Raw genomic sequence first — 126487 nt, 5'->3', positions numbered from 1 at the left:
TTGGAATTTAGGAAGCCTTTATTACAAACTTGAGTCCGGGCTTCCATCTCAACTGACACAGCAGCGAGCAATGAGAGCCCCGACCCACTCTAAGCATGCTACTTTCATCCCCGTCTTAGGGATGCCTGGCAGATTATGATTGGCTAAAAGTTTTAACAAAGAAACGTCAGTTATAAGTTATAGAAAAATTCCACTAGTACAGTAACATTTAAAGTTTATACAACACCTGGGGTGGGGGTTTATTTTCAGCTTAAGCAGTCTCTGTTTCACCTGGTTTGGTCTGTTTGTCCTGCCTTGCGGCTACTGGTAACAGGACGTGCCTACCTGGGGGTTGAGCCTTGCAACAGAACTATTTTATGACTAACAGTTATGCTACATTCTTTGTTGTGGGTCTGGTTGCTCGTTCCTTCTCTGGCCTGGAGTCCTGCCTCCACAGGGTGTTGCTAGCCATCTGGAGCTCTGCCTCCACCGGGTCTTGCCGGCCACAACATCTGTCCAAGCACACACTGGGGAGACCCTTAAATCCTAAACGCGTCTCTCCTTTCAGGGATTTGCAGAAGGCCGGAACGCAGTGGCTGCTGAAGAAGCAGTTTCCAAAGCTGCGCCAGTGAAAAGGGGCCCCAGCTCAGGACAGAGCCTGTGGGGACCCCCGCTGTCCACCTCCAGCCGGTCCAGCCGGGGAAACAGCCCTGATGGGAGGCTGATGTGGAATGAAGAAAAGCAGCATAGCCTATCGCCCTAGGCTGAATAAAAAGGAGGAGCGGAGCCCTGGGACTCCTGACACCACCTCCCATGCACATGCGCACATTCACAGCCACGCTGAGGACTGGGGCCTGAGGCTTGGGACTTGGGGACCAAGGCATCCAGCCGGTCATCTCATGCCACGTACCCCTGTTTATGTCTTTTTCTGAACTCAAAGATCTTTCTTCATCCCTGCACACTTCATGCAATTCAGTTCAGCATATCACATTTCGGACCCCATTTCCCACCTTTTCTTTTCTCCTGAAACGCTTCTTCTGTGCAGTCTGGAATTCATGATCAGCCATCAACAAAAGCCCTGTCCCCTTCGCCTGTTCTCTGAACGCTCTCTTCTTGTTCAAAGTTGCTTTTCTGAGGACAGTGCTTCTCCTGTGGCTCCTATAGTAGAGCCCACTCCCTTCCCACCCCAGTCCATTGATCCATTCCCCCGTTCCCAGTCCATCAACCCCTCACACCCTCTTTTCCCAACTTAAGTTCATGAGCCAATTATTATAATTACTTCCAAATGTACATCTCAAGCCGGGACTTCTCTTCGGAGCTAGAATCAGTTGCCTACTTGACATCTCCACCTGGATGTCTAATGGGCTTCTCAAACGCTAGCTGGTCCAAAATCAAGCTTGTGTTCTTTCCCATCTTGCAGTCTCCTCTGTGTTAGTGAATGGTCGCCTTTTCTTCTAATTGCTCAGGTCAAAGCACTTGTTGCATCTTTAGGACTCTCCTCACCCCTCAATATTGCAACTTATTGGAGATATTCTAGTGAATGCAATATAACATTGTGTGTGTGTTAAAGTTATGCAGCATGACGATTTGATGCATGTGCAGATTGTGAAATGATTGCCACCATAATGTTAGTAAACACATCTATCACCTCACACAGATACCATTTTTCTGCGTGTGTAATGAGAATGTTTAATATTTACTCTCTTAGCAACTTTCGAGTGTACAATAAATACAATGTTGTTAACATAACACCATGCTGTACATTAGGTTTCCAGAAATTAATTCATCTTATAACTAGAAGTTTGTATCCTTTGACTGCCTCCCTCCATTTCCCCCAAGTCTCACACCTGGCAACCACCAGCCTAATCAGCCTACTCTCTATTTCTATGAGTTTTTTTTTTTTTGTGTTTTTTTTTTTGTGTGTGTGTATGTTTTTTGTTTTGTTTTCAGATTCCACATACAAGTGAGGTCATATAGTATTTGTCTTTGTCTGACTTAACTTCATTTAGCATAATGTCCTCAAGTTCTATCCATGTTGTTGAAATGGCAGGACTTCTTTCTTTCTCATGGCTCAATAAAATCCCATCGTGTATATGATAAAACCATACGATTAAAAAAAAAAATCTCATTTGTCCATGAACACTTAGGTTATTTCCATGACTTGGCTATCTATATCTATATAGCGTGTTTCCCTGAAAATAAGACATCTTCAGAAAATAAGACCTATTTACAGGTTTCCTTCTGAGTGAAATATAAGGCACCTCCCGAAAATAAGGCCTCCCCACTCCAGGCTAAACATGAGAGATTTGGTCCACTGATTCTGAAGAAATGAAGTTACAAGAAATTCACCAGGAAATTCAGGAATTGGATTGTTATGATGATGTTCCAGAAGATGATGACATGATTGTCATTGAATAAATGAGTAAATTCTTGATACTGTAGGATTCACAGTTTGTCTGGTGTGTGTTGACAACTACCATACTACTGTACCATATACAGGTAATAAATCTCCTTTATTTTCATTTAACAATAAATGTGTACCATATCCTTCTTCATGGAAAAATAAGACATCCCCTGAAAATAAGACCTAGCGCATCTTTGGGAACAAAAAATTAATATAAGACATTCTTATTTTCAGGGAAACAGGGTATATATAAAAGCCTAAGTGACCATTTGACTGGTAGCTATGACGCACACTGACCACTGGGAGGCAGATGCTCAACACACGGGCATGGGAACATGAAACAGATTGATGACTCTCAGAGGGAAGGTGAGAGAAGAAACGGGGGGGGGGGGGGGAAAGAGGGGGAAAGAGATTAACCAAAGATCTTACATACATATTAGAGGCCTAGTGCATAAATTTTTGTACCAGTGGGTCCCTTGGCTTGGCCTGCGGGGATCGGGCCAAAACCCACAGTCAGACATCCCCCAAGGGGTCCCGGATTGCGAGAGAGCGCAGGCCAGGCCGAAAGACGCCACTGGTGCGCGGATCCTTGTACCAGGCCTCTAGTTGTGAATGATGCTTCAATGAACAGGGGAGCACAGATATCTCTTCAAGGCAGTGATTTCACTTCCTTCGGAGATGTGCCCAGAGTGGGACTGCTGGAACATATGGTAGTTCTGTTTTTAATTTCTTGAAACTCCATACTGTTTCTTATAGTGGCTGTACCAAGTCACATACCACCAATAGTGCACAACGGTTCCTTTTTCTCCACATCCTCATCTACACTTCTCTCTTGCTTTCTTGGTGACAACGATTCTAACAGTTGTGAGGTGTTATCTCATTGTGGTTTTGATTTTCATTTTCCTGATGATTAGTGATGTTGAGTATATTTTCATGTACCAGTTGTCCATTTGTATGTCTTCTTTGGAAAAATATCTAGTGAAGTTCTTTAGGTCTTTTCTTTCTTTCAGATCTTATCAACTGTCAACGAATCCTGCTGGCTCTACTTTAAAACTATTCTTGGTTTGACCACATTGCACCCTCACATCCTGGTCCGGCCACCATTCATCTCTTACCTGGATTCTGCAGCAGCCTCCTAATTATCATTACTATTTTTAAAAATATTTTTTATTGATTTTTTACAGAGAGGAAGGGAGAGGGATAGAGAGTTAGAAACATTAATTATCTTCCTCCTGCACACTCCCTACTGGGTATGTGCCTGCAACCAAGGTACATGCCCTTGACCGGAATCGAACCTGGGACCCTTCAGTCCAAAGCCCGATGCTCTATCCACTGAGCCAAACTGGTTAGGGCTTAATTATTATTTCTTTCTCTCCTTCAGAATATCTCCTGCACAGCAGCCAGAGTGACCCTGCTAAAACTAAGACATACCAGGTCATCCCTCAGCTTGAAACCCTCTATGACATCACACAGAGAAAAGCCAAGTCCTACAACCTATCTGGTCTGTATTCCGGCTCAGTCTCTGACCTCTTCTCCTGCTCTCCCTCCTGCATCCTGCTTCAGCCACAGTGGCCTTTGAGCTCTTCCTCAAGGTACCAGGAATGGGCTTCTACCTCAGGATTTTGCACTTGCCGTTCCTTCCTATGTTCAGACCATCTCAAAGGGGCCCTGCCCTAGCCCGCCCCTCTAAGCCCCATTCCAGACCCCACTATCCCCTTTTCCTATTTTTATCACTGCCCAACACACTAATCTTTTATACACTGTGATTGCTTTATCTTATCCTATTTGTTGTCTGCTTCCTTCTACTCCAAGAAGGGATAGACTTTTGTCTCTGCTGTTCACTGCTGAGTTCCCACTGCCCCAAACAGGGCCTGGCACACAGCCTTTAATAATGTGAATACTGCAGGCTTTGGGGTGGATCGTTGGAGAGAGCACAGAGGAAGAAAGTGGGATTGGAATGCAGATGTGATGGAACTGGGCTCTGGAGGAAGAGAAGATGTGGGAGGAAAAAAGCTCCTTGGGAACAGTCTGCCTTATCGTCATCAAATTTCCACAGTATCAGGCACACAGCTATGCCTCCAGCAGCCACTGGAAATACACTGAACTAATGGACACACCTTCTTCATATTGGAGAATCTGAAAAAGGGTTAAGGCAAAACCAATCTGATTTTTTTTTTTTTTTTTTCAAAATCCTCCTATCACCTCAGATCGTCTCAAAGTTTGTCAACAGGCTGTCCACTTGCTCAGGTAACTTTTTCTTTGCTATTTAAATAAAAACACCTCAAGTCTCACCGGCCAAAAGCTATGGGATGTCTAGTGACCTCCACAAAGGATCTCAGTGAATCCCTGGGGCCTGTGCTCTCTGAGCTCCCTCTCACTAACTCCCCAGGCCTGCTAAGTCTCCATTAGATGTGTGTCAGAATCATCTTGGGCTGCTCCCCTCCCTCATCTGGGAGACCACACCCCCACACACCCTAATAATACAGAGTAGTGTCTGCAGCAGCTCATCCTAAAATTAGGAGCTATGCAACTCTTCAGCACATCAAACAATTAAGCTGAAAATTGTTCTTTGGCTCCCTGATGCCCAGGACATCTCACTGCCTCACTTTTCTCCTCAGGCTACACACAGGCGGCCCCCAGCGGTCGCTCCCCTCCCTGGGGCTGGCAGAGAGTTCCCTGAAGACCCTCGCCTGCAGTGACAGGGCCATGGTGACTACGTCTCAGAAGCTGCTCTCCGTTTCAGTGAACTGTGTGTGATTTAGATTTTAGAAACATGGTTTAGAATTATCTCAAATGCTTTATGAACACAAGTTCCCGCTTGCAAATAGTTACAAAAAATTTGCTTCCTTCTCAACCTAAGTGTGCTGTGGGGAATGAAGATCAATTTAAATGAGTCTCACCTTACCCAAGAGCTAATCATTCAGGCCACCAGCCCCACTCAAACCCTAAGTTAATCAGCCATTGTGATTTAGGAGAGAAAATAAGAGGCCAGGCATTGGGGTGGGAGCGGTGTGGAGGGGTGCTCCAGCACTTAGCCCCTTTTAGGTGTGCTCTGTAGGAGCCCAACAAACTGTGCCAGATGCTGCCAGCGTTCCTTCATTTCACAATAACCCCAGAGCAGGTATTTCTTCTCCATGTTATCAATGAGAAAACACACAGGCATGGGAACATGAAACAGACTGATGAATCTCAGAGGGAAGGGGGAAGAGGAAATGGGGGTGTGGAAAGAAATCAACCAAAGATCCTATATACATACTAGAGGCCTAGTGCATAAATTTGTGTACCTTACCCAAGGCCAAGGAGTCCCTTGGCCTGGCCTGCGGGGATCAGACCAAAACCAATAGTCTGACATCCCCCAAGGGATGTTATCATTGTTCCAGTTCACACAGGTAGCAAGTGGTGGGGCTAGATTTTACCCCAGAGGTTGGACTCTAAAACCCTGCCCTCACCTGTAAAATCCTGCCCCTCTGATTAGAAGCGGTGAGTGGATTTGCAGGGAAGCACACGGTGAGCAGGAGGAAATGCTAAAGCGGGGAGGGGCCCTGAAGACACAGCCAACAACCTCATGCTGCTCAGTAGCTCCAACAGCCACTACAGGGTGGTAACTGGCAACAAGAATTCATTTCCACAGAGAAAAAGTTAGTATGTGTTCACTTAAATCCAAAAGGTAGGAAGGTATGCAAATATTAAAAGGGCTAAAATGCAATATAGTTTTACATTAAATGGGTAAACACAAAATATCATTTATTTGCTTTTATGGAAAACAGTTTATTTGCTGATAACAACTGATTTTATGGAAAACAATCCACTTACTGGTAACAATTGGTTTAGCTAGATAAATGAGGTATTACCGCTGTGTACTTTGTTCAGGTGCATGGTGAGTTTTTCGAACACTGGGTTTAGTGCTAAATTCTGAACAGAGGAAGAATGCAGCCATTCCTTATTCCACCCATGATCTCTGGCTCCGATGGAGGCAGGCAGCTCAAAGCACGTCTTCTGCAGCCTGGGCAGCCAGCATCCTCTTAGGAACACACTGTCAACTAGAAAACTTTCCAAAGTCAAGCAAATGTACCCACTTTGTTATTACTCTTATTGTTTTAATTAGCGTCTTCAGCAGACTCACCAATCTCATCATCCTGAAAAAAAAATCTATTCTTTCCCCCTGGTAACAAGGGAATAACTTATTAAAATAATGCCTCACAACACATATAATGATGCAATGATGGGCAACACGCAGACGGGTGATTAATTAGTCCTGGGCCTCCTGCCTGCTCCTAATATGTTTATTAGTTTTGCCCTCGCAAGGTGGGGCTCTGGCACTCCCCATGCAACACCAGGGAAGTCGATAGCATTCCTACTCTGAGGATGGAAGCAACATTAATTATTCCTTTGAATCCGATGGGGTGAAGTGGGACTTTTTTTTCTTCCCTTCCCCAAACACAACAGGGAGAATTATTTCCTAATAAAATTTCCACTAGGCCAGACAGTGCTGATGGAACATAATTTTTAGTATGCAGTGGGCTGGAATCTGACAGATACTGGCAGAGTGGGCGCCCCTGTTTTAAAAAGCCGAATGTGGCTGACAGTAATCTCACGGCTTCCTTATGTCTATTATAGTCGGTGCAAGGTTAGACAGATCCATTCCCACCAGCACAAAACAGCAACCTTCCAAAATGTATGTCAGCGGCGTATTTACAGCCAAATCCGGGAGGAGCGTGTTCTTCTTATGCGGCTCCCATTAATGAGACAAATGTCAGCATCCACGAGCTATTTTTTTGTTCCTGCTTATCAAATCTTTCAAAAAATTGATAACTAGTCTTTATAGATTGTGAAAGTCAGATATAACTCTGAATGTATTGCTTCGCTGGACCCCTCGGGGTAAACTTATCACCTGGAAACCATTTTACATGGACGATTTGACTTTCATGCGGAGTGTCATAATGCACCCTAGATGGAAATCGAAAATAAAATATCTGGACTGCAGCCTTCCTCTTGGTGGAATTTATGATTCCCTCAGCACAATAATTTTGAAAATTGTATCCCTTAAGCTACAAGACTTGATATATTATTAACTGCTTGAATTGAAGGAGCTTTCCAATAGGCTTACGCGCTATCCAGAGGCACGGATTAATTTCTATGGAACCGCAAGCTTTACTGCAAACTGTTTTTCAGCGATCTAAACTACCGGCTTCATCTTCTTCCCGGGACAGTGTCCGCTTCGTCTCTGGCAGCTCCTGGGCGCGCTGCTCTCAGCAAAGCTCTTCCGGAAGGCGATGGCCATTGATCCACCAGAGAATTGGCCGTGTTCAGTCAATCACACCCCGGAGAGAGAGACGGGCATCCCCCGGGGGCTCTTATTTTTCCATTTCTTGTGGCATTTTCTGGTTTTAATCTCACTCTGGCCGCACTGAACAGGCCTGCAGAGAGAATGCTGGTCGGAGGGAGTCTGGAGGGCATTGTTTTCATCAAGTTAGAGATCAGCTTTTTTTGCTTTTTTTTTTTTTAATTTTTTAAAAAATTTTTATTGGAGGGGTTTGTGCTGCCAGGGGGAAACTCTGTTCCGCTGTCCTCTGCTGCCTTCACCCTTCTTCCCTCATCACAGACACTGTGCCCTGAAAATCAGCAACAACTGACTGTCCCAAGGCAGAGAGGGCCAGAAATTGTCCCACAGACGTTCCCATAAAACGCTTCCCTCCTTCACCCATGTCACAATTGAGCTGGGAATACATTTATTTACATGCTTTGCAGTTGATTCTGTCTATAGTAAAGACATCGCTAACTGTCCTGATACAGGGACAGCTTCCACAGCCCTATTTCCACGCGCACAAGCGTGCAGAGCTTGCGAGCCCAGGCAATGGAACCCAATGCCCCGGGCCGGGCCTGGGAGCGGGTGGGAGTGCTGAGGCAGGGCCACTCCACGAGAACCCCACCAGGGCAGGGGTGCGTGTATGACAGAAACAGAGGTTTTTCTTGAGTTGACAGCAATCCCAGAACGTTATGTAACCTTACCGGTAGCAAGCTGTGGAGATGAAGTAAATTTCTTAAAGCTATTATTAATAAAAACCAAATTTTTATCTGCCACGGTAAAGGACGAACTGCAGCTGGAACAGAGGGGTGGAGCCAGCTAATCAAAGTGTGTTTGTTTGGTGTGTGTTTTTGAGGTTTGTAATTGCTGTGATTTTTTTTTTTAATTTATAATGTATTGGGATTTTTTTCCCTCAATCTAAATAAATAGTCATGTTGTACCTAATTTTGTACCAGCCATTTTGTATTCTTTTTCGTAAAGAGAACCCTCCAAAGTGTATGTGCTTCAGGCCTCACAACAGCTGGTCCACCCCTGGGCAGTCTAGTCATCCTCTCATCCTGGGGTTCCGAACTTTGGGTAACATAATCCTCTTCTCTGTGCATAATTTGACCAATTACCAGGATTAAGCTTTTAGAACTAGTCATTTTAAAATCTTTACTAAACCTTAAGTATCACGTGTATCTCCATAACATACTGAATCTATCAGCAAATAGACATTGAGATTCTTTTTACATGTTCTCTCACGGCTCTTAAATTAAACATGGGTATTTACGGCGAATTTCTAAGTTTGCCTTTTTTTCCTGCTAGCTCTTTAGTTATTGACTGATCATCTTTAATCATCTCTTTTAAAAATACGTTGAGAACTAGATACCTGACTTATTGAAATAGCTCATGGATCTAATGCTCAGTAAAGTCTGTTACTTCAAGGAACACCAGGCACTATTTTTGTACAAGAAAACCTAAAGTGATCACTTAAAGTGACCATCCCTTACAGGAAAACCTTCGCGCCGAGGGGTCCGAAGGCTGGCTGGCCAGGGGAAGGTAGTGTTATATACTTCGGTGGCCTTCCAGCAGCCAAATACAACAAGCAGCTTCCTCTTTGGGGAAGGAGCCCATCATACTCTGATGCCGGGCCCAGACTCGGGCGGATTTCAGAGGAAGCCGCCTAGCCCTGCAGGGGGGGAGGGGGCACCTGCCAGGAGGCGTGCCAGGCTGCCAGGGGCTGTGTCTGGCCAGCTGAGACCTGGCTGCAGGCCACAGGGTCAGCCGGGCACTGGGCAGACCTGTGAGAATGCCTGAGCTGCGGTAATTTCTCCCTCATCTTGTACCCGGGCGGTTAGAAAACTTCTTAGAATATGGGAACCGGAAGCTTCCCGGGGCCCTTAGGAGAAGACCGGCCCTGCATGGACAGGCTGAAACTGGGAAGCTGCCCAGGCCTTGTCCCCAGGAGGCCCCTGGGCGGACACATCCCCCTTTGTTAGCGGGTGGAAAAGCAAGTTGGCAACTTTGGCTGTCACAGAGCCTCTGCATTTGTAGAGCATTTAGCTTATTGACCTAAATGTTCTCATGTTTAGGGAGGGGGCGGGGGAAGAAACTTAATTAATTCACAATAAAAAAAAAATCCTTCATTTCAGAGGAGATAAAACTCACATAACCCAAACAGAATTGAATGTGTGATAGGATGCAGTCATCAGCAGGTAGCCGCCTTAAAAATTACACTATCTGACCTTAATATGTGTGAATCTATCAGGATTCCATTGTCGACATGTATATTTTTTCAATATTCTTCTCCCAGCTGAAATCATGTCATTTATATGCAAATGACCACATCTTCCGCAGCTGCTGCTCCTCCGAGGCAGCCCAGGGTCTTATTTGCACTTAATAAAGCCTCATAAATAGGTTTTGCCTCTAAACGGGCGGGGGCGGGAATCCGCCGCTAGCCTTTCGCAGCCACAAGCTGCTTTTTGTTTTGAAAGCGAGCAGCCACCTCTAACTGCACGGTTCTCAGTTGCCGGAGAAACAGTTCCTCGCACCCAGCCCGCTCTCCCCCGTCCCTCCCGGGGAAAGTCCGACCCCCATGGCGCCTTCCGCCCCTGGCCGCGGGGGGCGCTGTCCAGCCCCCAGCCGCTCCCGCCTCCCCGCCCCGCCCGCCGGGCTGCTCGGAGCTGAGCCTCTGGCCACGTGGGAGGAGCTGGTCCTGGAAGACCCTGGGACCCTGAGTTGTCCTGGCGGAGGAGGAGGGGAGGGGGGACTCCCGGGCCAGGGCAGAAGCCCTTCTCCTTTTGTGAGTATGAGTTTCCCCTTACACACACTCTCCCTAGGGAGCGGGCACATCTGGGAGCTGTGCACGGTGATGGCCCAACCAAACAGCATTAGGAGAACATGAAACACGCGCCCTAATTCGTGCTAAGTATTCGTGCTAATTCTCCTTTCCCCTACCACGCCCGTCTTCCTAGCTGGTGGTTCTTTTTCCACAGAATTCGATGGAAAGGGACAAGATTAGGTGCGTTTGGTGTGCACATGGCATGAATTCTACCCATTTTCTCCGACTGTTCCTATAAAACCACCCAGGCTTTTTGTACTTTGGGGTCAACAGAAACATTCTGTTTACCGTTTAAGACCTGCTTTAAGGGGGAAAAAAGAGGGGGGGAAAAGGATATTATGAGATAATTGTCTCCTGCTGTTAGACACTAAGACAAACCTGAGGCACTTATGGAAAATAATGACAGGCAGCAGGTCGTTTATTTTTAAGGCACTGCGCTGCGGCTGATTTGGCAATAATGACCTATTATCCTTGTCAGAGTAATGACTGCTCCTGGAGCTTCGCTTCCGGTGTGTGAGCAACTTGCCTGGTAGGGATGATTGCACTGTCTGATAAATGTGTATAATCATCGAAGACACTGGTTGACAATACTATCATTAGATTGTCACCAGCTTGGCAAAGAGACAAACATCCCCACCACATCAGCCTACCAGAGATGTTTATAACTGCAAAATATCAAAGCATAATGTTAATGTAGATAACTGAAATCACATACACACACACACACCCCTTAAAAATTCACACACACACACACACACACACCTCAAAATACACACACCCCTTAAAAATTCACACACACATACACACTCACCTCAGTACACACACACACACACACACAGTCACCTCAAAATACACACACACACACTCACCTCAAAATACACACACACACACACACTCACCTCAAAATACACACACACACACACACACACACTCACCTCAAAATACACACACACACACACCCCTTAAAAATTCACACACACACACTCACCTCAGTACACACACATGCACACACACACAGTCACCTCAAAATACACACACACACACTCACCTCAATACACACACACACACACACCTCAAAATACACACACACACACACTCACCTTAATACACACACACACACACACACTCACACACACTCACCTCAATACACACACACACACACACACACACACTCACCTCAATACACACACACACACACACACACACACACACACACACACACACTCACCTTAATACACACACACACACACACACACACACTCACCTCAATACACACACACACACACACTCACCTCAACACACACACACACACACACACACACTCACCTTAATACACACACACACACACACACTCACCTTAATACACACACACACACACACACACACACTCACCTCAATACACACACACACACACACACTCACCTCAAAATACACACACACTCACCTTAATACACACACATACACACACACACACACACACACACACACACACACACACACCTCATAACCCAGCCAGGAGGCGCTAGGTTGGCCAGGGAGAGGTCCCAGTGGAGCAGTTCCTGGCCCTCAAGTTCGGAGTCTCTGAACCTAGTCTAGGGGTGTCGAACTCAATCAGAGAAGGGGCCAAAATCTAAAATCCAGCCTAAATCGCGGGCCGAATGGTTTACTGAACAGTCATAAACTGTCATTGTGATGGAAACGCAGCGGAGTGCAGTGATGACAGTGCGGTGCGGGCCACATTGCAAGGCCTGGCGGGACGGATTTGGCCCGCGGGCCCTGTGTTTGACACATGTGACCTAGTCTCATGTCTCTGAGCCTCAGTTTCTTCAATTCTAAAAACTGAGATAATGTCTGTACTGTCCATCTCACAATATGAGTATCAAAAATTTAAAACATGCTAAATATAAAGTTATCTAATAATAGATTCCATCTTGTACAAAGTTGCTCTTTTATAGTTAAAATTTTACATTGGTCTTTTAAAAAATTGTGCTAAAATGCATATAACATAAAATGTACCATTTTAATCACTTTTAAGTATACAGTCATCCATCCATCCACATAACTCTTTCTAACTTGCATTATCCATTAAACAGTTATTCCCTACTCCTGTCCCCCACCCCACAACCATCATTCTACCTTCTGTCGCTATGAATTGGACTATTCCCGGTATCTCATGGAATCATACAGTATTTGTTCTTTGGTAACTGGCTTGTTTCACCCTCAAGGTTCATCCATGTGTCAGCATATGTAATAATTTCCTTTCTTTTTAAAGCCGAATAAATGTGTGTGTGTGTGTGTATCACTTTTTTTTAATTCATTCATTCATTGATAGATACCCAGGTTGCTTCTACCTTTGGACTATTATGAATAATACTGTGATGAACATGGGTAAACAAATATCTCTTTGAGATCCGGCTTTGAATTCTTTTGGGTATATACCAAGAAGTGCATTTGCTATACCATGTGATAGTTCTATTTTTAATTTTTGAGGAACAACCATACTGGTGTTTTTTTTAGTGGCTGTATCAATCTGTACTCCCCACAACAGTGCATAAGGGTCCTGATGTCAGCACCCTCTCACAAACAGGTATTTTCCGTTTGTTTTGGTGGTAGTCATCCTAATGGATATAAGGTGGTACACTTGATTTACTTTTTGATAAATGATATATAAGAACCACTGTCTAATATTATGAAAGTTTCTGCATCTGGAATGACTTATTTTTTAAACCATAGATTAGATATTAATTTGCCAAGTGTATTTGCTATGGTAGAGAGTGATTTAGAAGCTTCTCTGAAACTTGTCCCCTCAAATCATTTATATGCTTAATTATATACACACATATAAGAACTCATACATGACTAGTGATACCTAAGAAGTTTTATAATGTACATATGCCTACATCAATTATAAACCTTCTCAGTTCTACTGGCCCCGATGTCAGTGTTTTGGTGATTCTAGTGAGCAACCAGTGTGGTGAACCACTGCTGACCTATCTGTATCCATCCCATTGCAATTTAAAATCCGTTACTTCTGCGCTAGCCAGTTTGGCTCAGGTGACAGAGCATGAGCCCTCTGACAGAAGGGTTCCGGATTCAATTCCAGCCAAGGGCTCTTACCTTGGTTGCAGGGTTGGCCCTGGTTCGGGTGTGTGCAAGAGGCAACGAATGGATGAGTCTCTCTCACATCGATGTTTCTCTTTCTCTGTCTCTCCCCCTCCCTTCCACTCTCTAAAAATCAATGGGAAAAAAACATCCTCCGGTGAGGATTAACAGCAACAAAAGAAATCTGTTACTTCCTTGCTTTTCTAACTGTGGGTTTGGGCTCATCATCATCATCATCACCTGAGAGTTTAGAGATGCAGACTCTCAGGCTCCACCCCAGACCTACTGAGTCAGACAGAATCGGTTTCCACAAGATCCCCAGGCAATGTGGATGCAACTTAAAGTTTAAGCTCCTCCGTGAGATGGAGAGTTCACCGTTAACCACACACTAAGCCCTTTCAAATGCAGTTCGCACTGTGATATGAACCAGTCTCCACTGAAAATAGTCAACAAAAGAGAACGTTCATCTCAGCCTATTGCAAGTGGATGGCAGCTTAGGTCGGATGGCAGGTGTCCAGGTAGCCCTGCCTGCCCTTCCCCGCTGTCATCACTGCTGTTGGTGCTGCATCAGTCTTGCTCAAGCCACACCCCAGGCAGCCACACTCCACCTGCCTGCTGGCTGTTGGGGTGTGGGTGTGTCCACGATACCGATACTGGGACTTATGGCTGAGCTGTCTGCAGGCGCCACTTCTCCCATTTCTGATCAGCAAAATGGAAGGTACAGCTTCTAGTCTTTTGGCCTCTCTGGTATGCAGCCTTTTCCTCGCCTTCACCTTAGTGAACTCTGCTGAACAGGTCACCTCTCAGATCCTCAGGACACGCAATGAATGGGGGAGAAGTGGGGGAGGCACACAGGTGTCCTAAAATCTTGATGGTCATCTAGCACAGCCTGCCATCCACAGTGGAATCCCTTCAATGACATTCTGTCTAGTGTCTGTCTTCTCTGCTTAAACATCTCCAGGGATGGAAGCAAAGCCCCACAATTGACCTTGCTCTTGAATAAAACCTCAAAACACACACACACACACACACACACACACACACACACACACACACCCCTCATACCCTGCTTATAGAGTTTGATATTGGAATAAGGTAAAAAAAAATAACATTTTTGTGGATAAATTTTGTGTAGTTTCATTTGGCTTGTTGTTTCAGTCAGATGGGAATATTTTGGAAACCTAATTTTGTGACTTGGCATTCTTTCATTGATTGCCATGCTATAGATGTTAGCATAAATGTCACTAGTGAAAGTGTTGAACAATTTAGGACAGAGAGGCCAACATCTAAGTAATTTCTCCTGGAAAACTTCCTCTGGATGTATAATACTTCTTAACTATCACTGTTTGGATTATTCAACAAGTTAACAATCCTCTTATCTGTAAAACCAGCCCACAGTTCTTTCATGGAGGCGGCATGAGATACTCAGTCATGCTAAAATCACAACACTTGTTACAAAATTCCTGATCCCCACCTATAGCTTTCTAGAAAAAGGAGAATGCATTTCGGTTGGCATGATTTATTTTTACTGAAACTATGCTATTTTTAGAGATCACTATTTACTTTGGAAAGTAGTAAAGCTATGTTTAAGTAATTAGTTCTAGTTTTATTGACTATTTACAATATTTATTCTTTGCGTTGCTAAAGATTTCTGGTGTCATTCAAACTATTTAGTCTATAAAAATAATAAACTGAACAGCTACTGTGCATTATTTATTATGGGCCAGAGGCTGTGTTAAAGTGCTTTACTTTGACTTGTCACCCTAACCCTAACAGGTATGTACTACTATTCCAATGTTAGAGGGGAAAATGGAAATTTGTAATCTGCTAGGAGACAAAGTAGCCTCTAGGGTCTATCTGACTTCAAAGCTCTTTTTCTCAATCAATATGTTATCTTCCCTTGGATTCAGATATGGAATCTTAGATGAGTTGGAGGCCCAGTTCCTTCTGATCAATATTCATTCCATCCTTTTCAGTCAATTCTGATTAGCAGTCTTCTTACCCAGAAAAAAAAAAAAAAGTTGTAAAATAGGAGTGGACAAGATCTGCTTCCTCATTGCTGTTCCATGCAACCTAGCATCATTATTTTCAAGCTGGGGGCCTTTCGCTTCTCTGAACTCTTTCTCCCACTCTGAATTTCTTAGTTTCTTCAACATTTTTACCAGGTTCTGAGTGTTAGTCTTCCTCAAGACCTTGGGTATGTGTCCTCCTGTTCACCTTTCATCCATGCTCATCAAAAAGCTTGCTGTCCAACCTAATTGGTACCCACCAGCTTTTCCTCCTCATTGCAGTGGACAGAACCAGCCTGTGCACACACTCATTTCCATTGTCCGCCTTACTCCGAACAGAGCCACTACCATCAGTGAGGAAGCTTTTCCATTGGACTGTGCGGATGAGTGTGCTTCAGAGAAAGCCGACGTGCGGTGCACAGTCTGCCCATCCTCTTGCTGCCTTTGGCTTGGTATAATATTGGATGTAAACTGTAATTGAAAAATAATTTTTAAATAGTTAATTAAAAAAAAGATTTTGCTTGGTGTTCATATGTGATATGTATGTTTCCTCAAGTAGCCCTTTTTATATTCTCAGGACTTTGCTGGGGCACTACAATTGGAACATCAAGAAAAATAGCAAATCAGCCCCGACTGTCAAACTCTCTGAGTTACAGCTCTATGGGACACAGAGAAAGGACAGAGGTGGTGGGTAACAGCTCCCGCTTGGAGTGAGTTCAAATCTACAGCAAGTCTGATATGGGGGATGGTGAGGATAGTGCCACTCCTTAAGCCTTGATTTCCTCAATGGGAACAAGAACTGAGGCCCTACGGAAGGATGAGATATTGTGGAAAGCTTTATTTTTGTGGAATTTAACCCCTGAGTTTCCAGTGTCCCATCTCCCCATGGAAAAAGCCCGTTTGTCTTCAGCAGAACTAGGAGGAAAGCCACTCCCCAGAATTTCCACTCCATGTTTGCACAGTCCAGTCCAACATCTGGTTAGGCTAGCCTGTGGTCACGGTTGAGTGCACTGCGTGTGGGGCCCGCATGGCCATGGGCAGTGCAGCTTCTAGGGCCACATGGTGGGTCAGCACGGTCACAGGTCATGGAACAAGCAAGAAACAGTAGCACAAGTGGCAAGAGAGAGTAGTAGTGGAGTGGAGTGGTGATGGTTAATTTGCATACTACTCTTTTATTAGATAGGATTACCACACATTTAGTAGCTTTAACAACACAACTTTAATATCTTAGATTTCTGGAGATCGTAAGTCTAGAGATCAGTGTCATTGAGCTAAATTCAAGGTTGCTTGATTTTCAAATCCAGGGCTGTAGTCCCTCTGGAGATCGAGTGGGGAATCTGTGGCCTTACTCTTTCCAGCTCCCAGAGGCTGCCTGTGTTCCTTGACTTGTGGTCCCTTCCTCCATATTCAAAGCCAGCAGTGCTGTCTGCTCAAATCTGTATCCCTCTCTTTCTCTTCCTTTCTCTGACATTTGCTTCTATCCTCACATCTCTTTCTCTGACTTTCCTGCTTCCTTCTTCACTTATACGGATGTTTGTGAGTACATGGGGCCCACCCAGATAACCCAGTATAATCTCCCTATTTCAAGGTCCCTAATACTTCTGCAAAGTCTATAATATGACATAGTCACAAATTCGGGGGTTATCATGTGGACATCTTTGGGGGGTCTTCTTTTGTCTACACAGATGTGAAGTATACTTTCTTTCCTTAGTCACAGGGCCTAGACATTATCAGTCCCAGTTTATATTTTTCAGTCAATACTTCAAATGGGACAATTTGGCATTCATAGAAGCTGAAGTTAATAAAATAAGAAGCAGGTATCAGCATGCACTTTATCACATCACCAAGAGAATCAAAACAGTATAATAGTAAATTTGACTTCTTGTCATGTTGAATTCTTCTTTCAGTGCTATGTTATCAGAAAGGCAGTATTTTTATAATGTAATTTATATAGTGCCTTCCCCTGAGTAATGAACAGAATATTCTTCGGTATCCTGGGAGAATTAGTCTATCTTTTTTTATCCCAGCTCAGCCACTCCAGCAATACAATATGCAGCTATATCATATCTGTCTGCAAGAAATAAATCAGACTCACCAAATTTAAGGATGTTCACTTAAAGAAATTCCTTTTGGAGTTTCTTTATCTTTTTTTTCTCATTTGAAAAATGTTCTTCTTTGGGTTCTATAGAACTGCTGGTCCTCCTTAGATTAATTAGATCAATTAGCCTTTATATAGTAATTACTGCTCAGATGGCTTTGAGTGAGTCCCTTTTAATAAAGATGTGCCTTGAAAAGAGATTATCAACTTAAATTCCTGCCACATTAGGAAAACATGCATTTAGCAATTTTTTTTCTGCAATGTGGCCTTGGGTATAGCAATGATATTGGGTAGAAAAAGCTTAAGGACTTTTCCTTGATGAGTTGATTATTCGCATTCCCACATTGTTAAAAGCCACAAGGGCTGTTGGCAGTCCTGACAGCTGAGCCTAATTCTAAGCAACTCCTTTTCTTCTAACCTGTCACGATTCCCGCAGTTTTAGACTCACCTGGCCCGGCACCTGTGCTCAGACTCTCACCCACCATCAGGATTATCTGAAATTTTTTGCTGCTCCCCTTCAGCCACAATCCCATATTTTAACTTACTATTGCAATAGCTATCACTTAATGAGTATTTGCTAGGTCCCTGACATTTAACATTCATTATTTCTCGTCGTTACCTTGATCCTGAGAAACAGCCGAGTGGATATCCTCATCTAGCTGTAATAGTTGAGGAAATTGAGATGGAGGAGGTGAGTGAGCAGCCCAAAGCGTTGGCTTTAGACAAAGCCCAGGTCTAACGGGCTGCACAGCTCGGCTCTGCACACCCAGCAGAGCCGTGGTATGGGACCTGCTGTCTGACTCGGTAGCTATGTTTGGAACTCTTTCGACTGTTTGGAGCATAGGGTTGCCAATGAAGTCTGAACCTTCAAGAAAACTTAAAAGGTACACTAAGAATGAGGTTGAAAAGTAGAAAACTCAAATTACTTAGGACACAGGTCCCACCATTAGCAATTAAAGGCTTTAATTGGTTTTTTAACTTCAGGGTTCTAATGCATATAGAAGCACAAAAGAAGTTGATATACTATGTAAGTGAATGTGTGTAACTGGAAGGAGCGGTGCTGGGTGCCTTCTTTCCTGCTTTCTTTGCTGCAGCTCACTCAGACCCCGGTACTAAGTTGTCAGTTGTGCTCTATTGCTATCACATGTTTGTTATCTTCAATCTCCCATCAAATAGAGGGGATCTGTGAGTAGAATTACTCTATTGTTGAGATCTGGACACTTGGGTGTCTGAAGTTAAAGATACTTTTGTTGGTTGATTGGTTTTACAAATGTTTTACATTTTAGAACCTTGTAGGAATCAGAACGTTTCATACGGGAAATGTAAAAATTGTATTTCTGGATGGCAATTGAACAATCTGTTTCAATAATTTAAATATGTATTTGTAAAATAAGGCATAAAGGTAAAGATGTATAAGAATGCTCATTGTAACATTAGTTATAAACTGGAAATGACTTAAATGCACATCATTATGGTAGTCATTAAATAAGTTATGTACATCCATGCATGTGCTACATAAAATGATTATGTACGTCAACATGTTTATATTGTACTAGAGGCATGTTGGACTAAGAAATTCATACAATAGGCCTTCCTTCCCCTGGCTGCTGGCACTGGTTTTCCTCTGGCACCCAGGACCCAGGCCTTCACTCTGCACTGCCTTCAGTCTTGGCTTCGGGTGGAGCGCCACACCTGTAGCTCCCTCTGCCCCCGTCCTCCCACTCATAGCAGGCTTCATGCCACACCAAGCCACTCTGTGATTGCATTCATGCTGCCCAGAGGGCTGGAGCGGATGGGAGGCGGGGCCACCATCTTAATTTGTACAGTCACTCCTGATTGGCTTGTGGGCATAGCAAAGTGATGGTCAATTTGCATGTTTCTCTTTTATTAGTGTAGACTAGAGGCCATGTGGACAAAATTCATGCTTGGGGAAGTGTCCCTCAGCCCAGACTGCACCCTCTCCAATCTGGGACATCTCTCTCAGAATTCAGGACTGCTGGCTCCCAACTGCTCGCCTGCCTGCCTTCCTGATTGCCCTAACGCAGGCGTCTTCAAACTACGGCCCGCAGAGGAGTCTGATCCGGCCTGCCAGGTTTTTTGGGCAGTGAGCGCAGCCGAGGTGTTACAGTAGGAATTAGTAGTTCATATAGTCCGGCCCTCCAGCTCTCTGAGGGACCGTGATCTGGCCCCCACTTTAAAAAGTTTGAGGACCCCTGCAACCACTTCTGCCTGCAAGCCTGATCACCCCCTAACCACTCCCCTGCCAGTCTGGTCACCCCTAACTGCCCGCCCCTGCAGGCCTGGACCCTCAACTTCCCTCCTCTGTTGGCCTGGTTCCTCCTAACTGCCCTCCCCTGCTGGCCATCTTGTGGTGGACATCTTGTGTCCATATGGAGGCAGTCATTTTTGACCGGATGGGGAAAACTATCTTGTGTGTTGGAATGATGATCAATTTGCATATTATTCTTTTATTAGATAGGATAGAGGCCTGGTACATAGGTGGGGGCCAGCTGGTTTGCCCTGAAGGGTGTCCTGGATCAGGGTGTGGGTTCCCTTGAGGCATGGGGCAGCCTGGGTGAGGGGCCTGTGGTGGTTTTCAGGCCAGCCACACACCCCCGGCGACCCAAATGGAGGCCCTGGTATCTGGGATTTAGAAGATATAGATAGATAAATAATCTTATATAATTGAGATTTTCTAGCCTTGAGCGAAGGCCAGAGCAGGCCAGGGTGGGCAGGAAGCTTGGCTTCCTCCATTGCCAGGAGCAATCCAAGCCTCCGGCTCTCTCCAGCTCCATGGCTGCTGCTATTTTTGTTGGGATTTATTTATCTCATATAATTGAAACTTTGCAGCCTTGGGCAGAGGCCAGGGCCGACCAGTGCAGGCAGGAAGCTTGGCTTCCTCCATCTCTGGGGGCAACCCAAGCCTCCTGCTTGCTCCAGCTCCATAGCCGCTGCCATATTTGTTGAGTTAATTTGCATACTCACTCCTGATTGGTTGGTGAATATGGCTTGTGGGCATAACAGAAGTATGGTCAATTTGCACGTTTCTTTTTTATTAGATAGGATGTTAAATTAAAATAAAGATTAATAACAAATTAATAAGTTTGTGTGTATATGTGTATCTGAATGGATATGTTGCAAAATATGCTAACTGTGAAGCTCCATAACACAGCACTGCCCCACAAATAGCAGGATTCAGGGGTGATTTTAATTTCTCTGTACAATTCTATATTATCTGAAAGTTCTTCTTTTATTCTCTTTTATTCACATTTTCCACTTAGATCATTCCAATTCTCCCCCTCCACACACACAACTATTCTAATGAACTTGATATCAATCTTTCAGTTTGTATATATTTCTATTGATATAAAATATCTTTTTTTGTTTTTGTACAGGTATTTTAAATTTACTTAGTATTACATCCTGTTTCTTACATTTTTCACTTGGTATTACGTTTTTTAGATCTATATTGCTATGAGTACCAGTCTATTTCATATAACTGATATTTTTATCATATAGGAATTATAAATAAATATGTATTTTCCATAATCAGAAAAAAAATCTAATAACCATTTTTATTGGGGAAAAAACACAATATTTATTCTATCAAAAGAGCATAAAGCCATACATTACTTTACATAATTTTGTCAATGGAAATACTATACAAATGTAGAAATAATTTTTACACCTCTATTTAAAATAAGTGGACACATGGCACTCTTTTCTATAGATACATAAAATTCAAAGGGAAAAGAGAAATTTATTTTTATGAAGACCCTAAAATGCTTGACTTGCCAAAACCGGTTTGGCTCAGTGGATAGAGCATCGGCCTGTGGATTGAAAGGTCCCAGGTTTGATTCCGGTCAAGGGCATGTACCTTGGTTGCAGGTACATCCCCAGTAGGGGGTGTGCAGGAGGCAGCTGATTGATGTCTCTCTCTCATCGATGTTTCTGACTCTCTATCCCTCTCTCTTCCTCTCTGTAAAAAATCAATAAAAATATATTTAAAAAATAAAAATAAAAAAATAAAATAAAATGCTTGACTTATTTTAGGAGGCAAACATTTCAAAAGGCAAAGTTATTTTGAAAATGAAAAGTAATGAAATGAACTTATTGTAATATGTTCTCACTATATATTAAAAATGAAATTAAAATCATTTAAAACAAAAGAAACACGGCATTGTAATACAAACAGAAATTGAGGAAAATCCCAAAAGGATAGAAAACGGTTGATGGACAGCACAGGAAAATGAAAAGACAATCAGAAGAAGTAATAAAGTCTATTGGGGAAACCTGAAATTTATATATTGAAAGTTAATAATTTTTAACATAAAATCTAATAATAACTGCTAATCCCCTTCCTTTCTTTAAACTTTAATTTAAGATAAAAATAGAATTTCAAAAGTAACTTTGTTCAGTCATATTTTTATAAGATAGATATCAAATACTTTTAGTAATGATTTGTGTTTAACTTTCAAACTTTTCTTCAAAACAATATATTTCTAGATGAGAAGTATGGAAAAGACCACATATAACTATATATTAGGACAAAAAGATTGGGAAGATGAGAGCCATTTGACAGCAAATGTTACTGAAGAATCATGGTCCCAGAAAAGGTCAGAGGGAGCTGAGTTTCCTCTGTCTCTTACTCAGGCCAACTTCACTGACAGCAGCAGAGCTCGGTGCCACAGGCTGCCCCGCAAAGCCATGCTGCCTTTACGAAGAGTGTTTCGTTTAAAACAACCTCCTTCTCTCTCTTTTTCTCCAAAATATTGAGTTTCAGAATAAAGTGATCTAGGAAAAAATAAACAAATAGTCTTCAGAAAATAGAAAAGCTTATACGTGAACACACAAACAGTGATCAGACAGTTCATAGCCAAATGGAAAGATGTCTACGAAAGTTATAGGTGAAATGCCTAGCACAATGAGCAGATGCAGTATTTCCCAAACTTTTGACATATGTGTACCCCTTCTATAATTTTCATAACGCTGAGTACCCCTCGTACTCATGAGAACGTAGAATTAGGCGCAGCTAAGCACGGTGCAGTGCATATCCCCACCAAACTCCGGTGCAACGCGTACCCCCACCAAACTCTTCCCGCACCCCTGGAGGTACGCGTACCACACTTTGGGAAACACTGAATTCTAGGGCAGTGGTCAGCAAACTGTGGCTCGCGAGCCACATGCTGCTCTTTGGCCCCTTGAAGTGTGGCTCTTCCACAAAATACCACGTGAGGGCACGCATGTACAGTGCAATTGAAACTTCGTTGCCCATGCACAGAAGTTGATTTTCTGCTCTCAAAAGAAATTTCAATCATTGTACTGTTGATATTTGGCTCTGTTGACTAATGAGTTTGCCGATCACTGCTCTAGGGAGAAGGTCACAGCAGTCTTGCTTCTTTGGAAATTAGAGTAAAATGGGAGACCAATTTGTAGGATATGTCCTGGCTAAGAAATCTCGAATTTTCCTTAAATTCTTCAAGGGAAAAACTCTCGAGATTAAGAAAAGCATGAATGTTGATGATTAGATGTACTCAGTTTTTCATCCATTTCTAGCCACAATGGCATTCATGCAAAGGATTCTCAAATCACACCAAGTTCAAGCTTTGTGCCCTTTGGCAATCTAGTTAGCTTATTCATGTATAAAATATCTCTAGTAATAAAAGGGTAATATGCTAATTAGAACAGACGTCATTCCGGATGTCCTTCGGGAGGAAGCCAGCGCTGCAAGGGAAGCTCGGGTCCCAGGTGTCTGCTGGTGGCCAGAGGGAAGCCCGGGTCCTGAGTGCCTTTCTTCACTGTAAAAGTAGTGAACTTATTACAGTATGGACAAAGTCTATGAAACTTCTGTTTGCAAACACTGGATAACTGGTAATGCAGAATTTTGATCACTGAGAGAAGGGAAACAAAGGGAGAGAGCCCCAATATGTATCTCCCTGATTTTCTACCTGGAGAAAGTTTCTGGATCATATTAAATAGGTGGAAGGGAATTCTAAACAGAGCACGGTGGTCTCACTGGGATGGGGAAACAGATCAGGGATCAGAGAGGCTGCAGTGGCTGGCTTTTGTGGGCCAGTGTATCAGAGGGAAGGGCATTGCCCAGATAAGGAGCCCCAAACATCTGCGTAGTGTTTCATTGAGTCTCTAGCTGAATGCTGTGCCCTGCATACTTAGAATGAGATTTCAAGTGGTTGGTCAAAAAACAATTACTGAGAACAGAGCAAACTAGTAGGAAGCTATAGGTTAAACAAATCCCAACACTAACAAAGAATGAGAGATAGTAGAATTATGATCCCACCCAGTAATGAGACCTTTTTGAACATCTGGTACAATTAATAGAGACCCCAGAAGGGCCATGTCTTTTTTTTTTTTTTTACACTTTTTAAATTAAATTATTATCTGTGTACATATTTTAACCTTGCCTCCCCCTCCCATACATACCCTCCCTCCCCAGAGTTTTGTGTCCATTGATTGTACTTACATGCATGTATACAAGTCCTTGGGTTTATCTAATATCTCAATATTAAGGTTAAATAGCCCTATTGTTAAAGCCACCATAAGTCCATACCAACAGAGCTTAAATTCAAGTCTTGAAAGCTGATCTGCTGTCTTTCAAGTAAAGCTGCTCTTTAAAAGAAGAACAAAAAATTTAGACGCTTAGCAATTATTTGGAAGAAGCAGGAAAGTGGGAATCAAAATCAGGAAATATAAATAGACTAAAAGAAAACCCAATAATGATTGAAAGCAGACAAGACTTTTAGACAGCTATTTTAAATATGTTGAAAACTTAAGAAAAGCATGAACATAATAAGGAGATAAATAGAAGATATAGAAAAGAGTGAAATGTGCCGTAGCTGATTAGGCTCAGTGTATAGAGCATTGGCCCATGGACTGAAGGGTCCTGAGTTTGATTCCAGTCAAAGGCCTATGCCTGGGTTGCTGGCTTGATCCCCATTGTTTTTTTGGGGGAGGGACATTCAGGAGGCAGCCAATCAATGATTCTCATCATTGATGTTTCTAACTCTCTTTCCCTCCCCTTTCTTTCTAAAATAAAAATACATGTAGAATTTTTTTTAAAAAAGCAGCAATGTGGAACTTCTAGAAATAAAAGATCTTATATAATAAAAGGCTAATATGCAAATCAACTGAATGGCAGAACAACTGGTCGCTATGACACACACACATACTTACCACCAGGGGGCAGACACTCAACACAGGACCTGCCCCCTGGTGGTCAGTGAGCTCCCACAGGGGGAGTACTGCTTAGCCAGAAGCCCTGAGCTGGGCTCATGGCTGGTGAGTGCAGCGGTGGTGACTGGATGTCCAAATGATGGATTAGGCCTTCCAGGCAGCTCTAGGGATATCCCACCGATGGCTTAGGCCTGCTCCCAGACTACAAGAGGGCACAGGCAGGGCTGAGGGAATAGCCCTATGAGGTGAATTCTCTTATTGTGTACACCAGAGGTCCAGTGCACGAAATTCGTGCACCCCTCTCCCGCTGAGTGCATGAATTTCGTTCACTGGGCCTCTAGTGTACACAATAAGAGAATTTACCTCATAGGGCTATCAGAAGGATTAAACTAAATATGCCATCTATAGGGCTTAGGACAAGATCCAGCACATAGTAGTATTCACTAATGTTAGCTAGTACTGGTAGCCGTTATGGTAAGACGGTTTTTTTAAAAGGATGTGTGTTTAGCATTAGAGTATCTACCTGGTCTGCTGAGGAATCACCTTAATGTTGTTCTCTTTTCATTTTGGGGGATTGTTTTATGTTTGTTCTTTTTTTAATGTGGCCTTCGCTGAGTTGATCTTTCGATAATCTGCAACCTGAATAATTTATACTGCTAAAATTTTAATAAACTTGAAGTGAGAAACTTGAAGTAAAATTCTTTTTTGCTTTCAAACAATTTATTAAAAGTCTACATGATAAAAGGTTTAAATTTTCAAACTGATCAATATGGAAAAAAAGAAAGAAAAGAATGACTTTATTGTTTGTATAGTTTCTAAAGGATTAAAGCCATCTACTGTCATAAAGAAGTACTTCAGGCAAAGCTGAATGTTATTTTTTTAGTTAAAACATTTATAGCTCAATATATAATGTGTGAGTACTGGTTTATGTACACTTGTCTAAATACTCTGGGGTTTGGCTTTTGTTTTGTTTTATTTTGTTTTGATGAAGTATGTAGGGATTTTTAAGGCATATGTTAGTTTGTGGAATGGTTTCCAAATTGAAGTGTAAAAAAAAAAAAAAGGCAAGACAAAGATGGCTCTTTTGAATCATCTGCTTTTATTATGTTAATTAAAATAAAACTCTATAAATTGTCTAAGTGTCTCTCAAGCTGCATAAAAAACAAACAAACACCCAGTTGATGCATGAGAATTATAAAGACAATTTACAGTTGGTGAAGAAAACAACCTCTACTGAAAGGCAATTAAACAAGAGCTTTATCACCATGCTACATTTAACATAGGAAATATATGTGCAGAAAATCAAGCAATCATCATTACTCTTATACATGTCTTCCATAATGGGTTCTCTTAAAATTCTCCTTTTGTTTCCACTGTAAACAAGGCTTCTCACACTTGAATGTGCACACAATCGCCTGGAATTTTGTTAAAATGTAGGTTCTGACACATAAAGACCTGAGACCTAACCAGCTCCTGAGCTTTCGATGTGGCTGGTATGTGAATTAGACTTGATTAGCAAGAAGCCAGGAGCTGAAATGCCAAAGGGCAAGAAGTGTCAGGGCTTTCTTGTTTGTTTGTCCCACTAACTAACCAAAACCCACACTGAAATTCTTAGCTTACTTACTTAGCTTAATTCTAATCTTAGCTTAGTTGACTCCTCTTTGCCCTGACTTCTTCCCTGGTGCCTTCTCTGTTCCCACAAAAGCAAAGGTTTTTACATACAGACACCAGTTATCTAGGATGCCCTGGGTAAATGTTACCCATCTAACCTGTACGCTTGAGTTCCCTACTATCCTGAATGAGTTTTTTTTCTTTTCTTTGTTTGTTTTTTACTAATGGGTTCATGATAAAGAGACCCTTTACCTTACACTACTATGGAGTAAATTGTGCCAAAACCTGAGTGAATAATTCAGCAGTCATTTCTATTTGGCTTTAAAATATCTTATAATAGAATTTGCAGAGGCTTTATTTTCTAATTACATTTTACTTAAGGCAATATTAAAATAGATTTGTATGCTCTGACCATAAACAAACTAAGAATGTTGGTGTGGAGGGGACGGGGATGAGGGCATCCGTCTGAAAGCAGGAGGAAATATATGTAGGAGAGAAGTCTAAGATAAAATTTTCCCCATGGATGATACATCTGTGGAAAGACAACAGTTCATTTGTCAAGTCCTTATGAAACTTAGTGCAACTCAAACATGACAAATAAATACTGTATTATTTCATCATTAATGGCTTATTTAAAGTGCTGTTAAGGACACTTTTTAAAACATTACAAACAACTACCTTCACTGAGCATCAGCCCCTAAACTAGGAGCTTCCTATGCGGTGGCTATTAAATTCTCACTCCATACCTCTGAGGTAAATGCCATTATGCCAACCTTACAGGTGAGAAAGATACAGCCTATTAGGGACATTTAAAAAACACACACAACTTTGTTATCGAGAGTTTTACAGGTGTCCTCCTTTGCCCCCACCTTGTCCCCTTCCACCTGGTTCCCACCCAACCCCAGGCCTTCAGCATCCTATTGTCTGTCCATAGATAATGCATATATGTTTCTAAGTTCTTTGGTTCATCTCTTCCCAGTCTCTCTCCCCACTTCCCTCTGAGATTTTTCAGTCTGTTCCATGTTTCCATGCCACTGGTTCTATTTTATTCACCAGTTTATTTTGTTTATTAGATTCCTTCCTTATTCATTTATTTTGATTTTTAGATTCAATTTTTGATATGCATTTATTGCCATTTTATTGTTTATATTTTTCTTCTTCTTCTTCTACTACTACTACTACTACTACTACTACTTTCTCTTCTTAAAGAATAGCTTCAACATTTCATGTAATACTGGTTTGGTGGTGATGAACTCCTCTAGCTTTTTCTTGTCTTTGAAGCTCTTTATCTGACCTTCAATTCTAAATGATAGCTTTTCTGGGTAGACTAACCTTCATTGTACAATAGAATTTTGTTATTCATCACTTTGAATGTTTCTTGCCACTCCCTTCTGGCCTGCATAGTTTGTTGAGAAATCAGCTGACAGCTGTATGAGCACCCCCTATTAGGTAACTGCTTTTCTCTTGCTCCTTTTAAGATTCTCTCTTTGTCTTTAATCTTTTGCATTTTAATTATGATGTGTCTTGTGTGGGCCTTTTGGGTTCCTCTTGTTTCAGTCTCTCTGTGCTTCCTGGACTTGAAATCTATTTCTTTCATCAGGTAGGGGAAGTTTTCTGTCATTATTTCTTTGAACAGGTTTTCAATATATATATATATATATTTTAATATATTTTATTGCTTTTTTTTTGCCCCCCTCCCTCCCACACATCCCCTCCCTCCCCAGAGTTTTGTGTCCATTGGTTGTACTTATATGCATGTATAAAAGTCCTTCGGTTGATCTATTATCTCCCCCAGATCTTCCTCCCCTCCCCAGGTTTTCAATATTTTGCTCTCTCTCTCTTCTCCTTCTGTCACTCCCATAATGTGAATGTTGCTATGCTTGAAGTTATCCCAGAAACTCCTTAACACTATTTTCATATTTTTGGATTTTTTCTTTTTTGCTCTTCTGATTAGATGTTTTCTGCTTCCTCATATTCCAAATCGCTTATTTGATTCTTAGCATCCTCTATTGTTGAATCCTTTTAAATTATTCTTTATTTCAGTTGGTACATGCATAATTTCTGACTAGTCCTTTTTTGTGTCTTTGATGTTCTAAGATTCTTGAAATTCTCATTAAGCCTCTTAAAGATCTTAGACTTAGAGCATCTATATAACCATTGTTTTGAACTCTGTATCTACTAGTTTGCTTGCTTCCATTTCATTTAGTTCTTTTTCTGAAGATTTCTTCTGTTCTTTCATTTGTGACATGTTTCTTTGTCTCTGCATTTTGCCTGTTTTCCTGTGCTTGTTGCTATGTCTCCTGGATTTGGTAGAGTGGCATTGTGTAGTAGGTGTCTTTTAGGGCCCAATGGTTCAGCTTCCCCAGTCACCTGAGCTGGGTACTCTAGGTGTGCCCCTGTATGGGCTATGTGAACAATCTTGTTGTAGTTGAGCCTTGATTGCTGTTGACGTCACTGGGAGGAACTGACCTCCAGGCCAATTGGCTGTGAGGACCAGCTGTGACTACAGTGGAAGAGCTGCAGTACAGGAGATGTCCCTATGAAACAGGACTTGCTACAGTGGGGCTTTGGTGATTACTAAGTCTGCCTCTTGAGCATATCACTCGTGGATGTGTAAAGCTACAATCTGGCATGGTCTGAAGCTGTCCACTGTGTGCACTGGCTTTGGGACATCCTGAAAGGTGCAAAGTCAGCCATTGTCTGGGGCTACCTGTCAGGAGCCACAGAGCTATCTGTAGTTGGCTATTACTTGTGTTAGCCTTGGAAGTGCCCAGGCAAGGCCAAACTGTGAAGTAAGGCAGGCTGCTGCTAGTGCCAGGCCTTAGGCCTCATCTTGAATGGCATGGGACATACTAAAGCCAATTGCTGCTTAAGATTTTAGGAGAGTCTGAAGCCTAAGTTAGGACAGGCCATTCATATGGGTGAGGCAACAGCTTGGGTGGGGCTGAAAATTGGATGGGACATGGTCTCAGGGAATCACCAGGATGGGTCAAACAGTGTGAGCCAGGTTGATGGGAGACTCAGATATGGCACCTGCTAGTTAGCTCTGCGATGGGGAAGGTCTCAGCATAGGAACAATGAATTCTGTGAGCACACCTATCTGGGAGAAAAGCTGTCCCTGAGTTATTGCCTGGGTGTCAGACAATGCAGTTCCTCCCCAAATACCCCTGGATTCCCCCCCCCCCCCCCCCTTCCAGCCCCAGCCTCTGCCCAGTGCGGGAGCACAGAGGGAGCCATCTGAGTAAATCTGTGCACTGGCCCTTTAAGGAACTGCTGGGACTCCAGCAGCCTCCGTGTCACTCAGGTGGTCTGGGACCCCTTGCTCCTCACAGGAGAGCTCTACAGCCAAGATATCCCTCCCAATTAAAACCACGTCACACGTGGGTGTCAGAGAACCTGTTCCATGTCTCTGCCCCTCCTACCAGTCTCAGAATATTTTCTTATTTACTTTTTTAGCTGTAGGACTTCTATTCAGCCAGATTTCAGGGGGTTCTGAATGATGGTTGTGCTGTATTTTAATTGTAATTTTGATGTGGTTGTGGGAAGCAGTGAGTACTGTGTTTACCTATGCCACCATCTTGGTTTTTAAGGACCTTTTTACTAGTAATTGAAAAAGACTTCTGAAAAAATTTAATCCAACCAAGATTTTTGTTAAAAGATCTCTTGTATGGTTTGTTTTATATGAATAAGTAAAGCCACTATATTAAAACATTAACTTACAAAATAGGAAACTTTAGGCTTATTATTCACCTCAGCAAGAGAATAGTCCTTTAAGTCAGAAGTATAGGAAGCAGGGATCCGAGCTACATATATTTAACATACATATAACTTCCCAGATAGACATCTGCACAAAGTAAGATATGTCTATTATAACACTGTCAATATTTCACTTATTTTGATTACTTAAGAAGTAAACCTAGTATCTTTCCAAAATCAGCCTGATACATTATGACCTGGAAGATTATAGAATTGCCAGTCCTGTCTACTTGAAATTTCTGAATCTGTAGCTCTGAGGTGAGGTCTAGGAATTTATATAGTTAATATTTTATCCATATATTTCTTATGATCAGGCAAGTTTGGGAAACATTAGTCTGCTAAGTAAAACTCAGTTTTTTTTCATCTTAGCATCTGAAGCCTTCCACAGTCTGGCCTTAAAATACATTTCAAACATCTCCTACAATATTTACCTGTGTTTAAAATGATCTATTTATTCACTGTTGTCAAATAGATACTTTTCTCCCTTAGAGTTTTGCTTAAGCGTTCATTCTGCTTAGAATGTCCTTCTCTCATATATTTGTCCATCAGATCTTTCTTATTCATCTTTCAAGGCTCAACTCAAATTTGAACTTCTCTATAAAGGCTTTCCTGACCAGGACTATGTTCAGGACTATGTTCTCTCTCCTATGAACTCCTATAGCTCTTCCAACTTTTACTGCAGTGATTTCCAAAATGTGATGCCTGAATCAGCAGTATCAGTACCAGTGTCAGCTGGGGACTTGTTAGAAAGCCAAATTTTGGGTCCCTCTCCAGACCTACTGAATCAGAAGCTCTGGGTATGATGCCCAACAATGTTTTAAAACAAGCCCTCTACAATTCCAACACAGCCTGAAAAACACTTTTCTAATCCTACATAATAAAGAGGCAATATGCAAATTAACCTTCACACCCTCACAAGATGGCTGCCTATGACCAGGCCAGCAGGGGGTTTAGTGAGGGATGACCAAACGACTGAACAAGCAGGCTGCATGGAGTGACTAAACCAGCAGAGGGGCTAGTGATGGACAACCAAAAGACTAACAAACAGGCTTTGTGGGACAACCAGGTCAGTAGGGAGGTTAGTGAGGGACGACCAAGTGACTGAACATCAGGCTGTGTGTGGTGACCAGAACTGCAGGGGTGGGGGGCAGTTGGGGGCGACCAGGTCAGCAGGGGGGCAGTTAGGGGCAACTGGGCTGGCAGAGGGGGGAGTTGGGGTTGGGATGATTAGGCTGGCAGAGGGGGGCAATGAGGGGTGACAATGCCAGTAGGGGGGCAGCTGGGGGATGACCAGGCCGGTAGAGGGGGCAGTTGGGGGGCAACCAGGCAGACTGGCAGGGAGGAAGTTGGGGGCAACTGGGGAGGCCAGCAGGGGGGCAGTTGGGGGTAACCAGGTAGGTTAGCAGGGGGACAGTTGGGGGGCGACCAGGTAGGCAGGCAGGCGAGTGGTTAGGAGCCAGCAGTCCCAAATTGTGAGAGGGATGTCCAACTGCCACAGGATCAGGCCTAAACCAGCAGTCAACTTCCCCAAGGGGTCCCTGCTTGGAGAGGGAGCAGGCTGGGCTAAAGGACCCCCCCCCCCTTTTGCACGAATTTCGTGCACAGGACCTCTAGTCCTAGTATTAAAAAAAGCCAGGGACCATCACAACCTAAACAACCGGACGAACGACCAAAAAGCAGGCTGCCTGGGGTGGCAAGGCCAGCAGGGGGGTTAGTGAGGGATGACCAAATGACTGAACAGCAGGCTGCGTGGGGTGGCCAGGTCGGCAGGAGGGGGCAGTCAGAGGTGACCAGGCCAGCAGTGGGGACAGTGAGAGGCAACCAGGCTGGCAGGCAGAGGTGGTTAGGGGTGATTAGGTCAGCATAAGGGAGCAGTTGGGGAAGACCAGGCTGGCAGGGGGGGCAGTTGGGGATGATCAGGCTGGCGGGGGGGAAGGGGTGGAAGTTAGGGGCGATCAAGCAGGCAGGCAGGTGAGCAGTTAGGAGCCAGTGGTCCTAGATTGTGAGACAGATGTCCAATTGCTGGTTTAGGTCTGATCCAGATACAGTCGGACATCCCCTGAGAGGTCCCGGATTGGAGAGGAAGCAGGCTGGGCTGAGGGGACCTCCCCCCATGCATGAATTTCATGCATCGGGCCTCTAGTATATAGACTGAGTGGCCAGATCATTATTATATCTGAACACATAATAATCTGGCCACTCAGTGTGTGTGTGTGTGTGTGTGTGTGTGTGTGTGTGTGTGTGTATTTATATATTAATTCATGCATGGGTGGGGGTCCAGCCATCTTGGCCAGAGGGAGGGAACATGGATGGTTGGCTGGCCTTCCTGCTAGTTGAACTCCTGGTCAAGGCGGAAATTTGGATATTAGCCTTTTGTTATATAGGATATACACTGAGTGGCCAGATTATTATGCATTCAGAGATCATAATAATCTGGCCACTCAGTATATATAAAAACCAAGTGATTGAACAATGGGATGACTGGAACCACTGGTCGCTATGATGAGTACTTCGGCGGCCAACTGGCCCAATTGCACCTCTCAACCTCCCCTGGCCCCTACCCTCAGCCGGCCCCACCCCAGACTGCCCCTACATCATGGGCAGAGCCGGCCGGCCAACCTCCCGCAGTGCCCCCTCACCAGCCTGGCCCTGACTGGCCCCCATCTTGTCAGGCCATCTGGACCACACCCATGCACAAATTCGGCACTGGGCCTCTAGTCAATACATAAAATTGAGATATAATTCATTGGAAAATAATGTGAAATACCTTTTGTTACAGTAAAAGCCAATACAAAGTTTTATGAGTTCACTAAATGAAAAGCTAAAAGGAGACAATAATCTATGCTGACTAATGTTTCATTTATTGCTTGAAGTTAAATAACAACAGGTTCAGATAGCTACTATTCTTTAAAATCTTTAGTAAGACAAAACAACATTGGTGAATAATTTATAATATTCACTAACTAGCATTATTTTGCTTTAACAGAATACCTTTCTTCTTAAAAAATATAAAACTAAAATTTTAAACTGGTTCTTGTTATAATTCAAAATACCTAATTAATAACATAATTATTTCTAAGTAAAATTTAATTATTAGATTACTGAAACAAAGCCACTGTAAAAGTACTTTTCCTAAAGTTACAATAGAAAAATAAATAAGTCCAGTTATTTTGTTGTGAAATTTCAACAAAACAGATCAAATATAAGAGAAGTAAACCAGAACAATTATTATCTACTTTTACAAATAAAAAAGCATGCTTTATAATTAGGTGTCTTTGTAATTTATCTTACTAATATAAAGAGCACTTTCTTGTTTTGTTTTTAGAAAATATCATCAAATATTCCCAGAAAAGACTTCATTTCGTCAGCTTCATCATCAGGATGGTACCTACTGGGGGGGAAAAAGCAAATGTAAATGTAACTATTATTGTAACACAATTTATTTAAAAATATATAATAAATAATGTAATAAATACAAAATGGATAAACTTGAAAAATGCTGAACTTAATATATCCAGTGAACTTAAATATGCATAACCTTGTGGGAAAATCTTGTGGTGGAAAATTAAACTTCATACACTGTCAGCTAAGTTTCTTAGATATATATTTAAACATATTAGAAAATAATGTCATTTAATCAATATATCTTAGAATTTGACTATTCAAGAGGTAGGGGAAACTGCTACAGTTACTCATAAAAATAAGCAGCAGTGGGTCATTCATTAGACTTAATGTAACTTTTCCCCATTGAACATGTATTAATAGAATTATGAAAGAACTGGTTGGCTAATATATAACTTGAACTTTTGAAATATTAACTGATCTCATTTGGGTTATTTATTTATTTATTTATTTAAATTACTACAATATTATTGACTATATTCCCTATGCTGTACTTTACATCCCTAAGAAGTGATTAGCTCACCAAAGATCTAAAATTTCAATGTCTTTAAGTAAATAAAATAACCAAGGAAAAGAATGCTGAGTTTCTCGTAAAAAGTTTTTATTGGTATTTTGATATGTCTTTAAAGGGCTCTTACCTGAAATCCATTTTGTTTTTAGGTTCATTGTTCCTAACAAAGAAATCCACTTTCTTGGCAAAATTTGATGAATTTGATTTTTTTTCAGAGTGAGGAAAGCATAGCCTTTCAATCACTGGTGACAGACATTGTTGTTTTCCTTTTTGTAAATGGACCTATATTTTGAGTTTTAAATAAAACAGTCATCATTGAAAGTTTAACTATTCAAACAGAGTTTATTTTTATTTTTATTTTTTTATATATATATTATTGATTTTTTACAGAGAGGAAGGGAGAGAGATAGAGAGCTAGAAATGTCGATGAGAGAGAAACATCGACCAGCTGCCTCCTGCACACCCCCCACCGGGGATGTGCCAGCAACCAAGGTACATGCCCTTGACCGGAATTGAACCCGGGACCTTTCAGTCTGCAGGCCGACGCTCTACCACTGAGCCAAACCAGTTTCGGCTCAAACAGAGTTTAAAAGAAAAACAATGTAATACTTTAAAAAAGTATTTGCCCCAAATAAAAATAAAATAAAGGAAAAATAAAAAATGCTTCTTACAATATTTGTATTTTCATCTTGATGAGGAAATGTTGTCATGGAGGATGCACCAAACATGGATGTAGCAGAATTTAATAAATAAATATCTGGCTTCTCATGTGATGAAACAAAACTAAAAATCAAAGTTAATTATCTGTAAAATATGTCAAATAAGATAAACCATTCTAATTTAGATCAGTGATTCTTTGGGGAATATTATTGAAGTTTATCATATTTGTCACCATTAAGATTGATGCCCTATTTCTTAGACTCATGGAGACTCAGTGTATCTCCTTTCCATTGGAAAAAAACACACACACACACATATATATCCCAAATTAGGTAAGAATACTATTTTAAAGAGCGATAGAAATAATCACTCAACTGTTTTCTTTAAAAAAACACACAAAAAACAGCCTCATGCTTTATTGTTTTGATCTAGCAGTCTGTAAATCTTTTCTAGATCTCCCTTTTAATCTTCTTTCCTTATACTGGTCTCAGTGTGGACAGGCATTTCTAGTTAGCTTCCTCTGTATAACTTTATACTAGAATTCACCTTTAATCTTCTGCATTAAATCCATTCATTAAAAAACACTTGTTATTTGCTTCCAATGTCAGATATTGTACTAGGATCTGAGAATAAAGTGATAAAGAAATCCTCAGGGAGTTACAGTTGAGTAGAGGAACAGACAATAAGTAAATACCTATCATTCTACAAATCCCTAGAATGATTTTTTTGTGATCAAACTGTTTATCCAGTGCTTAATAATCTTAGATGATACCTTACTGCCTACTATGGAGGTAAAAAACTAGAAGCCCCTAGACTACATCCAAACTACAGACATTAGAATTATTACTTTTGGAGGAAGGTGCTAGAGATTATCACATTTTAAAAAATTACTTGTCAAAATTACAAGTCAGGAGATGTCACATAACATTTTAGATGCCAAGCATTTTATTTTTTAAATTAGAATATTTGACAACACTAGACACTCATTTCCTGCATAGCAACAGGAAGAGCTGGGTAGTGTTTGTTTTTAGATGGGACACTCCACAGTTGGCTTTGAGTCACCAAGTCATGAAGACAGGTTGAGTCTGTAACCTACTAGTTACAGGACAGGTGCCTAATATGGCATTTAAGGTTCTTCACAATCAGACCTCAGCAATCTCAGCCTTAATGCTGTGGCCACACAGACTACACTTTATTGACCCTTGAGCATAGGATGCCTTTTAAAACTTTATCCCTTGCACATGCTTGTTCTACTTGCAATGCCTTATTGAACTCCTATTCAGCTTTCAAGTCTTGTGAAAAATGAAGATTCCTTGGCTCCAGTCCCAGAGACCAGGACTCAGCAAGTTGAGTGTGGGGCCCAGGAGTGTGCATTTTAAACATCACCCCCTATGTGATTCTGATGCAAGTGGTTTGACAACAGCACTCTGAAAAACACAGCTCTGAGATTAAGAGGATTTAGTTTGACTAATACTTTACAGCTTCCCTGACATCTTAAGACTTGATGCCCATCTCCAATTACATGTCAGGAGAATATAAAATTGTAAAATGTTGTACAAACTTGTATTCCAAACCCAAGTTCTAAAACTTGCCTGTTTGACATTTCTCTATGGAATTTGCTTTCTGACTCTTGGAGGCATAGTTCACTTTCCCTGGTAGTTGAACTCAAAGTGTTTCCAAATCCTATATAAAGAGATAACATTTTTAAATAAAATGCCCGGAAACAGCTGAATGGAGCATTTCACAAGATCTACAAGGGCTCACTTTTTGCAACAGATATAACCTGGCTAAGGAAGGAATGCATAATTCTTCTCAGTAATAAAATTCCATTTGCATAGAGGAATAAGTGAACAAAGCTAAGAGAGTAAAACCAAAAATATGTAGGGTAGCTTATTAATAAGTGACTATATTAAAAAGTCTCTAAATCACTATTATTTACTTACTAGAGGGCTGATGCACAAAATTTGTGCAAGAGACTTGGCCCTGGCAGCCGCAGCTTCACCTGGGAAGTTTCGTCCAAAAGGACGTCTGGAAGGTTGTCTGGCTGTCTGGTCTAATTAGCATATTATGCTTTTATTATTACAGATTTTTAATTCATGTGAATGATAAAATTAAAGTTAATTCAATATTTTCAATGGTCTACATGTAATTAAGTTAATTAAAATGTTTCTATACACAGACAACATATTGTAATTCATTTTCCCAGTGTCAAAGCTATATCCTCATAGGATTAGGCTGCCTCGAATGATCAGTATAAATTGCTTCTTACTTGCAGTACTCAGTGACTTTTAATTTTGAGGTAGGGACCAATAGCTGTCTTGTAATATAGGAAATTGTGCCTACTGACCCAATGTTGGAGATTTTTCTGGTCTATGTTGTGAATGTGATCAAATCCTATTCCTTCTGAAAGCAGTATTAGCTCTTTAGGTAATTCTTAGAACCCTGAAACAATATTTCAACTTCTATTTGCTTCCTTAAGAAAGCCCTTTTAAAAATAGGACTGGGGTGGATACATTTAGAGTCAACTCTAATCCTGAAGAAATGATTTCTCTCATTGCAGCCATCATGGGGGAGACCATTTCCATCTCATTGTCACGTCATACACTTACCAAGATTTTCACTTCACTGTTTTAGTGAGCAAGAGTAAATGTGCCAGTAACTCAATGAACCAAATCCCATTACTTTTGGATTGAATAGATTTAAATACAATATTCAAAGCAGGAGAAACAAATCCTTTCCTATTTATTTATACCTGATAAAGTTAATAGTTCTCCTAGAAATAAAAGTTATCTTTTTAAAAAATATATATTTCATTGATTTTTTTATAGAGAGGAAGAGAGAGGAATAGAGAGTTAGAAACATCGATGAGAGAGAATCATCGATCAGCTGCCTCTTACACACCCCCTATTGGGGAGGTGTCCCCAACCAAGGTACATGCCCTTGACCGGAATCGAACCTGGGGCCTTTCAGTCTGCAGCTCTATCCACTGAGCCAAACTGGTTTTGGCTAAAAGTTATCTTTTATTTTCTTTGCTAGCAGATGAATACTTTTAGAAAGAAAATATTTTTGAACCAAATATTAGCAGACCATGTGTGATCTTAGAATGGAGAGCTGGATATGAGAAAAAATTGAATAAGCAATCTGAATTTGAATAGGGTCTTTAACTAAATAGGGGAACAACAGAATAGAAAAAGCTCATTTGCATACTATCCTTATGGAATGACCTCGACCCCTGTCCTTGGGAGGAGGAAATGTTATCTGTGAAAGGGTCAAATTTTCAGTTCTGCTAAAAATTATAATCTTAACAAACCAAAGCTAATTAAGCAAGCAAATTAAAAAAAAAGACAAAAAAATTAGTCCCAGAAGCTGAACTGAAAATCATTCAAAGAATTTCTCAATAAATTATTTCATACTAACATACAACTTTACCTGATGTTTTTGTGTTCTTATCAGCTGAAAAGCTAGTAACTTCTATGAAGTTTTCATCATCAAAATCATCCCAAACTTCATTTTCCAATTCGAAGTTCACATTCAAAACTTCTGAAAATGGAGAGTTGTTTTTATCCACATGTATCAAATTCTGGTTTTTAGATGCAATAAGTTTTCTGTTAAACAGCACTGCTTGTGGGGCTTTCTCATTTGAAGTTGTAGAATAGATCCAGCTAGAAAAAATCTGCCATGTGTATGTATAAAAGAGTGTAGGTACTTTTTAAACTATATTATCTACTGATCTATCAAACTTATCAAGTATGAAACAGAGGCCTTGAATAGTAGTTTTCAAAAGTATTGGGTCAAGCATTATTGAATACTGTATTTCACCAATTCTATTCACTCAATTATGCACACTGATAGTTGAACTACCTTTAATTTTTTTAAAATATATTTTATTGATTTTTTACAGAGAGAAAGGGAGAGAGGGAGAGCTAGAAACGTCGATGAGAGAGAAACATCGACCAGCTGCCTCCTGCACACCCCCTACCGGGGATGTGCCCGCAACCAAGGCACATGCCCTTGACCGGAATCGAACCTGGGACCTTTCAGTCCACAGACCGATGCTCTACCGCTGAGCCAAACCGGTTTTGGCTACCTTTAATTTTTAATGGACTCTTGTAGATGGAAAAAATTTTCCATCTTAATTCTTATGTGAGAATAACCCCACTCCAAGCTAGGGTTATTATTGGAAAATGGTCTTCCTCTTCTCCCTACAAGTTGATTTTGAATATTTTTATGAAATATATTTGTTCAAAATATGTCCTAATTTTTCTCCTGCTAAAAAAATCTTTAGTGTTATACAATGTTTGAAGGATGAGCTTAGAGCCAGACTATCTGGGTGAAAATTTCACCTTCCTCATTTACTAGTTGTATGATCTTAGACAAGAAATTTAAATCCTCTAAGCCTGGTTTTCTCCTCTGTGGAAGGATAATATATCTACAAGACAAGATTGTTATGGGAACTAACTGTTTTCTCTTGTGCAGTTTTCCATGCCAGTGTGTTAATAGTTGTTTAATGACTGCTTCTCCAAAAAGTAGGAATATACTAGTACATACATATATGTTTGTTTTATGTATTATATGTATTATAAGCAAAGGATGTGCAGGACACAATTTGCAAATAATAAAATATACAGCATGCTTTATTATAAGGTCCATATATCTAATTGATTCTCACTGAATGTTTTCATTGAATTTTGCCAAACTCTTTCATCTGTGGTTGCAACTGACAAGTGAGTGTAGTTCTCACATGAATATTGTTTGATATTTTTGTTGACATTAACAAATAGGATAAAATAACAAAGACATATGTTGGGACTTTACCTATTCATCCACTGACTCAAGCAACTTCTTTGCTGAAATGGATTATATTTTTCAAATGCTAGATGAATACTCCCTCGGTTTTTTTGTGCTATTCACAATTCAATGGCTACAGATACAATACACTTCTAAATTTAATTTGTACTATTAACATTTTTTTCATCATTTTCTTAAGTCTAAACAACAAACAAAACAATAAACCAAGCCTTGATTTGTAGTGTTTGCTGATTTCCATGGTATAAATACTTCCACTATGGTTGATTTTAAGGTATTAACATAACATCATTGAATGCAAAGTTGAAAAAAAAAAAAGGCTAACAGCACCCTATTGTATAATATTTTCACTATATATACAAATATAGAAGCAAAGAATCTCAAGAACACAGATAATAAAATGTAGTAGAATAGGATGTGATTAGTTTTGAGTATTTATAGCCTTTGTTTTTAATATTATATTTAATTGAAAGTTTATATACAATTAAACTTTTAATAATAGTTGAAAGATTTCCAAATTTTAATAATAATCTCTCACTAGCCAGTACAAGCTTGCTTCAATCACTGCTAAATTTCCTTCTTTCTCTATCTATCATAAAGATTCTCTATCTTCTTCTTTACCTTTCCAAATCCTATTTTGCCCTTCAACTGCACCTATAACTACAGTTTACAGTTTTCTACTTTGTCCTTAAACTTCACCTACAACTATAGTTCCCATTGTTCTGCACATTGGTATACATTCACAGTATAGGATGTCCTGAAAATAGAAGTAGGTACTAAGTGCCTAGGGAATAGAACCTAAACCTACAACGGCAGTCAGAGTAAACACCTTTCAGATAGTAGCATAGTAAGAAGGTAGCATTGGAATTTGAACTTGATAGAATTTTATGACTATGGATTAGGGCAAGAAAGAAAGTCAAGATATTCCATGAAGGGAGAACAGCATGTGAAAAGCATAGTAGTATGAGAGACAAGAGAATGCTTGGAGAACTATGTTTTCATAGTTTATGGAACACAAAATAGAAGGAGAAGGCAGGGCCCACTGAGATTGCAGACCGTTAAGTGTGAGATTGTGTTAAAGCTTGTTTGATGTTAAGAAATTCACTTTATTTTCCTAATAGGCAGTGAATATTAAAAATATTTTAGCAAGAGGCTTACATGATCAGGTATGCATATTAGATCACTTGAAATAGTTATGAATTAGAGGATGAAATTGGAAGCCAAGAAAAAAGTTAAGAAAGCCACTGCAATAAGTGAGAAACAATGAATATTTTAGCTAGAGTATCAGCAGAAGAAACAGAGAGGAAAAAAATAGATATAAAGATGTTTAGGTGGTAAGATACATAGGACTTGGTGATTAATTACATGTGAGGCAAGATATCTAGGCTGGGTTGTTTTTTTTCTTCTGCCTTTTAACAGCTTGGAAAATAGAGTTCTTTCATTCAGCTAAGGAAAAATGAAAAGGAGCAGAGTGAGGTATAGAGAAAACAGAAAGAAAGAATTCAGATGCTGACATGTTAACTTTTAGGTGGATATGTCTAGAAAGGCAATGCATAAATGGGTCAGGGACTAGACAGAAAGATCTAGATGTGAGTATAGATTTAGAAATCATCCAATTATAGTTAGTAATTGAAGACATGGACTTAGGTTACATTGCCTAAGAAAGGTTTATAAAGTGAGAACAAACAAACAAACAAAAAGAACCCTTTTGCAACATCATCAGAAAGAAAAGCCCAAGCAGTTGCAGAAGTAAAAGGAGACCCAATTTTGAGAGGTATAACCGAAACCAAAGGAGAGACTTCCAAAAGGAAGGACAAGACCAAGTGTCAAATACTACAAAGCTCAAAGAAAAGGAAAGTTGAAAGGAGTTCATTGAATTCATGTAGGAGGTCAATAAATGACCTGAGAAATAGCAGTTTCAAAAGAGTGATGGATAACTCAGATTTTAGTGAATGAAGAGTGATAAGGAGGTAAGGAAGTGAGCACAGTGAGTATAAATTGCTCTTTCAGGAATTTTTGTTTCAATGGGAAAGAAAGAGATAAAGAGTATAAAGACTAGTGATTCTGTTTTTTGTCTGCCTAGCATGCTTTTCTTTCTTTTAGTAGGAGTATCTTTCTTGTTTTTTGAGGAAACTGCCTCCAACATTCCATGTGATGCTGATGAGGATGTCAATCATTGCACCCTGGTTTCCCCAGGGCCACGGGGGTGGAACACATGACCCAGTCTCCAGGGTGCAGGGAATGTTTAAAGCAAGAGTGGGGAACATCCAGCCTGAGGACCCGATAAGGCCCAAGAAATGATTTGGTTTGGCTCTGCCAAGGGATTAGGGGTGAGTTAATTAAACGTTTGACCAAATATAGTAGGCTAATTTTTAAGTTGATAGTTTTGTATGGCCCGGGAATTATGTTATAGATATCCCAATGACCCTTGGCAAATAAAAAGGTTTCCCACTCCTGGCTTAAAGAATGAACACAATACTCAAATGAGGCCAGTTAGGATGAATTCTGGTCTGCCAAAGCTAATAGGAAACACTGCATTTTTTTTTTTCTGCTGAAGTTGTTAAACTGAGAAATTGTGAGTTGGGGACATATTACCATGTGAGAGATCCCACTTAAAAAATAAAGCCAATTAGTAATCAGGATATCTAAATAAATAAGTGAAAACCAGAGACATGATGGGATCATTTGAATGCCTGGATCTAGCAAGATTAAAGCCAGATACCTGTTTGGACTTAGCTTACATGAGATAATTGGTTTCCTTTTTTAAAAATAGAATTTCTAGAAGTCACTTTCAACCAAAAAGGCCATAGCTAGTTGGATGGGACACGGAGCTGAAGAGGAAAGAGACTTGAGCATATTTATATGCTAAAGAGAAAGAGACAATAGGGAAGTGAGCTTGTAAAAATGTGGGGAAAAGGAGGAGGATAAATGGTCTCTAAATCCCAAGTAAAATAGGTTTGGAAAGATTAAGATTGCCAGTGGAGAGATAAACCTTGAATAGAAGAAAAGATCATTCTTTTCTTTTAAGACAAAAAGAAAGTTAATGATGGGTGCAGAGAAAAAGAAATATAGAGTTGTGGGGTGGAAAGTTTAAAGAGCTCACATATTGTCTCAATTTTTAATTCTTCACTGATAACTAGAAGTCAACTTCAATTTATAGAAATGGCATTGGACTGGGAATCAAAATATATGGATTCTATTTCTGGTTCTGCTATTAATTAGATGTGATTTTGGACAAGTCATTTAAACTCTCAAAGTCTTAGCTTCCTTCACGGTAAAATAAGGAATTAAAATTGTATGATTCAACATGCTTTCTCATAAAATTTCTGGCATTTTTCTTTTTCCCTTTTTGAAATTGAAATATAGATAGTAAAACTTGCTATGTTTTTCTAAAAACATTCTTAAGAGCAGTATTTGAATAGATTTATAGTATGTTTTGTCACTAAAGGCTAATGTGTGAAAAGTATAATTATACAATTACTAGTAATAATAGTACCAAATACTATAAGAGTTTTACATACATTATCTCATTTAATGCTAAAATACAACCAGATAAGGGTATCAAGAAAAATGTGTAAGTATACTACTATAAAAGGTTACACAACTAAATGACAGAGCTAGAATATATTATATAGATCTTTCTTTCAAAAGAGGGGGTAGTCGCTGCGGGGGAGGGGCAGATAGATGGTGGATGTGGTCATGGGCAGAGACAAGTGCCAGGAGCAATGCCTCCTGTCACTGCCCCTTGTCCTGCATCTGGGTCATCATGAAGAGTCCGCCCTGCCCGAGGTGTCCAGAATCAACCAGGAAGTGCTCTTGCTCAGGGCTAAGGCTATGAAACTCTGTTCAATATCTAGCCACCTATTCCTACAGACCTGGCAGTGGAAAAGAAAAGAAAGCACTTACAATGTTTTATTAAATACTGCAGAGGAATCAGAAACTTTCCAGTTTCTTGCAGACATATTACCAAAGAAGATACCAGCTAGTACATATCTAAAAATACTTAAGTAGGAGAGAGAAGAGGAGGAGGAGGGGAATAACAACGATAATGAAAGTGGTGATGAAGCCGAATCCTAAACCCAAAATGAAAAGCTTTTCAAATCCACCTCATGAGGAGGATCCTGGATTAGGCCATCCTCATTCTCCGCACCTTTCAGTGGTTTCAGAGATACTGTGCTCCCCCTGGGATACAGGGCCTGATGCACCTATACCACAATGCCCAGAAGGAAAGCTGTCAGGCCCACAACGTGGTTGGAGGGCACGAAGAGAGCTGTCTGTACAGCCAAAGACAATTCTGCTTAACTTTCATTTAGGGATGGAATTCGAAGAGCTTCTAAATACCAGTTATGTAAAAACAACTACATTCAGTTTTAGCTCAATGCAATTTATATTACATTTTGTTTCATTGGATGTAGTATGTTATATTTACATTTTCGCATTTCAATAAAATTTGACTGTCTCTAAATACTGCATTTTGAACTGTAAAGAAAGTTTTTTTTTTAATTTTAAGTTGTATATATTTTTGCAGTAAATGCTCTATAGATCTAATTTTAGAACCCTCTATTATTCTGATGCCTTCCTTATTACCTGTGACACCTTAAATTGTAAAATTTAAAAACAAGCATTTCTAGCATTTTTATTCCCAGAGAAAAATTTCAAGTCAAATCATAAATCTAAAAAGAAATATTACCTCTGAATAAGCATATTATTTTTGAACATTTTAGAACCTTTTGTATATTGAAGATATCTCATTTACTGTTCCTTTCTTTACACCCGTGGTAACTTTTTACTATCCACAAGAGAAAACTGTAAGCTCCACATTTTTTCACATTGGGTAAATTTCTGTCTCTTATCCTTTTAATCTTTTTTTTAATTATGTCATTTACATCCAGTAAAAGCATCCTTTATGTTCAATTTGTTGATTGTGTAAGCAAGCAGTCAGTTCTATCACCCCAAATATTCCGACATACCTTTTCCCTATTCCCAGGCAACCACTAATGTTTTTTGTCTCTCTTGTTTTTAAAGTTTATTTTTTAAATTAAAAAAAAAGGGGGGGGCATTAAGCAACACAGTTATCATTGAAAGTTAAAGTATCATGATGAGACTTTTATATCATATATAAATTGGATTTGGAATAGTGGGTAGAAAAGAAATAAAAGTAGTGAAAACAACATAAAAGTAAGTGCAGGGAAGGATAAACTCTGCTATGCAGTACACGGAGTAAATTAGAGGGCTATATGTTGAAGGGAGATAAAAAATAAGAGGGTTGAAAATCTTATGCCTTCTAAACATGTTGAAATGATGTTCAGGCTTTGAACAAGTTGGGAAAATGCTCTAGGTGAGGTCAGGGGATTCTTCTTAATCTTATATTGGGCCTAATAGTTATCATACTATCATAAGAAGTGATGGGCACTTCAGCCCTTGCTTACTTAAGATCATAAATTAGGGCTATAAGAAGCATAATGACAGCTTAAAGAAAAGTGTGGCAATAGATACCAAGTCCACAAACGAAATTATTTTCAGAAAACCCTACACTTATCATTTCTACATACAGCTACTGAAAAAACAACTCTATGGCCAGGATTATTTCTCACATGTTTCAACAGACTGGTTATTAAACATGACCCAGAGAAATAATGGTCTTAATAGCAGGATACAGACTAATGATGAACCAGTCACAATATTGAAAAATGTATATGCATTATTTCATTAATTTAATGACAAACACAGATAAAAAACAAACCTAGATTACATATTAGCTATATCCTACAAATTAGATTATATTCTTACTAGAGGCCCAGTGCATGAGTTTGTGCACCTGTGGGGTCCCTTGGCCTGGACTGCAGGGATCAGGCCGAAACCGGCTCTGCAATATCCCCCAAGGGGTCCCAGGTTGTAAGAGGGCAGTTTTCGGGTGATGCACACCGGAATCGAGCTCCCTCCTCTCTGGTTCTGGGTGTGTCACCTAAGAATTGTAGCTGCCAAGTCACCGCAGCTCAGCAGCTCCTGCATTGAGTGTCTTCCCTCTGGTGGTCAGTGCGTGTCATAGCTCCTGGTTGGCTCGTCATATATTTGATATATACATATATCACAGAAATTTTAAGAACCACAGGTTTTAGAAATATTAAAGGTCACCCAATTTAATCTCTTAATTTTAAAGCCAAGGCCCAAAGCAATTAAATAATTTTCCCAAGGTCACACAGTCATTTTATAAAATTGGACTAGTTTTATAAACACAAAATTATTTTAAATAATTCTAAAAATATATAAAAAAAATAGTTCAGCATTTTAATACTTTATGTATTTAGAGACCCCTTTTTCCTCATATTATCTTTAAATAAAAATAGTCAACACTATATAGGGAAGATCTTTTTCTTAGCCCTAAGACAGATATAGTAAGACCATCTGAAATAACAGATCCAAAGAATTTAAAATTGGTTCAATAACCCAAGAGAAAAATGTTGCCAAATTTATAATAATGATTTCAGATGTTGATTTTTCAATAACATTATTTGTTAATCCAAAATAATGATAAATCATATTCTCTCTCAAATCAATATCAATGGTAATTTACCTTTGTCTTGATAATCAGATGGTTCTTGTTGAACATTTGAACAGATTTCATGCTGATCCCTCTGCTCCAGCATAGATAATTCAGGTGTATTTAAATATTCTGACCTTTATAAAGATAAATAAAACTGTAAAAATTCTTTAAAAAATAATGAAATTAATCTGACTCTGAAGAAATACTTATTCATATAAATAAATAAAAAGGGATGGTTCATTCACTCAACATTTCAGCCTGGATAGTAAAAAGTAAAAACAGGTTTTAATGGAATCAAGAGGTAGATATCTTTATATGCCCCAAATATGTAAATTATCTGCTACCTATGTATAGCCTTAAAAATCTTTTGCTAATGCTATTTTCTGTTAGGAAAAAAAGCTAGGATCTTTTGAAGTAGTGTTGGTACCTGTTCTACATGAGTTAAGTATATTAAATATCATCCCTACATATAAAATTCCCTTATCTGAATGGGAAATGACATATACAATGCTATGTAGACATCAAAACACAGGTAAAGAATGCGGACTTATTTAACTAGGAATACGAGCATCCGTTATTTCATCTATAAAATGGAATAAAATATCTCATGTTAAGTGCAAAAGACATAATATATAAAAGTAAAAAATTTTAATTATAAAGTATTTTTTAAATATGAGGTATTATTAATATACCGTGGACTACTAAATAGAAAAGATTAGACTTTGTACACAAACATGAATTCTCTTTTTAAACTATACTCTTGTCTCCTGTTAAATTTAGAAGGCAAACAGAATACAGTCTGATAGAATGACATATAAGATGGATAGTTTCCCAGGGAAGAGATTATTCAATGAATGTCAAAGTATTCTTTAACTGTAGAGTTCTAAGTATTGTAGGATCTGAAAGATAATGTAACTCTTATGATGTCATTACCTTATGTAACCAAATTATTACCATGATTTGAAAGTAGTAGTGACTACCTTTCTCTGAGTAAATGATTACTTGGAGAAATAGAGAGTTTATTATGAATATTTTACAAATATATTTATACCTTGATACACTAGGAAGAGAAGCTTTTGGAGTAAAACCAAACTCCTTAAGGTCCACACTTTGAAATTTATTCATTTGCATCTATTAAAAAAAAAAAAAAAAAGGTTTGACTACCAATTTCACATCAACATCTTTTAACAAATGAGCCAAATAGTTAAATTCCTGCTGGTAAATACAGACCAAAAATCAATGAATTATGAAACTCAGGTTAGTTCTCAAATCATATTTCCACCTTAGCCCCTTCTTAAATGTAGATATTCTTCAAGGTCCTTTACTAGGCATTATTCTCACTCCACAAATTCTTAAAAGTTTCATCTACTCCCATAGCTTCAGTGATTATCTAAAGGTGAATGACTCTCAAATCTATATTTCTAGCTTAGCTTTTTCTCCTAATTTTCAAATAGTTTTGTCCGGCTATCTGTAAAAAAACTTTAGTTAGACATATTGCAGGCCTCTGAATTCACTATTTCCCAAATTGAACTTACAGTGTCTCTACACCTCCAAGCTTGCTTTTCCTTTAGAGTTCCTACCCCAATGAGGCCCTACATTTTTTCCAGATGCTTAAGCCAGAAAGTTGGGCATTATCTTTAACTACTCAGTTGTGCTCCCTCATAACCACTTAAGTACCAAGCTAGTTGATTCTATCTATGAAAATACTTTATATTTCTCTCCATTGCTACTTGCCACTACACTAGATTAGGCTGCCATCTTGTTGCATTATTGTAAAACCCAACTAATGAATCCTTATGTTCCTTTTGTATCATTCGCTAATCCATTCTCTACATCGCATCCATAATAAACTTTATCAATTGCAATTCTGATCATGTCACTGATTAAAGTCCTTCAGTGACTTCCCAATACTTTCAGGATAAAGTCCAAATCCTTAAAATAGCAAACAGATGTTTATGATCTATCTTCTACTTACTTTTCCAGCTTCATCTCTCTCCACTCCCCCATCACTTATAACTGAAGTCCAGACATTGTATTACTTCAATTTTCTAACTGAAGAGATCTCTATCTCTTTCTCAACTCTGAAACACTGCGTATTCTCTATGTCTAGAATACTTTTTTTTATCCCTCTCTACCAACAGCCTGGTGCCCACCTCTTCATACTTGCCTTATGCCAATATATCCTTTAGGTCTCACTCACGTTTATTAAGAATATTTTTTTCACCTATCACATATAAAGTAAATATACTTTTTATCTGCCACAGAATCACCTATCATACTATACTGGAAAAGCCCATTTACTTAGCTATCTCCTTCACTCAACTGAGAACTAGAGCTAAAACTGTCTTATTCACCACTGTATTTTAGCACCTATCATAGTGCTTGGCATATTTTTGGTGCTCAATGACTATGGAAAGGAAAAAAAGAATATGGAATAAATATGAAAGAAAAGAAAGAAAAACTTGAGCAGCTAAAAAATTCTCTCAGATGGTAGTAATTTCAAACTGCATGCCTCTCCCTGTTTCCCAATATTCCTCTTGATTTAGTCTCATGATTTAGGATCTTCACTCTTATACAAACCCTAGAAAAGAAATAGCCAATCTGTTATTTTCTTGACTTGGTTATTTTGCTGCCTGACCCATTATTTTGCTCTGGCTATGATGCCTTAGGCTTAGAATAAGTCCGCTAGTGACTAGCCTATCCAGCAGTAGGAACTCCCATTTCTTCATTATTTGAAAGGGAGGCTCTTGCTCAGTACTCATCTAGGTGCATGAGTCAAAATCAACGCAGACTTCCCAACCCAGTACAGCATAGACCAAGGCAGGAAATGGCAAGAATATCTAGTTTTAACTATTGAACCAAGCCAAGCTACAAATTCCTCCTTTCTGAAAACAAAACAAAACAAAACAAAAAAACTAATGAGGGAAAAGTCTGTAAATATGTCCCAAATGTGTACTCACAGATTGATTATTAAGAACTACAATAACTTTTCCTTTAAAAACAGTGTTATGAATAATGGTAATTTTCCTAGTCAAACCCTCAAGTACACTGTGGCTACCTACTTAATTGATACTCAGTAAAGGAATATTCATATATATTTAATTATAGAACAAGGGATAAACGCTATTAAAACTAACCTTAAGACGTTTAACTGGAGGAAGAGATGAAAAAGCATTTCTGTTTCTTAAATCAGATAAATATGAAGAAATTGCTGACTCTTTCATTTCTGACTTCTGTGCAACTCCAGTTTTACCTATGAAAAGAAATATATATAAGGGTGGGGATGGGGGCGGTGAGGGCATGTGCCAGGGGGTAGTGGAGGCCAGGGAAAGGTCAATGGGAAAAAAAAGGAGACATATGTACTACTATTTGTAATACTTTAAACAATAAAATAAAAAAAAAAAGAGCATTCATACTAAAAAAAAAAAAAGAAATTATAGATTCTTTAGATTAAACTTTAGGTATTGTTCATAGAAAACAAAATTTCTTTAAAATTTCTAATCTAATCTAATATTTACTTTTTTCATGTTGCCCACAAGAGAAAGAAAATTATTTGTTACAAAATGCATAATTGAAATATCACACATAATTAGAATGTTATTACTATTTATCAAAAACCTTTCAATTTTTAAAACCTGAAATAAACTTGTGTTATGGAACTCACAGCAGTCATGTCCACAAGTCTGTTTGTTTTTACAGTGATGATTACATTCTCGGTTCCCAGGTTTTTTGCAGGTAGTCATTCCTAAATTAATATAGGATAAACAAATCCATTTTTACTACATCTATTATAATGAATTTAATATAATTAAGTTATAATAGGCCTCTCCTTTCAAACAATACAAAAAGACTATGATTTTTTACATTTCCTCCAATATTAACCCATTTAATATGTAATTTTTACAAAGATAGTTCTGATAATAGTCCTGTCCCACTATTATGGCAACACAGCTTTTCACAAGCAGCACTGAGCATCTTTAAGCTTTTGTTAATTTCCCTGAAATAGAGTAAATCGGCACTTCTTGTCCTGAATGAGATAATGAATAAGGGTGGAGTTTTGAAATTTGTGCTGCTTTGTATGTAAGCCTAAAGAACTAGGAAAGAAACAAATCTCATGGCATTTTGATGCCATCACTCATAGCTGCTAGGAGATAGGACACCACACATATTTAATAGATGTTAGAAATAAGTGCTTTAGGGTTATTAGAAATTTTATATAAATTCATAGAAAGGAGAGATTGCTTCCAACCTGATCCCCCAAACTAGAATTAATATATCTGAATATGTAATTTATCCACTTATTATACTTAAATAGTGTTTTCTTGATCTTAGTTCTCACTAGTAACAAGGAGGAAGGGAGAAATATTTGAACTGGTCGTTGAAGGACAGAAAGGACCTGGACTTGAGAAGGGGAACAAAGGGAGAGGTCCCGGGGGAAGGACATGTTATCCAAAGGCAGCAAACTACAAATGGTAGAAACAAAATCAGTTTACTTTTGCTAGAGAATAGATTTTAAGTAAACTAAAAATGTAGATAGTAAAGAGCTTTGAAACCTTTACAACCTTTCTTCACCTTTTACTCTTCATTTTTAGTGTCTTTGCTCCATCAGCCTTTTTCAATGATAATACTGTGTACGTATAGCGCCCCAGAGTAAATGAATAACCTGCTCACTACCATAGTCCTCAAGGTGAGGACTAAGCAGATCAATGTATTGGGTACCAATTAAGTAATAAAACATCCCTGGCAACTGGAAGCTAATAGCTGAACAATACTGTCCCCAACTGAACATAAACAACTTTGAAAGAATATAAACAACACTCAGATGAGGCCACCCTGACTGTAGAAGACAGAGAGAAGACCACAGTGCCGTTATTTCTAAAACTGGGATACTAGTAAGGACCCTCAAGAACCAGAAAAATAACTAAACACTCCCCTCTTCTGGTTGACACAAATGACTACTGTTTCTTTAATCCCTCAATCTCCAAGATAAAAAATACCCAGATATCCAACACTCCACTTTCTGAAAGCACCTAATACAGAACTGACCCCTGCTTTCTCTAAACCCTTCTAAGAATCACCCAGCACAAGTGGAAATCCTAAACTCCCCAACTCCCCGAGATGACTCAGTTCTGCCACTGCCATGCTCTTCAACACTGAATTCCCTCAAATACACATGTGCTTCCAGTGATCTTTGGTTTAAAGGTTTTGAAATTATACTCTACAAGGAAGGCTATGGCTTGCAAAGTTTTGCCCTACTTCTTGATCTTCTCTCTCACAGGGCCAGCTCAAACCACAACTAATCATGGAGCTCTATCCTAATCACCCCATCTGATTTCATTTCCCTTTGAGCACCTTTGGCATTTTCTTTGTCCCTCTCTGCTTACTCTCTGCTGACTTATATTCACATAAAAAACACAGTGCTGACTTATATTTACATAAAAAACCAGAGTAAGAGAACATGAGTTCTAATATGGGCTATTATCTGTAAAAAAAAAAGATTAAAAATAATACCTGTCTGTTTACCTCACAGAGATGACAAGATAAAATCAAATATGTGAGAGCACTTTACAAATCAAGGGATAAATATATTAGTGTATATGTTATCACTACTATTACAAGATTATATGGTAATTATAAAATTAAAATTGTTCTGAATGCTATAAAGGAGAGGGGTACAATGCTATTTGTTAACAGGGGGATCTGTCCTGGTCAGTTCCTTAAGGAAGTGACAACTGGGCTGAGGAGTAAAAGTGGGAGTTGACAAGGCAAAAGATGGGAGAAAGTGTGTTTCAGACAGAATAACAGGTGCAAAAGCTCTATGACCAGAGAAAGCACTGAGAAACTGAAAGGTCAATGTGACTGAGCTCAGGTAAGAGAGAGAGTGTAAGAGATGAAACTGTAGTAGAAAGGTCAACCTGTGTTTGTAGGGCAACAGCTCCACCATGGCACCTGGCAACGCACATGGGCCATACAGGCAAGGATCACCTATGTACAGAACGCCCTCTGATTCTATTTGGGCCATGTCAAGATAGGCAGTCATGAGAAGTTAAAAGTCATTTTTCATCTGCCTCCTTAGCTTGAAGGAGGCTCTCTTGCAGTTTTCATCTACCTTCTGGTTCCAGTAAGGAAGTGTTTCCCAAACTTCTCTCACGATGAGAATCACCTGGTGGAGTTGTTAAAATACAGATTCCTGAATCCCAGCTAAAAAGTGCTAAACTAAAATTTTTGGGAGCATATAGGTAAAATTGTATAGGTAACAACTCCACCAAGTGATTCTCATCATGAGAGAAGTTTGGGAAACACTGCAGTAAGGCATAAGAACTTTTCATCTTACCCCTTTCAGGTACAGCTGCAGGCTATAAAACCACTTAGCTGCAACCTAGGGTTGACTCTTTAAAAACAAAGCAGCCTATCATTCTCATTACCTGCCCCCTCCCAGAAAGCAGTTGATACCTTGCTGATCTTGTTTTACTGGCTAAATATTAAACTGTCTAAATCTATTTGGGTCTCTTGTGTCCTTAAATAGCCAATTCTATGGAGGTGAGGCAAGTCTACATAACAGCTGTCACCACACAGCTACTTAGGGACTGACTGACCACCTGACAGTATGGAACCTGTTAATGTTTTGAATCTTCTATTCTAAAAGCTATGGGGAACCACTGAAGTGTTTTAAGCAAAGAAGGGACATGATTGAATTTGCATTTTGGGGGGGGGGGAATCGATCTATGGAGTACAATAAGGAGAATGGATTTGAGAGAGGACAGAGTGGATGCAAGAAAACTAGTTAACTTACATGTGGAATCTAAAAAACAAACAAAATTGAAACAGACTCAGATATAGAGAAGCGGCTGGATGGTTGACAGAGGAGAGGAGGATCTGGGGCTGGGTGAAAAAGGTAAAGGAACTAAGAAGTACAAATTGGTAGTCACAAAATAGTCACAGAGATGTGAATTATAGAATAGGAAATATAGCAAGTAATATTGTAATAACTATGTATATAGTCAGGTGGGTACTTAAAATATTGGAGGGACCACTCTGTAAACTATATCTAACCACTATACTGTACATCTGAAACTAATACAGAATATTACTGAATGTAAAATGTAATTAAAAATATAATAAATAGATAAATAAAACTAGTTAAGTTACTGCAGTTATTTAAGCAAAAAATAAAAAATAAAAAAAGAAAAAAAGAAAAAAGAAAGTGACTCAGTCCAGGTGGTGGGAGAAATACAAAGAGAATGAACTGATTTGAGATATATATAGAAGGTAAAATATATTTTATGGAGAATTGCTGTCCCTTAAGTTTTATTGCCTTCCTTTTAGTCCAGCAATATCTACCTTAAGTTTAAGTTCATTTAATATTTCAAAGATAAAGACAAATACATGGAAACACTTTACCATTTATTCTCCCTTCATAGATACTTCCTTTCTAGAGGCCTCCGCCTTCCTCCTAATGCAATTTAGGCCTGTCCTAAAGTTGTCATCCTGAAACTTCCTTTCATTAAACTCCTGGACTGACTCTACTATTCCTAGGTTCTTTGACTTTTCCTTTCTTGGTTAAATGCTTTGTTTTCTTGTGCTCATCCCCAAACTGCCCTAGAAAGGATATGTGACCATTAAACTTCCTAAATCCTAGAATATATTAAAAAGTATCTTTATTTTTCTTTCAAACTTAATTAAAAGTTTGGCTGGATATAGGACACAGAACTTAAAATCATTTCCTCCTGCATTTTAAGTCTATTGTCTTCCAACACCCAGTGTTCCTAATAAAAAGACTAATACAACTTTAATTTTTATTCCTTGGAAGTATTTATGATTTTCTCTTTATTTGTGATGTTCTGAAATGTTACAATTAAGTCTTCTTTGTATATCTGTCTTCATTCATCCTAACTAGCACTAAGTCTTTTTGATGTGCAGATTTGTTTCAAGTCTACAAAATTTTCATAAATTATGTCTTCTGATTTGTTTCTTCTCTCTTTATGGTAAACTTATTACTCAGCCATCAGACTCCTAGGTTGCTCCCTTTGTCTTTTATTTTTTATCTCCTTGTCTTTTTGCTTTCATTTAGTTTGTACTGACTTTTATCTTTTGGCCCTCCAGCTAGGCTATTTTTTTTCAATCATAGTTTTTATTTTCTTGTACTTAATCTTATTAATAGCTTTTTTCATGGCATCCTATTCTGTTTTATGATTGCAATTTAATATTTAATTTCACTGAGGTTATTAATTAGTTTATGTTACATTTTATTAAATTCCTGAAATATCCTGTTGCTCTTTCATCCAATTTGTTTTATTTTGGGCTTTCTTTCATATGTTCCAGATTTCCCGCAAGTGTCTCTTCATCCTTGGCTGTCTGTTTATAAGGCAGTCCTATTATTACTCCATTTTACATATGAGAAAATTAATTCATACATAGGTTAAGTAACACAATCAGGACTATGCAGATAATAACAAATTTGAGACTCTAATTCTAGCAGTCTAATTCCAGAGCCTGATTACTCAACCACCCTGCCTTCCTACTTATACAGATGCCTTAGTTTTCCAGAGAAAATGCATTTACTTTATTTAGGAAAAGAATCTACTGTTTTGGGGGTGGGAAGACTAGGAGGAAATAGCTGTTTCACAATAAGGGATAGAGAATGCTTCATCCCTTAACCCAAGGACTTCTAACAGCTGCATTTCTAAACATTACCACAAGATGGTGCACAATGACTACACACATTTGTTCCCAGTAGTGAAAACTAAGTAGGACCTAATTAGAGATTCTGGGACTCCCCAAAATTTCAAACCACTGTTAACAAGTCTTGTCTGGAATTAAGACTGTACACAAGTAAGAATTATAGTATATAATTATAGAATTATAGTATATGGACATTACCTAAGTGACAAAAACTTTTTACTATATTTCTGTTAGAAATGAATTTAGGAAATATAAGTGCTCCCCTGCTTCCACTCCACTCCCTATCTCCAGCAAATTGTCTGAATTTGTCTTAGCAAATAAAAGCTTACAGAGATTGATAACTCAAAAAATAAGGTTTAAAAAGATAACTGACCTAAGTTAAGCTATACTCTCAGGTATACTGTAAAGAGATTGCATATTTCATCATTATCATAATCTGAAATTCATATTTTTATAGTTTTGTCACATATTATGTTAAATTACATATAATTAATGTATGTTTTAAAGCCCCCAGTTCCAAGTACTTAAAGTAAAATAAATTTATTTTTATTTTGTCATTATTTTATTTTATTATTATTTTTAAATCTTTATTGTTCAGATTATTACAGTTGTTCCTTTTCCCCCCCATCGCTCCCCTCTGCAAAGTTCCCACCCCACCCTATGCCCTTACCCACCCACCCGCTTTTCTCATCCATAGGTGTACAGTTTTTGTCCAGTCTCTTCCCGCACCCCCCCAGGATTGTCAGTCAACTCCCTTTCTGTGCCCCTGATTCTATTCTATTCACCAGTTTATTCTGTTCATCAGATTTTTTATTCACTTGATTTTAAGATTCACTTATTGATAGATATGTATTAGTTGTTCATAATTTTTATCTTTACCTTTTTCTTCTTCCTCTTCTTAAAGAATACCTTTCAGCATTTCATATAATACTGGTTTGGTGTTGGTGAACTCCTTTAGCTTTTTTTTTATCTGTGAAGCTCTTTATATGCTCCTCAATTCTGAATGATAGCTTTGCTAGGTAGAGTAATCTTGGTTGTAGGTTCTTGCTATTAACCACTTTGAATATTTCTTCCCACTCCCTTCTGGCCTGCATAGTTTCTGTTGAGAAATCATTTAACAATCATATGGGTACTTCCTTGTAGGTGACACTTTTTCTCTTGCTGCTTTTAATTTCTCTCACTGCTTTTAATTTTGCTCTTGGCATTTTAATTATTATGTGTCTTGGTGTAGTCCTCTTTGGATTCCTTTTGTTTGGGGTTCTGTGTGCTTCCTGGACTTGTAAGTCTATTTCTTTCACCAGGTGGGGGAAGTTTTTTGTCATTATTTCTTCTATTATAATAGGTTTTTATATCTTGCTCTTCCCCTTCTCCTGGCATCCCCATAATTCAGATGTTGGTACTCTTGAAGTTGTCCCAAAGGCTCCTTACACTATCTTCAAATTTTTGGATTCTTTTTTCTTTTTGCTTTTCTGGTTATTTTTTGCTTCTTTGTATTTCAAATCTTTGACTTGATTCTTGTGATCCTTGAGTCTGCTGTTGGATCTCTGTATATTATTATTTCAGTCAGTGTATGTTTAATTTCTAGTTGGTCCTTTTTCATATCCTCGAGGGGCTCACTAAATTTATTGGCCTTTTCTAGAAAATTCTTGAAAAAAAATTCTTGTAACCATGGTTTTGAACTCTTTATCCTCCATTTCTTTCATTTGTGACCTGTTTTTGTCTCCGCATTTTGGCTACTTCCCCATGTTGATAGAGTGGCTTTGTGTGCTAAGTGTCCTATGGGGCCCAGTGGCTCAGACTCCCCAGTTACTGAGGTGGACACTCTTGGTGCACCCCTTTGAGGGCTGTGTGCCTTGATTGCTGTTGGTACAACTGGGAGGAATTGACCTCTAGGCCAATTGCCTGTGAGGATCAGCTGTCTACAATGGGAGAACTTCTGTACTGGAGACACCCGTAGGAGGCAAGATTTGCTTCAGTGGGGCTTTGGTGCTCACTAAGTCTGCTTCCTGAATGTGTCCCTTATGAATCTAAGGAGTTGTAATATGGATGGTCCCCTCTGACAACTGGGTACACTGGCTCTTGGATCTCCAAGGAGGTGCTAATTTAGCCTCTGCCTGAGGCCACCCAGCAGGAGCTAGAGAGAGATCTGCAGATTCTTCTCCTTTGTTTGGGTTTTGGAGTTGCCCAGATGAGGCCCATCTGTGAAGCAATGCAAGCTGCTGTGGAGCCTTGGGCCTTCTTTTTGATGTTCTGGGTCTCACTGACTCAGCTGCAGTTTGTTAGGTAAGTTTAGATTTCAAAGGACCAGGCTATTCATATGAAAAGCTTCTGCACATAGCGTGGGTGGGGTGGGTTCTCAGGGGGAGTAAACAGTAATGACTAACTGTCAACCCTGCCATAAGAGGCCCATGGTCTCAGTGTCCCTCAGTAATTGCTGCAAGCACCTCTGAGAGAAAGTTGCTTTTGAGTTCTGCCTCATGCCAAACAGTTCAGTTTCTCCCCGTATGAGTCTGGGTCCACAGAGTCTCGCCTGGAACTGGAGTTCAGCGCAGTTGGGAGCTTGTGTCTCCCTCCTGATTGAAAAAAGACAGCCATGTACTCAGTTTCCAGCCCTTTTCACACTCACGCCTCCATACTTCTGCAATTTACTTCCACAGCTCCTCCGAGTCTCAGTGTGCTTTTCTCTTTCCTTCTAGTTGTAGAATTTCCACTCAGCCAGCCTTCCTGTGGTTCTGGATGGTATCTGTTTTGTCTTTTAGTTGTAGTTTTGAAGTGTTTGTGCAAGGCAGCAAGTTTAGGTGTTTACCAATGCCACCATCTTGGTTTCTCCGTAAAATAAATTTATTAATGTCAACTAGAAATGTATTTAAGCAAAATATTTAAAATTATTTTAACAGGGCCAATTATGGTTGCTGGAACAAGGGTCAGTTGCTTAAAAAAAATCAGAGAAAGAAACTGAAATAGTGGCACCCATGACAAACTTAGCCTCACATCCTAATTTTTTTTAAAAAATATATTTTATTGATTTTTTACAGAGAGGAAGAGAGAGGGATAGAGAGTTAGAAACATCAATGAGAGAGAATCATCGATCAGCTGCCTCTTGCACACCCCTACTGGGGATGCGCCTGCAACCAATGTACATGCCCTTGACCGGAATCGAACCCGGGACCTTTCAGTCTACAGGCCGATGCTCTATCCACTGAGCCAAACCAGTCCGGCTCACATCCTAATTTTAAATTCAAATAATTTGGTCTGTACATAAGCTACTAGAGTTAATATTGTTAAAAGTATTACTTAGACTTTTGTAGTTTCTGATTTATGTTAATCATAGATTTATGCACAGAGTGATTTTATTTATAAACTAGAGGCCCAGTGCATGAAATTAGTACACTGGTGGGGGGTCCCTCATCCTGGCCTGCACCCTCTCGCAGTCTGAAGCCCTCAGGGGATGTCCAACTGCCGTGGAGATGGGAGAGGCTCCCACCACTGCAGCTGCGGTCTCTAGCCATGAGCCTGGCTTCTGGCTGAGCGGTGCTCCCCTGTGGGATTACACTGACCACCAGTGGTCAGCTCCTGTGTTGAGCGTCTGCCTCCTGGTGGTCAGTACATGTCATAGCAATTTGCATATTAGCCTTTTATTATATAGGATGAGAACATCTTTTAATTTTTCTGTCAAATATTATACTATAATTTTGTTATCTATTTATTAAGGAACGGATTATATTGCTGAATTAAATATCTTGATTTTGCTAATATACAGCAAAGAGTATAAAGAAAAGTACTCCAGGCTGGTGAGCTCAGTGCTATTGAATAGAACATCGGATCTCGGACCTAAGGGTTGCAGATTTGATTCCTCGTCAAGGGCAAGTATCTGGATTTCAGATTTGATCCCTAGTCTCGGTTGGGCACACGCAGGAAGCAATCTATCAATGTGTCCCTCTCACATTGATGTTTTTTTCTCTACCTTTCTCCCTACCTTCCTCCGTCCCTCCTTTGCACTCTCTTTAAAAAGCAATGGAAAAAATATCCATGGATGAGGATTAACAACAACAAAAAAGGTTTAGTATTTTTTAGCCCTAGCAGAGTGCACCAACCATTTTAAAACCATGTCTTCACTTGGTCTTCCTTCTGTGTGTGCTTGTACCCTAATTTCCTTTTCTTAAAGGATACCAGTCATATTGGATTAGGGCCCAACTAATTACCTCATTTTAACTTAAGTTACTTCTTTACAGGCTCTATATTCAAATAAAGAAAAATTCTGAGGTACTGGAGATTAGAACTTCAACATACACATTTTTGGAGGACACAATTCAGCCCATAACAATAAGATATATGTAGTGCAATTTTTTTATGACACTCTTTGGTTGATTTTCCCTCTCTTGATGGTGGTGTCTTGTTCTTAATTTTAACATGGTCAAATTCAGCACTTTTTGTGTCCTATTTAAGAAATCAACCTACTCCAAGGTCTTGAAGATCTATTTTTATTTCTAAAGGTTTTATTGTTTTCCTTTCACTTTAAATCAACTATATATTGGAAAATAATTTTTGTGTAGAGTCTGAGGTCAGGGTCAAGACACTGATTTTGTCATAAATCAGTAACTGTACATCTATAAGTCCATTTCGGAACTCCAATCTATTCCACTGATTAATTGGAGTCCATTTTGGAACTCCAATCTATTCCACTTTTTCCCCCCAGAAGTGGGGGGGAAAAGTCCCTGCGTCTTATGGTCCAAATATAGCCTACACATATACTTTTAAAAAAAAGTTTTTTTACTTGCCCGGCTCTGTGTGGTCTCTGTGTGCTTGCCCGGCTCTAAAATGGTTCTAAATGCTGCTGTTTACTTTACAGGGTTGATTACATGTGTTTATGACTGTGATGTTGGGTTTTAATGCACATAAAATATTTTAGGACACTATTTGTTTCAGAATCTTTTTTTCTTCATTTCCCTTCTCTAAAAACTGGTGTGTCTTATGGTCCGGAGCGTCTTATGGTCCGAAAAATACGGTACCTGTTTAACAACAGGTCCTGCTACCTAGTAAATTAAATTGTGCGGTTATCTTCTCTTCTTCAAGTTTATCTTTATTATTCCTATTCTTTTGAATTTTTGCATGAATTTTATAATCAGTGTGTTGTTTCAGAAAAAAAAAACTTTGATATTGGGATTGCATTGAATCTAAAAATTAATTTGGAGACAATTGAAAATAATATTGAATCTTTTAATCCTTAAAGTGGTATATCACTCAATTAATTATATTTTCCTTAATTTTCTTATAGTAATGATTTTTAGTTTTCATGTAGTGGTCTTAAATATCTTTGCTACTGTATTATTAAGTATTTGAGATTTCTGATGTAATTTTTAATGGTAGTTTTAAAATTATTTCTATCTCTTTTATTCAACTGGTATATAATGCAATTTATTTTTAAATTAAAATGTAATTCATATCATAAAATCTATTCCTTTAAGTATACAATTCTATCTATTTTATTTTATTTTATTTTATTAAAATATATTTTATTGATTTTTTACAGAGAGTAAGGGAGAGGGATAGAGAGCTAGAAACATCGATGAGAGAGAAACATCAACCAGCTGCATGCCCTTGACCAGAATCGAAACTGGGACCCTTCACATCCACTGAGCCAAACTGGTTTCAGCAATTCTATCTGTTTTAATATATTCTCAAGGTTGTGCAACTATCACCATACTTTAATTCCAAAACATTGTCATAACCACAAAAATAAATCACATGCTATTAGTAGTGGCTCCTCATTTTTCCCTATTCATGGTTTCTGTCAACCACTAATCTACACCTATATTCCTCTGCAGCCATATCTTTGCTTTAATGCAAAACAGGAATATATATAGCTACTTACCTTTATTGGGTTCTGCTACAGTAGACTTATCTGAATGTTTAGAATTGGAAATCTCTTTTACTGATTTTTTTTGTATAATTATTTGATTTCCAAGCCTCTTGGGTCCTAAGTAAAAGACTGTAAATTTTCGCTGTATATCAAGTCCAACTGGAAAAAGGAAAAAAACATATAAATGATTATTCTCCTATATAATAAAAGCCTAATATGCTAAGTGTCTGGTCATCTATTCAACCAATCAAAGAGTAATATGCTAATGATATGCTAAGGCTGCTCAACTACTTGCTATGATGTGCACTGACCATCAGGGGGCAGATGCTTTGACTGGTAGATTAGCTTGCTGCTGGGGTCTGGTCGATCAGGACTAGTGAGACAGGCTGGACAGACTCTGGAGCCCTCACACGATCCCTCTCCAGATGGCTAACCTCCTGTATTCCTCCCCCACCCCATTCATGCACTGGTGGGGTCCCTTGGCCTGGCCTGTGCCCTCTCGCAATCTGAGATCCTTCTGGGGATGTCAGAGAGCCAGTTTCGGCCCAACAGCAGAATGGCCAGTCACTATGATGTGCACTGACCACCAGGGGGCAGATGCGCAATGTAGAAGCTGCCCTTGGTGGTGCCAGAAGCCAGGCTCACCATTGGTGAGCATAGAGGCAGTGGTAGGAGCCTCTCCCATGTCCACGGAAGTGATAAGGATGTCTGACTGATGGCTTATGCCCACTCCTCTCTGGGAAAATGGACCTAAATCCATCAGTCAGACATCCCCCGAGGGCTCCTGGACTGGGAGAGGGCGTAGGCTGAGCTGAGGGGAACCCGCCCCTGCCCCCGGAGTGCACAAATTTAGTGTACCGGGCCTTTAGTTTAAGTATAAATCTATACAAGAGATCACTTGTTCTTATATCTTCTGTACTGTTTGAATTAAAAGGTCTAATAAGCCCAGGAATGAGAAATGCAAAGAAAAAAAGTTTAAAAGTGAAAATTTATGCATTAGCATAAAAATAAAAACAATGTTCCCACAATAATTGATATTTACCTATCTTGGAAAATAAAATATGTATGAAAGAACAGATAAAAATTTCATTTTGTTATCCTTGATATTCCATGCTATCTTTTACATATCTAAATACATAAAATTTCCCTTTAAAATGATTTATGTTACTTAAATCAATTCTTTTTATATAATATCATTGGCATTTATTGTTTTGTTATAGCATAAAGGCAGTAATTTTTATTTATTTTATTTAAAAAAATATATATTTTATTGATTTTTTACAGAGAGGAAGTGAGAGGGATAGAGAGTTAGAAACATCGATGAGAGAGAATCATCGATCAGCTGCCTCTTGCACACCCCGCACTGGGGATGTGCCCGCAACCAAGATACATGCCCTTCACCGGAATCGAACCCGGGACCTTTCAGTCCGCAGGCCGACATTCTATCTATTGAACCAAACCGGTTTCGGCAAATTTTTAAATGAATCATATTCTTTACATTCATGTCTTTATTCCTTCAATGAACTTACCATAGTCAGAACTAATTAGATTTATGCTAAGTTCTTCAGATTTAAGAGCTCTCTTTACATCAATCTTTTTAGTCCAATTTCCAGTTTTTAGCAAAACAGAATCCCTGAAAAAGAGTACTTTAATTAATGTATCATTTAATTAATAATCTGAACACTAAATAAAATAATATGTTAATCTTCAAGAGATGATTGATCCGAAGATATATCCTATCTGGTAGTAACTGAAGTCAGTATTGAAAGTTACTTTCCCCAGATTCTTGGAAGAGGAACTGGAATGTCAGTGGAACTACCATTATCATAATTTTCTTAATTACACATTGACCCAATAGCTGATTCCAAGTTGAATTGACTCACTTCAGGCCACCTAGATATATTGTTGCTATCAATAACCCATGAGCTAATCCCTTAATCACTATCACTGTAACAATTGCTATACATAAATTACATGGCTTTATGAGAACTTCAATAGTATAAGATTGATCTAAAATAGTTTGTATTTAATAACACCACAAACAAATCAACAACCAATTTTGTGACTGAACTTATTTTAGTCTCATATAATTAAGGTTGTCATTAGATTTTGTTGTCAGAGAGAATAAAGATTTGTATAATGATACTAGAGGCCCAGTGCACAAAATTCATGCACTCAGGGAAGGGAGATCCCCTCAGCCCGACATGCATCTTCTCGCAGTCCAGGAGACCTCAGGGGATGTCTGACTGATGGCTTATGTGGGGAGCGGGCCTAAGCCATTAGGCGGACATCCTTAGCGCTGCCGCAGAGGAGGGAGAGGCTCCTGCCACCACTGCTGCTGTGATCCCAGCTTCTGACCCAGCGGCGCTCCCCCTGTGGGAGGGCACTGACCACCAGTGGGCAGCTCCTGCATTGAGCATCTGGCCCCTGGTGGTTAGTACGCAAGTGACTGGTTGTTCTGCTGTTCGGTTGATTTGTATATTAGCCTTTTATTATACAGGATTATTATATGGGATAGGATATTTTCTATAAGTGTGCCATGGTTAGTTTAAGAATATAATTACCAGTGAAAGGGATATCCTATCAGTCACTGCAGTTTCTTTAGGAACCTTGCATGGGACATTTTAGGAAAATATTCTCTATACACTAGCAACAATTAAGAGATTCCCATTTCGGAGTCACTGCCATTCCTGAATTTACAAGTACATACAATAATATGATTAGGAGCATAGGCTCTGCAGTCAATAGAATGGCTGGGTTCAAATCTAGACTTTAAAGTACCTATATGTCTTTGAACAAAACTGATTAAATTCTCTTGGTCTCAATTTCTTCTACAAAATGTAAATAATAGTAGCATTTGTCTCCTATAAAGATCAAACAATTAAATACCTGGAACTGACTAATTGCTCAAAAAATATTAGCTATAGCTATAACTGATATCCTTAGAGTTTGTTTATGACATCTTAGAAAAAAAGAGCAATATTAGAAAAAACAACACAAATGAAAATTACAGAATGGCTTGCTAAAGAACTAGGTATAAGGGAAGTACCTCCTTTATATATATGGTGATCTGGTTGGCTGGATCCTATAATGGAGCTATAGTTATTTGTTAGATTTAAATGTTGAAATAAAAGATATATTTTGGAGTGAGTAGTAAGGTCATGAATGACTGAAGAAAAGCAAAAAATAAGAAAGTTCAGCATCAGTAGACTATAGATACTCCTAAAGCTTATCTATTCACTTGTTTTCAACTTTGTTCATTATAGTACCAAATATAATAATCTAAAACAACAGACTCAATGTTAATATCTTCTTTACAAGACAAACAGAAAAACTACCCCATTATAGCATCAGAAAAATCTAATTTAATTAATCCTACAGTGATTGTATTACTTTTTCTACTCAGTGGATTTTTTTCTTTTATACTATAGACTAAGAAATAAAATGAAGTAGAAATTTTTACACTTACATAATTTTGTGCTTAAAAACCAGTTGATTATCTGCATCACCTATGATTAAGGTAACATAGTGAAAATCTGGTGCTGTTCTTTTAGTTTGTAGCTGTTCAAAGTTTCTTAATGTAATAGTCACTAATATTTCCGCCATCATGTCACTGTATCTTGCAATCTTTAAAGAAGGATAGGCATAGAAATATTAAAAATAGCCTTACTACTCATACTCATCTCCAACTCAACTATGAGGAGCATTATTCCTGATAAGACAATCAAAATATCTAGAAAGCAAAATATTTACCTGTTCGACTGCGAGTTCATATTTTGGAAGATACATCACTGCTTCTTTTATCTGAGTTCCAAAAGGGGGATGCCTATTTAAAATCTAAAAACATTTATATAATTATATTCTGACCACACACTAAAAATTCTTTTAGTAAAATACTTTATATAACAAATAAGTTTCTTTGTTATTGTTGTTAATTCTCACCCGAAGATGTTTTTCCCATTGATTTTGGAGACAGTGGAAGGGAGGGAGGAAGGGAGAGAGAGAGAGGAAAAGAAAGAAAGAAACTTCAATGTGAGAGAGATTGGGATCAAACCTGCAACCCAGGCATATTGCCCTTGACTGGGAATCAAATTCTCAACCCTCTGGTGCCAGGGCCAATGCTCTAACCACTGACCACACCGGCCAGGGCTAGCCAATAGTTTGAGTAATTCTTATTACTTAAAACCTTAAGTTAAAATACTTATGACTATGAGGAGAAAAATCATTTTACTAGAAATAAATATATGAGTTAGCTTAGCTTTAGAATATACATTAAGAATAGAGGTAATATTAGGAATAAGTGAATGTTAAATACCAGTTCAAGTTCCCTTGCATCTTTTTCTTCTATTTTTTTAAAGGAAGTCAAACCCGCATTAGCCATTGCATTTGACAATGTTATACCTGTGGAAAATTAATCAAATAGCAGTTTTTAAACAATCTATTTTTTTAAAAAAATTATATTTAAATATTTAACGACATTAGTAAAAAAAATAGATTCAGACTAATAACTGATTTATATTTTTATTGATTTCAGAGAGGAAGAGATAGGGAGAGACTCATTGATGGCTGCATCCTGCACACTGCCTACTGAGGATCAAGCCTGTAAGCCAGGCATGTGCCCTTGACTGATGTCAAATTTGAGACCCTACAGACTGCAGGTCAATGCTCTATCACTGAGCCAAACTGGCTAGGACTCATTTTTTAAAGTTTTAAAAAATGGTTTCAATTAAATTAGTTGGGCAGTGACATTATTCAGTTGTTTATATCTTTTTTCAAACTGAAATAAAACATGCATTTGCTTATTATACAAAAAAAAAAGAGGAACTCTTTGGTTCACATGATGGCTCAGCCCTTAGTTTTATCATATGTTATCCATAAAGCAAGTACCAAGAGACACCTATTATTATTCTTTTGTTTGAAAAAGGCAACATGATTCAGGGATGAGAATATTGCTTTATGAAACTATGGTATTCTGAGCATTTCTGTCTTAGACTTCTCTCTTGTCTGTATCTAAATAGATAATTTTACTCTCCTGCTTAAAATTTCTAATACCTTCCCATTGCATTTAGAATAAAATGACAATTTCCTTACTATGGTCAAACTCCCTTACCTATATGCCTTGACCACAGCCTACCTTTCCCATCTAATTTTCTACCCTTCCCCTCTTGCTGAATATTGCCCAGCCACATATATATTTTGTTCCTTAAATATATCAAGTTTACTTCCATCTTTGGACCTTTTCTTTTTCTTTATGCTTTAAAAAACTAAAATTTTAAATTATTACACTCATGAATGAATTTAACCAAGTCCCCATATAGAAAATATTGTCAGAAGTATAAAATTTCAAAATATTACCACTCTATCTACACACATATATTACTGATGATGGCATGACACTTCTATTTCCTTACTCACATCCTTATTCTTTCATGGAAATTTTTCTTAATCTTAAGACACAACTACTATTCATAATTCCTTAATGTTAATTTTCATTTTCCCTCAAAAATTCTCCTGAATTTTCATTTTTTAGTTTATAAACATTGTTGAAAATCAATGTGTATTCTTTATTTCTTTCCTGATGGTCTTATAAGAGCTTAGATTTGCTTTTTTGCTTGATTCTCTCACTTTTCTATTATTAAATGTAGAAAAACGTTAGTGTTCAACAATTTGGGAGGTACAGAATTCAACCAACACCCAGACTGACAACATTCTAAGATCAGAAAGACTGGCTTTTTTAAGTACAATGAAACTTTTATTAGTAACCATTTAATCTCATTTCAATTTTTTCTGTAAATTGCTATTTCCTAAATCTTATATGGAACCTCCTTCACAATTCAGAACTCTTTGTCTTTGTGGGATGAGTGTGGCATTTGGTTTGGCAGAACTTCTGTAGGAAGGTGACCCTTTTCATCAGGAATCTCTCCTCGAACTGGACCTTACTTCACCAGCCAATCCCCACCTTCACCTCAGCACCCAGAAGTGGATTGCTCTCTGCTACCAACTGATTTCAAATTTCAAGAAAATAAAAAAGTAGATCTTTGTTCTAAGGAATAGGACAATCCTTAATGATCCCTTAAAGATTCCTTACATGATTTTTTCATGTCTCAAGATGCATATCCTATATAATAAAAGTGTAATATGCTGTGTCCAACCAATTGATCAACCGTTCAGTCAACTGCTTGACCAGTCACTATGATGTGCACTGACCACCAGGGGGCAGACACTCTGACTAGTAGCTTAGCTTGCTGCTGGGGTCCAAATGATCAGGGCTGGGTAAGAGGCTGGACACACCCTGGAGCCCTCCTGCAGTCCCTCCCCAACAGGCCAGCCCCATCAGCACTGATTGGGACTGGGTGAGATGGTCCTGATTGGCCCAATCGCTGGCCAGGACTAGGCTATTAGTCATGGGCTAACAACTCTCTTTTTATTTTTTTTAATATATTTTATTGATTTTACACAGAGAGGAATTGAGAGGGACAGAGAGTTAGAAATGTCGATGAGAGAGAAACATCAACCAGCTGCCTCCTGCACACCCCCCACTGGGGATATGCCTGCAACCAAGGCACATGCTCCTGACCGGAATGGAACCCGGGACCCTTCAGTCTGCAGGCCGACGCTCTATCCACTGAGCCAAACCGGTCCCGCCACAACTCTCTTTTTAGAGTTCTATCTAAAAAGGAGGAGGGTCACAAAGCCAAAGGCAGCAAACTGGAAAACTTCAGAGTGCTTTAGTCATATCCCAGTCTTTGTAAATGTTCCCCTCTAAAGTTTTTCAGTGCACACCTTGAACTAGATCCCAATAGACAGAAAATAACCAGGCATAATCTTTTGTCTGCAGAATCTTCATAAAGATTAGTACTAATATCATGCTGTTATTGAAAAAAATAAAGTTGAGATATAAATAAGTGGTATAATTTTCTATAATGAATTAGGAATGGCCAAGACTGCTAGCTCTGTACCTTGTTACTGAGATAAAAACAAAATAACTGAAAACTACAACTAAAAGACAAAATGAACATCATCCAGAACCACAGGAAAGCTGGCTGAGTGGAAATTCTACAACTAGAAGGAAAGAGGAAAGCACATGGAGAATCACAGGAGCTGCAAAAGGCTGAGGTACGAAGACACGTGCACTGGAAGCTGAGTGCCTGGCTGGCTTTCTGTAGCTGGAAGGAGACAAAAGCTCCCAACTGTGCTGAACCCCAGTTCCGACTGCACTGAAACCCAGTTCTGGGCAAGATCCTGGGGACCCAGGCTTATACAGGGGGAATATGGACTGTCAGGTGGAAACTCAGCGGAGCCGCAAAAGGCAGAGGTCTGGAGGTGCGCACACGAGTGCGCAAAGAGAGGACTGACTGCTGAGTACGCTGCTGGATTTCTCTAGCAAGTGGGGAACAGAAGCTCCCCACTGTGCTGAACTCTAGTTCCAGGAGAGTATCTGGGAATCCAGATTCATAGGGGGAGAAACTGGACTGTCTAGCAGTGGGTGAAACTTGAAATCAGCTTATTCTTAGAGGTGCTTGCACCGATTACCGAGGGACACTGAGACCCAGGGGCCTCATAGGGCAGGGCTGATGGGAAGCCAAGACTGTCTGCTCAGCCCTGAGACTCAGCCCTGAGACTCCAAACTGAGCACAGAGGCTTTTGCAATTTTGCAAGTCTTGTTTCATAAGGCTTCTCCAACACAGAAGTTCTCCCAGTGTAGATATAGCTGATCCTCACAGCTAATTGGCTTGGAGGTCAATTCCTCCCAGTGATACCAACAACATTCAAGACTTAACTACAACAAGGCTGTACACACAGTCCACAAAGGGGTGTACCTCAGGTAACTGGGGAGGCCGAGCCACTGAGCCCTATAGGACACCTAGCACACAAAGCTACCCTACCAACTCAGGGAAGCAGCAAAAATGTGAAGATAAAGAAACAGATCACAAACTAAAGAAATGGAGGAAAACAAATGACTGGATATAGAGTTCAAAACCACGGTTATAAGGTTTTTCAAGAATTTCCTAGAAAAGGCTGATAAATTTAATGAGACCATTGAGGATATGAAAAAGGACCAACTAGAAATTAAACATACACTGACTGAAATAAAAAATAATATACAAAGATCCAACAGCAGACTAGAGGAATGCAAGACTCAAGTCAAAGATTTGAAATACAAAGAAGCAAAAAATACTCAACCAGAAAAGCAAAAAGAAAAAAGAATACAAAAATTTGAAGATAGTATAAGCAGCCTCTGGGACAACTTGAAGCATACTGATATCATAATGGGGGTGCCAGAAGAAGAGAGAGAGCAAGATATTAAAAACCTATTTGAGGAAATAATAACAAAAAACTTCCCCCATCCGGTGAAAGAAATTGACTTACAAGTCCAAGAAGCACACAGAACCCAAAACAAAAGGAATCCATAGAATACCACACCAAGACACATCATAATTAAAATGACAAAGAAAAGACAAAGAGAGAATATTAAAAGCAGTAAGAGAAAAAGTTAGTTACCTACAAGGGAGTACCCATACGATTGTCAGCTGATTTCTCAACAGAAATTATGCAGGCCAGAAGGGAGTGGCAAGAAATATTCAAAGTGATGAATAGCAAAGACCTACAACCAAGATTACTCTACCTAGCAAAGCTATTATTATTCAGAATTGAGGGGCAGATAAAGAGCTTCACAGATAAGAAAAAGCTAAAGGAGTTCATCACCAATAAACCAGTATTATATGAAATGCTAAAAGGTATTCTTTAAGAAGAGAAAGAAAAAGAAAAAGGTAAAGATAAAAATTATGAACAACAAATACATATCTATCAACAAGTGAATCTAAAAATCAGTGCATTAAAAATCTGATGAACAGAAAAACAAAACAAAATAGTCATAAAAATGTAACTCATAGTTACCTAGTTACTAAAACAAAATTTCAGTTTTGATTTGAAAACAAATTCAAAAATAAGAATGATAGTTTTTATTGGGTTTCCTAATTAATTTAAAATGGAATCCTTTAAGCCAGAGTAAATAAAAATCTGACTTTCCAGATGAATAAAGTATAGTATCTCATTTAGGCCTATAAACATAGCTTTCCTTTATAGGTCTGTAATCATCATAAAATAATTTTCCTAACAGGAAAATACAAAATAAATTGCACACATTAACAAACTGCCTGCCTGTATTCGGTACCTACCAATTTTTTCCAGCTGTTTGGATACATGCAAAGAGTTTTCCCAAAGTTTACATCGAAAGCATTTAGCTAAAATCAAACTGTTCAATAGTACGGCAAACTTCTTTTCTTGAAGAGCCACAAATTCTGACAACCCTAAAAAAAAAGTTTCCAATATTAAATTTAGTATTCTAATTAACTAAAAAAATATTGAAAATACAAGATTCCTGTAACATACATCTTGTAATTCGTGAGCCACTTCTGAAAATCTTTGAGGTATCTTGTGTCAAAGCAAAGTCTTGTATGGGAATGCATCCTAACTGAGCCTGAATAAGACTGGGGAGGAAAAAAAAAATCATTATTTACTTTTAAAAATTATTATCTCACAGTATTTGACATCACTGACTGAAAAAATCCTCTCTGCCTTCATTTCTTTAACACATGATCTACATTTTATATCATTATTGTTGCAAGTATTTTTTACTTCTTTTTCCCAATATCCCAAAGTTCAATTCTCACTTCCCTTCTCTTCTTTATTCACCTTTCTCTGAAAAAAAAATCTAATTTCTTTCTCAAGACTTTCATTATTTCTAGATTGATAAATTTCTAATGCTTATAGGGCACTATCACTTAGGCTTTTTCTTTAACCTCAACACATCTAAACTATTGGTCATATATCCTTCAATAATGTTCTGTCTTTGGGTTTTATTATATGTAAGTATTATAGAAAAACAATATAAACTGTATAATCAACAAATATTTATTAAATGCCTATAAGTAATAAGCATAATGTTAGGTGCTGATGATTCTGTTCAACAAAAGAATGTTTGGCCCAATTTAAGGCAAGATAAAATTAAAATTGCAAATAGGGAATTCTCAAGAGGACACTTGTGGAAAAGCACCTTGATTTGACTCAACAGTTAGTTGATGCTACAGAGTATATCAGAAAAAAAAACAAAGCAAGAGATCTAGGTTCTAGTTCTAGTTCAGTTCCAAGTACAGCAACATAACCTTGGGCAAGTCACAACTTCTCTAGGTATCACTTACTTCATTTGTAAAATGGGAGGATTGGGAGATAATGATCTCTAAGGAACTAGAATTCCTAGAGAAATAAAGCTAAGAAGCAGAACAATAACTTTTGTTGTCCAAGCTATAGTTCAGAAGTTTGTTTAGAAGTTTGTTTCTGAGACATCAAGGTATTTGGAAGATAAAATTCAATGAGATATCATGAAATATCCCATAGAAGGAGTGACCTCCTCTAGCTAGGAAGGGGGAAAATTTCTTATTAGCACACTAAATCAACTGGTTTAATTGAGTACATACAAAAATCATTTTTACCTGAAACTGTATACTTGAAATCAAAAGGTTTAACACTAAGATCTAAATATTCAGAAAACCAAGCAGTTGGCATAGCACATCATTGCATTTATGATTGTAAACTGGGTAAAAGTCACTACAATTTACAACGTAATTTGTTTACTCTTCCAATTAAACTTATCATTATAAACTTCCCATTCTTGGCAGACTATTCATCTCACTGTCATATATGCATTCCTTTACTCAGGCTTTTACTCTCTCAGAATGCCACTGTCATTCAAAAGACACTTATTACACGTGTTTTCATACTGTCCATTATTTTTATATGTATGGTTCTCATTCAAGCTAACTTAAACACTAAGCATATCTTCTTTCTATCAAATATCTTGCCTGAACAAAACACAACCTCAATAAATATTTGTTGATTAAAATTTTTCACAAATCATCTGTTTAAAATAAAGTCTGAATTTTTAGAAATTAATTTCACTCCTACATTCTCATTTTTATGTAAATCTATTCTTTTTTTGTACTGAGGAAAAATGTGAAATAAATTTTAAAACTATAAAATATGTATAAATATGAATAATGAACAGGTAGTCAGTATTTTAAGACACTCAACAATGAATTATCTTTACCAATTTACTTTCATTTCTCTTGTTTTAATTTTTCCTTCCATTGGAAATCTGTAAATAAAAACACAAGGAAAATTTTTATTATTACATATTTTAACAAAATAAAACTTTTAAAAATTGTTTAAAATATATTTAATTTCTGTACCTGATAGTTATTCGATTTGGACATTTGTTCAAAGTATTCAAAGTTTTCTTTTCACTTATCCTTAATTGTACATCTAGAAATTCCGTGCAGCTGGATATCATTTTGACCTATAAAATTTCAGCATTTGTCTATTTAATTATGTCCATTCTTTCCTGTCATCCACTTTCTCTATATTTTTCATTTGCCTTAGGACATCACAGTTTTATCATTTGGCATAATAGAGTTAAAAATTTGCTTTATACGTTTTGCTTCTTTAAGGATTCTCTCATTCATTTATAAACAAAAGTTTACAAACACTTGTTATATGTCAGACATTGTGCTAGACACTGGAACTAAGACTGTAAAGATTAACAAAATAAAATTTTAAATATTCACCCAGTACCAACCACGGAGTAAGCCTTCAGTAAATGTTGCTCTTAATACTACTATTATTACTACTATTATATTATTACTAGGAGCCCAGGGTGAGAATTCGCACGGTGCTGCACACCCACCTGCAGCCCTACCTTGACACCTACACTTGTCCACGAAGAGCTCCAGTGCACCTGGCCCCAAACCCTCTGGCCTTCTCTGGCCGCTTCATGCCCTGCCCTCAGTCCCTCCAGTCACCTCAGGCTGGTCCCACCTTTTCAGGGCACCTCTTGCTTCTGCCTCATCTCTGGAGCAACATGGTGGCTCCTTCCCATCATGGCACCAGAGGAGAGCATAAAAGCCTCCCATCTGCTGCGCTGTGCTCCTTCTCCTGGCAGGTGGGTTGCGTGACACTCAGAGTGCGATAGGTGGGTGGTGAAGGACTGGTGAGGGGGGTGCTCTGGCTCTCATCCCTTCCGCTCTCTGGCATGGGATGTTCCCGCCTTCTCCAGGCCTCCCTGTCTCTGGAGCAACGCCCCAAGTAATATGCTAATGACCTGGTCATTACCCATTACGGTGTATTGACCATTAGCATATTAGCTCTTTATTTGTATAGATTCACCCTTCTGTAGTTTGCAAACCATTATCTCTATTGAGGCTAACTTTGCAATAGAAAGAATGCTTTAGATATCATAGTTGTGCCACATGACTGAGCAAAGCATTCTCTCTGCTTTGGTTTCTTGCATCTGTAAAATGAAACTAATACCCATTCTAATTCTCTTACACATGTACTGAACTCAAAATCAGATGAACTAATGTTAACATGAAGGTTTTTCTACTCTTGATTTCTTCTTAAAAATAATTTTACGTGTAAGTAAAGCCTATTTTTCACCAATCTTTGTGCTATTTTTAGTATAATAATCCTATTAAAATAGTCAACTTAGATATTTTAAATAAAATAAATGGCTTAAATTTAAAAATAAATATAAATACCTTGTTTTATAGTCATGTCCCCAGTAAAGGGAGAAACCACCAATACAGTTACCAGGTACCAACAACATGACTGTGGTTCTCTTCACTGCTATGGCTGCAAAGTTGCCACCACTGTTGATATCTTAGTACAACCTGTTTTTACTCCCATTTCCCTACAATCAATTTTTTTTTTCTGGTCTATCATCAATACTCTTCTATTTCTATTGTTACTGTTATTCTGCTGCAAAAGGCTTAGGGAAGTGTTGCAGGTATGCAGCACATGTGTCCCTTATTGTCCCTCATGGCAGACTTTCCTAATATGACATGCCACATCATTTGGGGTTTTTCTCAACATATTGCACTTAGAAGTCACTACCAATGTAATTGGCATTCTCATGTAAGTTGAAGGGTTACTGCCAACCCTACTTTGAGTATGTATATAAATTTTCTTAGCCCTGATGCACAGATACAACTGAAAATACATTCTAAGATGTAATACTGAATATCTCATGATCAAATGTACATAAGGATGGAGGAGACATAAGCACTATTATAATGCTTTCTTTTCTGCTCATTCATTCTTAAATTATATGATATACTAATTAGTTGCTCCCCAATATTATTTTATACTGTAGTAGTCTGTATTTATTTTCTAATGAAAATCTATTTACCAGATCCAGTAAAGTTTCTTCTCCACTAATTGTAAAAAATTTCTTCACTGTTTCAAATGTGATATAATACCAAGCCATCAACCTTCCGGTCTCTGTGGTAAAAGATGGAAAAATAAACATTTACTCCATCAGTTGAAACAACTTGCTTTTTCATGAGTTTAATAAACTTTTTTTTTAACATCTATTTTGTGTCTGTAATGATATCAAGAACAAAAGACACACCAACAAATCTAGAAGATGCATTCTCTGAACTTATAGGATGGCTAGGTGGACAACCAGATGAAAATAACTGGACTAGAGAACAAAGTCCAATTAATAATAACATTTACATATGCAAACTTAAATTCAGAGGAAATTAAACTTAAAAGAATGGTCAAGGTAGGATAGCCTAATAGAGATAATGGGTCTACAGCAGAATTTAAAAGTAACTAATATGCTTTGGCAGAAAGGATATAAAGCCATTATGACCTCAGGAAAGATAAAGATTTGCTAATAAAAAAAGTTAAAAAGATTATCATTAGAATACTGTTATGAGAGATGTATGGCTTGATAAAACATATGGCTTGGTCATATGAAGGTTATTTTACATAATGTGGGAATAAGAAAATATTTCATGTTTATTATAAAGATTAAATGCAATAATATATGTAGAGAATTTAGCATAGGGTTTAACATTAAATGTCCACTTTCATTATCAAAACATGATGAATGATAGACTTACAGAGGCCCTGAAAAAGCTCTGAAATGCTATTAAAGGAGTTTAGATTTTAGATTTGATTTGTAAAATAAGAGTACCACTTAAAATTTTTGAGCAAAATTTAATTAAATTGGAGTTAGAATATAAATTGCTTTAGAAATACAACATTGGATTGACTAGAGTAGGGGGGTTTGAGTGGGGGTAAATAATTGATGAAATGGAATTTGTTTACTGATTTTCAATTCTAAGTTGTCAAAAACATTACAAATAATTTCAAACCATGTAAAACAAAATGGCTGGGAACAGGAAAATGGCATACTGCTTTTCAAGAAAAGGATTAATGTATGTATGTACTACAGCTTTTGCTGAAGAAGGGAAAAAATTGACATTCCTATAGACTTACTCATAGTATAGAAAATAAAACAGGAACAGAAAAATAACAAGGGCAGCTTAAAAGCTACTTTCTTAATTAGGAGCTTGGTGAATATATTCAGCAAAAATGTGAGTAATTCAATGGTTCATAAAATGATGCTTCTGAGAGCAATGTGTGAGATATTAAAAATATGGTTATCAAGGAAACTAAATATAATTAAGGCATATTTAAAGATGCTGCTCTTATCTTAAGTGTTTACAAATTAATATAGGTTATCCCTATTTGAGAAAATTAAAAGTTTTGATACTTGCTGGCTTTTTAGTAAGGATGAAGCTTTCATAAGTAAATATAAAAACAACATAGAAAGATTCCACAGTGGCTCTCTGAGGGAGCGTGTGGCTTAGTGTGGTCAATGTTAGCTTCCACCATGGCGTACCATGGCCAGGTTCAAAAGTGCAGAAAGGAGTTGGTGCAGCCCATCAACCTCATCTTCAGATGTTTGTAAAATAGATTTCAGATTTAAATGTGGCTTTATGAGCAATGGAATATGTGTATAGAAGCCTGTATTCTTTTATTTTGATGAGTATATGAACCTCAGTAGAAGATGCATAAAAGATACAATCTAAAAGAAAGTCAAGAAAACAACTAGAGCGGATCATGCAAAAAGGAGATAATATTACTCTTCATCAAAGTGTCTCCACCTAGAAATGACTTAATGAAATGAGAAATTATTGAGAAACAGTACAGTTTTTGTTTTTTAGGTGTCCTTTGTTGGAAGAATAGTTCTTACATATTTATTCATATTGGCTTACAATACCCTTATGTTACTACTAAGGTACAATAAATGATATTGAATTTTAAAAAATAACATGGAAAGGAAGCCACTCAAGGTAGAAGAAACAGAAAGAATTTAAAAAGATATGCAAGTGAGGAAAACAAATAAGGAGGCAACTTTGCTATCAATATAGCTAAGTGATTAATATTCTCATAGTAGCAAATCCAGGATAATTCAAAATAAAAGTTATACAGTTGGGGGTTGAGATGGATGTAGAGGCCATCAGACTGCACTTCTCACAACTCCTACTGGAGATGACCCCAGCTACCATGTTCTGAATCCATCACCATGTTGATACTGAGATCACACTTCTCAAAGATGCTCCAAACCAATGACTAAGCATTGCAGGAATGTTAAGGTAGGCCCATAAGACAAGGGTCTCCTCTGATGGGCGATTTTGACTTAAAGATTCCCATCAGCTTTGCCAAATAGTTTTAGGAATGCAAATTTTCCATCTTTCTTTCCTCCTTCTCACCCTCCGTCCTATAGAGGTTCAAGATGCAACCAGTTCATTAACTTTTCAAGCCTCTTTGCAGTTACATACCATTTTAAAAATTTAACCCTAACTAAGACCTGGCCTTTTGAGCCCTTCTCTTTTACACATTACCAGGTAGAATAACTAAAAAGTTCAAGAACATAAGCATACAAATGAAAATACCTAGATATTTCAGTACTATGACAACAAATTTAAAAATAAAAAAAAAACTGTATAAAGCAGAATTAAAACACAGAGGCTAAGAATTTAAATAGAAAAAATAAACACTGCCCTAGCTGGTTTGACTCAGTGGACAGAGCGCTGGCCTGTGGACTGAAGGGTCCCAGGTTCAAATCTGGTCAAGGGCACATGCCTAGGTTGTGGGCTCGATCCTCAGGAGGCAGCTGATCAATGATTCTCTCTCATTATTGATGTTTGTTTCTCTCTCTCCCTTCCTTTCTCTCTGAAATCAATAAAAATATATTTTTTAAAACTAAATACTGAAAAAGGTAAAAGAAAATATTAGTAATATGTAGGAACAAGAAGTCACAAAAAAGAATTTATTAGAAATACTATATAAGAATGTCCATCTACATTAATGGCCGGCCAAGTATGAATCAAAACCTCCTGCTGCCGGGACCGGTTTGGCTCAATGGATAGAGCGTCGGCTTGGGGACTGAAGGGCCCCGGGTTCAATTCTGGTCAAGGGCATGTACCTTGGTTTCGGGCATATCCCCAGTGGGGGGTGTGCAAGAAGCAGCTGATCAATGACTCTCTCTCATTGATGTTTCTAACTCTCTATCTCTTTCCCTTCCTTTCTGTACAAAAATCAATAAAATATATTAAAAACAAAAACAACAACAAAAAAACCACCTGCTGAAGTCAACTAAAATAGCTAAATGAAATATAAGTATTTTTAATAAAACATCAAAGAACTAATAAGGTATTTATCTAGAAGAGGGCTTAAAACCAAAAGGATAAGTACACAAAATATTTACAAAAACTGATCACATACTAGGCCATAAACCAAGTCACAATAATTTCAAAAGATCATAATCAAAAGATCAGAAAATGTTATCTGATCACAAAGTACCATTAAAAAAAGATAACTAAAAAAAGCAAGTACAGAAATTAGAAATTATAGTTGCAAATAATCCATAGGTCAAAAAAGAATCATAATGGAAATATAAAAATATAACAAACCTATTAATAATAAAAATACTATAAATCAAAGCTAATAAAATTATTAACCTTAAATAAATATATAGTATTCTTGAGTACTTACATACATATTTAATTTCAAAAATATACTATATATGCATTCCTATAAATTCTTGCATTCTGTAGAACTGCATACTAAATAGAACAGGGTTTATGAAATAAGTACTGATACAAACAACTAAAGAATCCATGCAACCTGGTGGTAAGAACATTAACCTAAATAATAACCCTAATAAAAATGCAACCACAGTTAAAAAGACATGTTAAATTCCTCATAAAACTGTACATACATACATATAACATTGCATTTTTTTTTAAGTAGCTTGATGACAGAGGGTGTAACAAGAGGCTGCCGAGTTATAAACATAAAGGGCAAAATGTCCAAAGATTGGGCATTGCATAATATATATTTTCAAGGCAAAATACATGGCTAACCTTGGCCCAGAGGAGGATCAGGTAAATGGGCATCATGTGCAAATAAGCTAGATTTGCATATTTTATGTTAAAATGCTGGAATAATGAAGTCAATATTACATCCCATGAAACTTCTAATCATGAGTGCTAAAACTATAAAACATTCTTTCTTTTTTTCTATTATACTCTAAATAGAATGTGAGTGAGACCATAAGTAATCAATGTTTGAATAATTTAGAACTGGGAAAAGGATATCTACAAGTTATAGCAAGTTTGAAACAACCCAAAGATTTGAGCATTTCATTCCTCTGCTAAAGGTTACCAGACTCAGTGAAGACAAATTCTATGCCAGTCAAAAAGAAGCTCTATAATTTTATAAATAGGATTCTTATATAAACTTATCATATTAATGATGATATCCTGTTGAGAACTGATATCCCAATTTAATTTTACCATCACCTAAGTTTAGTAGAACAAATTTCGCATTTAGTCTTAAGTAAGCAATTGTGTTTTTCTTTTGTGTGTGTGTGTGTGTGTGTGTTTGGTGTGTGTGTGTGTGTGTTTGGTGTGTGTGTGTGTGTGTGTGTGTGTGTTTGGTGTGTGTGTGTGTGTGTGTGTGTGTGTGTGTGTGTGTGTGTAGGGGGGAAGTAGAAGGTAGGGAGAGAGACAGAGAGAAAGAGAAACATCCATGTGATAGAGATGTATTAATTTGGTTGCCTCTCTCACACAACTGGGGCTAGGATTGATCGTGAAACCAAGGTATATGCCTCTGACAGGAATCAAACCCAGGAATCAAACCAGCAGTCTGTGGGCCAGTGCTCTATCCACTGAGTGAAACTGGCTAGGGCAAGCAACTGTTAAATTTATTAGCTATGATGGAAAAGTTACCAGTTGGTTTGAAATTAACACCTTCATCCATTGTTATTAAGTCCAGAGATGATAAATCATTCAGATTCTTCAAACATAAATCTGTTAAAGTATAGAAAACATTTTTATTTTAGCAAAATAAGGAAGCAGCACAAAATAAAATTTATTATTAAATATGCTCAAGTTATGTTTCTGTGTAATTGTTCTGGGAAGAACTGTAATCCCTACTTAAGTGGTAATAAAAAGCTCATTTTAATAAAAGAGTCGATAATATGCTAAAAAGATTTTCTAATAGTAACAATAATACAAATAAGTGATAAAATAGATAGCTTTTACAACTTGGAACTTTAAAAATAATATATATGTATTATTTAATTCAATCCTCAAAATAACACAATAAGGTAGGTGTATTAATATTATTTCCTGTACATGTTAGGAAACTGAAAAATAAACTAGGTAACATATAACCACTTTGTTATGTGACTTTAAATAAGGCAGTGGTTTCCTTTTTTAAACTTTTATCAAAGATATATCCACACAAAGTATAGAGTCAAATAGTTCTAAAAGATAGAGTCAAACAGTTCTAAAAGATTGTTCCAAAAAAACACAAGTCTTTCCCCTCCTCTGAGTTTGACACTCTTAAGGCAACCACTTCTGATTATTTTAACTGATGCTTTTGGTTTTTATCTGAATATGGCACTATAACTGCTTGGAAGGAACCTCTGATAGAAAGCAATGCAAGTCACTCTCACTGATGGGTGGGGATCAGAGCAGTAGGCCGCTGCTTAGAGTGCTCTCTCTGTCCCATGCTGTAAAGGCCCAGGAGACTAGAAACAGTTCAGAGCAGAGACTGGGACTGCAAAAACCTGTTCAAGCTTAGGCAGCTTGATCATTTTAATTGTTCTGTTAAGTAAGTCTTTTGAAGGTTTTGCTAATTTTCTTAATTACCCACTATTAATTTAACCTTCAGAAAATTAATCATCTAAAGAAGAATGCTTGCTAATGCTGAGCACTATTCTAATGTTCAGATTTATAGCAGTGGGCAAGACAACGTTCCTTCTCTATAGAACTTTTCAATGAAGAAAGCAATCAATACACAAATAATAAATAATACAGTTTCAGGTATTGAGTACTATGAAGGAAAATAAAGCTGAGAAAGGACCTAGCGAATTATAGATTTTAGCTTTTAACTAAAGCTTATGTGTATTTCTGATATAAAGCTACATAATTTCTGATATAGAGTAAGTATATAGTCATCCTAATTTTCAACATACATAAACACATTAGCTTTCCTAAGAACACAAAAATAGTAATAACAATATGGAAATCATTTTGCCTTCCCTTCTTAAGGGTAGGTTTAACTAAAATACTAGTAGTCCAGGAGAAACTCTTTGAGCAAGATTATTTGGACAAAGACCTAAATGAAAGGAAGTTGCAGGCCATGTAAAATATGTGAGAAGTATTCTAAGAATAAGGACAGATAGTAACAAACCTAAAGTGGAAACAAGTTTGGTATGTTTAAGGAACAGCAAAGGAGCCAACTGGGAAAGACAGAATAAAAGAGAGAAAATAATAAGAGATAAAGTCAGAGAAATAGGCAGCAAGATATCAAGTAGGACTTTGTGGGCTCCGATGAAAGTATGTATTTTATTCTAAGAGTGATGGGGAGCTACTGGAAGACATTGAGCGAGAAAGTACAACCAAATTTAGAAACAGCACATTATATGCTAAAGACCCTTCTTAGGAGAATTAAGGCAGACCTCTAAGGATACCAAAACATTATATTCAGTTCAAATATAGAGAAAACTTAGCTACCTTATAATGACTGAAGATAAGGCAAATATAAATTGTGATTCTGCCAATTTAACAAAAGTTAAATCATTACAGTTATCAGAATATAGCAATATATTTCTTGGGGGGGATAGTAGAAGAATATAATGTAAGGAAAAATATCCTGTAAGTAAATTACATTTAGAAAATTTTTACTTTAGAAAATTAACTTTCATTTGTAATGCTAACAGCAAGACACCCATATAAAACATACATGGCGTCAAAACAAGCCAAAGGAAAATCTTTTGGGCAAAAAATGAAGAAGGATCCCAAGTCAAATTTATAGAAAAGATTCCTTTATTAACTTTTGGTAGAGAATATGTTTGTATATTTTCAGAAAACAACTCCGAGACCATGTGGATTCCTGAAACAGAGAGGAATTGACAGGACTGCTTCAGCCATGAAGATAGAAGAGAAATAGTCTAGAGATGGAAGACACTGACGATGCCTTGCCATACTAGCAGTCAGCAGCTGTGCGTCGCTGCAGGTTGCCCAGGACCAAACTAGAGAGGATCGGACCTGCATCACCACTATTTGTCCACCATCCAAAACTGAAATATCATTGCTGACATGTATACATAAGGAACTGTTTGACAGAGAAACTGGGATTCTGTTGGCCCAGAAAGAAACTCACTACAGACTGATTCATTTGTCTCTCAGCATAACCATTATTGTCTCATTTTTGGTTCATATAAGTGTATTTCTAGTATCACATGAGCTCACCCATCTAGGGGAAATAATGAACATAGACTGATGAACAAGAACAAACCCGGAGGCAGAGAAGTTTTGATTAGACTGTCAGACCTCAGAGGGTAGGGGAGGGTAGTGATAAGGGGGAGAGATCAACCAAAGGACTTATGTGCATGCATATGAGCCTAAACCAGTGTCAAGAACAACAGGGGGGTGGGAGCATGCATGGAGAGGGGTTTGAGATGGGAATGGGGGGATGAGGACGAATACGTGATACCTTAATCAATAAAGAAAAAAAAAGATATTTCTTGGTCTCTATGATTTCTTGTATGTATTTCATCACTATGATTATGATATATGCTTTAAAAAAAAAAAGCCTTTACAAAATTGGTCAACAAATAAAGAATATAACTGCTTTATAGATCTCTTTCTCAATAGTGTTATAAGTATATGTTACTGCTTATCACCATCTTTCAACAATATATTTATTCCTTAAGCAATACAATTTTATTGTTTCTTCTTTATCTCTTCTCTGCATTTTTATTTGTGATATATGTATTGATACACCCAAGTAGGGGATAAATTAAAATTGGCTAAATATTTTTAGTGGACCTAACATTTTTTCTTTCATTGAAAAAGTTACAATACAATGAAGAGATAGGCATTTTTTAGATTTCTAATTCTAATAAATGCTCAATAATCTTCTGATATTTTAAAAGATAGTTCATGAAATACTAAGTGACTAAAAAATAATGCTGGTTTTTTATAGGAACACATTGTTAGTACAAATTAGAATAAAAAGCCCATAATCAAGTTAGGCTTATATTTTCAAGCAAAATTAAACAAGAAATGAAAAATAGTGTCTATATGCAACATTTTCAAAGACCAGAGTCATTTAAAAAATAACCAGATTAACCTATAATAGAAAGGAAAATATTCTAATGGAATTAATACATAGATTAATTAAGAAAAAGGTGTATGTGCTGAACTTTATTTTGGTGTGAAAAAGAAATAACACATGTTTGTTTTTTTCTTCAAACAATAGGTTACATTAAAAAAATAATTCCCAAAGAGTATTTTTACTTTCACAATAACTGACCTTTTTCATTAAAATTTATAGGATATAATTCTTTTAGAGGAAATACATCTAACCTTGTAATTTTGCTTCAATTCCATCTTTGTTCAAACCAGATGCAAAACCTGTATAAGTTATGAAAATGTGTGAAAAATAAAATAGAATGGACTGAATTCATCTTTATAGGCTCAGTTTATACCCTAGTTAACTAGAAAAGTATAGTCAAATTAAATATTAAATTAAAAAATAGCATATGATTTTAAATAAAGCTTATATCTATAGACAATAGCCAGTGTTGAAATTCTTTCAATATCAAATGGCTTATCTTTTGCTTATTTGATTGTATAACAGTGACTTGAAATACTCTACATACTATTTTTCCTTAGAGATCTGAATGTTTTGAACCTGTATCCCTAGAATGGTATTACAAGTCAGGTTTTAATTTGATATTCAACAATCTCAAGTATTTTTATTTTATAACCTGTACCACATGAAAGAAACCTCTAGAAGCAACATAACCAGATGTGTGTTACCTTTAGAAGTAGAATGAAAATTCCAGGAGCAATGGTAGTACTATATACTTTGATTTGAATGCTAGTTCAAATAAAATTACATTTTTTACTTTATTTTAAACTAGAGGCTGGTACACAAAATTTGTGCATGGGAATGGGTGTGTCCCTTAGCTCAGCCTGCACCCTCTCCAATCTGGACACGTCAAGGGATGTCCAAGTGCCCATTTAGGCCCACCGGGATTGGGTCTAAAGGAGCAGTCGGACATCCCTCTCACAATCTAGGACTGCTGGCTCCCAACTGCTTGCCTGCCTGCCTTCCTTATTACATCTAACTGCTTCTACCTGCCAGCCTGACTGATGTCTAACTGCTCCCCTGCCAGCCTGTTTGCCCCCAACTTCCTTCCTCTGCAAGCCTGGTCACCCAACTGTTCTCCCCTGCAAGCTTGATCACCCCCAACTGCCCTCCCTTGCAGGCCTGGTCCCTCCCAACTGCCATCTCCTGGCCATCTTGTGTGTTGGAGAGGTCAACCTTTTATTACATAGGATAGAGGCCTGGTGCATTGGTGGGGGCCAGCTGGTTTGCTCTGAAGGATGTCCCAGGCTGCCCCATGTCCCGAATGGGGTTCCCTTGGGACATGGGGCAGCCTGGGTGAGGGGCCTTTGGTGGTTTGCAGGCTAGTCACACACCCCAGCGACCCAAGCGGAGACTCTGGTATCTGGGGTTTATTTATCTTCTACCAATTGAAACTTTGTAGCCTGGAGTGGAGCCAAGGTGGCAGGGGATTTATTTACCTTCCATAATTGAAACTTTGTAGCCTTAAGCGGAGGCCTGGGCCTGCCAGGGTGTGCGGAAAGCTTGGCTTCCTCCATTGCCTGGGAAACCCAAGCCTCCCTCCTGCTTTCTCTGTGACCACAGACATCTTGGTTGGGGTTAATTTGTATGCTTACTCTGATTGGCTTGCAGGTGTGGCTTGTGGGTATAGCAGAGTGGTGGTTAATTTACATATTACTATTTTATTAGATAGGATAATTTTAGGCATTTGTTATTTTTACTTGAGTTAATTTTTTCCCTAAAATGTCTGATTTCCAACCTTACTGAAAAACTAGAGATGAAATAATAAAGATTATTCACATTTGTCTATTCTTGCCTCTAAATGTATTTATGACTCTTGTTACTTCTGTTTCTGCTACCTATCAGTTTCGGTAACCTATTTTGTTACCTATTAAAATAAATATAGTTCCAACTGGTTTGAAAAAATTACTACTTTTCCAAGTAAAAGTAACAAACCATAATGAGATGGATTTTTCAAGGCTCTGATATATAGCAAAGTTGATCGTATCCATTCCAAAGCAATATTTACATCTGTGATGGTATGTAATACTACCTCTGCATTCAAATGTTCAATAAGATGTCTGTGCAAACTAATTGGAAAAAGAATTTTTGCATTAATAACAGGTATTTCAATGCCACAGCTCTTGCTGTTTTAAACTTCAATAATATTTAAATAATTAATATAACTGAATAATATACTTATTACTACTTTAATATTCATTAAGATAGCTAAATTTTTAAAAATATGAGAAAACCATATGTCAGTTCAACCTTTAGAAATATTACAGATTTCTCTCTATTCCATAGATCTAGAAGACATTATTATTTTTAAAATAAGTGGGGAATAACAGCAAATAACGAGTGTTAATAGGATGTGGAGAAAAGAGAATCTTTTGTACACTGTTAGTGGGACTGTAAACTAGTGCAGCCACTCTGGAAAGCAGTATGGAGAGTCTTCAAAAAATAAAAATAGAATTACCATATGACCTAGCAATTCCACTTCTGAGTATTTATCTAAAGACAGCAAAAACCACAAATTTGAAAAGATATATGCACCCTTATGTTTACAATAGCAAAGATATGGAAAGTAACCTAAGTGTCTATTAATAGATGAATGGATAAAGAAAAAAAAATTATATATATACATATATATATATATATATATATATATATATATACACACACACACACATACACACACACACACACACACACAATGGAACATTACTCAGCAAGAAAAAAAATGAAATCTTGCCATTTATGACAACATACATAGACCTTGACAGTATTACATTAAGTAAAATAAGTCAGACAGAAAAACAAATATATTATTTCACTTATATCGATACCTGTATGTGGAATCTAAAAAAACAAAATGAGATAAAAACAAACTCATAGATACAGAGAATAAACTGATGGCTGCCAGAAGGGAGAAGGCCGGGGAGTTGAGCAGAAAAGGGAAGGGTATTAAGAAGTAATAAAATAAGTCGTAAAGTCATAAAATAAGTCACAGAGATGTAATGTACAACATAGGGAATAGAGTTGAAAATATGGCAGTAACTATGTATGGTGACAGATAGTTATTAAACTTACTGTGTTGATCACTTTGTAAGTTATATAAATGTTGAATCACTGTTGTACACCTGAAACTAATATAATATTGTATGTTGCATAGCAACTATAATTAAAAAATGAATAAAATTTGTTCTGGCTGAATAGGTCAGTTGCTTAGAGCATCATTCTGATACCCCAAGATTGTGGGTTCAATTGTGCAGGGCACATAAAAGAATCAACCAATTAATGCATAAATAAGTGGAAAAATAAATAGATGTTTCTCTCTCTCAACCCTCTCTCTTCCTCTTGAATCAATAAATTAAAATAAATAAAATGTAAAAAAAAAAAGCTAAGGTGTGACCCTGACCGGTTTGGCTCAATGGATAGAGCAACGACCTGCGGACTGAAGGGTCCCGGGTTCGATACCAGTCAAGGCATGTACCTTGGTTACAAGCACATCCTTAGTAGGAGGTGTGTGGGAGGCAACTGATAGATGTTTCTAACTCTCTATCCCTCTCCCTTCCTCTCTGTAAAAAAAATCAATAAAATATATATTTTTTAAAAGCTAGGGTGTAAATTATATCCTATTCCCTTCAAGAGAATTATAATCAAATACTTTGCTAAAGGACTCAGTTTGCTTATCTCTCTATCATTAAACAAATTTTAAATATGTATAGAGAAGTAAAAATTATATTCCTCTTCATATGACTAATTTGGACTTTTTATAACAAGGACACATGATACTGCATGCTAAGAAACACTGATGAATAAAAATATTGTATTATTTTTTAACTATTAAATTTCTTAAAAAGACATACATTTTCTAGTTAAGATGCCGAAAAGTTTCAAGCAAATGGTCTAATCAAATTTCCCTTTAATATATTTTTAAAATATTGGCTATAGTAACAATATCTTGTTGGATATTTTATTACCTGCTTTCTACAGTGTCACTACAAGCTAACATCTGAATATACTTCTCTTTTGTACTTAACCGAGTCATAATAACTGCAGTAGCTGTAGTGTCAAACTGAGGAGAAAAACACACACACACACAAAGAGAGAGATAAATTTAATAAACATGAGCACATGTTGATACCAGTCCTTTTCAATAACTCAAGACTGATTCTATAATCAACAGTCCCTTGTATTAAATAACAGGTCAAAATGACCTTAAAAATACTTCTGAATATGAATGTTAACTGACATTTTAATTCAAAATCTCCTAAGAATATAGATATAAAAATACCATTTTGGTTTCAATATAACATAACTTTGATAGTGGTGAAATTAAAACAATCTTAGGTAACTATAAAAAGTTGTAATATTTGGTGTTCATACATAACTAATTTATCCTATAAAATTATATATTTGTTTAACACAGTGTTTTAATATTTGAAAAGATATTCTTCCTAAATATTCCCTTAGTACCTAAATGAATGACTTCTCTATTAAAGTATTTGGCAGAGGCATGTTTGGTAATATGTATGAGCTAATTTTTAATTGTCACAATACCTGGAGACCATTACTGGCATTGTGTGCTAGGATCCAGGGATGCTACATGTTCTGCAATGCATGACAGTCCTACACAATGAAAAACTGTCCCATACAAAATGCCAATAGCATCTCCATTTAGAGTAAAAAAAACAAACAAAGAAACTTTAACAACATACACATTTATAAACCCAACCATTTACCAACCAATGCTAGATGGAGTGAAGGGAGTTATATCTTTTTTAGTGAGACTTGTTTTACTTCTGTTCCTCTATTAGACTGTTTAAGTTACATTTATTTTTAAACCTAATCCAAAATCCAAACATGAAATCTTAATCTTTTGTTTAACAAAAAATACACAAAAAGGATTTTGCCGTTTACTTTGTCTTTAAACTAAGTTACAAAAGGTAAAGAACTGTCACTTACTTGTGGTCGACCAGCTCTTCCAATCATCTGTAGAATATCTGTTTCACTGTACTCTTCAAACATTCCTCCAACATAATGCATTGTAGATTTTACAACTACTAGGTGAGCAGGCAAATTTACTCCCATAGCTAAAGTACTGGTAGTAACTGTATCAGATTAAGGAATATTACTTTCAAGCCAGATAATTTTAATGCTCAGGTAGGTGTTTCCTTATAAAAGATGTATTTTTATAATGTAACACTCATATATATGGAATTTATTTAAAAATGAAGAAAACACTATAATGTAAAATAATACATCTTTCAAAATTATTAAATTCTCAATTTTCAAATTGTACTATGTGCAGTAACATGATTAAGAACTAAAACTGCAACAAGTTTAGCTAAAACATGTATAGCACATGAATAGTTACATAATTTTGGACTTGAGAAAAAAGCAAAAATAAGTCAGAGTACTTGAGCTTTTTATTTTATTGTCTTAAAAATAATTTTCCAAAATATCTACTAATATCCACAAGAATATACTTTACTTACAAAGAGCTGGTAGATCTCCAGCAGTAAAAGCTCCTTCAACTACTTTTCTATCTGACAGCTCCATACCAGCATGGTGATAAGCAACACCATGTATTAAGATCTCTATAATAGAAATATATCACCTGTTATATACTGTTAATATTTAATCAGTAATTGACTATTTTTAACTACAGCTGAAATACTATTCAAAAATAACCTCTAAACCTACCTCTCAGTTTTGAATCTCTTATGGAATATGCATGCTTCTGTAACCTATTTTAAAATACCATAAAATTATTGTTAGTTCCAGGAGTATAGAAAACCTCTTAAATTGTTTATTTTGAGGCTTACAGATATAAAAATATTTTAACAATATCATTATTTGAAAACCATTTTTAAGAAGTAGAGAACATCTAATTTTCACAGTAAAAAATCCCTCATTTTACAACAAAGTAAAATAAATAAATAAATAAATAAATAATCAAATAACCTAATTTAAAAATGAGCAAAGGACCTAAATAGAAATTTTTCCAGAGAAGACATACAAATGACCAACAGCAGATGAAAAGGTGGTCCATATCACTAATCATTAGGGAAATGCAAATCAAAATTACAATTACATTGCACCTCATACCTATTAGAATTGCTATTACCAAAAAGGGAAGTGGTGGAGAGGATATGGAAATATGGGAGCCCAGGGCATTGTTGGTGGTACAGACACTATGGAATACAGTATGGAGATTACTAAAAACTTAAAATAGACCCAGCAGTTGCACTTCTGGATTATATCCAAAGCATACAAAGTTAGTATCTCAAAGAAGTATCTGTATTCCCATGTTCATTATAGCATTATTTCACATAGTCAAGTATGGAAACAACTTCAAGTGTCCATTGACAGATGAAGGATAAAGGAGATATAGATATAGATATAGATATAGATATAGATATAGATATAGATATTAAATGCAGTATTATTCAGCCTTAAAAAAGAAAAAAATTCTACCTTTTTCAACAACATGGATGAACCTGGAGGGTTCAAATGTGTTAGAGACTCCTGTGAGATTAATCTTTTGGTGAGAGATAACAACAGATATGGGATTGAATGTGGATTTAAAAAAAATAAAAACAGCAATATAAATAATGTTTCAAGAAATCTGGCTATGAAATAAAGACAGAATCATAGCTGCACAAAGATTCAGTATTTCGCTTAATCCTCTGAATTAGTATTATCTTTATTTTACAGATGAGGAAACTAAAGCTTGGGGAGATCAAGTCACTTGAAAAGTTTACAAAATGAACCCAATTTTCTTATCTCTTCTAGATAATCCCTAAGTCTTTCTACCTACAAGAAAAGAAAAAATATACCTCTGTTTCTGTTCCATAGTCATAATAAATTTAGCATTTTTCTCAAGAACAGAAGCAGCCTGTTGCACACCTTTTCTTGTGGCACAAAACTAAAAATAAATGAATAATTTTTGTATTAATCATATTTAAAAGCTGAGCATTACACTAAAAAATAAGCAAACAACAATCCATACCACAAGTGTAGGTTTCTGATCAGAGTACTCTTGTATAACACTGGCAATTTTGTAGTTGAGGGATAAATCAAACTTAAATTCAGTTTGGTCACTAAAACAGGGAAATCCAAGGACCACTTTCCGAAGTTTCACTGGTCTATGTCTTTCATCCATTTTCAGACATATAGCAGGTCTTTCACCATTTGAAAGCCATTCTGCAATCTTGAAATAATAGAAATATATGCAGTAAGAGTTTTTTCTAATGAAGTATTATGGCTAAATATAACCCAAATTATAGACTACTTTAAAGTAAAAGTATAAAAATATTTCATCAAATACAGGCAGTCTTCAGGTTACGTTGTTTCGTGGTTACATCGCCATCTCCTATTTATTTATTTAAAAAAAAAAGTTCCGTTATTTTGACGTACATATGTGCTTTATGCTTTTTATTATTTAGTTACCATAAATAAATGTCAGGAATTGTTATCTTTCTTTTAAATTTTTCCTACTGTTTCACTTCATTACTGCTGTGTATGTGCTCCATGTGAGTGACATAGGTGCATAGAAATTTTCTTTAAAAATTACAGAATTTTGATATTTAATAATAGCTTATAAATCAATAAGAAAAATGTAGTACCCCACTGTGAAAAAAAGGTAAAGGACATAACCTAGCAAATTGCAAAAAAAAAAAAGAGAACTTAAAGTAGTAGAGAATATATTAAAAATATTTATCAAAGTGGAAATGAAATCAAAATTTTCAAATAAAGTACCATTTTAAACAAAAAATTTGACAACTATTCAAAAGTAATAATAATTTCATTATTATACTGTCCAGTGTTATAACACAGAGAAATGGCTGAAGGTAGAAGTATAAATGAGTATAACATATTTTGAAAGTACTGTGTCCTTGGACTTAGTTATTCTACTTACGATGTTTTTAAAGATATATTAATTTCGGTACTATTTATAATAGCAAAAAGTGAAAACAATCTTCCAACATTAGATAAATTATAATAAAACTGCAAAAATTGTATTAAAGAAAACTAATGACATGGAAACATTTGTATGTGACATGCAAATCAAAAAGAGTATGTATACTGTATTATGATTCCATCTATACATGTATATCTGGAAAAACAAACACTGGACTTTTGTTGTTTATATATATACTTTATAATTTTCTCTGTAGAACAGCTTATTTTGTTCATATTCTCTTGAACAAAATATTCTCTTGAATATGAACAAAATAAGCTGTTATTTTAAGAACAAAAATGATTGTGTCAAGTTAAAGATAAAAACAAAATTTTCCATTGGATTAGGCCCTAAAACAGCTATAATATTTGTGAAAACAATTTCTAAGAAGTAGCAAGAGGAAAAAGTCACATTCTAGTGGGCTGAGAAGTAAATAGGATTAAGAAATCAGAGAGACTATACTATTTTTAAAATATATTTTATTGATTTTTTACAGAGAGTTAGGGAAAGGGATAGAGTTAGAAACATTGATAAGAGAGAAACATTGATCAGCTGCCTCCTACACACTCCGTATTGGGTATGTGCCTGCAACCAAGGTACATGCCCTTGACTGGAATCAAACCTGGGACCCTTGAGTGTGCATGACATTGCTCTATCCACTGAGCCAAACTGGTTAGTGTGAGACTATACTTATTTTTCAAGTTTCCAAAAAAATCAAAAAAGAAATAGAAAATATTTCTATACATTATAGAAAGTATAAAAATGCATATAATTATTTATTTTCATGTCCGTAAATTCCAGTAACCATAATATTATCCTCAAGAACAGGGTCTATATGTTTTCACTTTTGCATCTTTTCATTAGTGCTTATCTTACCACAATGCTAGGCCACAGAATTGAGGGAGGTCATTGGTAATCATCTAACCAATTATTTTTATTCCCCACCATACTTTGTTATAAAATTGAATTCAACTGGTTACAACAACCATAACATAATATTAGCAAAGATATTACAAAGTATTTGAAACTCATAAAACTAAGACTTTTAGATACCAGTAAACAACAGACTTATACCAAAAATGCTGTATTAAAAAGAATCATCCAAATTTTATGGTTTTAATTCTGCCTTTCCTAAGAAATTTAATCATTACCTCCTACAACATACTTTCCTATTTAATTGGTTAGGTGATTAACAAACAAACAAACAAACAAACCCTTACTTTTTTCAAGATTAAAATGTCTAATCTTGAAAAATTATGAAAAATATTATAAACTAAAATTCTAACTCACATCCTCAGCATTTGGAATTGTTGCAGACACAGCTACAAATCTCATTGGAATAATAGTGTTGGTATTTTCTAAAGCATGAGATAAAGACTGCACGGTTTTCATTCTGCTGACTACAACTTCAAGAGTTGGTCCACGAATTTCATCTTTTACAACATGTACCTAAGAAAGAAAGCAAGGAAAAAATCATTAGCAACAAAAATAGAAATCTAATCAATTAAAATGTGAAAGAACATTAACACTTTCTTTTAAAAAATTGAAGGAATAAAACAAACATATAGTTTGGTTGAAATATCTTGCTTCTGTCTATTCATTCTAGTCATCATTTATACGTATTTATCTCTGAAGATGAATAATGTGTTCACTACCTCATCAATGAGAAACAGTCGAACCAGTTGGACCAAAGAGTTGTCTCTCCATTTTCTAGTCATGCTATCCCATTTCTCCTAGAGAAAAAATGCAAGTGGTTTAATGTAAGGGATTATAATGAATGTTATTAAGATGTATCAATAAAATTTTTAACCTAACATGTGACAAATAATTGGTAGTATTTTAGTTAACATCTTATAAATATCCTGAAAAATATTTTTAAAATTTGTAAGGATTATGACAGTCATACAAGTATTTAAAAAATGGACCCCATTTATTTTTAGTTTAACCAAAATATTCAATATTATAGTCTAATTACCTCTTTTAAGCTCTAACAAGGTCCTCCCTCTGTAATACATAATACTTGGATAGAAGAATATAAGCAATAAATATGGTTACAAATTATCTACAATAACAAATTGCCTATTCATACCTTTTGTCTGTTTTTCTTATTTGTTTGTCTTCTGCTTACTGATTTGTAAATATCCCTTATATATCCTGAATATTACCTTTTGTTTGTTTTTTAATGCAAATGTTTATTCTTCTACTTCGTATTTCTCTTTTAACTTTCTTCTTAATGAATATAAATAGATATTTTCTAATCAACCAAGGAAATAATAAAGTATAAATAACACCTACTGGAGTTGTCATAATAATATGGGCATGCTGAATCTCAAATAGGTCATCCATTATTGTATCACCAGTGAGTTCTTTACAATTCAATCCTATTGGTCCAAACTTTTCTTTCCAGTCATCAAAACGCTGACTACACAGGGCTTTTATTGGTGCCACTATAACAATATAATATATTTATTTTGAAATTTTAAATTTTTCACAAAAAATGTTGGTTAATAAAGTTATAATAAAAATAACATACTTAGGAGCTACCTAATAGTTATAAATTAAAAGTTAACAATAGAAGCATATCATTTAGCATTATAAATATAATCAAAACTAAAAATAGAAAAAGAAGTGACTGCTTAATAAATTGTATCTAAGAATAAAGAGAGGTAGGACAAGAGATTATTGTTTTTCATTATAAATCCCTTTGGTAATAATTTGTTTTTTTAACTATGTGCATAAATTACTTTGATGAAAAATTTACAATACTTAAGAAGAGTTCAAGTGGAAATTTTTAGAATTACAAAGTTTATTTGTTCATCTTGCCTGTCTTTTTAAAAATAAACATGTAGCCTGGCTGAGATGATTCAGTGATTGCGCATCACTGACTCATGAACCAGGAGGCCACACTTCAATTCCCAGCCTGGACATATGCCCTGGGTTGCAGGCTAGATCCTTAGTAGGGGATGTGCAAGAGGCATTGATGTTCCTATCTCTCTCCCTCTTACTTCCCCTCTGAAATAATAAAACATATATTTAAAAAATAAACTTGTAAAGGCCAAATTCTCAATTCAAATATTACTTTGTATGTGTAACTGAGAAAATGTATTTTGAATTTAATGTAACAGATGGCAAAAAAATGTGGTATGTTTTTATGAAAATATATATTTTTTATTTATTTGGTTTTCCATACTTTTTCATAAAAACATACCACATTTTCTTACTTTATCCTCAGTGGTTTCTCATTATTATAATTATTACTCTTAAAATTACAAATACTTACTGTAAACAATTTTAATGTTTGACCATGGCAATGGTACTTCCATTAACAATCTTGTTATTGCAAGTTCAAATACTACAGTTTTCCCAGAACCAGTTGGAGCACAAATCACAAAATTCCTATCTGTGTAAAGAAGCTAAAATATAAAATTTGATCAATCATGGATATATAGAATTTTTTACTCCCATTCTCAATTTATTAGAAATTATGCCATAGAAAGACTCTAAGGAATAATAAATAGCTCAAACATTTTCATCTTTAAATTTATTAAAATTATTACCACCCTCATAAAATAACTATTAAAAATTTACCATCTTATTTTATCTGTCAAAGTAATATGCCAGACCTAGAAGAAAATAATTTCTTTAGCTTCCAGAGAAAATTTCATAAAATTAATAAATACAAACCAACCCCCCTATAAAAATCACATGCATTCATTTAACAAACATTTTTTGAGCTCCTATAATGTCAGAGTGTGGCACCGGGATCATAAAGATGAATATGATCTAGTCCCTGCCCTTAGAGGGCAAACACTCTAGTAAGAACAAGCAGATAAGTATTATAAATAATTATAATAAAATACTTACATCATCAAAGGCTTTGGACTGTATATAGTTGAAATATGGAAATTCTTTGAAAATACTTCTAAATTTTGCCGCTTAGAATAACATTAAGGAAATATTTGGGAATTTTAAAAACTGGTTACTTTTAATTTAAAAATTAAATTGAATTAATATTGACTGACAATATTTAATGATGCACCATTAATACTTGCTATTTTGACATCATAAGAAAGGAATTAACATATATAGAGGAAGGGACCAAGATGGCAACATAGTATGCTCCTGAACTTCCCCCTTCCACAGATCCACAAAATACACACCTACAAGCAAAAAATATGATTGCACCTACACACACATTTCCCTCTGAGAGAGATCCTGAAACTTCAAGTTGAGTGATTACAAAACATTGGACAAATGAGAAAACATGAATTTAAACAGACAGGAAGGGCTGAAACAACTCTCACCACAAATCCTACCCCTAGCACAGCACCATACAAGTGGGAAAGAACCCCCAACTCCCATCTTTTCCCTGAAGAGCAAGGGGTTTAAAACATACATCTAGTGACCAACTTTTAAAACTTCCACCTGAAGGACAGTCCCCCAAAACACCCATCGCTGTGAGCCAATAGAGCTTGCATTCACTAGTTCCACAGGACCATAGCAAAGAAGTACTTTTTAAATGGGCACAGGAACACTGTCCCCTCCCCACACACACACACACACACGGAGGTACACATCCAAGCTCAATACAGAAGGGACAGGCTCATCTTCAGTTTCTCCCTGGAAGGAATATAACTGCATACTTTCTCAGCTGCTGCCTAAGATTCTAGCTGCTAATCATAACACAAATACATAGTTATTTAAGCAATTATATTTTTATGAAGACATACAAAAACTGCTGGATTGTGATGTGTCCCTGTTAAAAGTTAAATAAGAGCATATTACTTCTCTGCTCAAATTCCCTCCTTTCTCTCAAAGTGTATGGCTAAAAAGCCCTACATAATCTTGCCTCCTCACCTCCACCTTTATGTTTCTGACCTCATGTCCTGCCTGATTAATCTCCTCTCCGTATATTGGATTCTTTTCTGGTTTTCAAAAGGATCACCCAGACTATTGTCCAGACTGTTCTTCCTTTCATATTTCCTTGGCTCTTTCACTTCCTTCTATTGGTTACATCTCACCTTCTCAGAAAGACCTACCCTAATTACTCTGTCTATCCTATATAATAAAAGCCTAATATGCTAAGTGTCTGGTTGACTGGTCAGCAGTTCAACCAAAGTGTAATATGCTAATGATATGATAAGGCCTCTCAACCACTTGCAATGACGTGCACCGACCACCAGGGAGCAGATGGTCGATCTGTTGCTATGACATACATTTAACACCAGTGGGCAGATGCTCCTACTGGTTGGTTAGCTTGCTGGTGGGGTCCAGCATATTGGGAATGAACGAGACAGGTGGACACACTGTGGAGCCCTCTTATGGTCCCTCCCCGGCTGAACTCCGCATCCCTCCTCAGCCCCGATTGTACACTGGTGGGGTCCCTCAGCCTGGCCTGTGCCCTCTTGTAATTCGGGACCCCTTGGGGGATGTCAGAGAGCCAGTTTTGGCACAACAGCAGAACCACCAGTCAGTATGATGTGCACTGACCACCAGGGGGCAGGCGTTCAATGCAGGAGCTGCCCCCTGGTGGTCAGTGTGCTCCCACAGGGGGAGCACCACTCAGCCAGAAGCCAGGCTCATGGCTGGTGAGTGCAGCAGTGGTGGCGGGAGCCTCTCTAACCTCCACAGCAGCGCTAAGAATGACTGAGGGCTTAGGCTCTCTCCCCTCTGGAGAGCAGGCCTAAGCCATCAGTCAGACATCCCCCAAGAGCTCCGGGACTGGGAGAGGGCACAGGCTGGGCTGAGCGAACTCCCTTCACTGAGTGTATGAATTTCATGCACTGGGCCTCTAGTTTAAGTAAAATAAATCCATACATGAGATCACGTATTTGTTCTTATCTCTTATACTTTTATGCCTTTTGAACTAAAAGGTCTAATAAGCCCAGGAATGAAAAATGCAAAGAAAAAAAGTTTAAAAGTGAAAATTTATGCATAAAATTTATGCATAAATTAAGCATAGAAATAAAAACAATGTTCCCACAATAATTGATATTTACCTATCTTGGAAAATAAAATATGTATAAATGAACAGATAAAATTTTCATTTTGTTATCCTAGTCCATGCTATCTTTTACATATCTAAATATATAAAGTTTCCTTTAAAATGATTCATGTTACGTAAATCAATTATTTTTATATAATACTAGAAGCCTAATGCGCAAAATTTGTGCACGGGTGTGTGGGGGGGTGTCCCTCAGCCCAGCCTGCACCCTCTTCAATCTGGGACCCCTTGAGAGTCCCAGATTGTTGGACATCCCTCTCACAATCCAAGACTGCTGGCTCCCAACTGCTCGTCTGCCTGCCTTCCTGTTTGCCCCCAACTTCCCTCGTCTGCCAGCCTGGTAATCCCTAACTGACCTCCCCTGCAGGCTTGATCGCCCCCAACTGCCCTCCCTTGCATACCTGGTCCCTCCCAACTGCCCTCCCCTGCCGGCCTTATCATCCACAACTGCCCTCCCTTACAGGCCTGGTCCCTCCCAACTGCCCTCCCCTGCTGGCCATCTTGTAGTGGCCATCTTATGTCCACATGGGGGCAGGACCTTTGACCACATGGGGGCAGCCATCTTGTGTTTTGCAATGATGGACAATCTGCATATTGCTCTTTTATTAGATAGGATAGAGGCCTGGTGCATGGGTGGGGGCCAGCTGGTTTGCCCTGAAGGGTGTCCTGGATCAGAGTGGGGGTTCCCTAGGGGTGTGGGGCAGCCTGGGTGAGGGGCTTGTGGTGGTTTGCAGGCTGGTCATACCCCCTGGAGACCCAAGCAGAGGCCCTGGTATCTGAGGTTTATTTATCTTCTATTATATAATTGAAACTTTGTAGCCTTGAGTGGAGCCAAGCCTCTGCTCGCACAGTGGTGGCAGCACTTCTGTTGGGATTTATTTATCTTCTATAATTGAAACTTTGTAGCCTTAAGCGGAGGCCTGGGCCAGTCAGGGTTTGTGGAAAGCTTGGCTTCCTCCATTGCCGGGAAAACTCAAGCTGCCCTCCTGCTCTCTCTGTGGCCGCAGCCATCTTGGTTGGTTGGGTTAATTTGCATACTCACTACTGATTGGCTTGTGGGTGTGGCTTGTGGGTGTAGTGGAGTGATGGTTAATGTGCATATTACTCTTTTATTAGATAGGATCATTTACATATAGTTGTTACAGCAAAAAGGCAATAATTTTTAAATGATATCATATTCTTGCCCTGACCGGTTTAGCTCAGTGGATAGAATTATGGCCTGCAGACTGAAAGGTCCCAGGTTCAATTCTGGTCAAGGGCATGTACCTTGGTTGTGGGCACATTCCCAGTGGGAGGTGTGCAGGAGGCAGTTGATGGATGTTTCTCTCTCATCAATGTTTCTAACTCTCTATCCCTCTCCCTTCCTCTCTGTAAAAAAATCAATAAAATATATTTTTTAAAATTAAAAATAAATAAATGATATCATATTCTTTACATTCATGTCTTCATTCCTTCAGTGTACTTATCATATTCAGAACTAATCAGATTTATGCTAAGTTCTTCAGATTCCCTCCCCAGCCCTAATCGTGCACCAGCAGGGTCCCTTGGCCTGGTCTGCACCTTCTCTCAATCCAGGACCCCTCAAGGGATGTCAGAGAGCCAGTTTTGGCCCAATCCCACAGGGGGAGTGCTGCTCAGCCAGAAACCAGGCTCATGGCTGGTGAGCGCAGCAGTGGCGATGCGAGTCCCTCATAGCTGGCAGGGGTAAAGATGACAGAGCTGGGCTCATGGCTGGGAGCACTAAGGATGTCTTACTGCCGACTTAGGCCCACTCCCTCTAGGGTTCCCAGACTGAGAGAGGGCACAGGCCAGCCTCAGGGACCCCCTGAGTTCATGAATTTCATACACTGGGTCTCTAATCTATATATGTAAAAGGCTAAATGACTGGTCAACAGCAGAATGACCGGTCTCTACGACACACCCTGACCACCAGAGGGAAGCTCTTGCATTGAGCGTCTGCCCCCTGGTGGTCAGTGTGCTCCCACAGTGGGAGTACCACTCAGCTGACCAATGGGTACTAGACACCAGGCTCATGGCGGGCAAGTGCAGCTGTGGCAACATGATCCTCTCCACCTGTGTGCCCTCCCCCATCCAGACTGGGACTGGGATGGGGAATGGCATCAGGACTGACTGAGCACGAGACCATGGCTGCTTCTTGATCATGGGTGCACTGGTATCACTCTAGGATGGGCGTATGAAGACTGCAGTGGAGTGGCAGCGAGCCTACCAAGCAGTGCAGAGGTAGGAGCAGGGGGGCTGGGATGAGAGGGAGGGGCGCACCGGGCTCAGGCTCCTCCCTGGCCACCTGCCACTTTGGGCTCTACTACATCCTTTGGGGGATGTAGGACTGCTAGTTTGAGCCGATCCCCACAGGCCAGGCTGAGGGACTCCACTGGTGCAGAATCCACGCACTGGGCTTCTAGTATAATTATAATCCTGAATCCCTGATCTCAGCATTCCCAAGTTAATCATTTTTACTCTGCTCCACTTTTTCCTTTCTCCCTATTACTCATCACTTTCTCAAATACTATATGACTTATTTATACATTTATAATTGTTCAAATCTATCCTCTTTCCAAAGAAAGTTAAGTCCTCAAGGACAATGATTCATTGTCTGTTTTCTTAACTGACATATCCCAAATACCTGAACAGTGCCTGGCACATAGTAAACAGCCAATTAATATCATTTGCATTTATTAGGTCAAGCAAATAATTTACAAATTTTCATTTTACTTTCAGTTTTGCAGTGTCAGAATATTTGTACCAAGACAAAATGTAATTTTGAATTTTTTAATCCAGCAGCTTTTGCAGGAATCTTATTTTTCCTCAAAAGACATCTCTTCCTATAAAATATTTATTTGTAACAAGCCCACATGTGGGCCATCATGCTGGTTTTTCTCTCATTAGGTAGTTCCACATTCACAAAAATGAATCTCTAATTCCAAGTAATATAGAATCAGTTTTACACTCATGGGAAAACTCAGCTACTAACATTGTTTATCATCACTATCTATCAACACTTGATATCAAATATTTCCTTTCTTTCAACAAACTCTCAGCAGTTGTCACTGCCATTATGTTATTACATGTAGGAAAATGTCTGCAGAACTGAAAATGACAAAATTACTGTGGAAACATCAATCTGACCAAACTTCTATTGTCCTAAGGATTCAAATACAGTAAAATATTAAAAAAGCAGAACATAAGTTATATCCCCAAACTCTAAAATTATCATCAATAGTCTTCAGTATTCAACTTTATTTTTTTTTAAATATGTTTTTGTTATTGATTTCAGAGAAAAGGGAGAGCAAGAGATAGAAACATTAATGATGAGAGAGAATAATCAATTGGCTGCCTCCTGCATGCCCTCCCCCTCACTGGGGGGTCGAGCCCACCACCTGGGTGTGTGCCCTGATTGGGAATTGAACTGTGACCTCCTGGTTCACGGGTCCATGCTCAACCATTGAGCCACACCAGCTGGACTCAACTGTAATTTAAATACTATAGGCCTGGTGAACAAATTTGTGCATGGGTGGGTCCATCCGCCTGGCAGGCAATCAAGGCCTATTGGGGGGGGGACGGCCAATTGGGGGGAAGGACCACAGGAGGTTGGTTCTGGAAGTGCACTGACCACCAGGGGGCAGTTCCTGCATTGAGCATCTGCCCCCTGGTGGTCAGTGCGCATTATAGCAACTGGTCAAACTGGTCAAGCGGTCGTTCTGGTCATTCTAGTCATTAGGTTGTATGACCTCTTAGGCATTTATATATATAGATATGTTTGAAAACAATAAAGTATAATAACTCAGTGAGCTTGACAGCAAATGAACTTTTTGAAAAATATAATGGACACAATAGTAGGTAGTAGTCTTAATCAACAAAGAGACCTAAATAATAGAATCACTTCAGCTATACTAATATAACATGGAAAAAAAAAAAGAGAGAGAGAGAGGAAGGAAAATAATATTATATTTTATAGAAAAAATAAGGGCAACAAAACAATTAAATGTCAAAATTGTAACACTGACTATTAATATTAAATTATTTCCCCCCCCAAAAAAAAATCTCTAAAATTCTCCAAAAGTTATTGTCATATTATGGATATTATGGCAAGTTCCAGTAAGGGATAGGAAGAATTTCTCATCATACAGACAATAAAACTAACCGAAACCGGTTTGGCTCAGTGGATAGAGCATCGGCCTGTGGACTGAAAGGTCTCAGGTTCAATTCTGGTTAAGGGCATGTACCTTGGTTTCGGGCACATCCCCAGTGCGGGGGGGGGGGGGGGGGGGGGTGTGCAGGAGGCAGCTGATTGATGACTCTCTCTCACTCTCTCAGAGTACCCACAATTAGAATTACTCTCTCCTAGATGTTTCTAACTCTCTATCCCTCTCTCTTCCTCTCTGTAAAAAAATCAATAAAATATATTTTAAAAAACACACAAAAACTAACTTCAAATGTTACTCACAACCTATTTCCCATGTTCCCACACTATTTAGATCACCTTAGAGAAGGAAGCACAGCAGGAATGAGACCACACAGTGAACAGAAGCACTAAAAGCTGGCTATGTTTAAAATTATCACATCATCATATGTAAAACCTCTTATTGATCCCTCCTCCATTCTAACACAGTTCAGGGATCTGCATTGGACACAACTTTTCACAAGAGATCAGGCAAGTATTTTTTACTTTATTTTATTTTGGTTAATCCTCACCAGAGGATATTTTTTTCCATTGATTTTTAGAGAGTGGAAGGGACAGGAAGAGACAGAGAGAGAAACATCACTGTGAGAGACATATGGATTAATTGCCTCCCATGTGTTCCCTGACAGAGTAGGGATTGAGCCTATAACCAAAGTATGTTCTTGACTGGAATCAAACTGAGAACCTTCAATCCATGTGCATATGCTCTATCCACTAAGCCAAAGTGGTTAGGGCCAGGCAAGTATTTTTTAACGTTGGTTCAGAATTACCTCAATATTCAGAGTACCCACAATTAGAATTATTCTCTCCTAGATTTTTCTAGCTCAACTGCCCAATATCTGGAATTTACTTTCTGTTTTGACAATTATAACTTTTTGTTGATTTTAAGTGCCGTTCCCCAGCTTTTGAGTCACTAATTCTGTACGCCTAAAACACAATTTTGATGATATAACTTAACCTACTCAAAAATTCTGCATGGTTTCTCCTCATTGCTTAATAAACTTATTAAAAATAAAAACTTTTGACCTTGGTATTCATGGCAGTAAATGTTCTGATCCTAAGATACTTATCCAACATTATTTCCTACTACTGACTTAATCATAACTTTCACTTCAACCAAACTGGAATGCTTGTTCTTTCTAAACATATTCCACACTTTTACCCTCACAGATCCTTGCTCATGAATATACTTTTGCAAGAACATCTTTGTTAATTAATTGGCCTTTCAATGTATAGGGTGTCCCCCAAAAAAATATGTATATATACTTTAACAGCTGATAACTCAATTTTGAAAATGAAAAGTATTTTAATAAACACTGCCTTTATATTTATTCAAAGTATACATACATTTATACAAAGTATATATATATATACATTTGGAGATAGGAAAATAAATAAGGTCCTTGCCTTCATAAAGTCCATAGATCATAGGGAAATAGTCATAAAAACAACTAATGAATTATAATGAAACAGAATAAGAGCACTCTTATAGATATAACACAGGGTATCAAAGAAGCAAAAAAAGATGTTATCTCTAGAATATACATATGCACTCTAAATATGTAAATCAGATTATAAATATAAACCACTAATTAGGTTCTTTAAAAAAATATTAGATTTTTTAAAATGTCCCCAATCCACTGTATGCCCCATTCTCATTCATTTTTCTCCTTCCCATGTTGATCTCAATATGTTTTCCTTCCCAAAGTATAAAAAATTGTATCAATCTGTAAGTAAATATGCTCAGAGTTCATCCAATAATACACTCATTTCTGTAGTTATCTTGTCCCAGACTGGTAACAAGCAGTTTAAAAACTGGCACCAGACTGCAGACCACACATTGAATAGCAGTATCACGCACACTGGGTCTCTTACATGACCCAAAATATTCACTTTTCCTTCTTCTTCTTCTTCTTTTTTTTTTTTTTTTTTTTTTTTTTTTTGTCAACCAAAATAAACAGAGACACAATGAAACAATGTTTAAAAATTATAATTTCAAATAAAAGCTACTGTATTACAATTTAAAGGATACGAATTTCTGTGACAGCCTTCAAGGAATCTAAATCATTTTCTGTTACTCCTAAAAAGAAAATCCTAATGTGTATACAGATATTTTTTAACCTTTTGGCAGTGCTAAGGGTGTCTGACTGCTGGCTTAGGCCTGCTCCCCACAGTTTAGAATGTAATGCAATTTAATTAGAAAATGCAGCAATTGCATATAGAGTGTTACCTATTCAAATTTACTATATTTTTGTATTCTTCTCTATGCTAAGAAATGCAGACTATAATAGTTTATACTTTTATAAACCAAGTGAAAAAACAAGGAATTACCTTGAGCTTCATGAGGCTGGGGTGCAACTGAAAAAGATGGTGCTTTGAATATGCCTTCTCTGATTTCAGAAGCAGAAAAAGCATCACTTGCTGTAAACATGTTAACATCTGAATATTGACGTTTCTGCTTACTATTGCTAAATTTCCAAGATTTCCCTTTGTTCGTTTCTCTTTGGGAAATTTTCCCTGAGCCAACATGAGAATCCAAGTTTGCACTGTCACTAGAATAAGCACTTCCATGTATATTGTCAGATATTTTAAATAACCTGCAAAAAAAATGGAAAAACATGTGTACATGTAAAAAACTACCATAAAATTGGTCCCTTTAAAAATACCTGTAAATTGTGGTTTAAACACAAAAATTAATCATTCTCTTAAAACATAATTTGTTAAGTTTATCTCTGAATTATGTATTTTCACTTTCCTAAAACTCAGATAAATCTATTTGTGGTACCCAGTCTCTGAGATAGCTCCAATGATTCTTGTCTCCTGGTATTCACACCTTTCTGAAGTTTCCTACTTTAAATCAGAACTAGCTGTGTGCCTCGTAGAGTTCTATGGAATCCAAATTTATAAAAGCATAAAAAGCAATAAATACTTGGGAATAAATTTAACAAAATAAGTTTAAGACTTGTCCATAAAACATCATTGAAAAAAATGTAAAAACTTAAATAAATGGAAAGATATCCCGTGTTCATACATTGGAAGACTTACTGTTATTAAGATAAGCAATGCTCCTCAAATTTATCTTCCGATTCAATACAATACCTATCAAAATCCCAGCTGGCTTCTTTGTAGAAATTTACCCTAAAATTCATATGAAAATGCAAGAACCAAGAATAGCCAAAAACAATGTTGAAAAAAGGAACAAAGTTGGAGGACTCACCACTTGCTGATTTAAGATCTTACTATAAAACTACAGCAATTAAGACATGTAGGATATGCCAGTATGGGATATATCCTTATGCCAGGCATAAGTACATAAATATTGATCAATGGTATAGAATTTAGAGTTCAGAAATAAACCTTTATGTGATATAATAGGAAATATAAATTTGGTCTTTTTTCCAGCTCCTGGCACAGAGGAACCCTTGCAATTTCCTGTGTAATAGAAGCATCTTTCATTATTTATAAGAAGCCCCTTTCCATCATAATTGAGTTTATGCTAGTGAAGTGACTCTTCTAGGGCCCCTTCTAGGATGGGGATGATGCCAGAAAGACAAAACCTTGATTACAGGTTTGAAACTTTTAGCCCCACTGCTAACATCTGTTATTTACACTTAGTTTATTCTATTCCTCCTTAAAGTTAAACTTAAATACCATTTATTCAGAAAAGTCTTCTCTGACAGTCCTGAATAGATTAGGTCCCCTGCTATATGCTCTAACAGCAGTTCTCAAAGGATGGTGGAGACTAATTCAAGAAGTTCATAAAATCAAAACTATTTTCATAATACTACTAAGGCATTATTTGCCCTTTTCTCTCTTATTCTTGCTAGTTAACATGGAGTTTTCAGAGGCTCCAACTCATGTGTTATTGTATTTATTACAACAAACTGAATGCAAAAGCATATATGAGAACCCAATTATTTTTTATGAGTCAGAAATTTAAAACATTTGTAAAATCATAAAATAATATCACTCTTCACAGAATTCTTTTTTGTTTCAGAAAATACTATTTAGTAAAAATACATTATTTAATTTAAACTAGAGGCCTGAATACACGAAGACTGATGAAAGAATGGGCCTTCCTTCCCCTGGCTGCCGGCACTGCCTCCGCTCCAGCCAGAGCCACCTTTCTGCCTTCACTCCTTGCTACCACCCAGAGCCGCCTTTCTGCCTTCCCACACTGCCCAGAGGCCTGGCGCTGCTGGGGCAGTGTGGAATGCCTGCATCGTCACCATGGTGATGACGCAAGAGTCCCATCCTGCAACCAGCCACTCAGCACCTGTGTATGCAAATTAACCTGCCTTCTTTGTGGGGTTAATTTGTATACTCACTCCTGATAGGCTGGTGGGTGTTGTGAAGGTACGTTCAATTTGCATCTTTCTGTTTTATTAGTGTAGATGTATTAGTATATAAATATTTTTCAAATTTTTTGTTTTAATTTCTAATATGGTTAAACATTAATACTTAAATATGAAAAATAACCCACATAAACATAAGTTCTTTGAATATCCTCAATCATTTTTAAGTGTAAAGGAGTTCTAACAAAAAAGTTTGAAAACCTCTAACCTAACCATATACTTCAGCAAAAATAACTGTCGTACTATTATATTTAGTTATTTACTATCAGTCTTTCCCCCTATTAGGTTGTAAGTTATTCTAAGGCAAAAACCTATAACTAGAATCCCAAAGTTAATGGAGTGTCTGGTACATAATAGACTCTATTGATTGTTAATGTTTTTCTCATTCAGATTCTACCACATTTCATACTTTTGGACATATACATAACTATTCAACTTTATCACTGAATGTTATTTATTTCATCTAATTCATTACCTTTTTCTGAAGGCTGATGTGCTCTCTCCTTTTTCTTCTGCAAAATTAACTAATTTTGAATCACCTGGAATCTTTTTCTCAGGTGCTATGTCAGTGCCAATGTGATTTCTGAATTTCTGAGAACCATATGTCAGCTTGCCAGAAACTTGCAATAAGTCATTGTTGCCTGTACCTCCTAAATTTAGATCATCTTCTTCAGACTTATTAGAGAAAAAGGCAAATTGGAATTTTTGCATTGGTGAAATATAATTTGTGTTTTCATTAGTTATCTTTGAATTTGATGTTAACATTGTTTGCCTCTTTTCCATACCTACAAAAATGGAATATATTAATTATTACATGTTCTCCATGAAAATAAAATTTCAAAAGCATGATGAAAAATTAAATAAAAATTTTCAAAAAGGTTTACTAGGTAAATATGACAGCAAAAAGAAACTTATTAGTACAATAATAAGATAACCTGAAATATTATGTGAGGTTTTGAAATATAGGTGACTGTCACTTAACGGTATATCATATCACCAAAAGGCCCTCAGAAATTAAGATTTAAATTAAATTTGAAATTTATACAAAATCTATAAAGTATTATAAAATAGGTTTAATTCCTGACCCATAGAAATAACCATATTTGTAATATTTAAGTATTTTATCTACTACAAATGATATAATTATACAAATAATTATAAAGATTTAAAACTTACATAAGCAATTTATACACAGAAATACAATGACCAACCATATAAAATGTTACTATGATTCAGTATTAAAATATACAACACAATGTTTTTAACTTTGTAATGTTGCCTCTAAAATTAAGATAAAGGAATGCTTTCATTAGGATTACAAAATTATAGGTTTCTTTACAAGCATCTTTGAAAGGTTTGGGGGGAGTTTGGAGGCTTTAGTAGGGTTTGAATTTACTTTACTACATATATGTATATATATATGTGTGTGTATATATGTATACATATGTCCACGTACCGTATTTTTCGAACCATAAGACGCACTTTTTTCCCCCCAGAAGTGGGGGGAAAAAGTCCCTGCGTCTTATGGTCCAAATATAGCCTACACATATACTTTTAAAAAAAAGTTTTTTTACTTGCCCGGCTCTGTGTGGTCTCTGTGTGCTTGCCCGGTTCTAAATGCTGCTGTTTACTTTACAGGGTTGATTACATGTGTTTATGACTGTGATGTTGGGTTTTAATGCACATAAAATATTTTAGGACACTATTTGTTTCAGAATCTTTTTTTCTTCACTTCCCTTCTCTAAAAACTGGTGTGTCTTATGGTCCGGAGCGTCTTATGGTCTGAAAAATATGGTATATATATGCACTATGGTATATGTATATATTGTATAATTTGTATATTATTTGGTACATGCAATAGAACATATATGTTTGCATTTATAAATATACATAAATTATGAAGCTTAATTAATAAAATATAAATGCATGAACCTACCCCCCAATTTAAAAATGAAAATTTTGCCAACAGTATTACATTAGATGACATATACTGTTTGAGTGTGCTCATTTTTTAGCTTTACAAAATGATAGTATCAAACTACATATGATCATATGCCTCTTGTTGTTTTCATTTAATAAATCTGTTTCCTTAAAGCAGAGGATCCGACTTTTAGTCAAGGGCAAGGCGAAAACTAAATAGCAGTGATAGTTTTGATGGTAAGAGGAAACAAAATTCACAGAAGAGAATGCATATGTGGTAGTATATTGTGTGCATGTGATATGTATATATGTAGATGTAGATGTAGATAAGGAAAATGTTTCAGATTTTCAGATTTGGTGAACATTAATCTTAATAAGAGCAGTCTCTAACTTTTATTTTATTCCATTAAAAATAAAAGCAATTAAAGTGTTACTAAATTGTTTTTACACTGACATAAGTTGCATGGGTTTGGCTTTATAACAGATGCAGTATATGATAATTTACCTAACAGTTTATGACATTCTATTTCTTCTTCCAATGCTTGAGTATTTGGAATTTCTGAAACCAATGGAGCAGGTGGGAGAAAACAATCCAATGATTTTCCACTACCTGGATAGCTATATAAAATACAAAAATGTAAATATACATGTTAATATGATATAACATCAGAAACTATGTATTTATCAATTAAACATTGCTCTATTACAGACTCTTATACATCCTGTAAATTGACTGTCTGTAGTAACTTTGATTTATCCCTATATAACAGTGTTCTCAATATTTTTTCCTTATGTGTCATAACATTAATGACATTGCTATGTGAGATATGCTACCTGAATAATGGCTATATCTCCATATCTTTTTCTCCAATTCAAATTCTTGTGACAGAAGTCTTAAATATGTTCCAATATTGTTTAAAAAGTAATAAATCATTCTGAAACTTTAGTACCTTAACTATTACAAGTGACAAATTACTTTTGACACACTTTATAACTAATCATGGGTCATCAGTTTAAATGACACAATTACTGATATTCTAGACCTAGAGGATTCCTTAAGCATTATTACAAATTAATGTCCTAATCCAAATATTCTTTGTCCAGAACCATAAAAAAACACCAGAAAATCCAGTTGAAAGTGACAATCATTTCGTAAACCAATAGCAATTGACCAGATTATTGCCATCCTGTTAGCACTGATAACTAACAATCTCCTTATCTTGCAGCTGTGATCCTATTAACAAATAATGCTTTAATGTTTTCTTTCCAAAGTTGACTTGTCCTTCCTTAGAACAAAAAGATAAGTGTTAGGTGACAGGCAATAAAGTTGGGAATTGCACCACATGTATTTCCTATGCCAAGTCCCAAGGATTTTATTATTTGTTTCTTATCTCTTCATTTAGGATTTCAAACCCTTGGAAGCGAGAGACTCAGTCTTTACATTTCTCCATCTTACACACCTAGCACATAGGAATTATGGCTATATTTTCCAAATAAAAAATTGACAAGACATTATCTGACATTGTTGATAGACTGTCTGACAAAAGGCCAAAACATTTGCTGCAAATCAAAACAACAAGCTACCACCTCAGACCTGTCAGAATGGCTAGCATCAATAAATCAAGAAACAAATGTTGGCAAGGATGTGGAGAAAAGAGAACCCTAGTTTGTCCTGGGAACCCTAGTTTGCACTGTTTGTAGGAATGCAGATTGATCCAACTACTAAGGAAAACAGTGTGGAGGGCCCACAAAAAATTAAAAATGGAACTGCCTTATGACCCAGCAATTCTACTTCTGGATATATATTCAAAGAAACCTGAAACACTAATTTAAGGGAATATCTGCACCTCATTGCAGCATTATTTAAAATAGCCAAGATATGTAAGCAATGTAAGTGGCCACCAATAGACAAGTGGATAAAAAGTTGTGGAACATATAAACAACATACTACTACTTGGCCATAAAAAAGAATGAAATTTTACCTTTTGCAGCAGCATGGATAGACCTACAGGGTATTATGCTAAGCAAAATAAGTCAGACAAATAAACACTGCAAGATTTCACTTATATGTGAAATCTAAAGAACAAAATAAACATACAAACAAATAGAAACAGACTAATAAATACAAAGAACTCATGATTATGGGGTGAAGTTTTGGGGAAACGAGGCACAAGTTTCCAAAGGTGTTCTCCTAGTGAGTAACACAGGATGTGCTTAATTCCCCCAGCAATGAGGGAAATTTATTAGAGATTCAATGCTCAGGGTTTTTATTGGGAACTAATCATGTGGGCACAGTTTCTAAGATACATTCCAGATTCCCAGAAACAAAAGCAGATGTTCAGCATAAGTGATATTACTTTTATAAACAGTTTATGTACTGTAAGCCACTCTTATCAGTTCACTAGAGACTCAGTGCACGAATTTGTGCATGGGTAGAGTCCCTCAGCCTAGCCAGCTGGCAGGGCCGGCCGGGGGGAGGGACAGCGAGAGGTTGGCCAACTGGCCCCACCCCTGATTGGGGTCCATCGGGCCGGGTTGAGCATTTGGGGTGGGGATGCTGTGGGAGGTTGGCCGACCTGGGGGAGGGACTGCGGGAGGTTGGCTGTGGGAACACACTGACCATCAGGGGGAAGCTCCTGCACTGAGCATCTGCCTGGTGGTCAGTGCATGTCATAGTGACCAGTCATTTTGTCATAATGGTTGTTTAGGCTTTAATTGTCAGAGTCTAGCAAAGGCCAACCTTGCAAGCAGTTGGCCTTTAGAGAACTACTATATTAACTCTTTTCTGCACAGAGGCTATTCTAGAAAATCCAAGAAAGATGTTAAGATACAAAAAACACACATTTAGCTCTACTGTTCACCCTTCCCATAAAGTCAGATTTTCCTTATGATTTCCCTATTTTCCAGAGGTGCCATAATTTCCCCAGTCACCTAGAATCTAAATCATAGTATAGTTTTCCTCAGTATACCCAGATACCTACCGGGTCTTATTGCATCCTATAAATTCATCATTTTCTTTCCTACTGTCATTCTCCTAATCAAGAAAATAATCAACTTATGTTTGGTTGAGAACAATGGTGTCTTAACTGGTCTCACTGGCTCCAGGCTTTCTCTCTCTAATATACTTTATTGACTCCTATCATATTTATTTAGAATTGTTTTCATCATATTATTCCATTCAAAATCCTTCAGTCATATCTGAATAATGCCAAACTTCCAAGTGTTCAGAGACCACCTTACAGTTTTAACTCTCCTACATGTATCTTATAGTCTAGACCAAAGTGATAGGTAATGCATTTTGTCCCTCCCCATCTTTGTTCAGAACATTTCCTTTACTCAGCTTTCCCCTATACCTGACCCTAGCACCATTTCTACTATTGTTCAACTGTTTTATTCACTCATCAATCCATTCAATTATTTACTAAGAACTATGTGCCAAGCACTGTTCCAGGCACTAGAGTTTACATACATTCAAATTCCAGCTCAAGCCCTACCTGGTTTTGTTCAGTGGATAGAGCAGGGGGGTGGGAGTGGGGTGGCAGGGAGGCCTGTGGACTGAAGGATCTCAGGTTCAATTCCAATCAAGAGCATATACCTGGATTGCGGGCTTGATCCCCAGTAGGAGATGTGCAGGAAGCAGCCAATCAGTGATTCTCTCTCATCATTGATGTTTCTATCTTTCTCCCTCTCCCTTCTTCTCTGAAATCAATAAAAATATATTTTTAAAGATTCCAGCTCAAGTCCTACTTTCATGAAATCCTCTGGTTCTCTAAGATTTTCTTCTCCTCTCTCTTTTTTTTATTTTTTTGTTAATCATCTCCTGAAGACATTTTTTCCATTGATTTTTTTTTAATTTTCATTTTCTTAATATATTTTTATTGATTTTTTACAGAGAGGAAGAGAGAGGGATATAGTCAGAAACATCGATGAGAGAGAAACATTGATCAACTGCCTCTTGCACACACCCCACTGAGGATATGCCCACAACCAAGGTACATGCCCTTGACTGGAATCGAACCTGGGACCTTTCAGTCCCCAGGCTGATGCTCTATCACTGAGCCAAACTGGTTTTGGCTTTCCATTGATTTTTCAAGAGAAGGAAGGAATGGATAGAGGGAAGGGCAGAGAGACATCGATGGTTAACTCTCACATGCACAGGCCGATACTCTAACCACTGAGGACACTGGCCAGGGGGTCTCCTCCCTTGTAAGTACTGTTTGAACCTATGTATTTTTCTCAGTCCTCCTTGTATTGACAATAGAAAGATGACAGATAGATCTGCTATCCCCTCTAGATTGTAAACACCTACGGGTTTTGTTTTTACCTCCATTTACATTGATAACATTGATCAGTGTTTTGTATAAGGCATATTATACAATAAGCTAGAAGCTCAGTGCATGAATTAGTGCACTGGTGGGTCCCTCGGCGTGCCTGCAGGGATTGGGGTGAAACCAGCAGTCCAACACCACTTGCTGCTCCTGCCTGGAACTACTGCTCATCCTGGCCCACTGCACCTGCTACAGGCTCTCGCCCAGTCAGTCCTGATCAGGAGAGGCTGGCATCACCACAGTGGTACTCACCAGCCATGAGCCCTGGTACCCTGTTGCTGGGAACCAAGATCAACAATAATTAATATAAATGTAAGAAGTCTGGTCAGAAAGTTGAATGGGGCTCTTTGATATTCACAGGGTGAATATCTGCATTTTATTACCTATTGCTGATGATTCAATGGCCTAAAGCAAACTCCCCCAATCTGATAATCTTACTGTTTACTAAACAATCATTTTTAATATGTCTGTTCGCATTCCTTGAAGGCAATTGTGTATTCTAGCAAATAAAAGTAGATGGGAACGGAGATTCAGTGGAATTTGGTCCCTTGTACCAAGTGTACAAATGGCTTCCCCCATAATTTCCAAATTTATATTTCTTGTCTTGTGTATTAATTTGCACATCAGCCCTTCCTCCAAGTCTTTGAACCCGAAGCCACGTGGGCTGTGGCTTCCCACCCATTCCAAAGCCTTGATCAGAGGCCAAGGTAGGCCAGGGCAGGCGGAAATCTTGGTTTCCTCCATTGCCAGGGAAAACTCAAGCCTCCTGCTCTCTGTGTGGCCACAGCCATCTTGGTTGGGTTAATTTGCATACTTGCTACTGATTGCCTGGTGCGAGTGGCTTGTGGGTGTAGTGGAGGTATGGCCAATTTGCATATTACTCTTGTATTAGATAGGATACTAGCCCCTAAAAATACTGTGAATCATCCCATCTCAATTCTTTTTTCTCTTGCTGTTATACCCCAGAATTAGCAAATCCTTCAAAGCCTCCCACCACTTCTACAAAGTGTGACCTGATCAGTGTAGCCCAAGTGTCCTTCCAAATCTGAAATTTCATTGCGTACATATAAATGTTTATCATTTGCTGTGCAATATTTTTTTTCACTATTTTTATTGTCAGAAGGTCAAACATATGTTCCAGTTTGCCTATGCCAGTGCTGATTAATACTGGTTGTCCCAGTTAGTTGGATACAACTCTTTCACTCTCAAGCTTATCATTTGTTTTGCACTCTTTTTTGACTTTGTATTATTAGAAGGTCAAACAAATGTCCCAATTTATCTAAGCCAGTCCTGATTAACACTTGTTGCCCCAGTTATTTGAAACTCTTTCATCCCAATCTAAATGATGAATTACATGGTCACATTATTTATTAATGAACTTTCCATATTTGTGTCTAATTTCCTCAAGCAAATTTTAGTGTTTTTTTTTTTTAAGTAAAAGTCTGTTTTAACCTTTTTATATCCTTTTTAGCATTCAGTCAATAATTGAATTAATATTTGAATGAATGAAAGAATAAATGAAATGCCAGGCTGGAATGGCTCAGTAGTTGAGTGTCAACCTATGAACCAAGAGGTCATGGCATTTGCCTGAATTGTGGGCTTGATCCCCAGTGTGGGGTATGCAGGAGGCAGCTGATCAATGATTCTCTTTCATCACTGATATTTCTATCTCTCTCCCCTTCTCCCTTCCTCTCTGAAATCAATAAAAATATATTTAAAAAAAATAAATGAAGTATGCAATTTATTCAATGTTTCACTTAAAAGGGATAATAGAACAAATGCATAGAAATGTTACAATTTAAGAGCAATAATACGTATGTGAAAATCCATAAACCGACTACCTATTCTCTATTCTTATTTCCTCAGTTATCACATCTTTATTTCCTCTTGTACTTCCTGCCTGCACTGAAGTTGCCTATGCCACTTGGTTTTTAGTACACTGCCCTTTCTGTTTCCAAAAAATATCATCAGTACTTCTTGTAGTGAGCTATTTTTTGACCATTACTTCTAATCTTTACCTTAGCCAAAAATAATTAAACATAAAAGCAAATAAATAAAAGCCAAGTAGGCAAGACATTACTCTATTTTTTAAATTATAATATGTAAGATGTTAAACTTTAGCTACTTCTTTATATCTGAATTCCATGTTTGCCAAATATATACCTAAGACATTACTCTGTTTATCCATTATTTTTATGTACATATTCACCAGAGAGGAAATTATAATTCCCTAAACATCAAAAAAGCCTAAAGCAATATACTGTGCTATCATTCTTAAAGGCAGACTTACTTTTCAGCTTCAGCTGGTTTTTCGAAAAACAAATTATCCAAAGAAAACAGGGAATCATTTGATTTCGACATGTCAAAAACTGGATTTTGTCATAAATCTAAAAAACATAGAAAAAGAAGTTTATATTTTACTTACAAAAATGTAGAAAAATATTTCTGGCTACATTAACTATAATCATAAATTTCTCAGAATAACCACAAGACTACCTTCTTAGTTGCATCTCCTGCATCTTCCTCCAAAGAACCTCAATATTCAAATACATTATTCTCTGTTCTCCACTCTTTCATGCATTTCACACTTGTACCTCTTTTTATACTGTACCAATGTTTAGAATGTGTTTTCTTTTATTCTCCACCTGGCATAGTGTAGGTCAAAGGTCATTTATCCTTCAACAGCTTCTCTAAATTTGTCCTCTTAACCAAATCAGAATTAATCATGCCTTTCGGGCTTTTATAATATTTTGTTCATACCATTATTCTCAGTTAGGATAGTGCATTTTATTGTGAATGCATATGTCTCTAACAATAATACTATGTATTATTGCAGGGACTTGCTTCAAAATATGCAGGGACTTGCTTCAAAATATAGGTGGAGAGGTAGAGCTATATTGATGAAACAAGACTGGCAATTATTTGATAATTGCTAAAGCTATGTAATATGTATGTGGAGTTCATTATAATGCTCTGTTTTGCCTAGGTATGTATGTTTGAACTTTTCCAATATAAAAAAAAATTTACAAGTTTAACGTATAGTACATTTAAGTTTACATTCATATTACATAACATATATAAATGTTTACATTCCTTTTTAAAATATAATTTTTACATTCAGAGATGTTATTTAAAGGCAAAAAACATTCAGCATTGGCTCCTGGAAATAGAATAAAATATAGAGCACAAAAAGCCTCAAATTTGATAGGAAATAGTAGAACCATTTCTACACACATATGTTGCTTCCTTCACATTGTCATTCTTACCCCTGCACATGAACACTACATCCCATTTTCCTAAATTCTAAACATGATAGAAAATTCTATATAACAAAACATGAATCAGATATTATACACTAATCATAAAACATAAATCACAATTCTATTTATTCTGTGATAATTAATATGTACACTTCAAATCTTTGCTTAGGCTAGAAGCTAAAATCAAAAATACTATATGAGTGCCATCTCAAGGAGAAATACACATTACCAAATAATGTCTCTTCAATTTTCAGTCCTCCCTGATGTGGGATGGGACACATGTGGGAGTTATGTAGAAACATGCACCTTTTGACAACACATTACACATAGGGCTACATTTGTGTATACTGTATGTTGTGAGGTTTTTCTCTGTTCAGTTATTGTGTTTTTCACCCTTCCATATGTTTAACTTAATTGCCTTCTTCATTTTTCTCAATATATTAATCATGTAGTCACCAACAAAAAGAAATAGTAAAACAAACAAATTAGCATGGTTCTTTAAGTGTCTAAAACAATTTTTGACTAGATGAAAAATAGAAGCCTAGGATAACAAAGTGGGAGGCAGAAGGGAGGCAGAAATATGCTAACAGAGTCTTTAGCATCTTTACTTAAGTAAACAATTTCAGAACTTGAAAATAATTACCTGATCAAGTATAAATGAAAATGCTAATCATGTTTCTTTTTTATCCAAAAAGTAACCTAAAAAATGTTCCCTTTCTAGTCTTAGGAGAACTATATAATATTAAATAACAAAAAAACTTGCTAAATTAAAACTCACCAGGCCACTTTTATATGGCTTTGCTATCTCAGAATTTAAGTAGAAATCTTAAGGTTACCATATCTATTTGAATTTATTATTCTAAAAGAAAGTGCAAAACAATGATAAAACTACAAATTAAAAATATTTGTTTCAGAAAAAATTACTTCATAAACTAATTGAAAATACCCCTAAATGCATAGCAAATATTAAAACAAACAAACAAACAAAACCCTTTTGATTTGATTTCTAGTTCTGGCATAAAAGAGAATATAAGTTGTTTGAGTTCAGAATAAAAACATGAAAAAAAACAAACATTATGCATTATTTTAGTTCTGATGTATCCCTATTAAAGAAAACACCTCTGACATAAAATTCTCTATCCCCATGATGTGCATTGTTTTTCTTCATAGCACTAATTGATAACTGGAATGATCTTATATGTTTGTTTATTTTGCTTTCTCTAGAATCACATGTGTCAAACACAAGGCCCGCGGGCCAAATCCGTCCCGCCAGGCCTTGCAATGTGGCCCGCACCGCGCTGTCATCACTGCACTCTGCTGCGTTTCCATCACAATGACAGTTTATGACTGTTCAGTAAACCATTCGGCCCGCGATTTAGGCTGGATTTTAGATTTTGGCCCCTTCTCTGATTGAGTTCGACACCCCTACTCTAGATTGAGCAGGGATTTTTTTCGCTCAATGTATTTCAATCACCCAGAACAGTGCCTGGCACATAATAAGTGGTCCATAAGAATTTAGTGTGGAATAAATGCCTGAGCAATGATCAGTTTATAAAAATAATTTCAAATAAAAATAATTTCTATCAACTCTGAAACTTAAAATTCTACCCCCAAACCTTTAAGGTTCAGTTTTAAAATGTGAATTTTTTTCTAATTCAGTATTTATGTAATCAAATGATGATGGTTCTAAAGGACCATAAATTTGAAACTTTCATTATGTAAATATTTTTTGAAAACACAGTCCCTACAAGGGACCTTAGCACATTTCTAAGAGTTTGTAATTGTTGTAGACCCTAGATTTTGAATTCATTAAAATTTTAGGTCTAGAGTCAGATTTTCTATGTCAGTTTCCATTTGGATTATTTTTTTTACAAAGTTTTCATTCCAGCATGTGGTATAAAATTATAACAATTATTTTATGTTTTTGTGTTTGCTTTGCCTCTGGTCTAGTCGCTCTTAAAATACTTAAAACTCTTTCTGTGACTACATAATTTGTTTGGTGAGATGACCCGCACCTTAGCTATCTTAGTGTCAATTCAGAACATTCTTACTGCTTATAATCCTTACTGAATAAAATGTTCAGGCCTACTAGTTATCTTTTACAGTTTTTACTCTCAGAAACATACTCCTTATTTCAAGAGTGCAAAAATCCTCTCATGAAATATCGATTTGCCAGAAATCGGTTCGTCACCAAAGAAGCCAAGAGACCAACGTTCTCTGAAAAAAACCAACCATCACAAATGAAGGTCATGGCTGGAAACGGGGACAAACTACGAGGGTCCCTGAGTCTCGGCAGGGAGAGATCCACACAGTGGGACCCCTGGTCTCCAACACCGCCCCTGGGGCACCCACAAGAACCGATTCAGGGCCTGAAGCAAAAACCTCCGGTGGACTTCCTGAGGAACACCTTAGATCCAAGCAAGCCCCTTGCAGACTCCTGGGCCCATCCGGTCCCACACCCGACAGGCCACGCCACTCCGCCAAAGGCCTAGGTTCCCACTGCGTCAAACAAAATGTCTACACCACACACACAGGCCCACCAGCTCTGCTCTGGGGCTACACACCTGGAGGTAAACACTAGGGGCTCCGGGAGCCACCAAAACCGCCGCCCAGCCAGCTCCGTGGGTGCGCCGCGGCCACAGTCCACGCGAGCTGAGGCCCAGGCTTCGCCGGCCGCTGGCTGGAACGTGGCTGGACGGCGCCGGGCCAGGGGCCGGAAGTGTGTGTGCGTCTGCAACTCCCCTCCGCTTCCGCCGCAGCCCTGGAGCCGGATGCAAAGGGCCACCCCTGCCAGGAAGGCTGCCCAGGGTCTGGTTGTCCAGTTCTGACCTGCCCACCAGATATCCGGGCCCCAGTTCCCACCTTCCTCAGTTCCCCCTCCCTCAGTTTCCCCCGCATCAGCTCCCCCCCTCAGCTCCCCCTCCCTCAGCTCCCCCCTCCCTCAGCTCCCCTCTCCCTCAGTTCCCCCCTCCCTCAGCTCCCCCTCCCTCAGTTCCCCTCTCCCTCAGCTCCCCCTCCCTCAGCTCCCCCTCCCTCAGCTCCCCCTCCCTCAGCTCCCCCTCCCTCAGTTCCCCTCTCCCTCAGCTCCCCCACCTCAGCTCCCCCTTCCTCAGCTCCCCCTCCCTCAGTTCCCCCTCCCTCAGTTCCCCTCTCCCTCAGTTCCCCCTCCCTCAGTTCCCACCTCCCTCAGTTTCCCCCGCATCAGCTCCCCCCCTCAGTTCCCCCCTCCCTCAGTTCCCCCCTCCCTCAGCTCCCCTCTCCCTCAGTTCCCCTCTCCCTCAGTTCCCCCTCCCTCAGTTCCCCTCTCCCTCAGTTCCCCCTCCCTCAGTTCCCCTCTCCCTCAGTTCCCCCTCCCTCAGTTCCCCCCTCCCTCAGTTCCCCCTCTCTCAGTTCCCCCCTCCCTCAGTTCCCCCCTCCCTCAGTTCCCCCCTCCCTCAGCTCCCCCTCCTCAGCTCCCCCTCCCTCAGTTCCCCCTCCCTCAGTTCCCCCCTCCCTCAGTTCCCCCTCTCTCAGTTCCCCCCTCCCTCAGTTCCCCCCTCCCTCAGTTCCCCCCTCCCTCAGCTCCCCCTCCTCAGCTCCCCCTCCCTCAGTTCCCCTCTCCCTCAGTTCCCCCTCCCTCAGCTCCCCCTCCCTCAGCTCCCCCTCCCTCAGTTCCCCTCTCCCCCAGTTCCCCTCCCTCAGTTCCCCCTCTCTCAGTTCCCCCTCCCTCAGTTCCCCCCTCCCTCAGGAGTCTCCCCCTCTCTTAGTTCCCCTCTCCCTCAGTTTCCCCCTCCTTCAGTCTCCCCTTCCCTCAGTCTAAAGTGTTAATCTTGTAGTCATTAATATTCTCAATATTAACCTGTTAACCGGGGAGTTCCCTTTTTAATGATGCAACCTGTAACGGGCGCGTACTCTTTCACTAGGACGTGTCAGTACGTCACCCCCGGAGGACGTAATTTCATATTATTTTTTATTTATTTATACTTAATGAAAATAAATGAAATATATATATATATATATATATATATATATATATATATATATATATATATATATATTCAAAGCACAAAGGAAAATACAAAATTACAAAAAAAAATAGAAAAGAATACCGACAAAAAAAAATGGACATGTCGAATTAAAAAATTATAAATTTTACAAACAATGATAAAGATTACAAAAAATAGCTGAAACCGGTTTGGCTCAGTGGATAGAGCATCGGCCTTCGGACCTAAAGGTCCCGGGTTCGATTCCGGTCAAGGGCATGTACCTTGGTTGCCGGCAAATCACCAGTGGGGGGTGTGCAAGAGGCAGCTGATCAATGATTCTCTCTCATCGATGTTTCTAACTCTCTATCCCTCTCTCTTCCTCTCTGTGAAAAATCAATAAAATATTTTTTAAAAATTACAAAAAATATATACCGTCCCTCTCGGGGCGCAACATATATTTCAAGGATGTATTCATATGTCCTACCCGTCCCGATATTGTTTACATTTGACGTATTTATAGATCCCGCTCTGTTAACAGGTTAATCACTTGTCAGATATATAATTTGAAAATATTTTCTCCCATTCAATATGTTATCTTTTTGCTTTTTTTTTTTTTAATCCTTATAATAGGTATTGATGACACAGGAACAAGATAGGCCTCTGCTAATACAACTAATGCTATGGATTCTGACTCATAACTTCAACATAGCCAAAAAAAATTTTCTGCTTTCTAATCTCCTTCTTTTAAACTCTGATCAGGAAGAATAAATATGAAAAAATTAGTGCTGATAACCACAGATAAGCAAGAACCAAGAAATGTTGAAGTTTTAGGGCCTGCCAGAGATGTGTTGTGTAATTGCTGTCAGACTAGGGGAAAGATAAGATTTTTTTTTTAAAAGAGAAAGGTAAGATCAATTCTGAAAATTGTAGAATTAATGTCTAAGGGAAGGAAAGGAAAGAAGAGGCGGGAAAAATCTAAATCTGGTATTGTGGGATTCTTGGGAGGAAAGAAAAATTTAAAGAATTATGCACAATTCTATGAAGAAGAGTCCAATGTTATCTATGTATTTAGTAGATGCTTAAATAGCAAATGGATGAATGAATGAAAATCAAAGGATACATTTTTATTTAGGGAAACACTTAGCAATTCTCTATGTAATCAAGAAAATTAATGGCATAAGTTGGTTAGAAAGTAATTTCTTGAGTTCCAGTTGTGAGAGTATGTTTAATGATGAGGCAGAAGAGACTTGTTATCTATATTTCAGAAACCTGTTTGTTTTTCAGGCAGAAATTGACTGCTCCAGCCAACATGAATTTAAAATACCTTGTTTCCCGAAGCCAAGAATGTTGATTCTAATGGGACTGCCAGACAGGGTGTTCCAGTTAGACCCAAATCAAAGCTTCCCATAGCCACAGCCAAACAGATTGTATTATTACAAAGAGTACCAGCTTCCCAAAGAAATCAGTTGATAAAGATTCAGTATTCAAGTCTTATGTAATTACATATGTCTAAAATATAGTAACACAAGCTCTGAAGTAAAAGGCAAACATCCCAGAACAGAAACGTTGGGACAAAGAGCAATATTCTATTCTGGAATATAATTATTTCCTAATTAAAAATTATTACCAGTTCCTTCAGGAGTAAGTGGAGACTGACTGGTCACCAATATATATTCTCTATGGTAGTTGTATTTAGATTTATGTAACAAATTGTACACCCGTCTCCTTACAGAGTATATTAGTTTTAGACATTCTTACCAAATTCTGCCATTATTATAAAATCCCTGTGTAAATAGGAATTAATATATTCCTTTGAGTGGTTAGTATCTAAATGTGGTATACGTTATAACTATTATAATCAAGATTCAGGAATACAGAAACTTAATATAACCTACATCACATGTGTCAAACACAAGGCCCGCGGGCCAAATCCGTCCCGCCAGGCCTTGCAATGTGGCCCGCACCGCGCTGTCATCACTGCACTCCGCTGCGTTTCCATCACAATGACAGTTTATGACTGTTCAGTAAACCAGCGTTTTTGAAAAACGCTGGTTGCCTGGTGTGCCGTAGGTGCAGACAAGACAAGAATTTTATAATTTTTCACTATTTTGTTTACTTAATATTTCATAATAAAGTAATTATAAAATACTTTCTTTGTGTTTATTTGATTCCTATTCAAGAGAATTACTTTATATATAGTCAATATAGGCACAGAGTTAAATTTTTTAACATTTTCTAATGGTGGTGTGCCTCGTGATTTTTTTCATGAAACAAGTGTGCCTTTGCCCAAAAAAGGTTGAAAAACACTGCAGTAAACCATTCGGCCCGCGATTTAGGCTGGATTTTAGATATTGGCCCCTTCTCTGATTGAGTTCGACACCCCTAACCTACATATTTAAAAGCCTAAGTGACAGGACAACCGGACGACCAGCCAGTAGCTATGACGCACACTGAACTCCAAGGGGCAGACGCTCAATGCAGGAGCTGCCCTCTGGTGGTCAGTGCGCTCCCACAGCAGGAGCACCACTCAGCTGGCCAATGGGCACCAGACTCAGGGCTCGTGGCTGGCTGCTGCAGCCCAGACACGGCAGCAGAGCAGCACAGCAGCGAGCCTATTGATCAGCGGAGGCAAGCACAGCAGGAATGGCAGGCAGGAGTGGTAGGCACTGTTGGACTGCTAGTTTTGGCCTATCCCTGCAGGCCATACCAAGGGACCCCACCAGTGCACGAATCCATGCACCAGGCCTCTAGTCTTATATAAGACCATCTTAATGACGCATGGAATACATTATATTAGCAAAAATTATTTAAAGGAACTTTTAAAGGCCTCTGAAAGACATTTATAAAGATACTAGTGGCACAGTGCATGAAATTCATGCACATCAAAGGGGGATTAATTAGAAGAAATATTTTAATATTGCTATTTGTCTTTCTCTATAATAGAAGTGTCAGAGATGAAAGAAAATTAGTAAAATGTATATGAAAATCTTCCTCCTGTCAGATTCTGGGGTGTGCTGCATGACTCAGACCCAGCCAGTCCCACCCGCATTGGGTGAGATCCAGACCTGGCAGGGCTCACCCTTGTCAAGCCCTGCTGGGTAGGGGGTGCAACCTCAGGTCCACTAGCACTTGCCAGGGAAGGGGGTGCTGTCTGAGGTCCCCCAAAAAGCCCCACCGGATGGGGGACGTGGCCTGAAGTTCCCTGTCAAACCCCTCTGGGTGGGGGGACACAGCTCAGGTCCCCCAGCCCCCAGGTGGGGAGTGCAGCCTGAGGTCCCCTCGCCTGTGGTGGGGGAGCAACCTGAGGTCCCCCAGCCCAGAATCAGGGCAGGGAGCACACCTTGACACCTTGAGGCCCCCCATCAAGCTCCCCAAGGCGGGAGGTGTGGCCTGAAGTCCCCCAGCCTGGCGCCAGGGCAGGGGGCGCTGCCTGAGGTCTCCTATCAGGCCCTACTGGGTGGGGGCATAGCCTCAGTTCCCTTGCTCTGGGCCACAGCCATGCAGCCTCAGGTGCCTGCTAATTGCTCGTTAAGGCTAGTTATGGAAATTCAGCCTCCACGGTGGGTACAGCCATCTTGTGTTACGGAAATCCTGTCTCCACTGTTGTTATTGCCATCTTTGTTACATCATGATGGTCAATTTGCATATCCTCTCTTTATTAGGTAGGATGTACGTGTCAGGAATCAGAATATAAAATAGATTTTAAGAATAGACATTCTTGGTTTTGTTTTCTAAATCTTATAGTAATATGATCAAAGACTGATATTTATATAGTGTTTAAAAATAAGATAGTTTTTGAGGTGATAAAATTTTGTAGTTTATAAAGAGATTTGCAATGTTACAAAGTAACCAATTAATATACTGGAGAGATTGGGGTATGGGCTGAATAATGGAGGTAAGAAACACCGGGAAGAAATAGGTATAATGCATCTGTCTAGAATCCTTTCCAGGAAGGGGCAGGGAGTCATGAGAGATGCTATTGCAACTTGCAGAGAATTATTCATTTGTGATATATATTGGGTTAGGATACATTTGAGAATGGATTATCTCATGTTTAAATAGGTCAAAGCATTGGGAAAGGAGAGTGCAAATAACAGCATATATTGTAACATTTTTTAATGATCCCTGGAACATAGTTGGGAGAGCTGTATCCATGTCTGCCCAGAGTCTGAAGCCACCACAAAGAGAAATAGACATGTCCATTTTCTCACAACAGCTGCCACCATCAGCAATCACCAGAGAAGAGAAAGGGGCTAAATCTAAAAATATCCTCTAGAAATGTTCGCTGTTCATGGCTCCAGCCAGGCCTGTAAACAGGAAACATCTTTCTGGAGGAAGAGTAGATATATTGAGTGGGCATGCATAAGGAATAAAGTTACCTGAATGCTGAGGTTAGGGATCCCCTCTCCCCCAAATCAGGGCATCTTAAAAAAGATTCATTTGCATCCAGGGATCAACAAACTCAGCAAGAAGCAGCAAGAGAAGTTGTATGGACCAGGCTATGGAGGAGAGGCAGCTAACCAATGCTCAGAGACCATTCCCAGGGCCCATCCCCACTGAGTCTTCCAGAGTGAAAGGTCCTGCCTTGGGAGAGATCTGCTGGACTCAGAGGAACACATTGCCCAAGCGGAGGTGGTGAAATGGGTTGCAGAAGTGAGCCTGGCTTATAAAAAGTATATGCTATTTATAAAAGTTAATTGGATTGATTGCTAAAGACAGGAGAGTTGGTAAAGCCTCATCCTCCAGTTGTCAGCTGGGAAATAGGAGAGATAATTAGGGGTGTGTGTGTGTGGGGGTGCCAAAGAAACTGGGATTCCAGCAATTAGGGGGCATGATTTCAGAGTAAAATAATCTGTTTTGTTGTCTTTGATAGGGGAGGGGGAAAGAGTTACCTGCATTGTCTAACTCAGATTAGTGGTCTCTGAAACACTAGTGTCACAACATAATGCATATAGCACTCTACAGTTTATAAATATTTGTTAATTTAATGGATGAGTATAATGTCTGAGAACTCATACAAATGGTGTGTGTGCATGTCTGAGAGAAGAACTGAGAGAGTAGATGCACTGTATGTGTGTGCTAAGAGGAAGGTAGAATGGGACCAGATGAATGGAGACTAATTGAGAAGGAATATTGTCCTTCACTACTAAATATAGTAGTGTGGGTTAAAGCACAACCAGCTGAAAGCATTCTGGCCAGGAACACACTTCCAAAAGGTGAAGACCACAGACTAAAGAAAATACATGAAGATTGAGAGGGAAATTAAAACCCCATAAGCCTAGGTAAAAGCACATAAGGTAAGAGAATGATTAACATGAATGTGGAACAAGTTAATGTGTATTTCTAGAAAATTTTCTAGACAACTCTGGAATAAAAGCTGTCAAATTGTAAGGCGTTGTTGAATATTAGGAATTTTATTCACCTATTTTATGTCCTTCATTGACAGAACACTTAAAACATGCTATCCTAAGAAAAGAAATTACAGAATTAACTCTAGAAAGAAGTCCCTCCCAACCCCATAGCCTGTGTTCACACTTTCCCTTCTATTCACCCATGTAGAAATGGGTGAATGACCAATAAAACACTGCTTTTTCCAGCAGGATGCTTTGTATCACAAGTCATCTGAGGAACTTTTGACTAAATAAATTATTTTGTAAGCGATAATCCTATATAATATTAGGTCTAGTAATAATTAATGTCGTTTTCTAATACTTTTTTAAATCGAATTTATTTAAACAATACAACAAAATTTAATCAACAATATAGTTGCCATTGTTTTCTACTACTTGTGCCCAACACTCAGGAAGCATTTTAATCTCTCTGTTGTAAAATTCTTGTGATTTTGATGCAAAAAATTTGGTCAATGCATTTTTGAGGCATTCTCCATTATTAAATTTTTTTCCAAGAAGAAAGTTTTGCAAAGAACAAAACAAATGGTAATCGGAAGGAGCAATATCAGGAGAATATGCAGGTTGAGGGAGAACTTCCCATTCCAACTGGCGCAGTTTTTCAGCAGTGATTCTTGCAGTATGTGGTCGTGCGTTATCGTGGTGAAGAATTACGCCCTTCCGATTAATCAGCGCGGGTTCTTTTTCTCTTAAAGCTTGGGCTAACCTTTCCAATTGGGCACTATACACTGCACTTGTAATGGTTTGGTTAGATGGGAAAAGTTCATAATGAAGAATTCCTTTAAAATTCTACCAAACACACAACATCACTTTTTTCGCATGCAAGTCAGGTTTTGGCGTGGGCTGCGGAGCCTCATTTTTGTCCAACCATTGAGGCCGCCTTTTCAAATTAACATACAGCACCCATTCTTCATCTCTGGTAACAATTTGCTCTAAAAACGGCAAACGGTTTTGACGAGAGAGGAGCGAACTGCAAATTGTGACTCTTTGATTACGGTTGTTGTCGGTCAACTCATGAGGAACCCATTTTCCAAACTTTTGGACTTTGCCAAGTGCACGCAATTGATTGGAAATTGTTTTCTGTGAACAATTTAAAGTTGTCGCAAGCTCTTGTTGGGTAATTTGAGGATTTTGCACCAAAAGAGCTTGAAGAGCTTCTTGATCAAAATTGGACACAAGGCCTCGACCACTCTTGTCATCTAACAAAAAATTTCCCTCGCGAAATTTCTCAAACCAACGCTGGCATTTTCTGGCGCTAACTGCATCTTGACCAAGAGCACTACAGATGTTTTTTGCAGCCTCACTTGCTTTTCTTCCTAATTGGAACTCGTAAAGCATGCAGTGCCGAATATGCTCTTCATCCGCCATCTTCTTAGCCCTAGTTTTGCAACAAAAACCAAACCAAACACAGACTTTTTCAAGCAAAACTTGTTAATTGCACTTCACACGTTCTGTAGATACCACGTGTTTGAAGGTTATGTCAATACAAGTCAACGCCAAGCAAGATTTTAAACGAATGTTAAAAACGACATTAATTATTACTAGACCTGATAAAAGCCTAATATGCAAATTGACCTAACAGCAGAACTGGAATGACCAGTCGCTATGATGTGGACTGAGCACCAAGGGCCAGACTCTCAATGCAGGAGCTGCCCACAGCCCTCAGGACCCAGGCCAGCCAAGAGGGGTGCCCGTTGGGGCCCCTGATTGCCCCACCAGTCACCCGTAGATCAACCCTGATTGCCTGGGACCATACCCGGGCATGAATTTCATGCACAGGGCCTCTACTATATAATATGGAGAATTAGAATTTTTTTTTTCTGGCTAAAAATAGAATACCCTGGCTGGTCAATGTTTCTCTCTCTCTTTTTATTCTTCTCTTTCTGAAAATAAATTTTAAAAAACCTTGGTGAGAATTTATTTTAAAGTGCCACTCACAAAATTTAGCTGACATTTTCCCCAAATCAAAGGATTTGATTTCAATTATAGTGATTTTTTCTAGAATTGCCCTATACCTGGTCCTTGGCTCTTCCTAAAAACCAACTACTTCCCTTAAACAGCAGTTGTCACTGATTTTTGTTGTTACTATTTAAATGTTTCAATTAGAAAAAGTATATATATATATTTAATATGGTTTTCATGTTTTTTATTGATTTAGAGAGAGAGAGCAAGTAAGATGGAGTGTGAGAAACACCGATGAGAGGAGAAACATCGATCAGCTGCCTCCAGCACATCCCCTACTGGGAATTGAGCTTAAAAACTGGGCATTTGCCAATACCGGTTTGGCTCAGTGGTAGAGCGTCGGTTGCGGACTGAAAGGTCCCGGGTTCGATTCCGGTCAAGGGCATGTACCTTGCTTGTGGGCACATCCCCGGTAGGGGGTGTGCAAGAGGCAGCTGGTCGATGTTTCTCTCTCTCATCGATGTTTCTAGCTTTCTATCTCTCTCTCTTCCTCTCTGTAAAAAATCAATAAAATGTATTAAAAACAAAAAAACAAACAAAAAAAAAAACTGGGCATTTACCCTAACCAAGGATCGAACTGATAATCTCTTGGTGCATGGGATGACACTCAACCAACTCAGCCACACCAGCCATGGCTAGAAAAAAACTATATTTTAAAAATATCTCTGGCTTTAAATAAATTCCCATTTTATTTGCAACATCTGCTGTTACCTAGAGCAGACAAAGTATACAGAAGATATAGCCTTCCTTAGACTTTACCAACATATTCATATACACAAATCACATAAAATATATATAGCAAAG

At 37.8% G+C, this 126487-nt stretch overlaps 1 protein-coding gene and 2 pseudogenes across 1 annotated transcript; 2 read left to right on the top strand and 1 right to left on the bottom strand.

Annotated features, from left to right (window-relative positions):
* Nucleotides 1-33600: 33600 nt before the first annotated feature.
* On the bottom strand, nucleotides 33601-113477 carry HFM1 (helicase for meiosis 1). Its single transcript, XM_036447218.2, has 38 exons — nucleotides 113379-113477; nucleotides 107266-107378; nucleotides 105316-105625; nucleotides 102817-103082; nucleotides 102518-102565; nucleotides 94145-94215; nucleotides 93561-93693; nucleotides 92576-92727; nucleotides 91936-92013; nucleotides 91571-91729; nucleotides 89330-89530; nucleotides 89157-89245; nucleotides 88021-88064; nucleotides 87813-87914; nucleotides 87280-87425; nucleotides 86295-86389; nucleotides 84265-84398; nucleotides 82542-82589; nucleotides 78891-78971; nucleotides 73988-74079; nucleotides 71994-72100; nucleotides 71852-71899; nucleotides 70138-70235; nucleotides 69924-70055; nucleotides 65060-65145; nucleotides 64498-64581; nucleotides 64214-64371; nucleotides 62274-62377; nucleotides 60757-60903; nucleotides 49867-49947; nucleotides 49340-49455; nucleotides 47254-47333; nucleotides 46233-46336; nucleotides 38282-38392; nucleotides 36445-36535; nucleotides 34864-34975; nucleotides 34320-34474; nucleotides 33601-33670 (listed from the first exon to the last, which is right to left on the bottom strand). The coding sequence occupies exons 1-38, from the start codon at nucleotides 113447-113449 to the stop codon at nucleotides 33601-33603; spliced, it is 4317 nt and encodes a 1438-aa protein (XP_036303111.1). The 5' UTR covers nucleotides 113450-113477.
* LOC118724201 lies at nucleotides 43343-43735 on the top strand (annotated as a pseudogene).
* On the top strand, nucleotides 75453-75882 carry LOC118724202 (annotated as a pseudogene).
* Nucleotides 113478-126487: the final 13010 nt, after the last annotated feature.

Source organism: Pipistrellus kuhlii, unplaced genomic scaffold (genome assembly GCF_014108245.1).
Source record: "Pipistrellus kuhlii isolate mPipKuh1 unplaced genomic scaffold, mPipKuh1.p scaffold_m20_p_2, whole genome shotgun sequence".
Classification (NCBI taxonomy): Eukaryota; Metazoa; Chordata; class Mammalia; order Chiroptera; family Vespertilionidae; genus Pipistrellus; species Pipistrellus kuhlii.
Note: the sequence above shows the minus strand (reverse complement) of the source record. Positions and strands in the feature narration are given on the sequence as shown.

Coding starts and splice junctions, on each gene's coding strand:
- HFM1 (XM_036447218.2), bottom strand. CDS start 113,449: ATGTCGAAATCAAATGATTCCCTGTTTTCTTTGGATAATTTGTTTTTC. Junction 78,972..82,541: donor AATTGAAGCAAAATTACAAG/GTTAGATGTATT, acceptor ATACTTTAACAG/ATTTATGTTTGAAGAATCTG. Junction 33,671..34,319: donor AAAAACAAAATGGATTTCAG/GTAAGAGCCCTT, acceptor TTTCCCCCCCAG/TAGGTACCATCCTGATGATG.